The following is a 142,293-nucleotide window of genomic DNA, read 5'->3' as shown; positions in this document are numbered from 1 at the left end:
ACAAAATTTGAATTAATTTTTACAATTTTTGTAATTTTTAAATATGACTTAAATGGATTAAAATTATAACCTTTAATGTTTTATTAGTAATAACAATTAATAATTATGCTACTTAACTAAGTTAGGATTGCTTAATCACATATATAAGTTACCTAATTAAATAGGTAACTTAAAGCACAAGCTTGTTAAAACATTTACACTTGCAATTGTTGTATAACATATGGAATAATTGGCATGAAACTAATGGACTCATATATGAGTACGGGTCTAAACTCAAAAAGGACCAATATCTCGGGGTGCAACTTGAGTGAGCCCAGCCCGAATCCGAACTGACCCAGACCACAAATTTATATGGGTTGGGCTTGGACTTTCGATCCTCGTGTTAGTTGTGGGATTAAATGTTTGAGAAATCTTAATTTTTGGGGTTGGGCCTAGGCCTAACCCTTGGGCAACATGAGGCCAACCCAACTTTATCCTAACTCGAGGCTAGGAGAACTGTATACAGACGTACATGCACATATTGACACATTATTTGACAGATCTGACTTGACCTCAACCTCGGGCCTTAAGTCCAATTCTAAGGGTTGGGCCTTGGTTGAGCTTAATTATTGCTATTTTAATTACTGTGAAATTATTTTACCTAATTAAGTAAATAAATGTGAAAATTATTTTAATTACTTTGATATTTTACATAAATAATTCAGTAATTTACTTAATGAATTTATGGTAAATTCACTAATTTAATAGTAATTTACTATTAAATCATTGTTACTTTAATTACTAATGTTTTACTTAAATAATTCATTAAATATGGTAGTTTACAATTAAGTTACATTTTTTCAAATAGTTTGGGAAGTAATTAAGTAACATAAATTTTCATAAATTATGATAATTTTTAATAATAATTACTATAATTATTAATTATATTTATACTTAACAATTTAAGTAATTCTCAATAATAATTAAGTTATAATTACTGTTATTTTAATTACTATAAAACAATTTTATAGTAATTAAAAATAACAACTATTATAATTTCAATAATTCATTAAATATGGTAATTTGCTGATAATATTGTGGACGGGCTACCTAATTATTGTGAAACAATTTTATGCACTTAGGTTGGTTTTGGGCTAGTGGCCAGGCTTGTGTTGCTAAATCAACCCATACTATAATTTGGAATAAATGCATGTATTTATGTGTGCATATACATTTGTATATATGCAAATATGTTTATAATTATATTTGTGTAATTGGCTTGGGTTCAAGCTACCTATAAGGTCTAGCTTCAAGTTCAACCCAAAAAATAGAAAAGGCCAAACGTTTAGGTCCGCCCAATCCAAGGACCGAAAATCCAAGCCTAACTTGTCTTAAATCACAATCTAAATCAATATAGGCTCGAGTTGGGTTTGCCTAAGTAGATCCCTATGGATCATTGACCACTACTTAGGTGGAAAATAGTTTTCTTTATGAGTTAGTTTAACTTTCTATTCTATTTACATAACTGAAAATATAATTTTATTATTACACTTTTTTTTGACATGATAAATACTTATTTTTTATTCAAACATTTCTTTAGGAGTTAGTTTAACTTTCTTTTTTATGCTTTCATCTTTTTTTTTTATTTTTATTTTATCCATTTGACCTCAAAGATTGAACCATTAATTCACCACTTGATTTGGAGTGTGGTTTTGTTTTTGGGTGTTTTTAATTTTTGTATTTCATTTTGATCATTAATAGATAATTATTCTTATTTTTTGTACTTATTTTTTAATATGATAAATATGTAATATTAGAAATGTGCTAAAAATTTTTACTTTTTTTATTTTTTTTTGTAATTATATATTTTTCAATTGTTTCTTAATTTTTTATTATTTAACTATGACACCATGGGTTGACTTGTTTAATCTGATGATTTAACTACTTGCCATCCGAATTAAATGATGGTTTCATTTTCATGTAAATTTTAAATACATAGGTTTTGTATTGCTAAAGTTTTTGGATGTTAATTTGTTTAGTATAATTTATTAGTGAGAAATCAAAATACCTCAAATAAAGATTATGATCATAGAGAACGGGAATTAACACCTTAAATATAGGACTTGGAAAAATCCTATATGAAGTCCAATTGCATTGGATTGGAACTGCTTTTTAATAGCCATTTTATTTCAATTAAAAGAGGGAATTTAAAAAGGGATGCCATGTTTTAGTGAAAATTCTCAAAAAAAATGATATAATGATACATAACTTATTGAATTTAGATTTGGTTCCTTTAATTATTATTTCCTATCATATAGTTATAATTAACTTTTTTGTTTGTAAATTTTGTTCCCTTTGAATGGAAGGAAAATTTACATTTACAATGGTGTGTGTAAAGGTGAGAATACGTTTCTTTTTGATTGGGTGAATTTTAATAGGAGGATGAGGTGACATCTATATACATAAAAGATTTCTATGGTTCAACAATGACTGTTACAATGTTAAGTTTCTTAATTATTGTGTTTTGTCAAAATACACATTTGTCCCCAAGAAATTTATTAGGCCCTGTTTGGTTTATGGGAATAGGGGTTTAGAATCGGAATCGGAATGGGTTATTCCAATTCCAACTGTTTGGTTGTGTGGAATCGGAATTCTATTCCCATTCTTGCTGGAATGGCATTTCCCCATTTGAAAGAATGGCCATTCCTTGCCCCTCCCTTGGGAATGAAATCTCATTCCAGCTGATTCCAATTTTCATTCCCATTCTTGTCCAAACCAAACCGACTATGGGAATAGACCATTCTGATTCTGATTATGAAGAATTTCAATTCTGATTCCAGCTGCAAACCAAATGGACCCTTAGTGGTTAAGGGATAATTTATGTCCGATGAAAATTCCCGAAAATTACAATATTAAATGCCTTAATTATGGTGTTTTTGTCAAAGTATACATTTGTCCCAAAGAAATTCAGTGATTAAGGGGTAATTTATGTTTAGTGAAAATTCCAAAAACCCAAACCCCATTCATACTTTTACAAATAACTAGTAAGTATGCATGTGCTTTACACGTGACAATTGTAGATGATTATGATGATAGTAATAATGTATTCATTTTTTTTATAAAAATCATGCATTTTTTTGTTTTTTATTATTAATTGAATGCAAATTGCAAAATCCAAATCCGATTATGTAAACACCTCATATTGGGCTACAAAGTTTTATGTATCATTGGCAGGCCTAGCTGTTTGGTTGGACTCTTCTTTTTGTAATGTTTTATCTTCGTAGTGTATCGTTTTTGCTCATTTATCAAAAAAAAAAAATGTAAGACTTAAAGAGAGGAAATTGAATGATGCGAAAAGTAATAATTGAAGTTACATTTTAAACCTCACAATTAAATAGCGATTAAATTAAAAAAATGGTGTAATTTTAGTTAAAAGAAAGTTCTACAATCTTATTCATGTTTTTAGTAGTAGTAAAAATATAAAACTATAGATGTGTTTAATTTTTTTGTAACTTTTTTTATTTCTGTGTGTACACAAACTTTGTTTAATATGATAGATATGTGATATTGTACATATGTTTAAATATTCTTTTTTTGTAAAACATATATTTTTTTTCATTTTTGTGTTTTTATATTTCATTATTTATTATTATTTAATTATGATATTAAATGTTAACACATTTGACCCAAAAGTTGAACTATTGATCTCCGTCCAATAGGAAAATAATTTCATTTTGGTCTAGTTTTAGATTATGCATTTCATTTTCATCATCAATAAAAATAATTCTTGTTTATTACTCTAATTTTTTATTTGATTAATAAAAATATCATAAATGTGTCTATTTTTTTCTAAATTTTTGTAATTTTCTATATTTATTTCTATTTAAATATTTTATTATCCAATTATGACTTCATGGGTTGACCAATTTGATTCGGATGGTTGAATTGCTTAGTAATCACTTGGATTATGGTTTTATATTCTTAAAACTATTGGACATATATCTAATTAGTAGCATTTATTAGTGAAAAAATAACTTGAATATAGGACTTAATAAGAGAGAATAAACGTTAGTACCTCAAATATATGACTTAATGTGAGGGATTTGAATGAGGTGAAAAATAATAGTTCAAATTGCATTTTTGACAATTTTTGTATTTCCATATGTACAAAAACCATTCTTATTTATCACACTTATTTTTGTTTAATATGATGAATATACAAAATTAGAGATACACCCAAATGTTTTTATTGCAAAATTTATGTATTTTTTCATTTTATCTTTTTTTTAATTTTTATTATTTAATTATGACATCAAATATTGGTACATTTGACCTAAAAGTTGAACTGTTGACTCCGACAAAATAGGAAATCAATTTCATTTTTTTGGTTGGTTTTAAAATTTGTATTTCATTTCCATTATCAATAAAAATAATTATTCTTTGCGACTATTTAATATGATTAATATAAAATATTAAAGAAATTGCCCATTTTTCTACATTTTTTATTTTGTGAATTTATTTCTATTTTAAAATTTTTAGTATTTAACTATGACGTCATGGATTTACCCAATTGACCCCTCACAATTAAAGAGGGACTAAATTCAAATATAGGGGTAGTTTAGTAAAAAAGAATGTTCCACACCCTTATTATTATTTAATATGTCAAATATATGATGCTAAAAATGTTTCCTAATTTTTCTTTAATTTCTATATTTCTTTTTGCATTTTATCTATTTTTCAATTTTTATTGTAATTGTGGCAACATGAATTAGTCCATTTGACCCAAAATGGTTTAATTTCTTACCACCACCTGGATGAAAATACTATTTTTCCTTGTAGATTTTAAAAGTGTAAGTTTTTATGTTATTAGAATTATTAATTTATTATGTATGAATTTAATTAGTAGAATTTAGTGATGAAAATAAATTAATTTTTTAAATATATGATTTAATGAGGGTGAATAGGAGTTAATACCTTAAAATGTGAGATTTAACAAGAAGGAATTGAATACATTGAATAATAGTATTCAAATTACATTTTCTACCCTCGCAACAAAGGGACCATATTTCAGAAAGGGGGTATTTTAGTCAATAAAAATTCTAGAAATTTTAGAAGTTAGTTGTACGTTTTATAATAGTATAAATATAGATAGATAGATATAAATTAATGGCAGAAATAGACAATGTAGACTGAAGCTTGAGTAATTCTGTTATCTTAACATTTAGTGCAAAATAAAGTGTATACAATGTTGCTCATCGATGCTAAGAAATGGTCTGTTAGGAATTAGGATTCAGCAGAGCTCTTATGTTAACATATTGACCACCGAGCTTTCCATTGCGCCAGTTTGGTTGTACATGAGAACATTCTTGTAAAGCTTTGAGGAAGTGTTGACAAATGATTCAAAATCAGTCTTACCGATATTTTGAACCTTATTTATCATCAAAATCAGTTAAAATAAATTATTTTTATAATTTTAATTTTCTCAATTTTGTGAGGAATATCCAAAGGTAGGGGTGCAACTTGGGCGGGCCCAACCTGAGCCCGAACCGGCCCAGTCCAAAATTTTACATGGGTTGGGCTTGGATTTTCAGTCCTCAGACTGGGTTCAGGCCCAAGAAATCGGGCTGGCCCCAGGCTTAACCCTTAGGTAGCCTGAACCTGGCCCAACTATACACATGTATATATTTGTTAATTTTGCATATATATATTTACATATATATATATATTAGTATATAAATACATTTATATTTACCTATTTACATATATATTTTGCATACATATGTACATAAATATATGTATAATATTTGCATAAATACATATATGTATAATTTTAGAGTGGGTTCATTGACCAGCCTGAGCCTGGCCTGGGCCCGAGACCAACCCGAGTGTATCAAATTACAGTGCGGACTGGGCTCGGATTGAGAAAATCGGGCTTGACCTTGAGCTCGGGCCTTAAGTCCAAATTTTAGGATCTCTTGGGTTGACCATAAACCTAGCCCAACCCGCCCGATTTGCACCCCTATATCAAAATCTACTAATACAAGCAAAAACATCAACAAATCAATATATATCCCTGCATTTCAAACATTGGAAATACGTAGATCTACTGAACATAGAAGGATTAAATGAAAAAAACCTGTTCTTCTTCCAATGGGTTTTCTTCCTTGATTTAAGATCTCAAGTGTTTTGCAAATGGGTTCAACTATGATATGAGAAAGATATAATATCTGAAAAAACTTCTGATCAATCAACTGGAGTCATAAATGTGGTAGCCAATCAGGTATTATTTATCAAAATTCATGGGTGGGTTTTGATTGGTCAGAACTCTTTCCATACCATGTTTTTTCCACATCATAGATTTTTCCTTTGCAGATAGAGACATGTCTAAAGGCGTATGGGATGGAGATGAAAATCATGGAACTGACCAAATGTGCTTAAAATCTTAAACCATAAACATGGACAATTCTGCCAGAATGTGGTTCATATGGACTGAGACAAGTTGGAAATGCAACATAGGGATGATATTGACTGACAGGTGTGGTATGAATAAAAACAAAATTGTGCTATCTTGCCATGTGCTGGTTGATACCATATGGCTTGTGTTGTGCATATCATAATATCGTTTCTGCGAAATTCGATACCATATGATTCATGTTCATATCAATCACATTATCGTATCGATATTTTAAACCTTGAATAAATAGTTTGTGGTTAAAAGTGTGGAAACGGCTTTATAGGGCCAAATGATAGTTTTTTATATATGCAAATTGTTCATCTGCTAGGTAGAAGCACTTACTAGGGTGTTTTATGTTGTGTTTGGATAAGCATCAAGATATATGCTTTTAAACCACACAAACACAACCCCAATTTTAGGCTTTGTGCTTTAGGTCTTAATTGTGTTTTGATTCATATTACAATGCCTTTTAAAAGCAATTTTTACCAAATGCCCAAAACACTTGGCTGATTTTTATTTTTTACAGCACAACCCAAAGCTTGAAAGCAATTTTTTTTGTCTTTCACTAAAGAAACGATTCAATTTTTGCATTTAATAGCTTGGATTGCAAATAGGAGAGCGGAGTGACCATAGATGACTTAACCACGGCCGAAGAGGAAACTTGGAGTCATCATTCCCGTTGCCTTTGAAGATTTTAGGGTAGGGGTGAGTGTTAACTGAATCAGGATTTTAAAAACCGGACCGGGCATGGAACCATTTTGGGGACCGGTTCTTGGGTTGAATGATCTGATTGTCCAGTTTGAATGGATGCTTCGTTCTGATTTAAAATAAAAGGTCAAAAAAATGTTATCCGGGTTGATGGTTCGACTATTTGGGTCAGCAGGTCACTGACCAAATCAATGATTTTTGGTCCAAGAGCAGTTTTAGGGTGAAATGAAACTGGTTGCCTGACCGGTTCCTGGGTCAACCAGTCCAACCGTCCAGTCTAGTTCGATTTTCAAAACCAAGAATTGAATAAATCAAAATTTTAAGAGGGAGAACCAAACCAGAACTGAAATTTTGGGTTTTCTTTTTTGGTTAAAACTGAATTTCATTACATTATATTATATATAAATCCTTTTTTTTCGGTTAACTGAACTTTCAAATTTAAAAACCGCAAAATACCCTGAAATTATATTAACTGTACCCAAATCCTCTAAAACTGAAATTTTTGGTTTTAACCGAATAATGTTACCCCTATTTTAGGGGTCCAACTATGCTATCCCCCCGTTGTCTTATTCTTTCTCCCTCTAACTAATAATCAATACAATTGCTTATGCCCGATCCATGGCTTGACTTGGGCGAAGGTTTGGCCCATGGGCCAGCCTGGCCCATGGCATGGCACGGACTTGGGCCGTAAGCCATGTTAGGGCCGACCCCCAAATTTTTCACCGGAGAGGGCTTTATGACTTGTGGCAACCCATAGGCCATGCCGTGCTGAATCGGCACGGCCCACTTTACATCTCTAGCTCGAACTTTATATAAGGGCTGAATTTGAATTCAAGATCTAGGCCCAATGATCGAATCAGTCTCGAATTCAGGCCTGCATATTTTCTATTGGTAAAAAGGCAAAGCCGAGCCCAACTCGGCTATGAACAGGTCTAATGATAAGCCAGAATTTTTCCTCTCTCTATATATTTTTTGTGCTACTTCCTCTATATATATTGATGCAAGCAAAATAGCACATGCCATGAATCTTGGCTACGTTTTCAAGCTACCTAAGGCCATGAATCTTTACTTCTTTAGCCTAATTGATTTGTTACTTTTCAGCCTTAAAATAGAATCAACCAATCAGTTGCTTTTTGGGAAATTAGCAAAACCGTGTGGGATTGGCGGTAGGTAAACTTTCTTAGTCACTTTAGGTGGATAAGTTTTCAACGAAGGCTAAAATTTATTAGACTAAAAATAAATTTTATGAAAAATTAAAAAACACTGATAATTACATTTACCCGAATAAACAAGGGTCATTTACATAAATACCACCTATTGTTTCACCTAATTACCAAGACATCCCCTCTAATTTGCGTTTAGTAAGACTCCCCCTGTAGTTTGCAATCATATTACTTATTGCTAGTTTTCCTAAACATGATCACAAAAATGACATTTTTGACCTTGATGATCGCTATACTAAATCAAAAGCTGATCAACGGCTATGAAGAGAGTACTGTACTTGGATAAAAGGACTCAGGATCTGTTACCCACAAGTTGTACCCACATCTATACCCATAGGGCACTACTGCCATGTGTTGGAAACATCTCCCCATGAATGACAAGGGAGATATTCTCAATGCACAATTGTCATATCTCATGAGTAAAAATGTGAGAACATTTCGTGAATAGCAGATCCGAGCTCAGACAAAAGAGGCTTGAAGATTCAGCATAGAGTCATCCATAGACCAAGTAATAGAGCTTGAGATTACTTTTCCTGACTCTTGGGGGGCATTCTTTTTCTGGATTTTGAGAGGGGGGAAAGTTGGTCAATGGGATTTGGATTCCCATTGACCAAAGATTCCATGTTCTTTTTTCAGATTTATGTGTATCATCCTAGGTGGGTAAATAACTTTTCCAAATTGGGGGAAAGTTGCCAACACTTCAACGGGACAAAAATGTCCCTTGTAATAATGAATTTTTTCTGGGTAAAATGGTCATTGTCTTGTTTGCATGAGAAATAAAAGAACATGGGTAAATGCACTTACCTGGGTGCATTCTTGGGAGACAACTCACCACCCATGATATTGGTACTGAAGCTTACCAACACCTTTCCTAGTTTCCTCCCCCCCTATAATTAGAGCTCAGAGTCTCAAAGCATCTCACAAACTGAGATATACTCGTTAAACTTGCCTCCTTACTATACACAGAATTGAAAGCTAAACATAGGTTGTGTTTGGTATCAATGATGTTTCCTCATGAAATATTTGGGGTTGAATAATAGAAATTGGTGTTACAATGAGTTGTCATGTCACATAATCAGAAATTTTTTAGGTTGATTAATACAAATTGATGTTGTTACTTGGAACATATCAAGTTTGGTGTTTCAACTCTAATGGCAACAACCTGTTCTCACATGCATTTTTTCAGTTGAAGTGACTCCCTTGTGTGATGTGACAATTCGTCTTTCTCATAAGGCTGCGTTTGGAAACGATGTAAATAAGTGTGAATTCAAATATGCAGAGTGTAAAAGGATTCATATAAATTGCAAAATTGGGTTAGTTTTGCACCGACAAATTTATTTTTTTATCAAATAAACTTTCAGATGTAATGAATGCAAACACGAATTCCAATAAAGTATATGACTTTTTTTTATCAAAAGTCCAATTGAATGCAAATTTACTTTTTTTTATTGATGTACTTTTACATCTCATTATGGATATAAATATGCATTGAAAAATATGTTTTCTATCATTTATCAATGCATAAATACAATGTTGTCAAACACATGCCAAAGTGAACTAGAGTGCAAATTTACCCTGAACCGAGATTTACACTCTATCGTTTCCAAATGCAGCCTAAATATCTATTGATAAAGCCCAAAATGTTTCATGAAGAAACTGCAATGTTACCAAACACAGCCATAGTCTTTGAGATGCCCATACTTCCTCCAAAGAACCAAGTATTGGGTCTGAGCTGGTTTTCATTCATCATGTGGGGCTATAGATGCAAGCTAATTAAATGAGATGACCCCATTTTGTCGTCGAAATGCTCATAATCTATATATCTATACCATCAAGCAGGAATTTTTGCAACCTTCAAGAAGTTGCATCAAAAGGTATGAATTCAGTTTGAGTTCATATTTCTTTGGTTAGAATGCTTGCAAACACCTCTGCTCCATCTTTCTGCTTCCCTTTCTCTACCTGGCCTTCATTATTTCTCTGCATCATGACCTGTGCTTACGTCATGAGTGGCCTACAGTGGTGCGAAGAGGATTGGTTTGGATACTGAGTTGTGGGTTGAGAAGGAGAGGGAGGTGGGAAGAGGATTAGCTGATTGAATTGGGAATTGGGATCTGCTCCTCACACAGGGTGGTTCACAATGACCTAACAGGCACATTCCACCATGCATTGAGAATATTTCCCATAAATAATAACACATAAGTATGGGAGATGTTTCCAATGCATGGTGGGATGTACCTGTGAGATTAGTGTGAGGTGCCATGAGTGAGGAGCAGATCTGTTCTCTTGAATTGGTCCATGCTTGTGGTGATAATGGCTTTGGAAATGTTTCTGTTGATCATCCCAAAAGAGTGGCTATGCATTTGAGAATTTCGTCATCATCAACGAGAGATCAATTGAGGGCTTCAATTTTTTTGATTCTTTTTTAATCTGAATTTATTCACGATCGGATGTTTCTTTTGAATGTTCTTCACGCATTGAATTGTGATATAAATTTTGATTTTTGGTTATAAATTCCATCACGGTTTGTTACAATGTTTTCAAAACCAGACTAGACCAGACGGTCGGACCAAAAAAATCAGAAACTGGTTGTTTTACCCTAGAATCGATTTTTGGCCAAAAACCATTGATTTGGTCAGCGAACCACTGACTCGGGTGGTTGAACCATTTGAACCATTCAAACCATCCAATGATTTTTGGCCATTTTTATTTATTTTTTGTCAGAACAGGCCATTCTTTCGGTTTGAATGGTTGGACCGTTCGACCTAGGAACCGAACCCTTGAATGGTTTGGTTTTAAAAACCTTGGTTTGTTGTAAAAATTGAAAGACAAGTGGAGATAAAAAACCATTATATCATTATTGTAAGCGTGAATCAACACTTGATAAGGATATTTTTGAAATAAAAAAAAACATTTTAAAAGGTTCCCCTACCTTTGCCTTCTTTTTCCTACTTTTTCCTTCAAACATAGCCTTAAGGTTTTTATTCAAACCTGTACAGGTTTTCCTACCTTTTCTTTTGAACCAAACACAGTCTAAATGCATGTTTAAACATATTTGCAATTTATAATGTTTATTTTATGCTTACTTTAATAATGATATAGAACAATTCAGATCTCCTACCAACACCTATGCATATGATACTTCAACCAAGGTTTTAAAAGGTTAAGGGCGTAGTTGAGGCCAAATGTCCCAAAAAGTTGAGGCACAAGCTTCAAATATTAAGAATAAAATTAATTAAAGTTTATAAATTGATAAAAGTAACATATAATATACCAAGTAAGAATGATGTACGGTATAAATATGCATAAAATAAAAGTTTATAAGCAATAAGTTTTAGCATTTAAGCATTAAATAAAATAATAACAAATCAACTAACAATTATAAACATTTTACATTTCATGTGTCAAAATGCAAAGTTCTTAAATAATTCAAACGACCAATTTAGAAGAAAGGGAACATATGAAAAATCATCCATATACATGGATATTAAATTTATAGTCATTCAATACTTTAGAAAAAAGAAAATAACTTGGCTAATTTGATCTATGCAAAAAAAAATATCAATAAAAGGTAAATCTATTAGGAAAAGAAATGAGAAAAATAACAAACTTAGGATGTTAGATTTAGAAATTAAGAACTTGATTGGCCCTTTTTGCCCTATTGGTTTAGAAATTAATAGAACTTGATTTCCCTTATTGCTATTTCATTTTTACTCTTTTTATTTATTTAGTTCATAATTATTGAAATGTTTCTATCATATATTTTGAATATAAAAATGTATGAAATAATTTCTTTTTTTTTGGCATTAAACCGCTAAACAATCCTTGATACTTGTGGCTTATGCCTTTTTACGCTTCAGGTTATACCTCATACCTTGAGGCTTGAGGTTTCACTCTTACAAAGGCTTAAGCCTATTAAAACAATGACTTCAGCTGTACATGAGAAACATCTCCCCGTGTATGGTAAGGTAACATCCAAATACGAGAGATGCTCTTAATGTGTGTAATGATGTTTGGTAGGTGTGGGTGGGATTTGGTAGGAGACCCAAATACGATATAAGAATCTCTAAAATAATCAGGAATCATTTGCTATTATTTATTTAAATAATATTTTAATGAAGGGAAAATTCCCGTTTAGTATACTGTACTTTGGGCCTAGTGCTACTTTGGTCCCCATACTTTAAAATGCAACAATTTAGTACCCAAAATTTTAAAGACAATCTAGTATCTACCGTTAAATAGCTGTTAATCAGTCGTTACGTGGCATTTGAAGAAGACACAAATGCCCTTAAGTGTTATTTAATTTTCTTTATCAACCATCTAAAAGTAGACAAAAAATTAACAGTCCTAAATCCTTGCCTTTTCCATTCAAGAAAGTTGGGGTCATGTTTGAGTGGGCATTATGGTGACTCCAACTTTCTTGAATAGAAGAGGCAAGGGTTTGAGACTGTTAATTTTTTGTCAATATTTGGATGGTTGATAAAGAAAATTAGATGACATTTGAAGGGTATTTTTATCTTTTTCAAATGCCACTTAACGGCTGGTTAACAACTAATTAATAGCAGGTATTGGATTGTCTTGTTTTGAAAATTCTAGTACTGAATTGTTGCATTTTAAAGTTCGAGGGACCAAAGTGGCACTAGGCCCAACCGTGCTCGCACGGTTGGAATCGAACCAAACTGAACCGAACCATGCTCACCCCTAGCTGGCACGACATGACACAACGGTGCTCGCACGGGCCCGTGGCCCAACACGACTCGGCATGCAACCTGGCCCATGGGCCCGTAGTGGTCCAAACACAACCTACCCGTGGAATATAGCCATTGGGGACCCCCCTACCAATGGCTACTCTTTTACTTTTTGGGGGGTTTTTTACATAAATACCTCCTAACAACTATAAACAACTAGTTGGTAGAAAAAATGACAACAATACCCCCAATAGCTATATAACAACTAGTTTGGAGGCATTTGGGAAAAGTGATAATTAGCTTTATAATGACCAAAATAACCTTCCAACAACTAAAAAACAACTAGTTTTGTAGGGTATTTTGAGCAACTAAATTAATTCTAACTCCTATAAATATCCTTTTTCTACACCATTCTTATCACACCAATTCTCGTATTCTCTCATACTCTCTTTACTCTCTCTCTCTAATTCTCAACTATATTCAAGTTTCAACAAGAAGAAGGCTTGCTCAAGTATCACAAGTTAGCAATTTGGGAGGCTTAAAGGATTCAATAGTTGAAATGAATTTGAGATTCCAAACCGGAAGATCAGGTAAGTTGCAATTAAATTAATTTTTAATTTTTAAAATTTTAGTACTATAATTTTTAAATGCCTGGCTCCTTTAAAAATCAATTTCCCAATACAACTTCAATGATGTTAATCGCAACATGATAGTGTCAACACCAGTATGGATGCTACTAATGTTGTCGGAGTTCCCTTCCCTAATACTATTACTAGGGGAAAGAAAAAAAGAAGGGCAATAAGTTGACTAGCCCTATCTAAAAATTATTTAGCACAAAAAAAGGTTGAGGGGAAAGGAAAAAGAACCATTTTCTATAAATGTAGGTGTTACTTCAGTTATAGTAACAAGGGCTGTAATGGCCATTTGGGCAAACATATGGCCGCTCATGACAAAAATGAAGAAGAAGGTAAACAATCATAACAAATAGAAATTGGGTGTGGGTTTGTTTTCAGTAATTTTAGATATTCTCAAGAAAGATGAGACAAGAATTAACAAAATATATTGCACATGCTGAACAATCATTTTTATTAGTTGAAAACACTAAGCTTGAAAGATTTTTATAACATTCTGTAAGTGAAACCCTGATGGTATAATTTTTTGTCTGATTTTTTCTTTGTGATTTAATTGATTTTTTGAATTTTTTTGGTTCATTTGATTCATCATCTTGCTTTGTACCAGCTAGGCAGAGGCTTTTCCATGACCTTGGATTCCATTTGGCCACAAAACAACCAATATGTACCCACCTAATTAAGCTCACTTGACCATCAATGACTTTTTTGACTTCTAATTAAGCTTTTGATTTTGACAAAATTCAAGTTTAATTATATTCTCTACATCGATCTAGGGTTTGCACTTAGCTTAATTAATTCCTTTTGCATTAGTTAGTTAGAAATAAGCTACTCATCAAGGAAGTTGTTGTCATTAACCCTATATATATATATATATATATGCTTGTTTAGTAAGCATGGATTAATTTTTCTAGAGATTTTTTTCTTTGGTAGGATTTCTAGAGACAACTTGAGATTGAAAGAAAATGACTCTAAAGGGATCACTTAACTCCATATTTTTATTTTTTACTGATTGATGAGGGAGCTCTTGATTCAACTGAATCAATCAATTAAGAGCTGCCCCTTCACTATGCCTTGATAAATCAAGAGGTGGACTCAACTTAACTTTTTTTTTTCTTTATTGCTCTCCTTTCATTGTGCCTTGATTAGGGTTTATATCTTCATAATTAAATGGACATTTGTCACTTCTTTGATAAGCCATTAAGGTTATCTTTAACTATACAAATTTTAATAAAGACAATAAGGTTATCTTTAACTCCTTAGTTTTGTATTGGTTTCATGTTGATTATATGACTTGCTGAACCCTCAAATTGCATATGATGATCATATGCTTAATTCTTTGTTTAATTAATCTTGCTTAATTTGTTTTGAAATTTCGTATGCATATTTTGTTTAATTTTCATATGATGATCAGATGCTGAAACTTTTGCTTAAATTTTTGCAAGCAATTTACTCACATTTCTAATGGAGTGATTTTACATTTTGGTTAATTATTTGCTTAATTATTTTTTGCTTATATGGAGTGATTTTACATTTTGGTTGGTTCTTTTAGTCAATGCAAGGTTTTAAATTTTATATTTTGTGTTTGTATGAAGCGATTTATTTTTGAGTTGAGTTTCTTTGATTGAACTAAGATGATGGAATCCTAAAGTGCAAATGCTAATACATCTGATCTAGCTCCATCACAAGAGTCCATTTCATCAAAGGTTAGGGCAAAAACTGATTCTGCTTGGGAGCATTTTTCCCTTAAAATTGACCATCTTAATGGATCAAAGTCAATGACATACCTTTATTATCAAAAGACTTTTAAAGGGTGAGGGGTTAATAAGATGAAACAACATCTTGCTTAAAGGAAAGGTGAAATTGCAATTTGTCGTAAAGTACCCCATGATGTAAGGTTCAAAATAGAGCAATCGTTGAATGAAATCAATGACAAAAAAAGAAATGAAAAGTAACCAATGAATTTTGTTGACACTAGAGCACAATGTGGAAGGAGTGATAATGATGATGGTATTGAGATTAGAGAAATAGATACACCTCGTACACATGATACTTATCAAGGGAAAAAACTAACTACATCATCAGGAAAGGGGAAAGCATCTTCAGGGCTAATAACTAGCCATTTTGCTCCATGGACCACTTCAGGTGCACAACCTGGAATTAAGAGTGTATTGGCATATAAGGGAGCAATTAATCATGAGGAATATGTTGTTATGAAGTGGTTGTGTGAAGCTTGTATTCCCTGGAATGCTTTGCGTTTAGGATATTTTCAGCCTATGTTGAATACCCTTGCTAGTATTGATCTAGGGTACAAAGCTCATTCATATTATAATTATATGACCAATTTGTTGAAGGATTTAGTTCAGGAGATGCAAATGTCAGTTGATAAACTCTATAAGGATTGGGCTACATATGGTTGCACTATAATGGCTGATGGTTGGACAGATACACATAGCTAAACATTGATTAATGTTTTAGTGTATTGTTCTACAGGAATTGCATTTGTGAAGTCTGTAGATGCTTATGAAATAGTCAAGAGTGCAAAGAATTTATTTCTTTTGGTTAAGGAAGTTATTAATTGGGTAAAATCAAAAAATGTTGTTCAGGTAGTCACTGACAATGTGGCGAATTATGTAGCTGCAGGAAGATTGTTAGAAGCAGAATTTCTATGAATATATTGGTCACCTTGTGCAGCACATTGTCTAAACTTGATGTTATAGGAAATTGGGGAAATGGATTATGTTGCAAATGTGGTTCAACGTGCATCTAGAATTACTAAGTTTGTTTACAAATATATTTCTATACTCTTAATGCTAAGGAAGAGACCCGGTTGGACTGAGATAGTACGTTTTGGAGCCACTCATTTTGCAACTAATTTTATTGCATTTAATAGCATTTTGAAACACATGCATGATTTACAAAATTTGGTGACAGACCGGAGTTTTATTGATTCCAGGTATGCAAAAGATGCAAAGGGGAAGGAAGTAATACAAATAGTTTTGGATTTTGAATTTTGGGCACAATGCAAAATGATTGTGGGTTTCACATCACCTCTTGTTAGTGCATTGAGATTTGCAGATTCTGAGTTTAGGTCTGCAATAAGGTATATGTATCATGCAATGTTGAAGGCAAAAGAATCACTGAAAAAACTTTTTAATTATAAGAAAGTTGAATATGGCCCAATCATGGACATTATTGATAGAAGATGGAGTAGACAAATGGGTCAGAGGCTTCATCTTGTAGGGTATTATTTTAACCCGACCTTTCAATATGATCCAAAATCAAAAGTTAAATCCCTGGCCGTTATGCCTGCAGTTTTTGATGTCATTGAAAAGCTTGCAATCAAATCGGATGATGTGGAGATAAAGCTGAACAAAGAGCTTATTCTTTTTGAAAATTGTCGTGGTAATATTGGAAGACCTTTCTTAGTGAAGACATTTATGTCAATGCCTCCAGGTAATAAATATTTTTTTCTTATAACATGTTTATTATTTCAATTTTCAATTTTATTTTATAAATTAAATCAACTTTATTTCATTGTATACAGGTGAATGGTGGTCAATATTTGGTTGTGACACTCCAAAATTGAAAATGATTGTTGTACGGATCCTTAGCTAGACATGTAGTTCATCTGGATGTAAACGCAATTGGAGTGTTTTTGAATGTATACACATGAAGAGAATGAATAGGTTAGAGAAACAGAGGCTCAATGACCTAGTATATGTTCATTGCAACCTGCATGTGATGGATGGGTAAGTGTTTAAACTTTTATGTTTCTTGATTGCTTTTTTTTAATGCTTTTATTGCATCCAATGTATCATTTATTGATTGTAGGAGAAAAACTGAAAGTCTTGACCCAATTAGGCATGAACATGTTGATGTTGTGGAAGATTGGATAATGCACAATGATGAAGATCCTTCATTACTTGATGTTAATGAGAAAGATGATATGTTTAAAGCCGATGAGACAACATTTCCAATAATGGAATCACCATCAAGAAAAAGAGCTAGGACTGAAGGTAACTATCATTGATATTATCTTAAATGACATTTCCATACTTGATTATTTTGGCTATTTTTTTAGTTCAAATTTTCTGTTTTTTGTTCTTTAGATGGTGATGATGAATTTTTCATTGAGCAATGGGGAATCATAGAGGAAAATGCAACCAAATACCCAAGTTGGTGATGTAGATGAAACACAACCTTCCGAAGATGAAGATGAAGATGATGGTGAAATACCACTTGGCTTTGGTTGGTAGTTGGTACCATTGAGAAGTGGGGCCAACATATCTTGAGAATTTGGATGATTAGATTAGTGAGCTGAACTCTATGTTGAAGTTTAAGTTTTGATTTATGTTTAATACTTGGTGAACTTGGTTTTCGATCCTTTTTATTACTTGTGATTGTGATCATTTTATTTTTGAGTATCTAAGTATTATGTTTGATGAATTGAGAATGCACGATATTATAGAAATATGTATGGAATCTTTTGCAAATTTTTTTTTTATTGTCTTCTTAGTGTTTTTGATTAGGAACTCCAGAGGAAACTCTGAAAGACTTGACCATCTAAAGGGGTCCCTCTCCATAAGGTGAAAGAAAGTACTCCTTTTATAGTTTACATTGCTTATGGCCTGGTAGAAGTTTTTCTTACATTTTTCTTTGTATAATTGGATTACAGGTTAAGAGTGCTTGTCAGAAACTCAAAGAAAGTAGAAGCTGAAAGCCTGAAATAGCTGCTCTGAAGATTTCATACCTCAAGAGAATTAACAAAGGTTCCAACATCATTATCCTTAACTCGTAAGTTCATTTCTTACCCTTTTAAGTTTTAACAACTCATATGTTAAAGATATCTAATTAATTGAAGTTTTGATTAAATTCAAAATTTAAATTAATTTTTTCTTTGCCAATTTCTGTTAATAATCATATTTGTCATCAGTTTGGTTGGATACTTGAGAGTTTGATCTATGGTATTTTATTATTAGAACAATAGATTTTTGTGGAAATCCTCATATTGAAGATTGGTTGAAATTATTCTGTAGATTTTCATGGAAACCCTTTTAAGTTTTAACTACAATTTCTTGAATTATAAGGCATGATGAGTTTGGGTTGCATAACTTGCATTTGCTTCGGTTGGCATTTAGCAAATCCTTTTTATTTCAAGATTAGATGTTGCTTTAATATGCGAAATTGATAAATTTAGTGTTTTCATTTTGAAACTGAACTAGATGTTTGATGAATCAAGTAAAATTGCACAACCAACAAAAAAGACTAGAAGTCAATTGTCAGTATCTCAAGGAATGATTTTGTTTCTCAATTATAAGTTATAAATTGTTTTTTCTGTTAATTAAAAATTTTATTTATCTAACTAATGGTAAGGTGCATTGAATTGTTATAATGGGTATTTTCTAATTAGTAGGGAGCAAGGGGACTAGATGGAAGAAGAAGAAGAAGAAGAAGAAGAAGAAGAAGAAGAAGAAGAAGAACCTGTGTTTGCAATGACTGATGAATGGATGAAATTCTTTGCAAAATCTGAAGCAAAAAGGAGACAATGTGCTTGTTCAACCCTTTTCTTAAACATACAAAATCTATTGGATGAGTTCTTGACAATTATATGTGATTCTAATGCACATAGAAGAAGCAAGCAAAGAACAAAGGCAAAAAGTGACAGACATTTTGAAGCGAACAAGGGCTAAAGGTGACCATGGGAGATAGGTAAAATCCATTTCTGTATTCTAGAGTTATGATCAAGGATTCCATCTTTTACTCATCCTTATGATGTAAATTTTCTTTCTTTAGTTCTAGTTGTTAAGCTTGTTAACAGGGCTATCACAACCAAGAGTTCCTTGTTTCTCAAAAGCTTTCAATGCCTTCACCCTAGTTTTTTGAACAAATATTATTTTTTAAGTAGCTCAATCATGTAAAGGAAATTTACAATAAATCCATTACAATCAAATGTTTATGCTATGAATCCATTTTCATTTGTATTCATCATTTTGATTTCATTATGATTAAAGGAAATTTACCATTTTCAATTGGTTAATTGAAGGTAATGTATTAGGACCTTAAATTCTTGTTTATTGAAAATGCTGCATTACATGAAACATATGGGTGATTATGACTGTAGTTTGATATATGATGAAAAAGAAACTGACTGTAATTACATGATTCTTGATTTGAAAAGATCTTGCTTATTAAAGGTGCTAAACCAATTTGAATATAATATGCTGTGATTGTCACACATGCTTTATTGATCTACTTCATTTCCACTTGTCAGAAGGACATTGCCATTTCTTTCCATTACACAAGTGAGCTATTTTGACTGGGATGTTTCATTAGTCAGTAGCAATTCTGTCCTTAAAGACCTTCGTATATATGTAGGTTGTAGTGTTTGGTTGCAACTATAAGTATATTACTAATATTTATTAGACTATCCCTTTATTGAAGAATGTAAAGAACTACAGATTTATTAGACTACCTCAAGGCAAGATGGAGTTAATCTGCCTTGCGTTGGGGCCTTGGGTTTTTGGTTTGAAAGAATGGAACAACTGAACCGTTTGACCTATGACAAATCACCCAAACCCTTCCATGTCTCATCCCAGCCTAACAAGTGATAAATCACCCAAACCCTTCCATGTCTCATCCCAGCCTGACAAGTGACAACATTTTTGGGTGAAAAACAGATAGAAAGCTCTCTCTCTCTCTATCTATCTATCAATCTATCTATCTACCTATCTACCTATCTATCTATATGTATATAGAAGCACTATATTTGTATATTCTTCTCACCAAAATCCAAAATATGAAGAAGTCAAGTAGCAGCGAAGAGCTGCTACATAGCTCCTTTTTGTATAGCTATCCATGCCCTGTTATGTTGGCATGGATGCTTTAGGTAGGCCAAAGGGTCTAAGTACTACAATTGGAATTTTTTCTATATTTTTTGGAAAAATTTCTGTATTTTTTTGTATTTTATTATTTTATTATTTTTATATTTTTCATATGTTGTTCCTTTTCCTATATTTTTATGTGTATTTCTTTTGTATTTTATTTAAAGTTTTATGGTATTTTTTATTATATATAAGTATTTTTTGTTTTTTTTTATGTATTTATGATGTCATAGGTCAAACCGTTCGACCCAGACAATTAAACCACTGAACCAAAAAATGGTGCCCTGGCCGGTTCAGTTTTAAAAACCACACACACACACACACAGATATATATTTTAGAAGTTCTATAACAAGAAAATAAGAATTTAAATGCTAGATCCTATGATTAGGAAAGCTGATTTTATAATTGAAGATGACTGGAAATGAAAATTTGTATAAAAGATTTTTTACAAAATTTTTATGATACATCTAATGAATTTTCCGGTGTTTATTACCCAACTAGTTGTATTTTAGTTAATCAATTATTTATGATTAGTGAATGTTTTGCAAAATATAAAAATAATTCAAAATTTAAAGTTCTTAATGAAATAATGGAACTTAAATTTAAAAAATATTGGGGAAAAAATTCTTCTCTTTATAGTTTAGCTAAAATGCTAGATCCTATGATTAGGAAAGCTAATTTATATGTTTTACTTGAATCATATTGTGAAAATATGAATGGTGAAATTGAAAATAAAAAAGAAGAAATCAATAATTTATTGTTTGAAATGTATAGTTTATATGAATCTTAAATATTAGGGCATAGGAAAATTTGTATAGACGCAACTTCCACTTCTAAAACACCTAGTTCTAGTAGTGGAAGGGAAAAATTTTGGCCTTTAATAAATATAAGGCAAATATCTATTGCCACTTCATTTACTGAACTTATTTTTTATTTACAAGCTAATTTTTTCTAATGTAAATGAATGCTTCAGAGGAAATAAATAATTTTGATATTTTAGCCTGATGGAGTGAAAATGGAAAAAATTATTCAGTTCTTGTCACCATGACACGTGATCTACTAACCCTTTCGATGTCTGCAATTCCACCAGAGTCTTGTTTTAGTACAAGTACTAGGGTGTTAGATGACAAAAGAAACTGTATGAATGATGAAAGCCCAGAAATGTGCATATGCTTAAAAGATTGGTTGGATGATGATTGACACAAGATAAAGGAGGGCATGACACTTCACCTAGTGTTTCACGAGATGCAAATGATGTAGATTAGGGTCAAGAAGATGAAGATGGAGATGGAACTTGAAGAAAGTAAAGATAATAACTTTTTTTTTGTATACTCAATAATTGTATATCATTTTGATTTTTTGAAGTTATTGTAAATTTTGTTTTTCAGTATTATTTAAATTATTTGTTATTTTTTCAATAATACCTTTGTAATTTTTTATTTCCAATATATAATTTTATTATATTGTATTTTATATTTTATTCCGTTTCCAATATTTCATTCATCCATTTTATTATTCAAATTCAAATGAAATAAAATTTCTATTTTTTTCAATTTGTTGTTTATTTTGTATTTTGTTAATTTTTTTATTTTTCCAAAGTTTGTATCACTTTACTTGGCAAAAAATGAAAAAAAAAGTGTAAAAGAAAGGACTAGCCCAGTTTGGCCCAGGCCCTACGCTCGTGTTGACCTTTAAAGCATCCCAAAGGGGCCAAGCATGGCCCGACAAAGCATGGGCCACTCGTGGGCAGTGCCCAATTTACACATTTAATTAAGAGGATAATTAAAATTAATAATAAAAAGCAAGAAAATATTAAAAGTAATAAAATAAACCATTTTTATTCCATATAAAAATTATAAAAAAATAATTAAAATAAGGGCAAAAGACTTAAACCTCCCCTCAAATTTCTAATAAATACTATAAACTCCCCTCTAGTTTTTAAAAGAACTTAAACCTCCTTTATTAGAATAAACTATTGTTATAACGGGTGGAGTCAATAAATTAAAAGATTCCTTTGCCCTTAAATATCCTTCAAAATTTCAATCATTTGTTAATCATTTTGATATGTTATCTGAATTCAATTGGGACCCACATCTCCTTTATCTCATGATCAGAGGAAGTAAAAGGCTAAATTTCCATACAAACTCATTCCTAGCCGCATCTTTAATTATTCAAAACCGTTTATAAATTGTTAACAGTAGCATTTATGAAGTAATTTTATACGATTTTTCTTTATTTATATATTTTCAGCGGGTATTGTATTTAATTACCTGAAAAGCGTGACTAGGTTGTTCCAAGTGTCTTCCTCTGCAAACATTGTATTTGAACCGTCGTTGAAATACCGAATAATTAAACCGGTCTTTGGTAAAAAATTGTTGAATCAGTTAACGATTCATTAATCTGGACAGTTAAATTGTCAATTTATTGATCTGTTCAATGGATTTTAGCTATTTTTTATTTTTAATTTTAAAAATTTTTTAAAATAGACCATTCTTTCAAATCGAATAATCAAACCGTTGACCCAAAAATTAGTGGTTAAAATGATTCCGCTTTCGGGTCATTTTTTAAAACCATGATTACAAGTGAAGGCCTGAAACCTCCACTATGGACAAAACAAACTTGAAAACCTTGAATTAACACCGTCCATGCAATTTTGCCATTCTGAGTTCAAACCATGAAACCACCCCAAAATCTGTCGCTGAAACGTCAACTCGCTAGAAACCCATTAAAGATCATGCCATTAGAGCAATAGCGGTGTTGCTTCATAGATAAGCACCACTAAGGGCACTATTGGGTTTTCCAAAAAAATTAACATGTGAGGTTACATGAAATCGGATCTAACAGATTCCAAACAGAGGGGATGATATCACCAAACAAGGGAGGTAGTAATCCATTTGAAAAAGCGAGAGATGTATTAAGCATAAAAATTTCCTTAAAATAATAAAATTAATAATGGTCAGATTAGAAATGTCATAAGACTTCTTTTACTTAGCAATGGTCGTTTATAATTTAGCCAATCTAACTACATCTATAAATTTCAGGTTAAGTAATTATTTTCTGATCTAGGTCTAACTTGGATCTGTATCAAGTCCACATTTGGTTATTATGTAGGATTTCAGATTTAATATACAATCATCTTATTGTGTTTAAAATGACAAAAAAAAATAAAAGTTAAAAAAACTAATTATTTTTAAAGTATATATGTATAACAAATATATATAAATATAAAATTTTAAATTTATCAATTATAAACTTTGTATAATTATGCATAATACTATATATATATATATATATAACTATACTACATATATACATAAAATAATAGTTTTTTATTAGACTCAAATTTTAATAAGATTGGATGGGGTTAAATCTACATCCAGCCTGATTACTAATCAGATGCAAGTTTTAACATCCAAATATGAGATAAATGGATTCAAAGACTAATTGGTATTAGACTTTTGGAGTCTAATGACAGCCCTAGCGGACATGGTCCAACCTAAGTAACCCCTAAGCTTGACCTGGAAGTCATATACATATATGGTAAACATTATTATATAATATTTAGATAACAAATTTTATATTAATATATATATATATATATATATATATATAAATTTTTATATATTTTTATAATAGACTAAAATTAAATAAAAATTTTAATTTGAAAAATATCATAGTTTTATAATTAACACAAGCAAACCTGTTGCTATTTTAGGCCCAAACAAATATTATTACACTTGAGGTGTGGGCCATGTTGAGCCAGCCCCCCCCCCCCCCCCCCCCCCCCCCCCCCGCTCCTTCGACTTCATTGTTATCTAAAAACAATTAAAAACCCAAAAATAATGCATGTATAGGTTGTGCTTGGTTTGACTTGGTCCAACTATGAATGCCTTATTGTTCTTAGGAGTGCAACTTGGGTGGGTTGAGTTAGGTTGAGGATCAACACAAGCCCAACCCGAAGTTTCAAACCTCAAGCTTTGGCTTAGATTAATTTACTAAAGACTAAAAAAAGTTAATCTATATAGATGAACTTAATTATGACTGCAACTCAATTTTATATATTTACTAATCTTTAAATATTTTTAAATATTTAAGCAATATTTATAAAAAAATGTAACATTTAATTACTAATAAAATAAAATAGAATACTAATAGATAATATGGAAAATAATTATTCTATTAAGTAATTTGTTATTTTTGTTAAAAATTATTATTATAATTAGGCCAAATTATTAAATTATTAAGTTATTTTTGTAACAAATTACTAAAATAAAGATTAATTATTTTAAGCAACATTAAATTCCTTCCTTATAATAGTTAATGGTTTCTATTGTTTTACTTTCTCTTGAAAATTCATGTGCACCAAACGGGTCCCCAATAGTTTTCAATTAAAAGTTAGGGTTTTAGGTTAAATTTTAGTTTTTGGCAGTGTTTAAAATTAGGGTCTTTATAAAAATCAAAAGATGGTAGGAACAAATATGTGCTTATCAAAATCGAATATCTGCTCCATTTCACCTTTTAAAAGGGCAAATTTCTTAAACCCCTAAAGTTTTTGACTGTTGCTTAAACCTCCCCTAAAGTTTGGTAATTGCAATCACCTCTCTTAAACTTACTAACATAGTTGCAAGTAGACCTCCTTTTAGCATCTTCTAATAAGAGACACAAAAATGTCTAAAATACCCATGCAGTTAACACTAAATCTGGTTTCTACAGAGAAAACAATACAAACTTTATGAACGAAGGAAAAAGAGTTTAAAGATGTAGCTTTACCTTTGCACGATTGATATGAAGGATACATTTAGAAAATAAATAAACTTTGTAAAAGAAATTGGAAGGGTTTGGGGTAATAAATTAGTAATTGGTATGAAGAGAGATTTGGAAAATAAACATTTTGGTTGAAAGGAAACTATATGAAGTATTTTGCACATTTTCATGCATTTTATTAGAGGATTCTTTTCAAGGGAGGTGATTACAATTACCAAAATTCAGGATATGTTTTAGCAATGGTAAAAATATTTTATGGGAACAGACTCCAAATAAGATCCATAAACGCTAGGGGTGTTCATATTAAATGTCAAACCGACCAAATCGGCCCAACCCAACCCGAGTTGGTCGGTTTTTCAAAGTCACTGATCCATTTCCGTTTGTATGAAAGAATAAATCGACAATTGGGTTCGGTTTCGGTTTTCATGTAATTATTCAAAACCAAAGCCAAATTTAACCGAACCAATCCTTTATTTTTAAGTAATTATTAATTAGTCCCTACCCTATATGTTAAATGTTGATATATTTTATTTGAACTTTGAAAAAAATTGGTTATTTATGATAAAAACTAAAAACGTAAAATCAATACAAATGTAATACAATTGTACAATATTTAATTCAATTTTGTATAAATTTAAATATATATTGACAAAAAAATCAATTTTGCATAAAAAATTAATCGATTTAAATATATAATTTGGTTTTACATAAAAATTAAAAAAAAATAAACTTAAATATAAATAGATATTTACATATAAATGTTTTAATTTAAAATATATATAAAAACCCGCTAAACTGATAAATCGACCCTTCATATTTATGTCAATTTTGCTTCACAGTCAATCGATATTGATTTAGTGAAAATACTCAAACCGATTCAACCCCACCCGTAAACACCCCTGATAAATGCAATAGTTGAACCAGTCAAGCTAATTATTTTAGTGGTGTAGGCGATCTTTGTGGCGGGAAAATTCAATAATGACTAATGAGTCCAGTCCTGACTCCTGAGGTAAATGTGCCTGAGCGGTAAAAGGTTCAACCGTTCAAGACAAACCTTAAACCTCATACGGTGAGCACACCGACTTCACTGCAACACTTCACTCAATTCCAATTTCTCAGTCGATCGATCCCCATTTTGCCACGTGGGCTCTGGATTCCAATCTTGGAAACATCACACGCAACATGGACATGCCACCAGAATGCACGTGTGCCATTTACCCGTCGGCCGTAACCGCGTCCTTGTCCTGGTCCATTTGTATTAAATAATTCTTCTCAGCTTCTGGCCTTGGATTGAATCCACCGATGCGATAGCCTCTGGGTAGTTGCATTACTATTAACAGTCTTTCACAATCCACAACCACGAACAACCAGAGGACTCCAGATGAAAATTTTCTCATACAACGCATCGAAAGGTTAGTTTTCTTCAAAACCCTTTTGTATATTTTTCCAAGCTTCTGCAAATATTTAGCCGAGATGGCCTGTCAAGATGGGAGTTTGTTTATAACCAGATGAGATTATCAATTCCCATTTCTTTGGGTCATTTTGTGTTCTGAGATTTCTGGTTTAGCTGGGTTGCTTTTATTTCTTCAATGGCTACAGTTGTTTCCAAGTCCCAGTCTAGAGCATACCTTGTATTCCTCAATATCTCCTTTCTGTTGTTATTGTGTTTCTTAATCAGGGCTCAATTTAATTCCTCAGAGTCCCTGGTCCTAAGTGGTTTAAGTAATTATCAGAATGGCAGCGGTGTGCATAGTTGTGAACAGTTTCAGAAGCTTGAAAGTTACAAAGAAAAGTGCCTCTACCTTAAAGCCAATAGCCCATGTGTGTCTCAAGGTTTTCTTGACAATCTTTATCTCTTCTATTGCGTATATGGGAGATGGCCTGTTCTGGGCTATTGCCTTCTTTCAGTTTGGCTTCTTGTGCTGTTTTATCTATTGGGAAACACAGCTTCTGAGTATTTCTGTCCTTCACTTGAAAACTTATCCGGTGCCTTGAAGCTCTCCCCCCCTATGGCCGGAGTAACCCTCCTTTCTATTGGCAATGGCGCGGCTGATCTTTTTTCCAGCCTGGTGTCCTTCACAGAGATTGGGACAAGTGGTATTGGCCTTAACAGTGTGGTAGGTGGGGCTTTCTTTGTCTCCTGTATTGTGGTTGGAGTCATAAGCATTTCCATGGGAAAACGAAGGATTTCAGTTAACAAATCTGACTTTCTAAGAGATGCTTCCTTTCTCCTTCTAGGAGTTATATTAGTTCTTGTAATTGTGATAATTGGAGAGATCAATTTGTGGGGTGCAATGGCTTTTACTTCTCTCTACTTCTTGTATGTCTTTGTGGTCTACATCATGCACTCACGTAGAAGGAAAAACAGAGAAGGCTCTGTAGTGGTTTTGCCTATGAAGCATGATGATGAATTGGGTGTGCCCATTCTAGGTTGTAGTGGGGACAGAGAAGATCTTCAAGATATCCATTGTATAGAGGCTGATGGAAGCTTTTTTAGTTGGAATTCATCAATTTGTTTTGGTAGATTTCTGTTCATTCTGCTATTGCCCCTGTACTTACCAAGGAGAATGACTATTCCTGTTGTTTGTGAAGAGAGGTGGTCTAAGCCATTTGCAGTTATTTCACTTACATTAGCACCAGTTCTCTTGGTAGCCGTTTGGAGTTCAGGGAACATGGGCTCCAAAGGCAGCCTGGTGTCCTATATAATTGCTGGAGTAGTAGGGATTAGTTTTGGTGTAATTGCATTTGTGAAAACAGGCAATTACAGTCCACCCAAGAAATGCTTACTCCCTTGGTTTGCAGTTGAGTTTCTGATGAGTGTTACTTGGAGTTATATTATAGCAGAGGAATTGATTGGCCTGCTAGTTTCATTTGGGAAGATATTTGGGATAAGCCTTTCTATTCTAGGACTCACTGTGCTTGCTTGGGGCAACTCATTAGGGGATTTAGTAACCAACTTTACACTTGCAGTAAAAGGTGGACCAGATGGTGCTCAGATTGCAATGTCAGGGTGTTATGCAGGGCCAACCTTCAACACATTTATTGGATTGGGCTTATCTCTTGTGATTTCTTCTTGGAATGCTTATCCAGCGTCTATTATGATTGCTCAAGACAAATTTTTCATGGAGACTATCGCCTTCTTAGTAGGTGGGTTGCTTTGGGCTCTTGTGGTTTTGCCTAGTCGAAACATGAAGGTTGATGGGGTTCTGGGAGCAGGACTTTTAACCATATACTTGACTTCCATTTCTTTGAGGATTGCTCAAACACTAGGGTTTATCAAAACTTCACCAACCAGACAGTTATTTACTTTGTTTGATTAAAAAGATCACTTCTGACTAGTACATATTTTTTTTTTAACTTATCTCTTCTCGTCAGTCGAACTATGATGTGTGAAGGATAATCTCATGAATAATATTCATGAGAAGTGATGATGATGAAAGAATTGCCTCCAACTCAAGCGAGGTTTATTGTACATATATAACTGTAAGCATCAATGCTTTTGTTTAATAACAGCATGAAATATCTTTAATCAATCAGCAATTCTCTCTCCTCTCTCTCTCTCTCTCTCGGTACAAGAATATGCAATACTCTGTTATCTTAATAATTGATTTCCATATAACCAGTATGCAATGTTGGAGAATTCTGATAATTTTTGTCAGAAACTTGATAAGATGTCTGAAAAAAGCAATACCCATCTGATTAATTAATAAATTAGGAAAAAAAAAACTAAACTCGGATGAACTGAATGATCTTTGTTTGAATTATCTTTTACAAATTGTCCTACCCTAGTTCACATCCATATCAATGTGGGCAAGAAAGTTCCTAAAAGGGTTGATGCTTCTAAATTCCTACTGTTTCATTGTAAAATTATTACATTACAATCTTCTCTAAATTTATGTATTTCACCCTTTCAAATATGGTTCTTACTGCTATTTACTGTTATTCATTGTTTCAACAAATGCATGATCAGTTTTATCATGAATTAATTAAATTTTATTGAATTCAAAAATTTAATAAAATTTTTTTATTGTTATTCTTATCTCTCTTTTAATCAAGTTTCACTTTTACCTCTACAAAACTCGACTGTTTTGGCAATTTTTTTTCCGTTTCAAGTGTCATCACCTTTTGATGGTAGCAAACTAGATGAGTTGTACAGTCTTTTGGTTGGTTGGTTGTAGTTGGGAGTTTGGGGTCTTGGGATTGAATCCCGCCTCGCCAGGATTAGGAGTGGCAACTGGGCGGGGCACCCCTCCCTGTCCCCACCCCGTAGTCAAGATACTTTGCTCCGTCCCTGCCCTGTCCCTAGTGTCACCGTAGTCAAGATACTTTGCTCTATCTCCGCCCTGTCCTTAGTGGCAGGGCATGTTCGGAGCGGGGCATCCATTCCCTGTTGGGGATGGGGAATTCTCGAATTTTCTTCGCTCCAAAGCAATTACTTAAAGGGTATTTTAGGAATTGAATTATAATACTTTAGCGGTAATTCAAAAATAGAGTTATGGGACCTTAGGATTTTAAGAATTTAGAAAAAACTTAGATATTTTAAATATCAATATTAAACTTAGAGATATTTTACTAATTTACCTTTGAGTTTGGAGAATTATATACAAAACCTGTTCCTGCTCCGTCCCCGGTTCGGGGAAAAATATTTTCCCTGTCACTGCCCCATCCCTGTTTAGGGTTGGAAAAAACCCACCTCATTTGGGGTGGGGTGGGGTGGGGTGGGGCCCCAGTTTTATGGGGGAAATTGTCATTCTTAAACAGGGTTATTTCTGCCTAGGAAATTAGGGGCTGTTTGGCAAGTCTTTGTAGGTAGATCTTTCAACAGCCCTGTAGACAAGAAGACGCACTGAGCTTTTGGTTTGCGTCATAAGACCAAAAGCTTCATTTGAAGCTTTCCAATTTTTGGCTTTTTCGGCATTTCTATGCATTCATCTTCAGGTCTTTCGGTCTATATGATACCAAACGGAAAAGACCATTTCTTGGTCTTTTGAACTTTCCACAGACCAAAATGTGTATTGAAAAGACGCATCAAACACCATCTAAGGCCCTGTTTGGTTCGTGGGAATAGGGGTCTGGAATAGGAATTGGAATGGGTTATTTTGATTCCAACTGTTTGGTTGGATGGAATCGGAACCTCATTCTTATTCCTGCTGGAATGGCATTCCCCTATTTGAGGGAATGACCATTCCCTGCCCCTCCCTTGAGAATGAAATCCTATGCTTGCTGATTATTCCTATTTCCATTTCTATCTGAACCAAACAGACTATAGGAATGAGCCATTCCAATTCCAATTTTGGAGGATTTTGATTCTGATTCCGACTGTAAACCAAATGGACCCTAAGTTTCAATAAGCTAACAAGTTAGTGTGTGGGATATGGCTTGTCTTACAACTGTGGTCCTACACTAGTTATCATATATCTCTTATCAAGTAAGCGCATACAACACATGGCATTAAATAGAAATATTGTTAGATTTGTGTTTGACATCAGGTTGGGTTTAGACCAGGGTTCATATTCAGGGTTGGTCTTGAATTGGCCCTTTAACTTGATCCATTCCATCTAATTATACCTAGTTTATCATAAAGAGGCAAGAGGTTGAGAGATTTAAAGAGGCAATGAGAAATTTAATGGGGAGGGGAGATGTCACAAACATTGAATATTGGAAAGAGAGTTTTAACAATGAACTTATTGCAAAGAGCAATGATGAATTTTATTAGAGATAGTTAACACCTAAGAGTGTTTTTATTTTAACTTCTTACTTTTTTAATAAAAATAAATAACTACATATGAGAAATGTAGGGTAAGGAGGTTTTGTGAGCATTGAGGTGAGAGAACTTTATGGGCTGGACTGGGCTAGGCTTAACATGCTTGTCTGCTCCTCACAGAGCGTTCCTTACAACAACCTCACATCACATTCTGACCATACATCGGAACATTTTGCATACAAGGTTCCAAGTATTGATACAGGGTGATACGTCGGTAGGGTGTATCCTATCGGTACACTTTTTTTTTTTTTTTTTTTTTTTAATTTTTTTTGAATCTGGTTCAGAGGGGTTGGTTTAAGGTTAGTCTACTCCCTGAACCACTTGCCGATCCAAAACACCTTTTGTAGGGGCGTATTGGGAGACTCCGATACGATATGTATCGGCCGATTTTGAACCTTGCTCCCATACTTATATGTTGTTATTGATGGACAGATGTTGCCAGTACATGGTGGGATGTGCTGTGAGGAGCAAATCCAAATTCAACTTAGGCCTAGTCCAATAATTGATGTGCTAGCTTTTTTTGGTATTGATTGAACCAACAGTATGTGCTTCGGTGGTCATCTGCATATTGGGTTTTCTTGTCTCTATATATCTAAATTGGGTAGCGGTACAGACACTGAAGGGACAAAGGAAAGCACCATTCTCCGACTGTCTAAAGACTTCTTTCTCATTTGGCTGCTTCTCCCAGAATTTAAATGTTCAACTCAGCATACATGGAGGTGTAACCACTTAAGCGCAAGGTCGTATCCATTGAGGAAATCATGCAAGAAGAGGGTGAAATCCACATTTAAGGACATCATCACCATGTGTCTAGATCTTCCGGTAAAAATAAGTTCACTCTACTTTTTATTGCAGATTTTTTTAGCTATGTATTGTTGTTAGATTGTTACTACTACTACTACCTTGGTTTTAGTTTGATTTGATAAATGATAATGTTTGCATTTTAAGCTAGTTTTGATTGCTTAACTTCTTTCTCAATGTTTCCAGCCGGCCAATGACCTGGGCGGTCGGACCAGTGACCTGGTCACAATATCGTTTGGATCAATCTCTAACCCGCTATCTTGCAGAAAAGCCGTTGACTCGGTTTATGAGGTGGGCCTCACAGAAACAGCTTTTGAGCTAAGCTATGTTTTGGGGAAAAATCCACAGAGTGCAAATCATCTGTGAATCATTTTTTGGGCTGCCACTTCAGCCTCCTTGGATAGCTTATCCAAATACCTCAAAGCTGCTGAACCAGCTTTGCTGAATGTTCAGCTCAGCCCATCCAAATGGGCCTTATATTATTTTACTCTAAAAAATTGTTTTACGCAATTGACATCATTGGTATGGCCCTTATATTTTATTTTATTTTTAGAAATTGTTTTAATCTATTGACATCGTAGGTTGACTCCTTAGTCTCGTGGTTGAATTATTGACCAATTATCCGAAGAAAAAACGGACAAGTACGGATACACACGATGCAGAATTCTGAATTCCAGCCCCCCTACTACTAGTCCTCTCTCCCCTATAAACCACATCCTGCCCGTGAATTTGGCATCAATTCACGGTTAGGATGCATTCCCCCTGTACTTTGGGGCTATAAAATTCTGATTTGGGCTGATTGGTCATTCTCCCAAGAAAAAATGATTCAACCTCTAAGCTAGGTTTTAAAACATTATTTCAGTTAAGTAATGGTGAGGGATGATTTGGCTCAGTGACATCATGACATGTGGTGCCTTGAACTGTCTCAAGACATTTCAACGTCATATAGGCGACGGCTTCAGAAACACTTCTATCATACCTTGTCTACTTTAACTGTCCCGACACCACCTTGATAGGGCCGACCTACAAACACCTTGATAGGGTCAAAACGGCGGAGGTAGGTTGGTGACTTGCATGATGTGGTGAACGATCTCCATTATGTGTGGGTTATCGCCTCTGAATCCTTTGGGATCACGTCGCTTCATCGACAGAGTTGACTCTTGCTCCACATGCTTTGGAGGCAAATGAATAAGCTCTATCTCTTTACACGGAAACCACCTCTGAGCATAGCGGGCTAGTAAGCTGCGTATTCCTAGAGATCTCGGAGGCACTATATGAAACTCTATGGCAATTTGTGCCTATATAAAGGCATCCCATTGATCAGAGAAGGTGCACATGATTTAGCTTTCAAACTCTCTTGCACTCTCGCTTTCTAAGCATCTAAATACTCTTTACTAACTTAAGCATCATAGTGCCCACCCCAGGTAAAGCACCTTGAGTACTCTGACTTCTATCTTCTTGCAGCTTGGTTAGCAGACCTCATCAACCCAACGTCTAAGTTGTCCTCCAGTAGGGAGCACCAAATCATGCACCATCAATTGACACTGTTTGTGGGAACCACTACACAAAAGCTGAGTTTTCACCAACCCTATGACTAAGCGAGCAATGGCATCAACCAACGACAACAACAACAACAACGACAACTCCTGGATTGAGGGAACCCCCGCAGGGGGTAGAATTAGGGTGACCATCCTGGACAAGTTCTAGCAATATGGCCCGGACAGAATCTCCTAGCCCTAACTATGGAGCTGCCCCCGCAGGTCGAGCCCTCCATGATTTCCGTGAGAGTCGATTGCCAGTGGTTCCTAGAGCTGGCGCAATACATCCGTGGCATCAACTTGTGTGAGCAAAGCTAGGAGGATCACCTCACCGCGGTGGCGTGGACGCAACCCCCACAACAACACAATGATCCATTGATTCGTGGAGTGATCAACGTAAGCACCGACGAGTCCATAGTAGCAGGATGCAGTACTTCAACTGGTCGAACCCCAACTCGTGAGCTGGACCATGAGGAGAACTTGCCAAAGCGACCAAGATTGGAAGAGGTGATCTACTTCATCGAAGATGACACACGCGGGGTCTGCTACCCCCACGATGACACCCTTGTAGTTAAGCCCCTTATCCATGACTACGAGTTTAGTAGCTCAGTAGATATCATGTTCCTCTGAGCCTTTGAGCAAATGGGACTACAGAAGAAGGACCTAGTCCAACCCGACGTGCCTTTGGTTAGTTTCAACAGAAAGGTGGTCTCTTGGGCATATAAACTTGTCTGTAACTATAGGGACTGCACTGAACTGGACGAGGTTTCAACATGACTTCCTAGTGGTGGCAACAACTCTTTCCTATAATGCAATCTTGGGTGCTCAATTCTAAATGCCCTCAGAGCGGTGGTCTCCACATCCCACCTCGCAATGAAGTTCCTCATTGACCACAGAGTAGGAGTAGTGCATGGTGATCGACTCGAGTCATGAAAATGCTACGTGGTAGAATTCAAAAGCAAAGTGAAGATGTTGGAGATAGACCTAGAGCCACCCATAGAAAGCAACAACGGGAGAGCTCATCCAAAAGAGGACACAATCCTAGTGCCAGTCTCTGATACCAACCCTGGCAAGATGGTCCAGATTGGCTCACAACTCAAAGAACCCTTGTGCTCCGAATTGGTGATTTTTTTTTTTAAATTGAATATTGATGTTTTTGCCTAGTCAGTTGCCAACATGCCCAACATAGACTCTGATGAGGGGTAATCTGGTCCTCCCAATCGTACAGTGACACATGGCTTCCGGATGACATCTCGGCACCAAGTCAATGAGCTAGCTCAGTAAAATTAGGTCAGAGCATCTCACCCAAGCCGACCTCTACCTCGGCGAGATCGAACTAGCTAACACCATAGGATTACGACGAGCTGTCCTAGGAGTTGGTCGAGCTATAGGGACTTAAGGTGACCTGCTAAGGAGAGCTCGCTAACCACCCCCTACAGTTCCACCTCGGGAAGGCCGAGTTGGCAGCGACCTATTTTAGGAGCTAGCCGAGCTGAGAGGACCTAAGGCGACATGTGAGGAAGAGCTCACTAATCATCCCCAAAGCTCGCTACCAAAGACGCCGATAGCACGACCGTTATAACAACTCACTGTGTCACGCGCCTCGACTTCACTTGGACGAATCGTAACTCCCGCGAAGATCTCTCAACTGACACCTTAATGCGCCTGAAAATAAGGAAACAACTCCACAAAGAGCTCAAGACTGTTACCCTGAACCCCCAGAGCCCAGGAGCCTATGTAAGATGTCCAGATCCACCTAGAAAGGTATGCACACTGAAACACTTAAGCTCTCTCATACATTCCTACGAAATTCCCATATTGACTTAAGCATTGGAGTGTTCTCCTGGGTAAAACCTACCCGGACACTCTCACCCTTCTCTCTTTACAGCTCTTTCCATCTTGAACACACAGATACTAGTTCGGCCGTGCAGCTCGACACTGCTAGATCAGAACCTTGTTCGAGCTCAGTCACAGGATACGAGGGAGCGAGCAGACCGTGCATCATAAATTGGCGCTGTCTATGGGAAAACGTTACAAAAAGCTAAGTTCTCTATTACTGTTTTGAAAGATAAGAAATGGCCTACTTAAGCAACCAGCTTACCAATAACAACAACAACAACAGTGATAATGGCTGAATCCCCACTTTCACTATTGGACAGATCAACGTTCCTCTGCACCTTGTTACCGTACCAGAGAATATGAGCGCGCCTTCTCCTGCAGTTGAGTCTGCAGTGGCTCTTGTAGCAGTAGACGCGCGACACTTCTATGATCTGGTATGTTGTGCACGTGGAATGAGAGAGTAACTCAAATCCTAGGAAAACAAATTCATCTTTGTAGTAGGATAGCAGCAACCATAGCAACAACAGCTGCAACAACACCAACGCCAGCAAGTGCCTTTTGAGTAGGTACCTCATCACAGCTTGCAGGTGCCTCAAAATAATCAATAGGTACCTCTCCAGCAGAATGCCGACCTAAATCTGGTCGGCCACATCAACCTGGCCCCAGTCCGTAGCCAAATTCAAGGATCTAGCGGTGTACCATGGAACACCAACAACCAGCCCCCCATTGACAACACGACCCTCAATAACAACCAGCTACCGATGGATAGCCGAGTTGTGGCTCCAGTTGGGATTGAGGCCACAAGCTTGTTCACAGGGACCAAGAAAAAGCGTGGAAGGTGCGTGCACCGCGCTAGGAAGAAAAGCCACCTTGCTCCAACCAGGGAGGCATCGGGAAGCAAAGTGAACAACGAGGAAGAGACAACCAACAACAAGAGAAAGAAGAGAAGTAAATCTCCTAGAAGAAGCAGGTCACCTTGGAGCAGGCGTAGTAGCTCACCACGATGAAAAAGCAGGTTGCCACCTCAGAGCTCGACTCAACGACAAGCCACTCCACCTCTGTATAACAGCTCGCCTTTGACGAGCTGAAAAGATACCTTAGTTTGCTCCCTGTTGACCAAACCCGAGAACAGGGTCGAGCTCAAACTTTACCTCTCTGTAAGTGACGAAATGGTTAGCTCGGTCATAGTAAGAGAAGTCGACAAGGTACAACAACCAGTATACTACGTGAGCAAGGTCCTGCATGTTGCTAAGACAAAGTATCCTGATATAGAAAAGCTCGCCTTTGCATTAGTGCTAGTAGTTCGGAAGCTAAAGCCCTACTTTCAGGCCCACACCATCATCGTCCTGACCAGTCGACCTCTGAGGCAAATTCTTCAGAAGCCCGAGGTCTCCGGGAGACTGACGAGGTGGGCAATAAAGCTCAATGAATACGACATCCGTTATGAGTTGCGACCAACAATAAAAGCATAGGGTCTAGAAGATTTTATTGCCGAGTGCACTTTTAGCTCGCCAACCCCTAACGCGGCTGAGCTCGCAACAACATTGGAGGCTTCAACCAGTGCAACACTACCCCCAGCTCACGAGATAGCGAGCTAGGACAAGGAACCCTGGATACTCCATGTTGATGGCTCGTCTAATCAGGGTGGGAGCGGAGCTGGGTTAATACTCTACGGACCTAGTGAAGTAAAGTTGGAGTACGCGCTTCGGTTTTGATTCTAACAATGAGGCCGAATATGAGGCATTGCTAGCTGGCTTGGCACTAACAAAGGAAGTAGGAGCCAGACACCTTGTAGTGTGTGTTGACTCACAACTCGTCGTAAACCAAGTGAATGGGGAATATGAAGCACGAGAACCCTCCATGGCATCCTACTTGGCCAAGGTAAGAGAACTCCTCCCCAATTTTGACTATTGGTATCTCCAACAAATTCTGAGATCGGAAAATACAGAGGCTGATGCCCTTTCCAGACTTGCGAGCATGATTGACTCGACAAAATGAATGGTCTACATAGAAGAGCTACCTCGCCCCTCGATAGCAAATGGGGGGAGAAGAGGTCACCCATATAACTGATGCAGAAAAGAGCTGGATAGACACGATCTACAACTACCTAAAGCACGACACAGTGCCAAAAGAATAAATGCAGTCTGACGGATAGAACGATAGTCAGCTCACTATGTGATAGTAGGCGAGCTGCTCTACAGAAGGTCCTTTATGCTGCCCTATCTATGATGCCTATGGCAAGCAAAAGCAGACCAAGTCCTACATGAGATTTACGAAGGCCTCTGTGAAGGACACTTGGGGGGCCCTAGCTCAGAAAGCCTTACAACAAAGGTAATACTGGCCCACCATGAAAGTAGATGCGGTCAAGCTGGTCCTGAGATGTGATGAATGCCAGCGATACGCCAACATCCTACACCAACTAGCGCGTCCTCCATTTTTTCCCCATATTTGATGTTTAAAGAAGAAACCGTGGCCCACTTAGCCTCAGACCGAGCTAATAAAGCAAATGACCTATGAACCAATTGAACCAATTACCCTTACTGAGAGTTACTCTCTTCGTCGAGCTAACGTTGGCTCGAGAGTGGGGGACAATTGATGATGGGTAATTTGGTCATCCTAATTGTACAATGACATGTGGCTTCCAGATGACATCTCTATGCCAAGTCAGTGAGCTAGCTCAATAAAATCATCTCGGAGCATCTCACCCAGGCCGACCTCTACCTTGGCGAGACCGAACTAGCTGACCCTGTAGGATTACGACAAGTTGTCCTAGGAGTCGGTCGAGCTATAAGGACTTAAGGTGACCTGCTATGGAGAGCTCGCTAACCACCCCCTATAGTTCCACCTCGGCAAGGCCAAGCTAGCAGTGACCTGTTCTAGGAGCCAGTCGAGCTGATAGGACCTAAGGCGACCTGCGAGGAGGAGCTCACTAACCGTCCCCAGCAGCTCGCTACCAAAGGCGTTGATAGTGTGACCATTAGAACGACTCACTGTGTCACGCGCCTCAACTTCACTTAGACGAATTGTAACTCCCGCAAAGATCTCTCAACTGACACCTTAATGCGCCTTAAAATAAGGAAATTGCTCCACAAAGAGCTCATGACTGTTACTCTGAACCCCCAGAGCCTAGGAGCCTATATAAGATGTCCAGATCCACCCAGAAAGGTATGCACACTGAAACACTTAAGCTCTCTCATACATTGCTACAAAATTCCCATACTGACTTAAGCATCAGAGTGTTCTCCTAGGTAAAACCTACCCGGGCACTCTTACCCTTCTCTCTTTACATCTTTTTACAACTCTTACCAGCTCGGTACTGCCAGATCAGAACCTTGTTAGGGTCCAATCACAGGACACGAGGGAGCAAGCGATCATGCATCATCAGACTCCTCTATAATAACCCATAGATTGAATGTAAACCCTCTAGCTAGACCAGCCAGATAGAGGAAAAGGAACTTTGCCTAGGAGAGGTGGAGAATAATTAATGAGGTCGGGAAGCTCCTCTCAACAGGCTTAAGGAGGTTGAATAGTCGGGCTTGCTTGGGAACACAATGCTTGTAAAGAAGGCTAAGGTGAAATGGTGCATGTGTGTCGACTATACTGACCTGAATAGAGCTTATCCAAAAGATAGCTTCCCATTCCCTAGGATAGATCGACTGGTAGATGCGACCTCGGGGTTCGAGTTATTGAGATTTATGGGTGCCTACTCCAGGTACAACCAAATCCAATGGATCCTATCGACCAAGAAAAAACAACTTTAGTAACCAAAATAGGTCTTATTGTTATAAGGTCATGCCCTTCGGCTTAAAGAACGCTAGGGCGACCTATCAGCAATTTGTAAATAAAATTTGTTCTAAGCTTATTGGAAATAAAAAGTTGAAGTTTACGTAGATGATATGATTGCAAAGAGTAAATCTTCTAAAACTCTAACTACTGACCTAACTGACATTTTCATTGCACTAAGAAAATTTAACATGAAGCTCAACTTGAACAAGTGTGTTTTCGATGTCACGTTGGGCAAGTTCTTTGGCTATAAAGTGAACCAACATGGCATCGAAGCCAACCCCGATAAAATCTAGGCTGTCTTAAATATGTGACCTCCTAGGTTCGTTAAAGAGGTCCAAAGACTAATAGGTTGGATAGCCGCCCTAAACCGGTTCATGTTTAAGTCGGCTATGCGATGCCTTCTATTCTTCAAGGTCATCAAAAAGGTCCAAGACTTCGAATGGAATGAAGAATGTCATCGCACGTTCGACGAGCTCAAAATATACCTTAGTTCCCAACCTTTGTTAACTAGGCCAGAACTTGGAGACGAGCTGAAGCTCTACCTCTCTACGAGTGATAAGGTGGTCACTTCAAAAGATACCTTAGTTCCCCACCTTTATTAATTAGCTCAAAACTCGGAGACGAGCTGAAGCTCTTCTTTTCTGCGAGTGATAAGGTGGTCACCTTAGTATTAATCTTAGAGGTGGATAGAGTGCAACGACTTGTCTATTATGCAAGTAAAGTCCTACATGTTGTCGAGACCAGATACCTTGACATCAAAAAGCTAGCCTTCTCCTTGGTTTTAATAGATCGCAAGTTGTGCCCCTATTTCTAGGCCCATATGATCGTCATCCTCATCGATAAGCCTTTGAGGCAAGTACTATAGAAGCCCGAGGTGTCTAAGGAGACTAACGAAGTGGGCGGTCGAGCTTAAGGAATACGATATTTGGTTTAAGCCTCACCTATCAATAAAGGCACATGTCCTGGTTGCCTTTGTTCGCCGAATGGACGTTCAGCTCGCCGACCCCTAAAATTGGAGAACCTATAATTAGCTTGGAGGTTTTGACTAGTGCGACACCTATCCCGACTTAGGATGAAGAGCCTTGGATCCTCTATGTGGACAATTCGTCCAATCAAAGAGGAAGCGGAGACAAACTGATCCTCCTCGGACTAAGTGAGGTCAAGTTAGAGTATGCTCTCCGATTCACATTTTGAGCATTGAACTATGAGATAGTGTATGAAGCGCTGCTAGCGGGCTTATCTTTAGCCAAGGAGGTCGGTGAAAAGCACCTCGTCATCTGCATCAATTCCTAGCTAGTGGTCAATCAAGTAAATGGGCAATGTGAAGGTTGGGAGCCCACTTATTGATTTATCTATACCACGGGACCCTACCAAAAGGTCGCAACAAAGCATGAAGGGTAGAGTGGTAGTCAACTTGCTATGTACTCATAGGCGAGCAAATGTATCACAAGTTGTTCATGCTCCCCTACTTGCGTTGTTTACGACCTACTGAGGTGAACCAAATGCTACGAGAGATCCATGAGGGTCTCTGTAGTGGACACTTGGGGGGTAGGGTGTTGGCCCATAAGGTGCTACGACAAGGTACTACTGGTTGACAATGAAGGTGGACGTCATATAGCTCATACATAGGTGTGATAGGTGTTAGCGATACGCTAACATACCCCAACAACCTGCAACTGACCTAAAGTATCTAACTAGTCCGTGGTTGTTCGCATAGTAGGGGATTGATATACTTGGCCCCTTCTTGTTGGCAACCGAGCAGAGGAGATTCCTAGTCGTCATGGTGGATTATTTTACTAAGTGAGTTAAGGCTGAGCCGCTGGTATCCTTTATAGCTTGGAATGTATAAGGCTTTCTTAGGAGAAATATAGTTTTCCATTTTAGCCTTCCTCGTGTGTTGATCTTTGATAACAAGAAGTAGTTCGAAGATGTCAAGTTTCAGAATTGGTGGGTCAAGATGAGGATCCAGTAGAATTTCACCGCGGTGACTCATCCACAAGTAAATAGGCAGGTCGTGGTGACCAACAGAGCAATCTTGTGAGGTCTCCCAAGCTAAGGGTTTAGGACGAACTACCCAGTGTCTTATAGGCATACAACATGACTATCAAGATGGTGATTGGTGAAACATCATTCAACCTGGCATATGGTATAGAAGCTGTCATTCTTACCGAGATCAAGGTACCAACCCTGCGATCTGAAGCATAACGAGGAAACTAATGATGATGAGCTACGGATGAACCTTGGCTTGGTGGAAGAGGTCTGAGACTTAGTACACATTTGGAATACTACATACCAATAGAGGGTAGCTCGGTACTATAATGCCCGAGTTAAGAGACACCTGTCCTGAGTTGGTGATATAGTTCTCAAGAAGGTTATGATACTTGAGTCGGGCTCAGGGAAACTGGGACCTAATTGGGAAGGCCCCTATAGGGTCACCAAAGTGATAGGATCTGTAACCTACAAGCTTGCAACCCTCAAGGGGAGGCAGGTCCCCCGTGCATGGAACATCAACAACTTGCACAAATAATACGTCTAAGGCTCATTGCAGCTTTAACCGAAGTGTGACAAGACCTCGGCCATCCGAGCACCCACCTAACAATCACCTGCTTCGGTGTCCTAGTCAAGTCAATCTACGCTATTAGCACCTCGACAAGGTTTTGACTTAGCCAAGTTTGTAGTAGGACAATTCACTCTTAGCACCCTGGCTTACATATTCCCTTGCACCTCTGCTAGTGTTTTTTGATAGCCAATTTTCCTAAGATGGAAAATGAAAAATCACAAGGGAGGATAATAGTCGGTAAACACTACTTCCCACCCTCATCCTCATCGTCAATACCTTTGTTGGCATCATTCTCGTCACCTCCTCCACTATCCTTCACCTTGTTTTTGGGGGGCAAATGATGAGGGGTAATTTGGCCTTCTAGTGACATCGTGACATGTGGCACCCCAGAACCATCTCATGACACCTCAATGCCATGTAGGTGACGACTCTAGAAACACTTTAGGCACACCTTGCTTGCCTTAACTGCCCCAACACCACCTCAGTAGGGCTGACTTGCAAACACCTCAATAGGGTCAATCTCCATTACATGTGGCCCGGTTGATGACCTATATGACGTGGTGGCCAATCTCCATTACGTGTGGGCTATTGCCTTTGAATCATCCATGATCACGTCACCTCATCGACGAAGCTGATTCCCGCCTAGCTCACTTTGGAGAAAAACGAATAAGCTCTATCGCTTTAAGCGGAAACCACCTTCGAGCAAAGTGGGTTGGTAAGCCACGTCCTCTCAGAGATCTTAGACACACTACTTGAATTCTACGTTAATATGCGCCTATATAAAGGCATCTCATTGATCATTGAAGGTACGCTCGATTTAGCACTTAAGCTCCCTTGTACTCTCACTTTCTAAGAATCAAGATACTCTTCGCTAGCTTAAGCATTGGAGTGCTCACCCTAGGTACTCTGACTTATGTCTTCTTGCAGCTCGGCCAACCAACCTTGTCAGCCCAACGTCTGAGCTGTCCTCTAGTAGGGAGCACTAAATATTGAACCATCAAGTAACAAATGATTTATGTCGAAAGAATTAAAGTAAAGTGTGTATTGCATCTGAATTGGTGTATCTAGATATGGTTAGATACATTGATACCAATGTTATTAAATAGTCTAATCAACCGGCTCTATTTCACCCTTAACCCGTTCTCGAGTTAAAAACTGGTGACTTGGTTAGAGAACCACTAACCCGAGCAGTTGAACCGTGTAAAACACGAACTTAGATGATCAGATCTTAGATCCGACAGAGAGAGTGAGGGAGAGAGAGAGAGAGAGAAATTGATCTCAGATCTGAAATCTGTGTTTGTTGTCGCTGCCTCGTCGTCACCGTCACCATTGTTGCCGCCAGTGAGCATCAAATCCTCCTCCTCCTCTTCCTTCTTCTTCCTTCCCTCTTCCTCCTTCCTTCCTTTCCTTTCCTTTTCTTTTTCATTTTCCTTTCTTTCCTTCTTTCTGGTTGTAGGAGGTTTCCTCCAATCCTTCTAGAGTAGCTCTTCGATATCATCATCACTCGGTACCATCTCCATTGGTGTTTTCCGCCAACAATGTCGAAGATACCTCCCCTGCAGCACTTGCAATTGCAGACGAAGATGGAGACAGAGGTAGAGATGGAGATGGAGTGGACTTAGAAGTGGGTTTTCCTTGTCGTTTATAGTTTGACACTACAACCATAAAAAGGGTTTTTTAGGAATTTTTAAAAATATATCATTCACGTGATGTCACATGTGAACAGAGTGTGACGAAAAGTTAAGGGCAAGGGAGGTTTTAGACATTTGTCAAAAAAACTTAAGGGACTTCAAAACAATATGTAAACAGTAAAGGGGTAAAGTTAGTCAATTTCCTAAACCATAGGGGTATTTTAAGAAATTTCCCCTTTTTCATTTATTGGGACTTCGGAGTAGACCTTTGGATGAGAAATTCATTCGAAAAAGAATGGATTTTGAGTTGAGGAATAGGTAAGCCTAAACGAAATTCTATTCTAGAGAATTACAAGAATCGCTTGAAATGATTCTCTAGAACTCATGGGTTTGTAGGATAAAATATGAATTTCTCTCTAATAATAAAATACATAGAACCCCCAATAATTTCTTATTATGAGTTGGGTCCATGTATTTTATCACTTACATAGTACATTACTATTGATCACTAAGGTGGTTGGATAATCCCCACTAGGGTTGTAGTCAGATCAGATTCAACAAAATCTGGTTCCGATTAGATTATGAAAAACTTGCATCTGAAATCCGATCGGGTTTAAAGACCATGGATTCGAATTCGAATCCTAACGGATTCGGATAGGATTCAGTAAATAAAATAAAAAAATTATTTACTTTTCAACTTTTATATATAATAAATCAATGTAAACATACATATTGAATTTATTATATAATTTATATATTAAAAATAATAAATATTATAATATAATGAGATTCGGATTTTAGTTGAACCGGATGGAGTCAAATCTGAATTCAATCCAATTATTGAATCGGATCTAGATTACAATCCAAATACGATTTAATTACATAAATACATCACCCAAATCTGAGATAATTGGGTCAAATGTCAGGCTTTGATTTTTGAGTATCATTTACAAGCCTAATCCCAATGTTGCTTGAAGTTCTTTTTTGCATTTAGATTTAATGCAAGTTTATCTTCTACTTAAAATAATAATAATAATAATAATTAATAATAATAATAATAATAATAATAATAATAATAATAATAATAATAATAATAATAATAATAATAATAATAATAATAATAATAATAATAATAATAATAATAATAATAATAATAATAATAATAATAATAATAATAAATAATAATAATAAATAAGTAAATAAGTAAATGTAGCATTTCCCAAAATAGTATAGCAATGTGACTTTAGTCTTAAGGACATGGCCCCAATAGCATAGCAATGTGACTTTTGTCCGAAAAGACCACATCACACCAAACCTTCTTCTATAGGATCCAGCAAGCGATAGCAAAGTGGGATGCACCAAAGAGGTTCCCAGAAGAGATGAAGTCTTTCAATCTAGGAATAAATATAATATCCAACACCTATTAGTTCTAATGGCATCAAGGCAGAAGTTTAGCCCAAACCAAACTGTTCGTGGCAAATTGGGAGTGCTTAAGGCTGCGTTTGGAATCAGTGCAAAACGTCATCAGTGTACTTTTTGACCATTGCTTTTTGAACCGTGATCGGTGCTTTCTGAAAAGCGTCATCGGTGAACCGTGAAAGCGACCATTGCTTTTTGAAAAACGTCATCGGTGTACTTTCACTTTCACCGTGAAAGTGACCGTTGATTTTACGTCGGTAAAATCAATGTAGTATTTACATCGATAATCGATATAAAACTTCACATTTGATCAGTTTTACATCGATTATCGAAGTAAAACTCTACTCCATCCAAACGTATGCAAAACTGAACTAGAGCGAAGTTTTATGTCGATCATGATTACACTCTCTTTTCAAACACGAACAAAATCAAACTGGTATAAGCTTTTACACCATTCTTGATTTACACCAATTCTATATGCAGCCTAAAGGATTTTGCCACAAGTTGGGATTGTTTATGATTTAAACCTTCTAGTGATATGCATCTTTGGGATTAGGTCCCATGACAATAATGGATGGATCGAAATAAAGAGAAAGAAAGGAGAATTGAGAGTGAAGACTCCTAATGTAGAGCTTTCTCAATTAATCTTATATCAAAATTATCACAAGTACATTCGTATTAACTCAAGATTCAAATAATAAGTGGGAAGACTTAGCTGATGGATAAACTCCTTAACCTATACATGGCCCACTCCTTAGCTTATGGATAGACTCCTTAAATAATAAGTGGCCCAACATGGTCCACTCCTATTTGATGGACCCTAATCTATACATAACTGATTAATACTAACATGCCACATTCCCACATAACACTAAGACTTTGTGACTCCTAACTTTAACCTCCCCTTACTATGCTTGCAAATGGTCCCATGTTGTAACAACTCGTAACAATGCCTCCCTCAAAAGGTGGTTCTTGTCCTCAAGGGATAAGACTTGGAAATGAGAAAACATAGCTTCATCATACATCATTAATGACCACATCCATAACTATTAGTTGTATAAGCTCTAAAACCAATCATTTGACACAGAGACTCTAAGCACTTTGTACTGTTCACACTTTATTATAATAAAGTGCAAGTTTTCATTCATATTTCTTTTAATTTACATTCACATGAATAGTCTATAAAATCTATGTTAATAAGACATATTCTTAAGTATGTTAACAATTTGGGGCATATCATTCTTTATGCAAGCATGATCCTTAAGTTGTTCCTAGCTAGTTAGAGGATTATTAAGAGGGCTTTGATAATCTAGTTAGATTAGCACATATTGTGCAAGCCTTAAGGCATTATGAATTTCAAATTACTTGTGTAGAGACACTAGCAAATATGTGGGTGCTTGTTAGAGAACAAGTTCGTTGAACATGATCCATTAAATAGAATAATCAAATGGTGTTTTACAAGTTTGTTAGAGATTGCTTCTACGATTTTTTGTTATATAAGTGTTCCTTAGACTTGAGACATCATGGTTGCCTTGTATATGAGTTCCAAGTATCACTATAAGAATCATCATCAACTTGGATGGACATATGACTGGGTTAGTAGGGTTTGACAAAGTCTCCATGACCCTTCACTCTTTTGGGATTGTAAGCACCATGGATTCCAATCGGTTGGTCACGTCTTTGAAGGTTTGGAAAGAACAGTGGGCCAGAGAGGAGAAAAGGGAGAGAGAGGGATCATAGCAAGGAAACCCTAGGGTTAGGCCGGGCTGCCAAGAGGGATCTTTCATGTGGGAGAAGAGTTATTTCCTATCTAAGAGGGTCATCCCCCTTTTATAGTTGCATGACTAGGGTTAAAAGGAGATGTCGAGGAAGTGTTCTCCCTTTTTCAAGAAGGTGTTCATGATTTGTTGAAGGGTCTATTGAAGTTTTTTCACATGTTCGATGAGGATCTTTTGGGATTGGGGTTTCCATATCCTTTAAAATACTCACGTGGGTATGTTTCTAAATTCAGCATTTTTTATGCTTGTCCAAGATCCTATATTGGGAATGATCACAAAGCCCTGCGATCATGCATTCGGCGGTTTTAACATCAAATGTAATGTTCATTGCAGCTCGTATCATGATTACCTCTGTGCTATCAATATTCTCATTGTAATCAGTGTGATGGTAAACTACATTTACTTACATTGGCCCCCTGCTTATTGATAGAAGTATTCTATCAAAAGCATTAGTGATCTTTCTTTTAAGTGTGCTTTGAGCTACGAAGAATGGATCTGGTGATTCTACGATTTTCTACTTTTAGTGCTTAATGATTTTCTGTGACTTCTTTCTCTTGGTGCTTAATGAATGTGTCTAGTGATCTTGCAATTTTTGCTCTTAGTGGTTAGCCCCCTTGTTTATTGATAGAAGTGTTCTGTCAATAAGCATATGTTGCAAGGTTAATGTGATTGATGTGCTGTTGGTAGAGTTGTTGTTGGGTTTCCAAAATTAGAAAAGGTTCGAAAATAGTTTTAAAATATTAAGACTCTGCATTTTGGTGAGTGATGTATTCAGTAGGGGGAAAATATGGTATAAAAGTGGTGTAATAAGAAGCCCCCCATTTAGTGTGCAGAACTTTGGAAGGAACATAATATCATTTATGTGTTGTGATTTGAGCATTTGTTGCAATTGCTTTGTTATAGCATATTGATATCTCATAATGATAATATTGTGAATCATGATGCATATATATAGTTTCATTTGAATAGTGTGCAGGATATGTAGTCACATAGTTTGGTCAAGATTAACAATCATTTGAAAGTGTTTTCTCCACTAGACTTGTCGTGAGATGGACGGTGTCGGAGCTCACTAGTATCGAGTTCTTTTGCAACTGTTTGATTATAGTAAACTTTGTGATATGTTTTATTTGTATCTATTTGTGATATAGACAAAGATAAAGTGAATTACCGGTGCTTGGGACTAGTTATTCAGGGCTTCATAAGTAATGCGCAATGTCTGGGTTGATTACCTAGGGCTTCATAAGTAATGTGCAATGCTTGGGGCTGGATACCCAGGGCTTAATAAGTAATGCTTTGGGGTTGCCAGGGCTTTTGTAAGATAGTTACCTAGAGTTGCTAGCGCTTTGTAAGGTATCCACTTGGGGTTACCAAGGTTTTGTAAGATAGTTACTTAGGGCTGCTAGCGCTTTGTAAGCTATATTGGCAATTAGGGTTTGTTGCTCAAGACTTCTGTGTAATACTGCAAAAAAACATGTTAGCAAGCTGCAATATATGCAATTAATGGGTAGACATTTGCTTAAAACTCATTTTAAAATCTTTGAATGATTTTGGAGTCATATGTTCATTGTGATGTTAAAGAATACCTGTATTTGAAAACATGTTTTGAGAAACAATAGTGAAATGTAATTTTGCAACTAGGTGGCGATATATTTTGGGAGGTGGTGCTGAAAACAAGTTATGAAAGTAGTCGTTTGACTAGAAAGACCATGCTAAAGTAGTGTGTTTTGAAAAACAAATTTTCATTAAAGTACTAAAATCATGTGTTGGTCAGTTGAAAAAGAATTATAATGAAATGTTGGGACCATGTTTGCTTCCACTTTCGGAGAGAACTAACCATCAAAGCTTAACTTGGTACAACTGCTTCCTTTAAGCTTCAACTAGATGCCTTCTACTTCAATTCAACTTTATAAGTTTGTAACCTACAATAAACCTGAACCACTACAACAAATGTGGGTTTGATTAGCTCATTAATCAAACAAAGTAATTATAGCTAAATTTATTGGCAAAGGCATGTCCAAATAGCAAACTAGTTAACATACTTCATTAACATCAACAAAATTGAAATTAAGATTCTTGAATTTTTTATTGGAAACATGAAAACTTTATTAATAAAGAAAATTTTAAAATACTACAATATTCTAAGCATCCCTTACTTTAGTCTGGCAAGATCTGTCAAGTATTTAGAGTTGATAGAAGAGAAAATAAAAAATAAATCATCCGAAGGAGAAAAGTCATACAAGATTTCCTTGATATTAAGTTCCAAAATAAGAAATAGAGGTAGAGAACAAAAACAATCATTTGATACTGGTTAAATTCTAAACACAAAATGATGGTGATGAGGGGTAATTTGGCACAACCTAGTGAGTAAAGGTCATGTGGATGCGATTTGCCCGTAGGATGACAACTCAGGAAGAGGAACCTAGTTAGCAGTTTTCAGAGCTCGGGTGTTTGGCCACCTCGGCATAGAGTCACCTTGGTGTGGAGGTATCTCGGCACCTAAGCCAGTTTGGGGCCTAGGAACCAAAGTGACACGTAATCGACTCTAGAAGCTTCTCAATGGACTCTGAACTTCCTAGCACGCCGCATAATGGCAGGCCTTATCCTCTCCCCGCCCGGATCGGGCGGTAATGATAGACTTCATTGACTGATACGTTACTCCCTGACTAAAATGGAAACGGATCTCATCTACTCAGGTCGAAGATCCCAGAACCGTTTCGTGAGACCCACGACAACTCAGCTATATAAGGGCATCAACCCCTCCAGGGCCCTGGTACGCGCGATTACTTACATTCAAGATCTCTAGCATTCAAACTTTAACTCACAACCACAACAAGATTACTGACTTAAGCATCGGAGCGACCTCATCGGGTCATCCACCCCAGTCACTCTGATCCTTGTTTTGCAGTTTAATATGGTGCTTTTGGTTTGATATGGGTGCACTTAAGCATATCATTAGGGCACTTAAAACCCCCTAGTTCATTCACAAAATTCACGAATCATTTTATTTATTTATCTTTCAGAAAATCATTTATGACGTAGTTCTCATTATAACATTTAGTTATTTACTTTGCTGCATAAGGATTAACTTACCCTTAGCACAAGAAGAAAGAACTCAAATGAGTTCCATTAACTCATATCGCTTTTGCTCTTAAAACACACACATAAAGAAACTATGGGAGTGGCTAGTCCTATTAGAACTAAAATATTACAAAACTACCACTATCATAGGAAACCTCAACAACTCCTAAACTACTAAACCAATGATTCAGAAACTTTGAGTGAAATAGAACTATGATTAATCAAATGAAAACCTAAGGTCAAATCCCACAAACATGTAAACTTTACCTAAATACTCCTATTGCCAAAGAATACAAAACTACATGAAAAATCTAGGCTAGTTATGGTCTTCGTTATCTTACGTTAGCTGATTCCTACTTATCTTGTTACTCATTAGAACCACTCCCAAGTTCTTTATAGTTTACCCATTTCTAATTATATAATTTTTAGTCCAGGTATTCATCTATCACAACATCCTATGCAACTGTTGCATAAAACTATCGATGGGAACAACTCTCAAGTTCTTTATAGTGTATCCATTTCTAATTCGATCTACTCCTATGCAATAGTTGGCTTAACCAAAGTTCAGATAGATGGGAGCAAAACAAAATATCATGGTGCAGTTTATAAGCAACGAAACAGAGCACCATAATTCTGTAATAAGGCATACAATGAATATTGAAAAGCTTTATATAGACGATCAATAACCTTAGTAAGTCAATCATGAAAAAAGGCAACATCACACTTGTCGAATATTTGCAAATTCTTTTTCTAAAGCAACTAGAAGGGCATGTGAGTCTGGAGGAATTTGACAACATCTTCTTTATTTACTTCTCAAAGAGGAACTACTTTTGCCCATCTGGAAAAGTAATTTGTTACTACTATGATGAAGAGGTATTGGTGAAAAGACTTAGGTAAAGGACCAACCACATCAAGTCCCCATGTTGGCATAAAATCCCCATGAAATTGACATGCTTGACATCTTTTGGCATATTCCATTGAGTCCTGCACCATTATTGGCCAATAGAAGCACATTCACTTAAGACAATTGTGGAGCTTATGTCTTGACTACTGGACACCACAAACTCTAGAGTGTGCTTGGTTGAGCATGCCTTGGATTTCATCTCCGTGGGTACACCTCTTATAGACATCATTGAAGGAGTACATGTATAGGTTGTCATTATAGTACAGTAAACGGGGCACTTGGGATCTTCAAGCAACTTCTTATGCTGTAAGTAGTCAATGAAAGATTGTCTCCAGTCCTTAACTTCAACGGAAAATATAGAAACAAGGTTACTTTCCTGTTCTATCTCTTCTTGAGGCAACTTAGGGAGTAGAACCCATTTTGCACAAACGAGTATTATTATTGCTTCATCACACGTGAATGTTAAGATTATTGATAAGCTGGCAAAGGCTTCCGTTTTCTTGTTTTCACTTCTGGGTACATGCTCAATGGTAGCATGCTCGAACTCCTTCAGTAATTTGATTGCATAATGGTAGTGAGGAGGAACCAGGTCGTCTTTGTGCATTTCATACTTTGTATTTAGCTAGTTGATTACCAATTTTGAATCCCTATAAACTGTGATGTGGTGAATTTCTAGGTTAAGAGCCATTTCTAAGATGATGATTAGATATTGATACTCTTCCATATTATTAGATTAAGGCTCAGTTAACACAAATGAGTAGGGGAGGACTTCTCTTTGTGGCGAGATAAATACAATGCCAACACCTGCACTATTTTTGCATGTTGCTCCATTGAAGAACATTATCCATGTTGGTAGTCTCTCTGATAGTACAGGTCAAATTCTACTAGTGCTTGTCCTTTCATGTGCCAACATGTAATATTGTAGCTTCTTAGTAGAAAAGATGAGAGGAAGATAAGTCTTCTCTATGGGTGAATAGTTCAACTTAGCTTCTGTTAGTGTTCGATTAAGGTAGTAAAGTGCATTCTCTTTCCCTTCTTCATTGACTTGTGTCAACAAAGCTCCCAATGACTGATCTTGTGTTGTGATGTACAGGATGCGTGGCTTCCTGGGAATTGGTGCGACAAATACTAGGGGTTTGAGGAGGTATTACTTTATGATCTCTAAGGCATTTTTGTAGGCTTCATCCCACTCAAATGGGATATCCTTCTTCATCAACTTATTTAATGGTTGACAACATTCTGCAAGGTTGGAGATGAACAACCAAATGTAAGCTAGTCGTCCTTGAAGACTCTTCAACTCTTGTAGGTTTCGTGGTTCTGGAATGTTTTGAATAGTGTCAATCTTTGACTGATCAGTTTCAATCCCTCGATGGTGAACAAGGAACCTAAGGAACTTTCCCGAGGTGACTCCAAATGCACACTTGAGAGGGTTCATCTTTAGTTGATATCTTCTTAGCCTATTGAAGATGCTATGCAAGTCATCGAGGTGATCTTCACTTTTCTTAGACTTGACAACCAAATCATTGACGTAGCACTCGACTTTCTTTTGTAGCATGTCATCGAAGATCCGTTTCATTGCGCGTTGGTATGTTGTGCCAACATTCTTGTGTAGCATGTCATTAAGATCCATTTCATCTGGATTTGATTGTATCCAGATGAACTGTCTATTAAGGATAATGCCTCATGTCTTGTAGTCGCAACCGCATTGAGCTCAGTAATAGGCAAGGGAAAGTCGTCCTTTGGGAATGTTTGATTTAGTTCTTGGAGGTCAATACAGACCTGATTGTCTATTTTTCTTCCTTATAGGGACAATGTTTGCAATCCAAGTTGGGTACTTTATCTCTCGGATGAAATTAGCTTAAATGAACATGTTGACTTCTACTTCAATTTGCAGAATCAACTCGGGCCTGAATAGATGTTGTGTTTGCTTGACTGATCGTACCCCATGCCTAATAGAGGGGTGGTGGACAACAACCTTTGGGTCTAACCTAGGAATTTCCTTGTATGTCCAAGCAAAGATGTCTTTGTGATCTTGAAGTAGTTTGAAATATTTGGCATCCTCTTCTAGACTTAGGTGTGCACTGACGTGGACTGGTCTAGGTTCTTCATTAGTGCTAAGGTTCAGCTCCTTCAAATCATCAACTGTTGCTTAGCCTCCCTCTTCAAAGGTAGGTAAAGTAGGCTCAAGTTCTTCATTTGAAGAAGAATTTGACAGATCCTCAGCCTTGTCCTTAATGGTGATGTGATTAATCGAGACAATGCCATCATCCTCAGTTATCCCTTCACTTTTCTTTTTCATGCCTTGTTCTGGTAAATAGTTGAACTTTGATTGGGAAGATGATGGAGACATGATGACAATAGTCTATTATCTAACTATCAAGGCCTCATTAGAGGAAACTTCCAAGTTTTCCACCTTTTTCATCCAAGAAGGAATAACACTCTGAGGTTCTACCTTTTCCTTTGTAGCAAGGTGCATTGTAGGCTTTGGCTTTGTTACTGGCCATTTCTATTCATATTGGCACCCTTAGGCCCAATGTGGGAGAGTACTGAAGTCCTTTGTTTTTGAGCAGATGTTGTTGGAGTAGCATCTTATCCTCTGAGCCTGTCAAACACTGACTGCCTTTCTCTCGGTTCTCCTAGTCAGTTGAAGACTAAACTTCATTTTCTATGCTTATTTTTCTTCTTGTCAATCACCTCTATGGTGATGTGGCTAGATGACGCCTTCCTCTGTGAAATTCGAGTTGGTGGATTTTGATAGTATCTTAAGCTAACATTTTACTGAGGGATGTGGGAGCCTCAACTTTGTAAAGTTATTTGGGTCTTTGTTAGGCTGTAGCCTTGTATACTAGCAAGGACTAGCTCAATGTCCCCTAACTGACGATTTTCACCTTCTCCATACCCTACCTTCTTGAGGAGTTGTTCAGTGTTGGGGTCAAACCACCCTTCTTCTTGTTGCCTACTTTATTGGTTGATGAAGCCCTGACAAATACCATTGGTGGTGGTTTAGAGACCCACGATTTAGATGCCGTAGAGATTGGAAGGACAAGATCCTTCTCGAGGACATGAATGTCATTCATTGATATTGGTGCAGTGCTTGATGTATATATTATCTCAAAAGGCAGTTGCCCTTCCCGTCTCCTTGACTTTGGTGTGTAACGAAGCACAAGGACTGACTGACTATTAGGAGAGGATGCAAGAGGTGGAGTTGTTGGCAAAGTAGCAGATGCGTGCTGGTTTTGTTAGGACCTCTTGTCACCTCTTGAAAATGAATTTTCTTCTTTGTGCATTGTTTCCTCTTTTCCCTGTTAGACCTTCATTATGGAAGACTTTAGTACAAAGAGCAGAAGAGCTTTTGATATGACCTTGTTAGTGTAGAACTTGGAATCGACAAAATGTTCTTCGGCTTTGTTAAAAGGTTCTAGCTTGATGACCACTTTCCTCTATATTCCGTTATGATAGTATTTTAAGCATTGACACCATGTTGAAGGAACCACCCTTGTCTCATGCAACCAAGAACATCCCAAAAGTAGTTGGTAGGATGTCTTGGTATCGCTGACATGCAAAAGGGATGAAGATGTCAAGTCCCCTATTCGTATCTTGAGGCGCACCATGCCCACAACACACTGTCCCTTTTGATTAAAGACTTGGATTGTCAACATGCTCTTTAACAACTCATCATTCATTATCAATCCCAAGCTGTTTCATTATAAAGATTGGCATGATGTTGATGGTAGATCTGCAATTAATGAGGATGCATGACATCTTCTATTCATGAACATATATAGAAATATACAAGGATCTGTTATGTGGACGTGGCCCAAGTTGTAGATCCTCATCTATGGAGGTAATTGTTGCCATACAATCCTCGTAGTTGTCCTTTTTTGGTACTTTGCTTTAGTACTTGTTGGAGAGAATCAGGGTCCTCGCCATTGCAACATGAACCTTCTGTGGTAGTTGAAGTGCTTGAATGTGACTTAAGTGGGATGACACTTCCTTCATCTGCTCTGTTACTTCTTCATCACACATGGGGTGCTCTTGAAAAAGCCTTGTCATGTCTTCGTTCTCATCCGATGAAGATTCTTCAATTGATGGTGATGTCTCATCTTCGTTAACCGTTACTATGTACTTGATGTACTTTCTTCTTTGGCATATTCTTCTTCTTGGAGGCATTGTATACTCGCTACCTATTAGTTCACTTTGATCTGGTTGATGCTGGGACCATGGGATGAAGAGTCTTGTTCTTACATCGGAAGATGACAATCCATCCAACCTCGTCTTAAGGAGATGTTTCAAAGTCATTAAAGTACATGGAGATAGTCTTGCCCCCATTCAAAATGATTTCTTTCAAGTTGGTGTTGTACCTTCTCCTTGGGTTTCTTGCTAGTGAAGGTGGACCACCCATATTCTATCTCATCTTCTAAAATGGACAACTCTTCCTAATAGTCATCTCATTAGTCATCAGCTCATAGAGAGTTGGGATATTGGGATTCCCGAACCTTGGTATGTCAAGATAGGCATAGACCGTGGTCACCTCTTGATCAACAATAAATTGGACAGGAATTGCCCCCTGTGGGAGGGACGATATAGGAAAAGACATCGTTGGGGGTCCAACTACCTTGCCCTCAGTCTCCATAATTTGAGGAAAATCCACTAGGTTGGTGTTGTGGTGTTAACTTCCCTTTTATAGGTGTAGAGTTCCTTGAAGTCGGGATGCTCACTGTAGCTTGAGCAGAGGAAGAACCCGTGGAGGGTTACAATAGCATTGGGTTAGGAGACCCAAAAGTCACCATGGTGACGTTAGTTGCAGCAAAATTGTCACCAAGGTCTTACTCAATCTATCATTGTTCTACAAGACGAAGTATTTTGTCCTTAAGGACAAAACACTTTTCATTTGGATGACTTATCATCCAATGGTACTGGAAATACTTGAAGTCACTCACATGTCCTTGCTCTTCAGGTTGTTTGGACGGTGGAAGCTTAATCAACTTGATACTCTTTCTCTTCTTGTTCCTTTAGAGTAGGCCTAAACTTCTCTCGGTCTTGGTTTGCAAAAGATTTCACTTTAATCTCTATCTTCTTCTTGTCGGAGATCTTAACTGGTGTAGTGGTAATATTCATGATTTCCTTTCCTTTGGAAGAGGATGAGGTCTTAGTGTCATTGACTTCCTTCTTACCTTCCTTCTTTTTACAAGAATCATTTAGTTAGGGATTCCCATGTTTGGTTATGTGGAGCTCAAAGTCATGAGCTCAAGTAGCTAATTCTTCGAAATTGATAGGCATGTTCCCTTTGAGGCTATAGAGTAGCCCCTAGTGCATCACTTTGGACGCATATGTCTATGGTAGAGGATTGACTGATTTGTTCCTTGCACTAAAGGGCGAGGTTTCTCCACCGCTCGATGTAGTCGGTGACGGACTCGTCATTTCTTTGCCTTGTAGTAGAAAGTTCTGGAAGTCCAACCATTCGATTTGTATAGTAGAAGCAAGTGAGTAATTCTCTCTCAACCTGGTCCCAACTATCAATAGAATGCTGGAAATTTGGGCTTCAAAAATAAGTGCTTATTTTTAAAATAAACACTTATTTCTGGTTTATTTCCCAAACACCAATAATTTCTTAATGGTGTGGTTCCAATCCAAATAAGCAATTATTTCAAATAAACACTTATTTTAAGCACTCCCAAACATAGCCTTAAGCTATTGCATAATTAGCATACCATTAGTACTCTCAATGTGTTTGTTATTATCAAAACACATAGATTCAACAATCTATTAGTGTGGGTGCAAGTCTTCCAAGGCATGGTCATCAAGCTTTGGTGTTTAATTCCCATAAATGGTGCCAATTTTTTACAGTATGGACTAAGCTACTTTTGAAGACACTGGCAAGAAAGGTGGAGATTCCCGATGTATACCCAAGGGAAAACTCAAATTGAAACAATTTCTAGGAGATGCATGAAGGGTTAGCTCCTGAAGGTAGTGAATGTAAAATGACATGGAAATAAATGGGGATCAGCATATTAGTGTGCTTCCTACGCTATTAATACACATTATGGTACAAGTCTTTCAAAAATACACACCTATGATTACGTGACTTAGGTGGTGTTTGGAAAGTTAATATATGAACTCACACTTAAGGATTAAAATTTTGTTTCATATTGGCCCGTATTGGTCAATACGTATTATATTGGAGTCTTCCCGGTATGCCCTTACAGGGGTGCAGAGGGCAGATCGGCCTTAAACCGTCACCTCTGAACCAGTTTTATAAAAAATAAAAAAAAAAACATAAAAATAATACCGATATAGTCTTACAGACATATCAGTATGGCCATGTGCAGAATTACAATTGATTTTGGCCATGTGCAGAATTACAATTGAAAAGTTATAAGGGTGGTAAGATGTGGCCATGTGCAGAATTACAATTGATTTTGACCAATATTTGAGTTTTATATCATTCTAGAAAATCTTACAAGTGCAAATTATACACTATTTAATCATTTATTACTAAGGGATTAAATCGTGGCAAAAGTACAAATTATAGCCTTTGATTGTAATTTCCAAATTTATGATTGTTAGCTTAGATATCAAGGACAATCAGACGAAAATTACTCTTTTACCACTCTTAGAAGAGGAAGTCTAATTGGATAAAGAAACCTGATTTAGGCTTTTTAAAGTCTTCAAATGGAAATGAAAGTTTCACCCTCCAGCCTGGAGTTTTGGCAATTGTGAAGACTAGGAGTAAACAGAAAAAGAGTGAATGTTTGTATAGCACTAATAATGTTTTAATTTCTTTTTTTTTTTTATTTTTTAACGTTGATATTAAAACTTTTGAGAAAGATATTTAACCTATAAGCTTTCAATTTCTTTTTGAGGGGAATATTTCCTCAATATTTCTTTTTTCATTTTAGGGTTTTGAGTTGCTTAGAAGTTATCATTCTCCAAACTAAGGGCCATTTTATATGATTTAGGGAAATTGTCTAAAACTCACTATGAGTTTTCAGCATTTCTCTTAAACTCACCACAACTTTTCAAAATGTCTAAAACTCACTGAGTTTTCAGCATTCATCTTAAACTCACCACAACTTTTCAAAATGTCTAAAACTCATCATGTCACTAACTTGACATTAAACAGACTAAGGGGGTGTAAATATATTACCATTTTAACCTTCATAGAAAAATATAAAATATATACATAAATAATTAATGGGTGTTAATATATTACCATTTTATTCTTTAGACATGAAAAAAGGAAAAAGCTCAAAAATATTTTCAAATATAAAATACACAAAAACATATAAATTACAAAAAAAAATAAAAATTATAAAAATTGAAAATAAAATAAAAAAATATTTTCAAATTATAGAAACTATAGAAATTGAATAACAAAATCAGAAAATAAGAATTGTAGAAATAACACCAAAAATTATAGATAAAAACATAAATTGCAAATAAACAACAAAAAATACAGGAAAACTTATAGATTGTATAAAATAGAAAATTATAAAAAAATAGAAATTATAAAAAATATTGGAAATTATAACAAAGCACTAAAATGCAAAAAAAAAAAAACATGAAAATTGAAAACTGAAAAAGACCAATTTTCCTCTAACTCACCATTCAAGGGTAATTTGGTCATAAAAATTATTACTTTTGCTGACATGGACACCTCTGTTAAGAAGCATTAATGGTGCACTAATGGAAGGTGAGTTTTGGAAAATAAAAACTTACTGACATGGTGAGTTTTAAACATTTTGAAAAGTCGTGGTAAGTTTAAGAGAAATGTTGAAAACTCATGGTGAGTTTTAGACAATTTCCCTATGATTTATTCATTATTTCTTCATGACTCCTGAGTAGAGTCAACTCACAGGTTATAACTTGGCTTGTATATATCCAATTTATTTTCTTAATTTTTAGGGTAAATTGCTGAAACCTTTTCTCCAGTTTGGTAATTGCAATCACCGCCCCTGAACTTTCTGACATATCTATAAGTAAACCCCCTTTAATTTGTTAGAATATCCTAAAAAGAGGCATGAAAATGTTCAAAATACCCATGCAATTACTTTTGATCAAAATGATTATTTTCCAAATTTTCTTTTCATATGAATCCTATATCAAATCCTTTCAACCTCTTTTCTGAAATTGTTTATTTTTCAAAATTTTCCATCATATCAATCACTCAAAGGCAAAGCTGCAACTTTAAACTTTCTCCTTTCTATTGTTGTTCATAAAATTTGTATTGGTTTTTTCTGTAGAAACCAGTCTCAATTACCCAATATTAACTGTATGAGTATTTTGGACATTTTTATGCCTCTTTTTAAAGAATTCTACGAGAGGGGATTTACTTGCAGCTCTGTCAGAAAGTTCAAGGGAGGTGATTGCAATTACCAAACTTCAGCAGAGGTTTCAACAATTTACCCCTGTGCAAAATCAGGAATGAATTAAAGGTCTAACCCAGTAATGTCCAAATTCAATCTCAAGAGTGGTAAAAAGAACAAAAACAGAACCACTTTAACCATCGGTTTTTAGGTCAAACAGTCCAACCATCTGTTTCAAAGTCTGATTGGATGGTTTTGGGGTCCAAAAATCGGACCCAAACTCATGACCAGTTCCTGAGTTAACCGGGCTGACTGTCCGGTCCGGTCCGGTTTTCAAAAGCATATTGCTAAATTGGACTGCCAAATCCTATATATCCCAGTTCCAATTCTGTTATGATACAAGCAGTGCCATTGAGATCAATTCCTTTTATTTTCATGCATGTACTTTGATGGGCCATGTTTTTGAACGTGACTCTCTGCAAAAATCCAATTCCATCGTCCCTTCCAAGGTAGCTGAGGTCGCTACGGTTCTAAGGAGAGGCGACAACCCTCTTTAGTCATTATATGTTATAGGCTGGTTTGTCTTTGTCCAGAGTCCAGTGTATAGCTTACGTTCACAAGCTAAAGCTAACCGTGTGGGACCGCATTTCCTAAGTGTAAAGCCCAAGATGATTCATTCATGCCTATGCACACTTCAATGAGAAGCTTCATTTGGATGTTTGTATTAAATTAGTCCTGATTCCTTAGAAAAGGGCAATTTTATGTTATTTTATTTAGGAAGGCTGTGATTGGTTTGATAAAAACCAAAATAGAGAAATAGAGAACTTTCAGTAGTACAACTTTATGTTTATCTCTTATTGTTCTAACAAATGAAACATAGCCCAACTGAGAAGATTGTTTTTTTCTTTTCTTAATTATCTTAAGAAACTGAATTTGATTAAGACCTGACCTGGTGTCTAATCTGGTTTAGTTTTTTTAGGGTCCTTTACTAAAACATCCCCTATAGTTTCACATATTTACTAAAACCTACCTTTTAATTTACGTTTTACTAAAACTCTCCTTATAGTTTGCGATCAATTTACTATCCATATTTTTTTATATTATTGTCTGAAAACGGTAACTTGACCATCTATACTGAGTGAAAAATGTTCAAGGGCATGGGCTTATGTTATTTTATTCTGAAATTACCTCTAGTACATCATATTGAGCTTTTAAAATGAACCATTAATTGTTTGATTTTCAGATATAACACACAATGTTTGATTTCTGTAGACTGAAGAAGAGAGAAGAGTGCATATCAAGCTATTAGTTAATTTGCAACGTCATGTCTTCTTCAAATAGCCAGAGAATAAAATTGATCGAAAAGAATTGTTGCCCATGTTTTACTAGGGGCAAGAGTGACATTTCCAGCATTTATATTTTCTGTAGATTATATTGTTGTTCCAAACAGATCCTAAGGTCAAATATATCATTTTCCACTCCAACCTAATGGAAGGTCAATTAAGTAAATCAATTGTAAACTATAGGGAGTATTTTAGTAAAACACAAGGTATAGGTAGGTTCTGTAAATCTATAAAATTATAGGGGGTGTGTTAGTAAATGGCCTTTTTTATTTGACTTAAATTATATTGGATTTGTGATTAAATTTGAATTACGATAAATTTCTATTTTCCTCCACATTATTTTTGTTATAGCCAATGCTAGCTGTAAAACTCGGAGTGAACATAAATGCGCTCATTGAGTCATGGTTGTATATCGATACGCCTGATACACCGGTAGGGGCGTATCAGGTGAATCGATACCCTTTTTTATTTTATTCTATTTTTTTTTCGAAACCGATTCAGGGGGCCGGTTTAGGGCTTCTGCATCCCCTGAACCAATCAGACCCTCGATACATCCACTGTAGGGGTGTATCAGAGAGGTCCCGGAATGATATGTATTAATCGATATGGCCCGATACGTATCGATACTTTAAACCTTCCTGAAGACAACTCGAAGCTAGCTAGAAGGCTGGATTGTGGTGTTTCTTATTCTCATTCATTCAAGGAAACAAATCAAGCTATGAATTGGATGACACATCAATCTTTCTTTTCCCTTTAGTGCTCTTCCTCTTAGTATTCTTACTCTTCCTAGTGCTCTATTATATATATGTTTGAATGATATTTGAGGCCAAGCTACCCAGCCCCCTCTTGTTTGGCTGCTCCTAGTTTTACCAAAAAAAAAAAACAAGAAAACCATTATTTGACCGGGACCCAAAAAGGTCACTGGTCACTGATTAAAATCTTACAGCAGTAGTTATAAATACAAGAAAACCATTATTTACCAAAAAAAAAAAGTCATGATAAGTAAAAAATGAAATATATTGGCAATGTAATTCTCTTGATTCACCCAATAAAATGCTTTGGTATATGGAGTTATAAGATAATGTTCTATAACTGGTGGAAGCAAAAACTAGTTATAAATAGCTATCAAATAGTAGTTTTGTTAGTTAAATTGTCTATCAAAAGAAGAGACAAGCTTAAACAGCAAAATCAACTCTCTAATTAGCATGAAACCATGTATAATCAACATTCTTTGGCCATAGGTTTACACTGGGCATCTCTTACCTTGAAATTGAACCATAGTGAAAATAAATGTCCAATAGTAACAACAAAAGATTAAAAAAAAAACTGAATCGATATAATATGAAAACCACATTAGGGTTTGAAGGAGAAAGATGAACCACTAAGTTGGAGTAGCCCAAGAGCCTTGGCCAGCCTGAGAGTTAGGAAGCACAAGTATATAGCCAAGAGCCCAACACCCAAAACTTTATCAAGCCTCATTTCTTTCCTGGGAAGAATCACAAGCGCCCAAACCAAGCCAGCCATTAAAAACCCAAGGGTCTCGTAGAGAAAGGAGTCCTTGGGGATGACAATAGAAGATGGATAGACAGACCATGAAGAAAAAGCAAGTGACAGGCCCAAGCCCATTAATGTATTGAAGATGGGCCCCGCATAACAGCCCGAGATGGCGACCTGGGTCCCATCTGGCACACTATTCACTGCCATTGCAACATTGGAGATCAAGTCCCCAAGTGAGTTACCCCAAGCAAGCACAGTCAGTGCTAGAACAGATGGGCTTATTCCAAATACAAGACCAAGTGAGAGCAGCAATGAAACCAATTCCTGAGCTGTGATATAAGTCCAGGTGATGCTCATCATAAACCCTCCTGTAAGCCAAGGGAGTAAGCATTTCTTTGGTGGGTTGGAGCTCTCAGTAGTCAAAAATGCAATAATCCCCAAGATAATCCCTGCCAAACAACCAATTATATAGATCACTACTCCTGTTCTGGTACCTATATTTCCCCCTTGAGAGTTCCAAAGGGAAGCAAAGAGAACTGGCGCCAATGTAACTGAAATAACTGCAAAGGGCTTAGACCAATTCTCCTCACTAACAACAGGGATGGTCAACCTCCTTGGTAAGTAAAGTGGAAGCTCTAGAATGAACAGAAGCCTACTAATGAAGTACCTTGTTGATGAATCAAGGACAGAACACCTCCAGCCTATTGGATAATTCTGATGATTATTACTTTCTTCATCAAGACCTCTCTCAATAGGAACAGACTTGTCATCATCAATGTAACTCAGTAGAGGTGCGTCCAAGCTGCTGGAGGCTGGTAATGAAGGAGATTTTGTAAAGAAGTTCACCTCTCTGTCTTTCTTTCTGCAGAAATGTGCTGTGCAGACGATCAACACATACACAAAGTAGAGAGAAACAAAAGCCATTGCACCCAGAAAACCGATCCTTCCAATGCTCACAATCACAAGTAGAGAAGAAAGAGATACAAGGTAGAAGACAACATCTCTTATGAAGCTAGACCTATCAATGGCTACCTGATATGGGCTGACCAATATGCTTATGATTCCGACCACTGTGCTAGATATGAAGAAGGCTCCACCCAAAACACTGTTGAGCCCAACCTGACCAGACCCAGCTCCCATGAAAGAGACGATGCTGGCGAAGACATCTGGTGCACCATTTCCTAATGAAAGCAGAGTTACACCAGCTATAGTAGGGGAAAGCTCCAAGGTTTTTGATAGTCTCTCCAGGGAATAACAGAAGTAATTGGCAGCTGTGTTGCCCAGTAAATAGAACAGAACTACGAGCCAGAGGATGAGAATGGTGCAACCCAGAAGAGGGTATCGGCCACAGATGCAATAGAAGATCTGGAGATAGTTTATGTAGCCTTTGGGCTGGCATCCCTTCTCTGATCTCAAGTATTCGCACTTTTCTTTGTAAGTGTGGTACTGATGAAGGCGATTGCAGCCATTGCCGTTGGGTTCATCTAGGATTTCTGGACAGGTGGAGATGAGGCTGGGTCTTTTTAAATTCCTCAGTAAGTGATCAGAACTGGAGAGAGAGAAACGGGTTGAGATTGAGATGTAGAAAGTGATGAGAAAGAGAAAAGATATGTTGAGGAGAAGAGGCAATTTCTTGCCATGGGATGAAGATACCAACTTTTCCATTCACCTTAGGGAGGTTCTCAGAGGTTGAACTTGAAGATCTGCAATGGATGACTGTTGAATTCTTGGGTGATGAATAAAATTAAGAATGTTTTCCTCTCATTGTACCAAGAACAATGAGCGAGAGAGAGAGATGTTAAGGAGCCATAGAAACTCCAATGTCCCATGGTTTATAAAGAAATAATATAACGTATATAGGTGATGTGCATTATATTAGCCATGTGGCATCAGCCTCACCCCACCCCTTTGTTGCATGTTTTTTTAAGCTTAGTTGCATCATAGAGATTATTTTCATCTATACCCTTGGAATAGATAGATGTAAGGGAGAGGCGGTTTCCTCTCTTTGAAAGATTTCAAGCCATCCCAGTCCTGATGAAGACGTCAGTAGTACTGTGTGGCCTTGGTGAATACTGCCATTGTTTTGAAAACCGGATCAGACCGGACGGTCGGACCGCTTGACCTGGGAACCGGACGGTCTGAGTCTGGTTTCTGTCTGATGATTTAGGTTTGGATCAGACGGTCGGACAGTTTGACTCAAGAACTGGTGGTCAAAATGGTTTCATTTCCTGTCCCGTTTCGTTTTCAAAACCATGATTCCTGTAGGCTTTTTCTTGAGAAACTAGGTATCCATTATTTTCATCTAATGGATATCTGAATTCAATCATCATTTTCATCTAATAAATAGAAAAAGGAAAAATAAATTCAACATGGACATGTGTTTATGCCTACAAAATGTTGTAAGTTTAAAAATATTCATCAAATTATTTTCAAGTCATTTTTCATATATAGTATACAATATCAAAGTCATTTATTTATATTCAAGTTAAATTTAATATTCTTCTTTTCAGTTTAAATTATTAATGATATTCAATATCCAAATGATCCGAGTAGAAATCTGAATGTGCTATGGATCCAATCCCATTTGTGGCCCTACCCCATTTGGCTTCAATTTCCTTGGCGTATTCCAATTTATGAAAAAGGTACCTTATTGTTTGTAGTGCAATTTCAGTTGCACTAGTACAAATGCAGCGGGAGTAGTAGGACCTCCGGATCATTTTTTTTTTCTTGGAGTTTTTCCTTTGCTATGGATTTTATTTTACTTCACATGTCCTTCTCCAAACCCTGATCACTAGGGATAAAACAACTGAATTGAAGCATATGATTTGTTTCCATGGCTCCATCTTGAATTAGATGTTCTTGGTGGAAGCCGAATTTCCAAATTTTTTAATTAAAAGTTTTTCAGATAATAGATCTACATAAAATAGAGGAAAATTTTAGAATATAAATAAATAGTTTAAATATATTTTGATATAATATATAATATTTAATGTAAATAATATTCAATATCGGGGCCACGGTGATGAGGGAACTTCACTCCCCGCCCCCACCAAGGCAATCTCCACCCCTGATCCCATTGGAGACAGGGAAGATTGTCATCCCTAAAACCAAAGCAAAGGTAAAACCCAATTTGCATCTCATACTTTCTCTACAAACAAAAAGGAGCATATAAAGGACTAAAATGAAAATAACTTTCCTTTGGGTTCCATGGGAATATACAACAGGGATAGCCCATCCCAAACCCATAACCTCCATAGCTGCAATTTAGGTTGGGTTGGATTGGAAATTTGTTAAAATTTTAAATGGGCCACCTGAACCCTAACCCGAGCTTGACGTAGTTGAAATTACTAATCAAATTGGGCAACCCACCTTGCGCAGCCCTAATAACCCCCCAACCCTGGTGAAGGGTATGATTTAAGATTTCATCACAAGTCTCTGCTACGACCAGCCAAAGACCTTACCAATTGACCCAGTTGGTTGGGACCTTATTCCTCTTGATTTGGCTTGCATCAAAACTCTTCCATATCATGCTATGTTTGGTTCCATTGAAATATGAGAAACGAAATGTCAAGTGAAACCAATACAACGTCAAAGATAATCATGCATGTAGGACATCACCAAGTTGGATGATCCTCACCAACTAATGTGGGTATGCTTATTTCCTTTTTCTCTTTATTTATTCTTTTGAGAATTGCTAGTATATGCAAATAAATAAATAAAAGGTTTTTTATATAATATAAAAATAACTGAGTTACACACCCACCGTCGTAAAATGGCAATTTGGCATGCTTCCCACTTTATTATCTTAGCTCCGAGAGGCTGAGGTTTTCCTTTTTCATTATATTTTCACATCAAGAATCTTTTAGTTTTTTTCTTAGGCTCCGTTTGGTTTGTGGGATGGGAACGAAATATTCCCCTTTTCTCTCATTTGTTTTGAGGGAAATAGAAGAATGGGATGAGAAAAATATGGGATGTCAGATCCCAAAATCTTAGATTTGTGATCGCACCAAAACCGTGCGACCCTGGGGGAAAAATTTGAAAAACCACTGTTAGAGAACCAGCGACGACAAACATGACACCCAATTTGATTCATTTCAAATTAAAATGGTTTCACACTTCAGCTAAATTATCACAATATCCATCTCAAGGTTGAACACGCTTAATCTTCCAAGGTTCTCACATGCTCATGAGGAATACTAATCAATTTCTTTCACTTTAATGAGCAATGTTATTTCTTACACACTTCAAAGCTATTTTCTTTAAGATTGAATCCGTTTTCCTAAAACTCTACTTAGGTTTTCTGACCTATGATGTTACCTATTCTAGCCCACAATCCTAAGACATGTTAGGGATTCAATCTTTATAGCAAACTAAGTCAAGCAAGAATTTAATCATACTTCTAAACCTAGGGTAAAAGTTCTCTAGGATTTGAGGTATTAAAATCCCTACTTGCAACCAATTTAAGTAGGATTAATTCCTATAAGGAATTTGAAATTTCAAACTTGCATGTAGTACAAACTAGCCTTTTGCCTAAGCTAGGCTTTTGAAATTTTAAACTTTCTAGGAACCATGATTAAAGATTCACATTTCATCAAAGGGGATTGATCTTATTACTCAAAGAAGGAGCTCAACATTCTCATTTTCAATTCACTTATCCAAAACATGAAACAAATGATCAATTTACATAAAATTTACTAGCCATATGCTCATAAATAATTTAGTTCAATGTTCGTGTAAATATCAATATCAATAGAGTTCATGTGAAGCATCCAACACTTGGGCTCCATTTGGTTTGTGGGATGGGGATGAGAAAAAGAGAATATTCCAAAAATATTCCTTTTCCTCTCATTTGTTTTGAGGGAAATAGAGGGATGGGATGAGAAAAAAATGGGATGTGGAATCTTAAAATCGTGGATTCGGGGATCACACCAAAATAGTGCAACATCCCGGTGGAAAAACTCGAGAGCAGCAATGAACCACCAATGGTCCCTTCCCCTTGTCTCTCCACTCTCTCTCTCTCTCTCTCTCTCTCTCTCTCTTCCTCTCTTTCTCTCTTCTTCTCCTTCGTTTTTCGTTTTTGCTCCCCTGTTACCATCGAACCAAACATTGTTCATTGCCTTCCCCATTCGAACAAAGGAGGCAGCGGTGGCAAGAGAACCAATGCGAGGGGCAGAGGAACGACAAAAATCAGTAAAACAAATCTCCTCTCTTCGAATAGGGGTGGTAGAGGAACGACGATCTCCTCTCCCAATCTATTCTCTGTCTCTCTATCTTTCCCTCCATCTTCCTCTTCTCTCATCTCCCTCACCTTCTTCTTCTTCTTATTCTTCCTGTCTTCCTCACCGTTTCATTTCTTTCTTTCTCTAGTCGCCTTTGCAATTCTCGGCAGCGGCGATCTACTTTCTCAGCACTCCTATCTTGATCTACTCTCCCGATCTGCTTTCTCCTCTCCCAATTTCCTCGCCTTATTTTCTTTCTCAGCAGCGGCGATCCGACGAAGAACTAGATTGTGGCGGTAGTTTTCCTACTATTTTCCCATATGTAAAACCAAACAATGTAAAGTTAAATTTTTACACCTTCCCATCCCATCCCATCCCATCTTTTCCCATCCAACCCAAATCTTCCCACAAATCAAACAGAGCCTTATAGATTCATGGTCCTAGGCAAGATGTGACTTAAAATAGATTCTCATGTTTGAAAGGGAAGCTCTTAGATTTCCTAATTATATAACTTTTGCCAAAATTTCACATTCCTAAGACCAAGAAGAAGTCGAGCTCTCAAGAAAACTTTGCTTTTGCTTTATCCAAAACATTTCAAAGAATACAACTATTTTCTATGATCCACATTTGAGTCTAGCACAATTTGAATTTGGTGTCAGAACTCAAATAAAGCATGATAAATGCATCTAGAATTAAGGTAGTGTTTGGAAATGATGCAAATAACTGTGAATGCAAATATGTAGAGTGTAAAACGGTCCATATAAATTGCAAAGTTGGGTTAGTTTTGCACTAACAAATTCACCTTCTTACCAAACAGACTTTTAGCTGTAATGGATGCAAACACAAATTCCAATAAAACACATGCCTTCTTTTATCAAAAGCCCACTCAAATGCAAATTTACTTCTTTCTTATTGATGTACTTTTACATCTTATTATCAATGTAAATATCCATTGGAAAATGTATTTTCTGTCATTTGTCACAATACATAAATATAATGTTGCCAAACACAGACAAAAGTGAACCAGAGTACAAATTTACCCTGAACCAGGATTTACACTTCATTTGCATTGTTTCCAAACGCAGCCTAAATGTTAACAATACATCATATCATTACTAGAGATGGTAATTGCTATCTAACCATTTAAAGCATAACTAGCAAGCAAATAAAGAAAAGATTTAACCAATCTCATTGTAGCTAACTAATCTTCCTTTCTATGTACACATCTTGACTTTTATTTTCTTTAATTGACGAAGACCTTGCACTATCAATGCAAGATTCTCTGAGTTCTTTTCCCCCCTTGTTTCCTTGTTGCCACTTGCTTGAATGATTCACCCTCCATGTAAATCTCCCTTCTAGATTAAGGGTTGAAACTTGGGCTGATATTGTACTTTGTCTCCTAGATATTAAGCTAATCACTGGAGAACTTGCTCTAATACCATTTATTTCCTAATTAGCTTAACCCAAGAGGGGGTTGAATTGGGCTTTTTTCTTTTTCTATGTTGATTGAACTCCTTTTATAACTTTTGAATTTGAATATAATGTTGTGGAGAGGTAGTGTTGCTTAGAACTGAGTAACCAAATCATAAGTTTGTGAAATAGAAACAAAGAACATGAAGAATATAACGCACACAAAATTTTTGTAGAGGTTTGGATAAACAAAACCCTCTAATTCTTACATGTTTGCCCTCTCTTTCTTTCTCTTTCTCTTTCTCATAGATTTTTATACCCAAAACAATACAGCTAATATTTGACCATCGGAGGTTGTTCAGTCCTTTGTTAGAAAGTTGTAAAGATGATTTCTAACATGTTTTAAACATTTCCCAATTAGGAAAGAGATGTTAAAGCTAAAACAGTCAAAACAAAATCATGTGAAAACTTTTCTTCATGTGCTAGTCGACTACTAGGCTTTAGTAGTTGACTACTGAGCCTACCTAGACACTGCTATCATATGTAGTCGACTACTAGATGGTTCCAATAGTAGTCTAATAAGGGTAGTCAACTATTGAAAGAATGGTAGGATCCATCCAATGGACGCCATAAAGGTTGCGGAATGGGTGGGCGAATTTCAAAAAAAAAATTTCCTACCTTCTCCCAACTGGGAATCATATTCCCTAAATTTAGAATACAATATTCAAGGATCCTACTTGAACCATAATCAAACCAGATTTGTACCAAAAAGTAAATGGGAGGAATATACCTGATCCGGAGAAGCAGTATCTCCCAAAGTTGGTGTTCACACCCAAAGAATGCTCCAAGATCTGTTCCTACTGAAGATGACACAGCTGTGGATGGAACAGAACCAGTAGGGTGCGTCCTACACACTGGATCCTTCACAAGAATCCTCTGGAAGAACTAAACACTGTAACCTTTTCAGTCTTTCTTGCAAGACTGATGTCAAGAACAGATTTCTTGACTTTCTTTTCTACAAAGATCCAATCTTGCAATGACAGATGGCGGCGGCAGGAGGAGAGAACCAAAACCGAAAAAGCTGAACTGCTTTTTCTCCTTTTCTGGAGAGTATGAGATCTGATCTCAAAATTCGCAGAAGGTATCCCTTGTGTATCCAAAAAGGTGGTTCGAAATCTGATGTATTTTCTTAGGGTTTCTCCTCTTTTCTTCTTGATTAAGAAACCTCCTAATCAGGAGTTATCCCAATCCAAATCAGTATTTGGATAGAGGATCATCTTAATCCTATTTGCAGATAAAGTTAGTTTACTCCTGATCTTATCAGGAGGTTACCAGATTCAAATCTGATTTGAATTTGGTCTCCCAGAGTGGATAAGGTTAAAAGCCCCATCCTTTTCACTAACATTAATCTCAGATTCGCCCCATCTTTGGGTGATCATATTTGCCCAGTTCGAAATGGGCTTTTGGCCCATTAAGTATTCAGTGTTTAATTAGTTTCCAATCTGCTGCCCAGTTGGGCTTCTTTGTATGGCGTGGGACCCAAGCATTGATCTACACACCAGCCACATGGGTTTGGCCCAGCCTTTAATACAAGGCCCAGCCGAATTCACTGAAAAACTCAATGAACCCCTTGAGTCCATCATATGGACCCTATGGGCCCAACACTTACATTAAGTGGTCCCTGGGCCAAGCCATCTTATAAAAACCCAGGGACTGTGGGCAGGTGCAAGATTAGCCCATCAGGTATTATCCTAAATGGTCTTACACTTAACCTCTCAGCCCTTAATGATCAAGCACTGCCCGACAAGAGAGGACCTCTCCCTCAGCTGCAAGGAACAGTGCCGCACTCCCTTCTCACATGGATCCCGGGAATTAAAACCATTTGCAAACATTTTGAAACCGTACATATATATAAATATATTAATTTTGCAAAACAAAATTCCAACGATTGAAATCAACTGCCGGCAGTTTGGTTTCCATCAGAGAGAGTGCATTCCCGATCATTACCCTTTGTCCGACAAAGTGGCTGATTCTGTCACTATGACCACCCACTCAGATGAATTCTCAAACTGCCCCAACATACCCAGGTTTTGATCCCCGCTAAGGATCTCACTGATTGGCATATCAAAGGCGGCCTGATCCAGCACCTAGTGAAGTGCCATAATCGAGTCTAGGGGTCAGGTGTAACTTTCCAGTTTTGCCCATTTATCTCCAAGGTCTAGGGCAAGACTGGAAATCTGGTCCGGTTCAAGGATTCAAGTAATCCCATACTGCATGTGCTTCGGGTCTTACCCTGATGGCTGAGACAGGCCATCCCAACACTTGGTGGCACACCAGCATTAGTCTTGGCAGGATAAATATCCCCAGACTTATCCAACGGCTGTGAACATTTAAAACTAACATGAATCTCTATAAATGTCCAGTTTTAGGGTTTTACACAGAATTAAACCAAACAACATGAATCAAACATGCACTTTATTTATTTCCACTAAATAACAAGTACATCAAATCAGATTGAAGCTAAGGGCATACATAAACTGTCTAACAATTATAACTTCTTGGTAGTAAACTACTACCAGCAACCAACCTTAAAAAAACTTCACCGGTCATCTCATAGAACTATTGACTCCTTACGCTCTCAAATGCAGAATTTTCACAATTTAGCCCAACTTTGAATGTGGGAAAGAGCCTAAGAACCTTTTCCATGTTTAACCATTGGTCTCATAGGATTGGTAACTGGGATAGGTCTAAGTAAAGCCCATATAGTGTATTCTTATAATTGGTTACACCAATTCCTAGAAGGGTAAAAATAAATTAAGAGCTTGGAGCTTGATGTCTTCTTTCTCTTCTCTGTTGGAGGGTTATCAATTCATTATATGAATCAGCTGCACTTTCTTGCCTTAGATTAATGGCTACTTGTTCAACTATTTTGAGCTCAATTGAAAATTGTTTTTCTACAATTGTACACCTACTTTTCAAACCGTCAGTACTTTCACGAGTGTTATCGTCAAAACACATAAGGCCAACATGCTTGATATTCCTCAGGTCCACTATCAACATATGCCTTTCCATGATGAACCATTTGGTGAGGAACTTCTCCATCAACTCTTCCTAGCATTAGATGTTGTTTAGTACTAGGTTGGCAAACCAGGTGTAGACTAGGCCAATTAAGGTCTTGTAGAACTACCTTACTTTTAGATCTCCATCCATAGTGAATGAACCAAATGCATCTTCAAACATAACTCATTTTCCCACAAGGATTTCCATTCAAGATGTCATACTACTACAAGTGGGATAGGGATTCTACGCGAATGGTCGAATGATTGGTTGATAATCTTTCTTGATAGATCCTCAGGATCATTGATTTCTTCAGGAGGAGCAGGGGTTTTTCCTTCCACTATACCCATGAGTTTGTGAGTATGGAGAATGGGAAGAAGTTGCGCACGCCATAGGAGGTAGTTGTCGCAGTTCAACTTGATGGGGAGATAGTGAGACATTTTGAATTGATCCTGGCGTACTAGTTGTAGATGTTGGTGTCAATGACCCTAGGTTGTTGATCTCTCCTCCTGTCGAACTATTGAATGAAGCTATGAGAAGATGGATCTGATACCAAATTAAAGAATAAATAAAGGATAGAAAACTAAATAGATTGAGAATGGTTCGATGGATGCAGAACCATTTGAACCCTGTGTATTTATAGATGAAGAAGTTCAATTTGAGTGCAACACTTAGTTAGAGAGAATCAGATAACATTGAACTTTATTAGATAGAGTTTATCTTAGGTTTGAACTCTATCTGATAGGATCTATCTAGTTAGTTGAGTTCTATCTTAATCTAAATAGAATTACATTTGTAGATGGAGATCTATCTGATGACATGACAGCATCTGATGATGTGGCAGTAGGGTTATCCTCAATAAGAAGGATTCCACCAAGGAGATCTGCAGTTCGAGAAGAACCACCACCTCCACTACAAGAGAAGTTGCTAGAGAGTCGCATGCTCATTCACCTGACAAGTAGTGTAATATAGAGGAAACTTTCAATGATCACCTGACCAACTTAGATGATAAGGTTTATGGAATGGAGGAGCACATCAACAAGTTGAGGAGGCGTAGAACTTGAAGTTTGAAAAGCTACATCTAGGAGAAGCAAGACCAGATTTTCAGTTGGTCAAAAGAAAAGTTTTGGTCGCCATAGTTGAATGCCATAGTGCCATCGTCTACAACAAGAGCATCAATACACTAACAGCCTGATCTAGAGCTCACTGCTACACTACACTCTCACTACACAGTATTTAGCTATTTATACTTAATAGAACATAATTTATGTGCATTCAACATGCTCAAAATCTATAAAGGTGAAGTAGAAAAAAGTAATTGGGGAAGCAAATTAAATCATGGCAATAGATCTAATAGGGGAGGGGAGTAACATAGTTTTCTAAAGCAAAGCATTGTTCATCATACGCCATAGTGAGATGGAATTGCGGAGAAGAGAAATTGGACAATGATGGACATGGTGCAAAGTATTGTGGGTTGATCAAGGTAGTGTTAAAGATTCCTTCTAAACATTGGATAGAAGAAATTCTAGCTTGAATCATCTTCATATTTGGGGCTGTGAAGATGTAGCTAAAATCAATAAACCAAGTTTGCCCAAAACTACTAGCAATAATAGGGATGTCAATCAACTGGTTTTGGTTTGGATCCAATCTGATCCAAACCTTATCAAATTGGATTTGGGCGGTCCACTATAATTATTGGATTGGGCCAATCCAAAATAAATTGGTCTGTATCTTTATTGGTTTGAATTAGACCTATACCAAATTTCTAATATTCTGATCATGAGGCCAAACCCTTGTCCAATTTGAAATCAATCAAAACTAAAAACATCATAAAATCACTTTTGTGAAAGTACTTTTATGAAAGCACTTTTATGAAAACATTTTATAAAAGCACTTTTATAAAAGTAATTTTATGAAAAGTATTTTTACAAAATCACTTTTATAAAAATACTTTTACAAAAGCATTTTTACAAAAGTACTTTTATTAAAGCACTTTTATAAAAGTACTTTTACACAAACACTTATGAAATCACTTACAAAAATTTTACGTAAGTACTTTTATGAAAGCACTTTTATAGAAGTACTTTTATAAAAGCACTTTTAGAAAATCACTTTTGTGAAAGAACTTTTACGAAAGCACTTTTACAAAAGTACTTTTATGAAAGCACTTTTATAAAAACACTTCTACGAAAGTACTTTTATGAAAGAACTTTTGCGAAAGTACTTTTACAAAAGAACTACAAAAGCACTTCTACAAAAGTACTTTTATAAAAGTCTATGAAAGTACTTTTCAAAAAGTGCTTTTGTAAAAGCACTTTCCAAAGTACTTTCAAAAAAGTGCTTTTTATCAAAATACTTTTACACAAGTCTTTTTCAATGCTAAAAGTGCTTTTATATAATTTTTAATATTTCATTTGGTTTAGATTGGATCCAATCCAATCCATTTACATTTTAATGGATTTGATTGGATTTGGTTTGTATTGGATTTGGACTGAATTGGGTCCAATCCATTTATAAGTGGACTCACATTGGACTGGATCAGGTTGGACCAAATCCGTCCAATTGACACCTCTGTAGCAAAGTAGTTAAGTGTATATTTGATGGATACTTTGAGATCTTAGGGTCGATTTTTCAACTGTTTGACCCATCTAAGTCGACCTCTACAATCTTTGAGTGTAGAGATGTGGAATTTCTAAAAGATACTTCTAGAGCTCAAGAAGGAAGATAAATAGAATTTGAAGAATTTCTAAAATTCAAATTTGCTCCCACACTTGAACCTAACTACACTTTAAAAAGCTTTTTAATATCCAATCACACATTCTATTGATTATTATTATTGTGTAGGAGAACATGACCATAAGAAGTTTTTTTCTTTGCTTTCCTATTTTTTTGTAAAAATATAATTTCTTTTTATTTTATTATTTCCACTTATATATCTAACTAATCATCTATCTAAAACATAAACATTCACTTTTTATCTAATTGTATTTTGAAGAACATATAGATTCTATAAGACCAAGGTTCATTCATAATAACAGGGAGATATAATATAAATGAGCATATTTTTGTTTCTTTTCATAACTAATAAAATAGTGAACACAAAATTGGGATTTAATTTTTACCATATTTAGCACTTAGTGTGGGAATAACTTTAGGAATAAGAAAAATTAATACAAAGAGGCACTATTCTTTTTTGTCATAGAAAATTTGAATCATGTACCTTTTTGGTAATTTTCTTGAAATTTTTATCAAATAATTTTAAAACATTAAGTAGGGCTACAAATGGTATCCGATTGCTCAACCCGTTATTAGCAAACTTGATTTGAGTATTGTGTTTTGACTACATTTTCATAGGTTAAAGTTTGTAATTTTCCCAAACTGAGCCTAAAATATAATATCACAACCATTTTTAGTTCCTTATATTAATGTTATATAATATTTTGATCATTTTGAGTTTAAATTTATTTATACTATTTGATTGCAATCTGATTTCGATTTGAATCAGACATAAATTTGATGGATAAAATCTTATTCAAATTCAAATACATTAAGCTCTACTATTTCTACCATTTTCCTTCATTAATTATTTCATTTGATTCACCTTTTATTAGTGATGATTTGAATTAAATACGTATGAGTGCTGAGTGGAGGGCTTGACTATATATAAATACATCCAAACAATTAAGGGCCCGTTTGGCGTGTCTTTTTGGAAAGATCTTGTAGTAGCTCTGACATGTAAAAGACGTATTGAACTTTTATATGAAGATCTGAGCAGCCCAAAGCACGTCTTTCCGTGCATTTTTCCATGCGAGATTAAAACGCAAAAGACACGAGAAACTTCATTTGGAGCTTCCCAAAATGGGGTTCTCACGTCTTTTCAGCATTCCGTCTTTTGGCAATTAGATCTTCCGCGTCCCAAACAGAAATAGACCGATACAGAACGACACTTAATTAGCCCTTCAGCAAGGTAATTAGATACTCCATTGGAGACCAAGTCCATTAAAAACCTTACACCAAAGCTATGTTTGGTTTGAAGGAAAAGGTAGGGAAACCTATACAAGGTTTGTAAAGGTTTCCCTGCCTTTCCCTTCCTTTCCCTACTTTTCAAACCTAATATCAACAAAATAAAAAGAGTGACTCCACCCTAATTCTGAGTAAGGCTCAAATAAGGCTATGTTTGATTTGAAGTAAAAGGTAGGGAACCCTATACAAGGTTTGTAAAGGTTTCCATACCTTTCCCTTCCTTTCCCTACTTTTTCCTTCAAACCAAACACAGCCTAAGAGAAAGAAACAAGAAAGTACAATCTAAGTAGCTTTGAGCCTTTGAAGTTGCCCGGAAAGCTCTTCCTCCTGAAGTCATCTGCGGGATCCGCCTTTGCTCACATGCTTATGAGTGTTATATTCAGGAGTTTGTCTCCTTTATTATGAGACCACATCCGTGCCCTACATGCACATCCCAGCATGCATTAGGAATATCTCTATCTCCCGTATTTGTCATTTGAAGATGGGAGCCTATGTGTACTTCTTTATTATAGTTTATATTCAGATGTTATATTTGTTTGTGCTACAGAAATTATGACTTTCAAGACCGGAGTACTGGAACAGACGATTGGAAATTAATCACCCATTTCACCACAAAACCTCTTTTTTGCCAAAAACCATTGATTTGGTCAATGAATCGCTGATTCAGACGGTCAAATCGTTGAATCATCGATCCAGACAACGGTTTTTGATTATTTTTTATTTTTGATCAGAACGAGCCATCCATTCAAACCGGACAGCTGGACCATTCGATCAGTCCCAAAATGATTCCTTGTCCAATCTGGTTATAAAAACCTTGACAGAAATTAAACGTTGAAAATTAATTTGAACATGGAAACTTATTTTATACTTAGCTTGTTTTTCTTGATTCAGACGGTCAAATCGTTGAATCATCGATCCAGACAACGGTTTTTGATTATTTTTTATTTTTGATCAGAACGAGCCATCCATTCAAACCGGACAGTTGGACCATTCGATCAGTCCCAAAACGATTCCTTGTCCAATCTGGTTATAAAAACCTTGACAGAAATTAAACGTTGAAAATTAATTTGAACATGGAAACTTATTTTATACTTCGCTTGTTTTTCATATTCTTTAATTAGTCATTTTTCCTTTTCTTCGAAAAACTGCCACAAAACATGTGCTCACGCCTAGTCTTTTTAGTGTTCTAAGGAACAGTGTTGTCAGGCACGGGCTAGGCCAGATGGTTGAACCAATAATCCGATGACCCTGTGGCTTTTCTGGGTCCTAATTAATTGACGATTCTCAACTTTTCATGATTATCGGAACAAGCGAATCTGGCCAATTAACCGGTTAAACCATGACCCGGTGAGCAATATTTTGTGCCTTAAATTTTTTGTTGCAACCCCCACTCCAAGTTAAGTTGAGAAAAAACTTGATCGAGGGTGGGGGGTGGGGGTATGAATAGATCATGGTTTTCAAAATCGGATCGGACAGAATGGTCAGACCAGAAAAACTGGGAATCGGTCAGGTGACTGGTTTCGTTTTTCATCAAAACCGGATTTTGGCCAAAAATATTGGTTTGGTCAGCAAATTGCTGACCTGGGCGGTTGAATCGTTCGAACCGTTTAATGGTTTTGATCGTTTTTATTTTTTTTATTTTTTTATTTTTTTTGTTAGAATGGGCCGATCGTTCGGCTCGGACTGGACCCCTGACCGGTTCGTTCTCCAGATCAGTTTTAAAAACTTTGGAATAGATGCAATCCATATTCAATTTATGGGTACGATCTGAATATGAAGAGTTATGTATATTTGGTTTTTTTTCTGTATACTAGTCTTTGACTTGTAAGAGAAATTGAATGATTTTGGATGTATTTAGGATTTAAGGTTTTGTGTGAGTGAAGTTGTGTGCACAAATTTCTATACTCTTCAACATTCTTTGATTTTATATTGTATTTCTGCTCCCTCTTTGCCCGTAGAGATAAGCTATAAGCCGAACCACATAAATCTATGTGTTTTCTTTGTTTACTTCTCTTTATTTCTATTTTTCTTTTTCTTTTTGGCTTCTCTTTATCTTTATTTTTCTTTCTGTTTTTGGGTGCCATTCTAAATTTTGCGCAACACATTCATTACTAAAAAACTTGTACCTAGTTGTGTTGTAAGTTATTGCTGTGGAAAATATCACTGTTCGAAGTTACTTCTACATACTAATGAGAAAAGTAGGTACTTGGATAAGTTTGAACAATCTTATTATCATAATAACAACAACAACAACAAACGACTTGAACAATCTTTGATCAAAATATGGCTGAAGTGGTTGAACCGATAATTCAGATATCTGTCTTTTATCGGATAAGTTAAGTAGTTTTTAAGTTCGTTAATAATGGCATGTTGAGTTGAATACCATACTCTTGTATAAAGGTGTTAATGGACCGATTTTGGATCGGACCCCTTCAGTCCAAAATCAATTTGGATGGATTGGACGGACCAATAAGACATTGGATTGGAGTCCAAAATATTTATTAGATTGGATTGAACCTGGTCCGTCCATAATAAATTTATATTGGATTGAGTTGGACTAAGCCAATATCTGGTCCATTGATATAAGATAAGAATATATGTGTCAATAGACCAGGTTTGAGTTGAAACCAATCTAAATCAAAACAAATTTGAACAGATTAGATGGTCCAGACATTGAATTGAACCGGTCCAGAATGATCCAAAATATTTATTGGACTAAACCCATATTGAACGGGATCGGATTGGACCAAATCCAGTCAAATTGACACCCCTACTTGTATATTGCATAAAAGGATAAAATTGAAAGCTATTCATTCAGTTAAGAAGCTTCAGCTGTTATGGAACGGTCCCTAAGTTGTCTTGATATTAGAAAGAAGAAGGAAAATCAGTTTGTCAAATCAATTAGAGATTGTAGTGCCCACCCATCACTCAAAAGAATAGGGAAAGAAATAAAACTATTCAAATTTCCAAAGCCAAATAATACGGTACTCGTTCCACCAACATTGGAAACGTTTGTGTTAATATCCCCCTTCAACGGCAGACAAGAAAGCAAATAGCAGTGCAAACGATGTAAATACAACGCAAAAGTCGAAACAATCATTACAGCTTTTGTAGCTCTCTTGTATCAGCCATCTACTCAGCCCATGACAAATGACTGACCACGGAATCAACCACCATGTTTGCAAAATCGTTTAAGGAAAGGACGGGGAAATTCAGTTTGTTGATTCTAGAAGAGATCAACGAAGTTTCTATTATAAATGAGTACATCGAAAGTGTTGAGAATTAATGATAAGAACATGAAAGGAAATGAAATTAAGCATCTGGAAGTAAGTTTAAAGTATCGATACGTATCAGTCAATATATATTGTATTGGAGCTTTCTTGATACGGTTCCTACGGAAGGTGTTTCGGATTGGCAAGTAGTTCAGGGGGTAGATCGGCCTCAAACCAACCCCTCTGAAATAGATTGGCAAGTGGTTCTCGATACGTCCCTAGAAGGTTTTGTTGCCTGATCCGGACTCATTATTTGATCATTGTGTAGTTATCACACAACAAAAACACCTTCCAACCCTCTACCAACATGATCTTATACACTGCACATCTCATACATGGCATCTTAGATCAAGTTGGTAGAAGGTTGGAACGGGTTTGTTGGTAGAGGATTGGAACGGGTTTGTTGGGGGAAGATGTTAACTCCCAAATAATAGCCCAATAATGAGGAGAATAATGGTAGCCGATTCAGAAGATCTCATGCCAACCAAAGTGGTGATTACTTCCACGACTGAGATGCCTCCTCTATAAATAGTGCACTCTTCCTAAGGCACAGGGGCTCCTTTCCTTTCATTATGAACTCTCACTACGCTCCACCCACCTTGACACACCTCTTTTATTCACTAAGCTATGAATGATTGCAAATGTAGCACATGTGAATTCAAATTCACCACATGCAATTGAAGATTACCCACTTTTGTCCGAAGTTGTTGATTTTCTTACTCCAAATGTGTCGTGTATGTGGTGGCAATTGTACTTTGAGAGGTGTTTTGGACCTTGTAGTGCCAAAAGCACACTTTGGGGTCAGCCCAAAGCCCAAACAGCACACCCATGATAGATGCTCATCTCCAAAAACTGTTGACACTGCATCACGGGGACCAATGGCCTTAACTTGTGTGCCACTTTCTACTTGCTCCGCCACATATGTTGTCATTTTGGCCTAGAACAATTAAAAAAAAAATATTTACTTAAAATGGTTCAAAATAAAGCCATACTAAAATTATTGAATGACTAAATATAAAATAAATACTTACAGCAAGTTCCCTCACTTCGGGATCATAGAACTTCCCCTAGGAGTTTGTGTTGACCCTCTTGAATAGGTCTTTTCACCTAGGGGACATTGTTTTGTTTGCTCCATCTCCTCCTCCTAAAACAAAGTGATTTGAGTCATTATACAAATTAACAAAGAAATAAAAAATATATATAAATTATGTTAGTCATCCCACCATTTGATGGAGAATAGTTGCATAAGAAGTTCGGCCTAGGTGGTGATTGAACTCTTTACGAGCCCTCATCCTATCCATTGTCTGACACTTTTGCTACAACAATGACAATTTAGTGATATTATGAATTTACCATGTTTAAAAAAAATTATTGAGTTACTTTTAACTTTACCATGTCTTTGGTGATCTCCTTAGGCGTGAACACCTTCAATAGGAGTTACTACAACTCTGTATCAGGTATATCCCTCTCCTACCTTTTGGTTTCAGATCTGGTCTGGTTTAGGGTTCAAGATTGATCATTGAAAATGCAGTTTTCTAAAATAGGGAATGTGATTCCCACATGCGAGAGAGAGAAACTTTTGAAATTTCGCCCAACCTACCTGTAGGATTCAGCTATCCATATAATGGATATCTCATCCCTTCAGTGGTATCAGAGCCAGGTTCAAATCTTGAACCAAAATTGATCGGATCTAAAACTGCGCAAATGGGCAGAAGGTGTTCTACTCGATTTGCGCAAATAAGAGATTTTCTAGGAAATCGGTTATCAGATTAAGGGTTATTGATCTGAAATTAAATCTTTATAAATATGAATTATATTTAGAATGGTTCTTTATATTTTTCTTAATTTATGGGTTATTCGTACGATGGAGATCGTATTCTTTAATGGCGCAAGAAATATGCGCTTTGTAGTTCTTTTACATTACGGTCTATAATTAATTTTTTTTATTTATTTTCTAGACTGAATGTATAGGAATTCGATTTGATGTAATATTAATAGAAAATTATTGTTTTTCTATTTTATTTCAATCAAGATCTAAGTTGATTGCGTAGAAGGAAGGATTTTCATAGATTAGGGTTCGCCCATCTGTGATTTGCAGTTTGAGAAACTGCAAGCTGCGAACTAACCTCTGTTTTGCAGGGTAGTAGATCGAACTAACCTCTGTTTTGTAGGGTAGTAGATCTGCGAACAGCCCTAGTACTGAATCTTGAATGTCTTTTATCAGTAATTTAATTTCAAATCAATTCTTGAATTAAAATCTTGAATTAAAAACCAAACCCTAGACCCATTCGAACCAAATTGGACCAAACTGGTTGAACCGAATCTGTGGTTCGATGGGGGCTGTTCTCAGCCCTAATTTTTCACTCTTGGGTCAAGAGATTGATAGTTAATTGCAAGATCTAATTCGGCCCATTAACAGCATAAAAGCTATATGGGTTGGACTGTTCATTGCTATTCAGCCCATATACCTAGATAATATTATGAATTATTATGGGCTTTAATAATGGGTTTTACAAATATTAATTGATTGGATCAATTTTATCCCTGCATGTGATGTATGAATGTGTGATGAGCAACGTTCATGGGCCATAAGCACTTGGCTCATGTTGATACGATAGTGGCTCTTGCGCACTCCATGGCAGAATGCACACCGTTGTCATGGTGTCCCTAAAGATCATTGGATGATCTCCCTTCGTGGTGGGCCCCACACCTCCCCAAGAGGAATCGTGTGGAACCCTAGACGTTTAGGGCCCATCGAAATCTGGCTTTATGAAAGTTAGTGGGAGCCACTTTGGTTTGACCTAAATTAAACTAGGGTGTAACTTTTTTTCCCTCCTGAATATGAGTGCATGTGAGAGGGAGATTCATGTGAGGAACTCCCTAAAGGCCTTCCATCATTAGTGATGTAGCGCGATCCGGTCACTCCTAGCTGGCGCTCACGTGGCTCCTGGAAGGTACCTGAGATGAGAAAGAAGAAGAATCCCCGGGGAGTTTACCCGGTGGGGATACTCCAATGCTTAAGTTAGTACTCTGTAGGAGAAGCAAGAAGGAGACGAATGCTAAGAGTGCAGATAGCGCGTTCTCACTATACTTTAGAGATTAGAGGTCTCTAGAAGAAGTTTCTCTTCTGTCCTGAGGGCTTTTATAGGGACATTTACGTCAGGTCGGGCATAACCGCCACTGGGCTCCTTTCACAGCCGTTACCTGCCAGGGCTGCGCAGGTGGCCGTTGTGGCGTACGTCTCACCCGGGTGAATGACACGTCTCCGGAGTGACAGGCACGCCCTTGCCTGCTGTGAGACGTGGATGCAGACTGTCGAAAGGACTGACTGCGCCGTCAGTAAGGGATATGGCGGAGTCTGACCGGTACGGTCTGTCAACCGGAAGCTTCTTGGGGAGTGCTCGTGCGGTTCATTCGCGAGCTATTCTGTAGCGAACTTGGAACACTCTAGGGTTACCCTTAGTAGAATTGGCCCTGGGGATGGCTTGTCTGTTTGGGAGCTCGGACGAGCTAATGACCTTAGCTTGCGAGCAAAAATTGCCTCGAAGTATCTCTTCAAAGGTAGCTCGAGGAGCCCGAGGTTCGTACTGCGGTGAACTCCTTTCGCGAGCTACAATGTAGCGAGCTGCTTTGTAGACTCGTCACTTGGTCATACCAGGCTACAATGCTGAGCTATCGCTCATGCTGAGTCAGTGTCCATGTGCCACCGTTTCATAGGTTGGGTCAAATCATCCCCCATCAATTGCCCCCCACTCCTCGGGCTAAGAGCACTACCTTAGCGCGGGGAGTTTATGAAGCGCGATGGATTGATTTAACCGAAATTCAAACTTGATTAACTGCCCACATTAAATGCATTTGCGGGAATCAAGAGATTTTCTGACTTCCCTGACTTTTCGGATTTCGAAAACGTGTTGAGGTGGCTTTTAACTCCGAACGTCATGCGGCCACGATTACCTTAATTACGGAAGACATGCCGCCAATCACCTTCGGTTTTCAGAAGGCGTGCGGTTAGGGCGCCCACAGGCCGTTGGATTTGCCTTGATCCGGACCGTCAACTTGGAAGGGTTGAGACTATAAATAGGGGGGCCCCTTGGGCCTCGCTTTCTCCCACACCATCTTGCTGTCTACGGATTCTGAGGTCGCGCACTTCATCTAGTCTACCCGAATTCCTTAGTTTGCTTCGCTCCGTCTCTTCTGGTGAGTCTCAATCGCTGTTAGCCATGTCTGGGTACCCATACCACACCTACCACAGGGGCGATAGCCAGGGCGACGATGTTCCCTTGAGCTCGGGGGGAGCCTGGGAGCAGATCCCGGAGGCTCGGGAGGCTTCCGGCGATGTAGCATCTACTTCTAGGGGGAGGGAGCCTGACACCATTGGCCCTTCCTCGATGACAATGGAGAGACTCAGGTCTCTAATCCGCTACTTTCGTCTCTCTAGGGACCTGGTTTACAACCTCCCTACTGGCAACTTCCCTTGGGAGCATGGTCCCAATGACATAGTAATCTTCCAGGAGCAACTTGAGGCTGGTTTGCGTCTCCCCCTACACCCCTTGATAGTGGAGGTGTTAAATCACTTTAACGTCACCATTGACCAGCTTCATCCAAACGTCATTCGAAACATGGTTGGGACTATATCTTTGTGTTATGAGTACTGTCTTCCTCTGGACCTTGATATTTTTGTCTCTATCCTCTGTATAAAAAATGCTGCTCCTGGGGTTCCTCCAAAGAGGCGCTTTTACTACCTCTCTCCCCGTCGCGGCTATAAGTTCCTGTACGAGCTGCCGAACAAGATTCCCGCCTGGAAGCGGGATTACTTTGTGGTCCGTAACCTTGAGGGGTGACCTTTCCCAACTGCTTGGAGGGGCGCCATCCAGGACCCCGGGGCCGAGCTAGACCCCGAAGTTTGGAAAACGATGCTGTCCTGGGCATCGGTAGGCTTCCTTCGCTCGGACTACTTGGCCGAGGAGAAGCTCGTGCAGGCTGGCCTGAGCCCGGGTAGGTTGTCTTTTTAGGTCTCGTAGTCTATGTAACGATGTGGTACTCACATTCGCATGCATATATTTCATTCTTGTTGGACTAACACTGATGCTCTTCTTGGCAGCCATCATGTCCAGTGCCGATTCGTGCCGCCTTCTCTCAAGCAGCCAGAGGCTCCATGCGAAGAGGACGTGCCCCGACCGGACTTCCCCCTCAGGAGGTACTGAGTTTGGGTCTGCCGAGCCAGTTTTATCGTCCCCTCCGCTCGAGATTCCGGCACCCCCATCCGAGGGAACTAGTAGGGTTAACTTTGGAGGGGACGAGCTCCCTCAGCAGGGGGAGGCTCCCTGCAACCCCCTCCAGCCATGCCCTCACCCCCGGTTCCCAGTGGGGAAATGAGAAGGGGTGAACAACTACCTCGAGGCTCGCCGGAGGAGCCGGAAGGCAATGACTAACGATGAGGTCGCTCAGTGGGGGAATATGGAGACCGGGGACCTCGCCGCGTTCGCCTCTGCCCACTGCATGGTGGTAAGTGACCCCTTTTCCTTTTTCTTCTCTCGTTTTGCTCCTCTCCGCTGTCCTTTGATCTTCTCTTCTATCGGCAAGTGAATTCCGCCATCCATGCCATGGCTCTCCAGACGCGCGTCCATCGTGTCGAAGCCCTCGACCAGCGGGCTGCTAACAAGAAGCTCTAGGGTGAGCTCGACCGGATCCGGGGCGAGCTCCATCACACTCGCAAGGGGAGCGAGTCTCAAGAGTTGCTCGTCCATGACCAGGAGGCTCAAATTGTCCGGCTTTCTGAGGAGAGCGCGCGTTACAGGGAGGAATCATCGAGGATGGCGTCGGAGAGGGAGCTCCTCAGGCAACAAGTGTGGGACTTGAAGTCCACTCTTCTAAATCAGACTCGAAACTTTGATCAGATGGTGGAGGCTGAACGAGAGAAAGTGGTCTGGGATTTAAAAGACTCCTAGGAATACCACGACCTCCAGGCGGAAAATGGTTCGAGTTCGTACCACTCTGGGTTTAAGCTTTGCCAATGGCTGGTTCGGAAGAAGTTCTCTGGACTCAATCTCAACGGCATCACTATGAAGGGTCTGTCTCCTGAGATGGCGGACCAAGCGGAGGAAAAGAGCCTGACACCCCAGAGGATGAGGAGGCGGATCCTTGAGGCGGTGTTTCTCTGGACTTCTGGTGGCTTCCGGGTGCCATAAACCCGGTCTTTCAAAGGTCTTTGGTTGGGCGGTTGTGCCCTGTGATAGTTTGACTTTCTCGAGCTGTTTAGCTCGGTTATCGCATTGTTATTTTTTATTTTTAGTTTTTGAAGTGACAATGAAAGTTCTCCCTTTTTTCTTCCAAGTATGATGTGCTCTCTTTATCTTTTTCTCGAACTGTTCCTTAAACCATTTAAGGCATCTTTATGGTGCACGACAAAGTGATTACCACGTGTGCCTGAACTATATGCTCGTCGGTTATTCTTTAGTTCGATCATCGTACTGGAACAAGCTATGCTTGGTGGGGTTTAAGCCTGAGCTGTTTACACTCTTCACTTGAAGTTCGCCCATGTCATGAAGACAACTGGGTCTGATTGCGCCGAGATCGTGTTAGCTCGGCATTTTGGCCCTTAGGCTCTGGAAGTGATTTATAGTTCACTTTTGAAGTTCGTCCATGCCTCAAAGGCGACCGGGTCTTATTGCGTCGAGATCATGTTAGCTCGGCATTTTGGCCCTTAGGCTTTGGGAGCGGCTCGTGGCCTACCCAGTTGTTATAGATAGTATTATCTTAAGTTGACAATATTCCATGCCCGAGGTACTTGCTTTCCTTCAAGGGTCTCGAGCTCATACGTTCCTTCCCCAAGTACTCGTTTCACTCAGTAAGGTCCTTCCCAGTTAGACCCAAGCTTGCCAGCACCGGGCTCAGGTACCATAACCTTTCGAAGAACCAGGTCGCCGACGCGGAGGTTTCGCTTCTTGACCCTGGCGTTATAGTATCGAGCTACTCACTACTGGTAGGCTATAGTCCTGATATACGCGAGGTCCCTTCGTCGAGTAGGTCGAGGTTGGTATGGAGTTCGTCTTCATTCGTCTGATCACTGTATGCTTCTAGTCGTAGCGTAGGTACCTCGATCTCCGTGGGGATCACTGCTTCGGTGTCGTAGGTGAGATTGAAGGGTGTTTCTCCCGTGGCGGTTTTCTCCGTGGTTCGGCAAGCCCATAGAACGCTAGGTAACTCATCTGCCCACAACCCTTTAGCCCGGTTCAGTCGTGCTTTTAGTCCACGGAGGATGGCTCTATTCGTGACTTCTGCCTGACCGTTTGCTTGAGGGTGCGCAACTGAAGTAAAATTTTGTGGGATTCCCATATCTCGGCACCAGTCTTGGAATTTGATGTCCTCAAACTGCTTGTCGTTGTCAGAAATCAATACCCGAGGTAACCCAAAGCGGCACACGATGTTCTTCCAAAAGAAGTTTTGGACGTTCCGGGTTGTGATCGTTACAAGGGGTTCAACTTCTACCCACTAGGTGAAGTAATCCACTGCTACTACTAAGAACTTCCTCCCACCTATTTCCGGACTGGTGAGATACTTGAAATCGGCGGCAGGTTGGTGGTGAATATTGGCGTGCTTCTAGCATTTGTCGCATTTTTTATCATGGTCAATGGCATCTGCCTTCATTGTTAGCCAATAGTACCCTTGTCGAAGTGCCTTCTGGGCGAGGGCCCTGCTCCCCAAGTGTCTGCCGCACAATCCCTCATGAGTGTCGCGGAGTACGAGTTCGGTTTCGGTAGGCCGCAAGCAACGCAGATAGGGGAGCGTGTAAGATCTTTGGTATAGCTGTTTGTCTATCATGACATATTTGGCTACCTGGCACTGCACCCTTCTGGCTTCATTGCGATCTGTAGGGAGGGTCCCGTGTAGAAAGAAGCTCGCGAGCGGGTCAATCCAGCTCGGCTCTGCTTGAACGACGGGAGCGACCTCCTCTGCCCCCCCCCGAGAATACTAGGCCGAGGCAAGTCCTCTATGTACACGGTTCCCATGGTGATGTCGTTGGCGCTGGCTAATCTGGACAAGGCATTGGCTTCAGTGTTCTCCGACCTTGGGATTTTCCTGACAAAGTGTGACTGGAAGTTGAGCAGGGCCTCTCTGACTTTGGCTAAGTAAGCTATCATGGTTGGCTCGCGAGCTTCGTACTCGCCAGTGACCTGGTTGACCACGAGCTGGGAGTCGCTGCAGATAACGATGTGCTTTGCTTTTACTTCTCTAGCTAGGGCTAGTCCAGCTATCAACGCCTTGTACTCCGCTTCATTGTTAGACGCAGCGAACTCGAAGCGTAGCGCGTACTCCAGTTTCGTGCCACTTGGGCCGTGCAGAACTATTCCGGCTCCGCTGCCCTGTTGGTTCGAGGAGCCATCTATGTGAAGGATCCAAGATTCCTCATCCCAGCTCGCGGTTGGCCGAACTAGGAGAGATGCCACACTGGCTGCTACCTCACGGGGTTCGGACTCGACCGGCCTGGGAGCTTCGGGCTCACCTGAGCTGGGAGCCTTGTGCTCAACCGGCCTGGGGACTTCGCATTCGGCTATGAAATCTGCTAAGGCTTGGGCCTTGATGGCAGTTCGCAGCTTGTACTGGAGGTCGTACTCACTGAGCTCAACGGCCCACTTCGTCAACCGACCAGAGGCCTCGGGCTTAAGTAAGACTTGCCTCAGAGGCTTGTCGGTGAGAACGATAACAGTGTGAGCCTGGAAGTATGGATGGAGCTTCCGGGCTGCAATTACCAGTGCATAAGCCAGCTTTTCTGTCTCTGGGTATCTCGTCTCTGCTCCCTGCAATACTTTACTAACATAATAGATGGGTCGTTGAACCCGATCTATTTCTTTTATTAGTACTGAGCTGACCACTTCGTCGCTTGCCGAGAGGTACAGTTCTAAAATATCACCCTCCTCGGGCCGGGTTAAGATCAGCATACTAGCGAGGTATTTCTTGAGCTCGTCAAACGCGAGCTAACAGTCTTGGGTCCATTCGAACCCTTTGCTTTTGATTGCCTTAAAGAACGGCAGACAACGGTCTGCTGATTTGAACATGAAGCGGCTCAGGGCGGCTATGCGGCCATTCAACCTCTGAACCTCCTTCAACTTCCGGGGTGGTCTCATATCTAAGATGGCCTTAATCTTATCCGGGTTGGCTTCGATGCCACGCCGGTTAACGATGTATCCTAAGAACTTGCCCGAGGTCACACCGAATACACACTTATTTGGGTTCAATCTCATATTAAACTTACGCAGAATTTCAAAAACAGAATGTAAGTCTTGTACTAATTCATGTGAGAATTGAGTTTTGACGACCATGTCATCCACATAGCATTCTACTTTTCTGCCAATTAGTGGTGCAAACAACTTATTTACAAGCCTTTGAAAGGTCATCCCTGCATTTTTCAACCCGAAGGGCATAACCTTGTAACAGTACAGACCAAACTCCGTGATGAAGGCAGTCTTTTCTTCGTCCGCCGGATCCATCCTGAATTGGTTATAGCCCGAATAGGCGTCCAAGAAACTTAGTAACTCATGCCCTAAGGTGGCGTCCACTAAGCGGTCAATTCTGGGGAGCGAGAAGCAGTCTTTTGGGCAGACCCAGTTTAGGTCAGTGTAGTCGATGCACATGTGCCACTTGCCATTGGCCTTCTTCACTAGGACGGGGTTGGCTACCTAGCTAGGGTAGTGGACTTCTCTTATGAAGTTAGCAGCGAGGAGCTTCTCGACCTCCTCGTCGACCGCTTTCCACCGCTCCGGGGCTAGGTTGCGTTTCTTCTATCTAACGGGCCTAACTACAGGATCAGTATTTAGCTTGTGAGTTATGAGTTCGGGGTCTATACCGGGCATCTCTGCCACGGACCATGCAAAAATATCTAAATTTTGAAGTAAGAAGCTTACCAGTTCAGATCGTAGAGGTTTCTGGGTGGAAGCACCGGTCTGAAGCGTCCGAGCTGGGTCGGCTGCTGAGGTCGGGACTGCGATTGTTTCTTCCATGGGCGCGGCTCGTTCCTCGCTTTGCTCCGTAGGCCGCTCCAGTTCGAGGTCGTTAGCCACCTTGGTCTTTCCCTTCAGGGCGGCGACGTAGCACTTGCGGGACTCGAGCTGGTCGCCCCGTGCCACCCCCACACCGAAGTCTGTTGGGAACTTCATAGCCAAATGGTAGATGGAGACCACCACATGGGTGATCGGTCGACCGATTATGGCATTGTAGGGGGAGGGGGTCACGACCCCCTGAGTTGACAAGTACGCGTCTGACCTCGAAATCATTGATCTTCAGCTTTATCACAAGTGCGTCATCGTGGGGGTAGTGGACCCCTCGCACGTCATCTTCTATGAAGAAAATTGGCTCTTCTGTCCTCGGTCGCTTTGGAGGGTTCTGCTCTTCTTGGGCGGCCTCATGAACTGAAGTCCAAGCTGCTGCTAAAGTACAACCCGCGACGATCGAACCTCCCACTATCATGTAGATGGTCCCCCGAACCGGCCTCTCTTCGGAGGCTGCCTCTGTGGCTGTTCGGCTGGCCTGTTGCTGGGCTCGGGAGCATCCTTACCATGCTCCCCTTGCCGACCTACTTTATTATTACTATTACTATTATGTACAAAATTTCTTAAATACCCGCGACAGATGAGCTCTTCAATCTCATCGCAGAGGTTTTTACAATTTTCAGTACTATGCCCGTGATCTCTATGAAAACTACAGTACAGATTCTTATTTCTTTCATTGGGATTTCCCCTCAAACGAGGTGGCCATTTCACATATGGGGACGTCCTTGATTGCCATCAGGATTTCGGCCCACTTCGCGTTCAACGGAGTGTAATCAGTTCGGTCCGCTACAGGAGCTCGGAATGACTAACCCAACTTGCCCCCCCGAGCTGCATCCTTTTTCTTTCGGCTGTCCTTTTGACTGGAAGGCTCTCCTTCCCTCTTCCTCTTTTCGGGCGTGCCCTCGCCCTTCTGGTTGATCTCTTCCTCGGTGGCTATAAACCTGTCCGCGAGCTTAAGGAATTCAGTTATGGTCGTTGGTTGGTTGACGACCATGTGTCACTTGAACTCCTTATGCGTCACGCCTTTCTTGCCTGCTGCAAGGCGCACGACGGGGTCCAGGCGCGGTATCTTTATACAAGCGTCATTAAACCGCTTGATGTAGCCCCGAATGGACTCTCCCTCTCTTTGCACTATACTGAGGAGACTCTCTTCAGTTCGCGGACACCGCTTGCTGGTGACGAAGTGGGACGTGAAGGCCTGGCTCCTTGGAGGGTTCCGGGGGGCCTTTCCTTGGCGGGAAAGGTGTTCCTCTTGACGATGGGGCCTAGCCCACTGTGAGGCTAGGTGCCGAGGAGGGAGTTGTGATAGCTGAAGCTGAGGTTGCAGTAGCTGGGGAAATTGCTGCTGATACTGGTACTGAGAGACCTAGTGCAATACGTGCTGTTGATAGATCTGAAACTGCTGAAACTGTTGCATTTGAGCCTGCATGGCTTGCATGCACTGCACCAAATCTTCCAGCTGGTTCGGATGGCTGCTGGGAGTACAACCAAGGGTTTAGTGAAGGTTGTTCTGACTATGGTAGGGAGTGGAGCAATGGCGGGTGCCCCTGCAAGAGGCACGTTCAAACTAGGGATCCCGTCCACTGAGAGGGGGATGGTGAACTGTCTGATACAGACAGTAGAGAGTTAGGGTTGTTCCATGGAGTTATTCATCTCCGTGCTTCGTTCGACGTTGCTAGAGGAAGCCATGAGCATTGAGTTTTTGGAGAGTAAAAAGATGTGAAAGTTTAGAGAAAGGATTTTCGAAGCGTTCCCATAGACGGCGCCAAATGATGTAGCGCGATCCGATCACTCCTAGCTGGCGCTCACGTGGCTCCTGGAAGATACTTGAGATGAGGAAGAAGAAGAATTCCCGAGGAGTTTACCCGGTGGGGATACTCCGATGCTTAAGTTAGTACTCTGTAGGAGAAGCAAGAAGGAGACGAATGCTAAGAGTGCAGATAGCGCGTTCTCACTATACTTTAGAGATTAGAGGTCTCTAGAAGAAGTTTCTCTTCTGCCCTGAGGGCTTTTATAGGGACATTTACGTCAGGTCGGGCATAACCGCCACCGGGCTCCTGTCACTACCGTTACATGCCAGGGCTACGCAGGTGGCCGTTGTGGCGTACGTCTCACCTGGGTGAATGACACGTCTCCAAAGTGACAAGCACGCCCTTGCCAGTTGTGAGATGTGGACGCAGACTGTCGAAAGGACTGACAGCGTCATCAGTAAGGGATATGACGTAGTCTGACCGGTACGGTCTGTCAGCCGAAAGCTTCCTGGGGAGTGCTCGTGCGGTTCATTCGCGAGCTATTCTGTAGCAGACTTGGAACACTCCAGGGTTACCCTTAGTAGAATTGGCCCTGGGGATGGCTTGTCTGCTTGGGTGCTTAGACGAGCTAATGACCTTAGCTCGCGAGCTAAAATTTCCTCGGAGTATCTCTTCAAAGGTAGCTCGGGGAGCTCAAGGTTCGCATCGTGGCGAACTCCTTTCGCGAGCTACAATGTAGCAAGCTGCTTTGTAGACACGTCACTTGGTCATACCAGGCTACAACGCTGAGCTGTCGCTCGTGCTGAGTCAGTGTCCATGTGCCACTGTTTCATAGGTTGGGTCAAATCATCCCCCATCAATTTGCATGAAGATGGGTCCTTCAATAATGAGGAAACACACCATAAAATTGGGTTATCCATTTGTTGTTGAATCTGTTGGAATGTTTCATAAGATGATAGGGGCGTCATAGACTGATGTGGGAGGGCCCTATCCTAAAATGGAAGACTCTCTCATGGTACCTTGGCGTTCACGAATATGATGGGTGAGCACTCACTGGACAGAAAGGTTTAACCTAAAATGGCAATGAACCTTGTCTGACAGAAGCCAAAGGGAAAGCCCATAGGATGAGTGGATATGATCCTTCACAGAAAGGTGGTGGGGTTATGCAGCTAAAACAGTTGGCTCCATGCACCCTATGTGATTTCCCACATTTTTAGAGACATAACTTGTACTCTCCGTCACTGAGATAGGAGGGAAGTATCAGAGATGAACAAATGGGAATGGAACATAGATTAAAAGCCATATCTATGTGGATAACATGAATCAAATTAGGTTGTGGACTAATGTTTGCTTTTTATCAGAAATGGCAAATGAACAATTCGCTAAACTGTTGGAAGACAACAAACTTAAGGGCCCAAACTATGTTGACTGGTATCGTAACCTTATGATGGTCCTCACTTCAGAAAAATTGGACAAAGTAGCTAAGAATCCTGCCCCGGAACGTCCGGGTGATAGGGCTTCTGAGGCCCGTAGGAGGGACTACCAGGAATGGGAAGAGAAAAATTCCCTAGCCCGCTGCTACATCATTGCCTCCTTAGATAATCCGATACAGTGATAGTTCGATCAGATCGAATTGTCTAAGGATATCTTGGATAGTCTGAGGATGATGTACGAAGAGTAGAATCGTTCTACTCAGCAAAAGGTCTTGAAGCAATTCATGACCGCGCAGATGTCCAAGAACCAACAGGTTCATGACCATTGTCTTCGAATGATGGGTTATATTAATGAACTTGAGGCTCTTGGATCTGGGCTTGACCATGTCATGAAGGTGGATGCCATCCTAAATTCTTTTCCTCCTTCCTTCAATCAGTTCATCATGAACTATAACATGAATAAGCTAAATGTTAGCATCCAAGAACTCAACAATATGTTATAGAGGGTCGAGGAACTGATTAAGAAGGATGATCCCATTGCCATGCTTATTGAAGCTGGCAAATCAAGCAAGAAGAGAGGAAGGCAAAGAGAAAGCCTCAGAAGAAAGCTACTGAGTCTAAGAAGTAGAAGAAAGACAAAGCATCAGGTGCTTGTCACTTCTGCAAGCAGGCCGACCACTGGAAGAGGAACTATCCTCAGTACTTGGAATCCAAGAAACAAGGTAATTTTGAATCCTGTGTCATAGAATCCAATTTGTTGGTACTTCCTGGTGTATTGACTCTAGGGCTTCGACGCATGCATGTAACTCACTGCAGGGGTTCAGGATAAGAAAAAGACCGAGTAACGGAGAAGTAACTCTTTACTTGGGGACTTCTGCAAGTGTTGCAGCTACAGCTATAGGAACTGTAGAGTTAATTTTCAGAGAATGAACTATTGTACTGAAAGATTGTCTTTATGTACAGAATTTGAGAAGAAATTTGATTTTTGTTTCAAAACTGTGCACGGATGGATATTTTGTTTTCTTTAGTAATACGATTACTATTAAAAGAAATAACAAATTCCTTGCATACGGGGAACTTGAGAAATTGTCTCTATGTTCTCCATCCTTCTCTGGAAACTAACATAACCGAAACTACGTCAGGTAACATCCCCAAGAAAAGAACCCGTGATACAATTAATCACATGCTTGTGGCATTACCAACTTGGCCATATTAACATAGATCGTATCGCAAGGTTGGTAAAGGATGGTCCTTTGAATTTTCTAACTGTAGAAGATCTTCTAACCTGTGAACCTTGCCTTCAGGGTAAGATGACGAAACGGCCATTTAACGGTAAGCCTGAAAGATGTATAGGCACGCTTGACCTTATACATACTAATGTATGTGGTTCCATGATTATTAAGGCACGTAACCAGCACGTTTATTTTATAACATTCACCGATGATTACTCTCGATATGGTTACGTGTACCTAATGAGACACAAGTCTGAATCATTTGAAAAGTTCAAAGAGTTCAGTCAAGAGGTCGAGAAATAGTTAGGGAGAGAAATTAAGACCCTTCGATCGAATCGAGGTGGCGAGTATCTCTCTAACGAATTCAGGGACTACTTGAAGGGCAATGGGATAGTATCACAGCTAGCTCCTCCTGCTACACCACAACTAAACGGTGTGTCAAAGAGGAGGAACCAGAATTTATTGGATATGGTCTGATCACTTCTCGTACACTTAGAGTTGTCCACATCCTTTTGGGGTTACGCATTGGAGACTGTGATATACATGTTGAACTGGGTTCCAACTAAATCAGTTCCGAAGAGTCCCTATGAGCTTTGGACCGGTAAGAAACCAAGTGTAAGACACTTGAAGATTTGGGGTTGTCCGACACATGTTAAAAGAACGAGTGCGGACAAATTGGAATCCAATATCAGTCATTGCCTATTCGTAGGCTACACCAAAGGCTCTTTGGGTTACCTATTCTATGACCCAGGAGAACAGAAGGTGTTCTGTAGTCGAAATGCCCATTTCTTGGAGGATGATTACATCCTAAACAATCATTGTCAGGAAATTGTTCTTGATGAAGAGAGCTCAGGGGTAGTGGGAGAGTCAAAATCCAAATCAACTCCTAATGGGATTAGGAGAAGCTCTCTTTAAGGCTGTAAATAGAGGAGGCGGGCGGACCTCAATTTACCCCAATCAGATTACAGATTCAAGAGAGAAGACAGCTCCAGTCGGACTGATGCCATCTTCTGCTCTTGCCTTCTCCTACTGTTGCCGCCATAGCCAGTTCGATCTCCACCTGTAGGAGCGATCAAAGAAAGGCTCTTGATATCGGATTTTGGAGAAAAAATGATCTAAAGTCGTGCTCACTCGCCCTCTATCAGATTCTTGGTAAAGAATCAGTTCTTGCTGAAGAACCACCCTGCTAATTCTGCTCCACCCTACATTGTGTCATCTTCATTGGGAGCAGTCTTTGGTGATCTCCTTGGGCGTGAACACCTTCATTGGGAGTTACTACTACTCTGTATTAGGTATATCCCTCTCCTACCTTTTGGTTTCAGATCTGGTCTGGTTTAGGGTTCAAGATTGATACTTGAAAATGCAATTTTCTAAAATAGGGAATGTGATTCTCACATGGAAGAGAGATAAATTTTTGAAATTTCGCCCAACTTACCTGTAGGGTTCGGCTATCCATATGATGGATCTCTCATCCCTTCAGGCACTAGATTGTAAGTGGATATTTAAGAAGAAATTAAAGTTAAATTGTACAATAGATAAATTTAAAACCAGATTAGTTGCTAAAGGCTTTAAACAAAAAAAAAATGTAGATTTCTTTGACACATATTCCCCGATTACAAGGTTATCTACAATTAGAGTTGTTTGTTATAGCATTCATTTATAAGTAGGTATTTCATCAAATGGATGTAAAACAACTTTCTTAAATGGGGAATTAGTGGAAGAAATATATATTAAGCAACCTGAAGGCTTAGTATCAAGAGAAGAAAACAAAGTTTGTAAACTAATTAAGTGTTTGTATGGCTTAAAACAAGCTTCCAAACATCGGCATGAAAAATTCGATAGTGTGTTAATCACAAATGAATATAGTAGAAATGATTCTGATAGGTGTGTCTACAGCAAGTTTGTAAATGATAAAGGAGTCATAATCTACCTATATGTTGATGATATACTAATAATGGATACAAATCTAAATGTAGTAAAAGAAACAAAACAGTTCTTATAAAGTCCAAATTTGAAACTAAAGATATGGGTGAAGTTGATGTAATCCTGGGGATTAAAATCCATAAACAACAAGGAAACTATGTCCTCTCTCAATCACACTATGTGGAAAATATACTTAAGAAATTTGGACACTATGATTGTAACCCTATTAAGATACCTCTTGATTATAACATCCGCTTAAGAAAACATGTAGGAGAACCTATTTCACAAAAAGAGTATGCAAGTATAATTGGATTTGTGCCATACTTATTGAACTATACAAGACCAGATATAGCAATAGAGGTTGAAAAACTAAGTAAACATACTCATAATCCCGGAAATGAACACTAGAAAGCTCTAGTAAGATTATTAAAATATTTAAAGAGTGTAAACTTTGGTTTGCATTATTCAGATTTTCCTCTTCTTTTAGAAGGCTTTATTACTGCAAATTGGATTTCTGATTCAACGGATAGTACTTCCACTAGTGGGTATGTCTTTACCCTAGGAGGTGGAGTAATTTCTTGGAAATCAATAAAGTAGTCTTATAATACAAGTTCGATAATGGAGCCCGAATTCATTGCATTAGAATTAGTAGGGTCTGAGGCAAAGTGGCTACGGAACTTACTGGCAGTATACCACTTTGGCCTCGGCCGGTACCATCTATATCTCTCCATTGTGATAGTCAAGTAGCAAAAGCCAAAGCCAATAATAAAATGTATAAGGCACATCCGCCTAAGGCACATGACTTAGTAAAACAATACCTCAGTGAATGTACAATTGCGTTAGATTTTGTAAGGTTTGAAAAGAATCTTACATATTCGTTAGCCAAACCACAAACTTCTAAAGTGGTTTATGAGGCATCGATAGGAATGGGGTTAAAACCCATTACATAAGTCATTGGTGATGGACACCTAACCTATGTGAAAGGAAATCCCTGGAATTAAGTTGAATGGGTAAAAACAAGTCGCTAGATGACTTAGGAAAGCACTATCAATTTATGCCCCATTACAGATGCCGAAGTAAGATAGTGTTCACTGTAGAATGAGGAGGGAAAGTGTAAGACTCTTAATCGGATAAGAACAGTGTGTGCAGTTCACACTAAATAACCGAGTTAAGTGAGTGTGAAGTGTGGTTGCTTCTATGAGAGCTCTAAGGGATGACTTTCTAAAACACTCATGGTTCCAATAGGGGAACAAGGCTAAAATGTTCCAAAACAAAGGAAACACTAAGGAATTGATGAGTTGAGTTGGTTGGTAGATTATCTAGTTGTGACAAAGAGGAAAGGTTGAAAGAATCTGACTCTACTCATACTCTGTAACATAGTCTATCATATCTAAGTGTTGATTGAAGTCCAAAAGACATCATCACCACAAATAGTTTTCTCACTATGATTCTCAGGTATTTGATCTTCTTGTAATTTTGAATCTTGTGGGGGATTGTTGGAGGGAGATTCAAAATTTCAAAAATCTCCTCTCTCCCTCTTTTTTGTTTTAGTTTTGTCTTTTCTCTCTTTCCCTCCTCTTGCATGTAGGTAGAAGACTCTTGTCCCACATTGCTTGGGAAAAGAGTTGACTTTGAGTTTATTACTAAGATTGCTCTCCCTATGAGTAGGGACCTATATGAGGAGAGCAATATATGTCTCTACATGCATGTAAGGGGGTTGGGCGTGCTTTTCACACACGCACGTGCCGAGCCGAGTCAAGGCACAGGTGGTGGTGTGGGTGTATGCATACGCCACACCCTATCGTTTTCCTCCCTAGATGTTTGTTGTTTTAACCGCCATTTGGTTTGAATGGTTAAACTTAAATTAAATTTTATTTTGTTAATCATTTCTACATCTTTTGTTTGTGTCTCTTTGAACCGGTGCTTGTTCTAGAGAAACACATCTCTCTGTCTACAAACAAATATAGAGGTGTCTGTTCGGGTGACTGAAAGCACTCTATAAATAGAGTATTAGTCAACCCTATGATATATACCAATGAACACAACACAGTCTTCCTTCTCTGTCAATCATCCAAATCTGAGCATTATCTTTTAATGGTTTGCAAAGGTCTACTAAGCAAGTGAGCGCCTACTAATGATTTAGGGGCAAATGCAGTTTTAAGGAGTGTGACAAAGTGGCACGACACAGCCCTCCTTTTCTATACAATTCTCAATATGCAACAACCTTTCTACAACACTGCTATGAATTGGTTTTGGAAAGTGCTCACCAATAAATTCCATTCTGCCTTTTTGTTCTTATTTTTACAATAATATTGCATTATTGCTTGACCATGTACCTTTGAAGATGTGAGTTTTACAACGTCACCTTCTTGTTGGAAGAAAAAGAGGGCATGCCCGAATCAATCTTGTAGGGCATCCATGCCCGTATGAAATGAAGAAGAATCATTTCTTTCAGTTGTGGATGTAAGGATCTCCAAAAACGACCTTTCTATGAAGTCGAGTAGAGAAGTGCCACCAACCATGCTACGTTTAGTGGACATCCAAGGCCAAAATGATTTAAAACAATGTCAAAGTAAAAGGGGGATGTTATTGTATTTGTGGTAAGCCACAAAGATCAAGTCGATCATAAATCTATAGGAGTTTTGACAAGCTACGTAGGTCATGGCCAAGTCTGTTCTGTAGTAAGAATGAATCTCACTGGTTACAACAAGGGGACTATCCTCATACACCCAAAGTCCCCACCCCTAGCCCTAGCCCTAGGGGAACAAGTTCTCTCATCAGACTTCGGAACCCTAAGCCTAAACTATCAGAAATATGATGTTAGCTTTGTAATTTGGGGTGGTCATTAAAAGACAAGGAAGACCTAACATCACTAGAACCGACCAGAATAGGCTCTCCATTAGGAAGGATTTACCAAACCGAAAGGGGAACTATAGATCTTGAGAAGAACAAGGAGCCGACCAGAGGTTAGGTCTTCTACTCCTCCCCTTCATAGCATCAATTATGGCTTGCACTGCCACACATCCCACACCAAGGAGGCTCCTTTGGCAATGCCTTGGAAGATTAAACGACATGACCTTTCTTGCTCAAAGGCCTTTTAGAAGATTCCAGATCACTAATATTTTTTAATTATTATATTATACGAAATATTTTATTAATGATGAAAATAAAGTACAAAATTTAAAATTGACCCAAAAATAAAATCATTTTCCACTTTAAGTGGTGGGTCAATGATTCAACCTTTTAGTCAAATGGATCAATACATGATGTCATAAATAAAAATAAAATTTAAAAAAAGATAAAGACAAAAAATATTAGAAAATACAGAATTGTTTTGGATACATGTGATAAATAAGAATTGTTTTTATTAATAATGGAAATATAATAAATTTAAACTACTTGAAAAGAAAAACTCTTTTTCCATATTAATGGTGGTAAATGGTCCATAGGAGTGCAAATTAGGCAGGCCCAGCCAGAGTTCGAACTGACCTAACCCGCAATTTTACAATGTGGGCTTAGATTTTCAGCCCTCTACCTAGGCCTAAGCCCCTAAGTAGCCTGAGTCGTACCCAACTATATACATATATAATTATACACATACATACATCTATAAACACATTTTTGCATACATACATATATGCATGCATATACATATACATTAATGTCAAATTCTAGTGTGGTCTAATTGACTAACCGAAGCCTGGTCCATGCCCAAGCCAACCTAAATACATCAAATTCTAGTGTGGGGTAAGCCCAAATTGGGAAAATCTAGCTTGACCTTTGTTTCAAGCCTTAGGCCCAATTCAATAGGGTTGTGCTTGGGTTGAGTATAAACTTAGCCTAGGTTGCTTGACTTGCACACTAACAGTGCAACTGTTTGGATAAAATGGGTCAACCAATGATGTCATAATTAAATAATGAAAAGTAAAAATAAAAAATTTTGACACATCTCAAATATTGGAAATTTATCATATTAAACAAAGATAAGGGTAATAAATAAGAGTTATTTTAATAAATTAATTATAGAAATGGAATAGAAAATTTGAAGCTTCCTAAAAATGAAATCATTTTTTTGTTTCAAGTCAAATGGGTCAATACATTATGTCATAATTATATAATAAAAGCTTCAAAATTAATAGAAATAAAATTATAGAAAATACAAAAAATTATCAAAAATATGTGCACAAATCTCTAATATATTATATATTTATCATATTAAACAAAAATAAATATGATAAATAAGAAATATTTTTATTGACAATTAAAATGAAATACAAAATCTGAGTCCATTAGCATATCATGCTTTTTTTTGAAGGTCCATATCATGCTTTAATTACTTATATTTTTAACATGTTCTAATAAGGATACCCCAATTGTTTACATCTCATGTAAATTTACATCTTCAACACCCCAATCTTTTCTCTTAACCAACCATTATTCTCCACTATAGCTTTTCTATATGGTCTATAGAAAAGGGTTCATCAATTGAATTGAATCGGCTCTCTCTAGAAACCACGAATAACCAAAACAAGAATATCATCCCTAGATGCCCTAATCAGGTTGCAACAGTTCGAAATCTTCAAAGTAAAACCCTCAAATTGGCTCAACAAATACCCATGCCCCTCCTCTGGTTCAAATTCAAAGATGGATGATGATGAACAGTTATCTGAAACTTCATGTGGCTACACAATGGGGGTAGCCCATCCCCTCCCATAGGCCATAACCTCTCCCCCAAACCCTGGTGGTAGCACAATTTGATCCCAAGTCTCTAATCCGGATGAGTCAGAGATCCTACCAACTAACCATCAGTTCGTTCACAGCCAAAATGTAGAAAGTTAAAAGTAAATCCATTTTGCATTCGACTGAACAGCTTCATTTACATTTTTAAGTACATTAATATATTCATGTCTTGCCAAACAGAGCCTTAAGATTTAGGATATGCTTTATCATAATCCAGCCTTGGACCTTGTTACACGTATAATGAGCAAAACCTGTTGTGATATGGTTCGGGATCACCCTTGTGGTTGTTAATTTGTTGCCCCTAGGGTGTCAATTGGACTGGATTTGGTCCAATCCAATCCAGTCCAATGTGAGTCCATTAGAAGTGGACCTGGTCCAATCCAGTCCGATGAATATTTTGGACCGGTTCAGATACTGTCCAATCTGTTCAAATTCCTGTTTATTTAGATTGGTTTCAACTCAAACCTTGGTCCATTGACACCTATGTTCTTATCTTTCTATCGATGGACCAGATATTGGCTCAATCCAATATAAATTTATTATGGATGGACCAGGTCCAATCCATTATGTCATATTGATCCATCCAGTCTGTCCAAATTCAATGTCTTATTGGTCTGTCCAATCCAAAACCGGTCCATTGACACCCCTAGTTGCCCTTGTTACATTCGTATCGAGCAAAACCACCACGCTTCCAAGTTTGGGAAGAGTACAAATATAAATATATACAATATAAATACATATAAATAATACAAAATGCAAGGTTTTGCACTCCACAAATTTGTATTTGTACTCCTTCCAAACTGAGCATGAAGTAAAGAAAGCCAGGGAATAGATACATGACTTTTAATCATTGGTAAAAATCAATCTTGGTGGTTTGGTTTGGTTTTTTTTTTTTTTTTTTTGAAGCCATGAAATTGATACATGACTTTTGATCTTTGGTCAAAATCAATTACCAAAATATAAAATCAAAGAACAAAAGAAAAAAATCAAATGCATATTTTTTGGTCTCATCATATTCTATATTAACATAACATGTCACAAATAAGAATCAAAGTATCAGTATCATGTATTGTATAAATAGCTCAGATATGGATATGGATAAACAGGTTAGCTTTGGAAACACATGGATACAAATGAAAGATATAGAAACTCTTGGATACACAAAGGAAATGGCAAAATGCATACAAATCGCATAAATCATTAATACCACTAAACCTAAAACTGAATTATCTATGGATAAAGTACAAATATATGATAAATACACACTTTAATAGATTATATAAAGAGAAACATTACAATCAATAATATTGGAACTCTAAAACATGTACATATCATACAATAATTATCACTCTATTTCAAGTTTTATAATTATAATTTTTAATTTTTATTAAATTTTAAAACTTTTATATATTTAGTAATTTTATATAAATTAACTCTATTTTTTCAAATAATAAATATGTTTTCATTTTTAACGTATAATTTATATGTAAAATAAATCATATAAATCATTTAAGTAGATAAAATAAATTATTTTTTATAATTTCCATTTTTTATAAAATTTTAGGAAAAAATATATCTTAAATTATGCATTTCAATTTTATAATTATAATTCTATTTCAGTTTTATAATTATAATCTTCAATTTTTACTAAAATTCAAAAACAATCCAAAACTAGTCAATATACCATTTCGTCAAACTAAGCACCAATATACTTCTGTATTAGTAGTGCATATCAAGGTTCAAAGTATCGACACGTATCGATTCGTATCGGCCAATACATATCATGCTGGTGGCTTCCCGATAGCTCCTTACAGGGGTTGTATTGGATCAACCACTGATTCAGAGGATAATCAGACCTTAAACTGGCCCCTCTGAACCGATTTTAAAAAAATAAGTAAAACATAAAAAAATAAATAAAAAAATAACACCAACACAGGCCGATACACCGGCCCGTGTCGATATTAGAACCTGCGCATATCGAATTGCATCTACCGATATGGCATAATATGGCCCAATACAAAAGCGCATCGTACTGATGCACAAATCGTGGGATACATACTAATCTTGACATATCCCGTATCCGTGACCAATTTAAACCTTCGTCACAAGTTATGACTTGTGAGATGATAGTGGCAAAGAGATCTCTAGATGCCGATTCTGCCAATTCAATCAAGATGTTCAGAAATATCCAATTTATAGTTTGGGTAAATATAATACAGTTGTCATAGTTCACTGAAATGAAACATCTCCTGAATGGAAACCCGGAACCCTCTGGGATGAGGCTACACCAAAAAACTTTGAGATCTTTGAGAGTATATGCATTCCAAGTCTTTATTAACCAGCAAAAAACAATCAAAACATGTATCTCAAGAGTAAACCCAACTCCACCACCCCCAACAATCCATGAGGGACAAACCCCGTAGGCAGTCAAATTGACAGCTCATCCAATAGGCATTTCCAGTGCTTGCAATACATCGTTGAACTCAAATTCATGGGTCGCTTTGTTGAACCGCTCAACCAATTTGTATCTGACATCATTCTGATAGAAGGATTGGGTGGTCTCCAAAAGCCACTGAGCTTCTGCATCAGTAAGCTTGCTAGTGAATACTACATCCCCACGAATAAGTACCACATCCTTACTCTCTGCAAATTCAGTGTAATAGGTTACAGTAAAGTATGGAGCAGCTTGAGTTCCTCTTGCTTTGTAATCCTCAAGTCCAGTGAAAAGCATGTGAGGCATCTGCACTGCAAGAAAGCTAGAATTCTGTAAAACTGTAAAGACCTGACAAAATAATATTCATCAAATAACTATTTTACCATTGTTAAAAATCATGACTTCAATAATTTCCTGTGCTACAAGATATTAGTGCTAAGGGAGAATCACAGATGCAGATCTTTAAGAGGTTGAGGGTATTGTAGTTTCTTAACATTTGGGAATATTAGACTAGAAACTGGCTGTTGTAGCATTAAGCATAAAGGTCAAGTGTAGCTTGATGCCTTCTTAATTTAACAAATTAGTGCTACTCATCATCATTGAACAAAACCTGAAACTAGAACCCAAATGGTTAGATAGGAAATAAGATTTCCCAATGCCTCCCTTCAAGAGGAAAATAATAGTGGCAAAGGAGAGCCATGTCCCTCTACCCATTACTCCTAGAGTTTCTACCAATGATTCCATTCCTGTTGTTGATATTGATCCTTCTATACGTGCTACAGGAATTACAACTGCTGGAAATTTTTGTTACCTCTAAAGAACATATATAATTAAACCAGAAAAGATTGAACCACCTGGAAAATTTTGGTATATCTAAAGAACATATATAATTAAACCAGAAAAGACTGAACCACCTGGAAAATTTTGGTATATCTAAAGAACATATATAATTTTGCACTATCTTTGAAGGATCAATTTCAACCGCTGGAAAGTCTGTTGCATAAACGGTGCCTTCATAGAAAATGCATTAAGTGCATTTCATTCAACTTATGTATCAGAGAATCAAAATATATTATACATTGTTTCAGTTATGATATACAGGTAGACTTGTCAACAAGAAATGGATGATTTACAGAGAAGTATTGAAGAAAAAAAACTTGTAAAAATTGAACAGATTCTTTTTTTTTTATGGGGACAACAGATTCTTCATTTGGGTAACTCTCTGATTTATACTCGGTAGAATATGTATATCTACATGATAGAAATAAAAGTTAGGGATCAAACCTTGAATAAACATTGTTGTATAACCGCTTCCTTTCCACAAAGGAATGACAAAATGTCGGCTACAACAATAAAACAGAAATAACAAGTAATGAGATATGAAGAGACTGAATAGAAAAGCACCAAGGAGAATAAAATTTACCAAGTACTTGATCTTTGCTCCAACAAATGGTACAATTTCGCCTTAATGGATGACCCAATGTGACCCCTTCCCAAATGATACTGAAACATGAAGGGGAGAAAGAAAAACAGACAGCAACCCTTCCATCAGTTCTGATTTTACAGATGAATACAATTTAACATGGGTTCAGATGGTATGTGCTTAGCACTTGGATCCATTTGCCCACCCAAATCTAAAAGTTTGGAGCCAACTCGGACAGCTGGGACACCCAAATGAGACAACTTGGACCAGCATTGGGTAATGACCATCTTTATAATTCATGCATGGCTGATAGAAAAATAAATAAACAATTGAACTATCAAAACTGGCACTTGGATGCATGTCCGAAACAATGCATATGCACCAGACAATCAAACAGTTTCTAATTCAATATGTAAGCATAACGGTTGGATTAAAAATCAACAAGAGAAAAATTACATGATGCATTTAGCAGGTATACTCTGGATTAACACCCTTTCCAATTACCTAAAAGCACTAGCACCCTTCCCCTTCTTGTATCCCTAAGGTTGTGTTTAGTTTGAAAGAAAAGGTAGGGAATGGTAGGGAAATCTGTACAAGGTTTGTATAGGTTTCCTACCTTGGGCTTCCTTTCCCTACCTTTTCTTTCAAACCAAACATGGCCTAAGGGAAATTGAAGAATAAAAGAAATATCTTGAGTTCTGCAACAAGATAAACAAGAAGACTTCCTCTTAGCATGGATAACTAGAAATAGCATCCAAGTAAAGAAGTCAGTTGTATGAAATTTCAAAAAATTATAAAATAGGACTTACAAGCATATTTCAAAGTAGAGATTGGCACAACCAAAGAAGCTAAAGAAATTGGCAACAGTAATACTTTCAAAACAGTATTTAGAATGAAATATTTAGGAAGTTGAGTCACTTCATCCATTGTCTGAGCTGGTTAAAATTCCATAAAAACAACATTGTGTAAATTATCTTCCATGAAGTATTTACTTTCATAAACTCCGTGTTTGTGTTGCCAATTCATTCAAATTCTTTTTCTGCACAAGCTTTTCATTTTCAGAAAAAGCACAATGACTTCATTCATTCAACAACAATCTCAATTTGCACCTCTCGAGTGACAGATTCACAATTGAAGTCTAGTAAACAGGACCAAGTCATGGCCCAAGAACAAGACTCTGCAAATGTGGCTAGCTTATGAGCAATAACATTTGTATTTCTATGGATTGTAAAACCAAGACAGACAGAAGGCTTTGATAATGAGTTACTGCAGTCAGCAATGTTCATGCTAATTCACCATGGTGGAGACAATTTTCCCACCAACAGAAGCTTTGCAATGATCGCCAAATCACCTTCCACAATGCAGTTTGATAAACCTAGCACATGAATAAATCACAATGTTTCAAGGAATAACAAAGCCTCACACCAGATTTGGTATGCTCCACTGCACCATAATTTACCATTACAAACTCAATTGGTGATTTTGCCATGCAGAAGAGGATTGTCCCACACGATTAGTTTGAAGGGTCAAAACAGATATCAGTTCAACATCATTTAGAACCAAATCTAAATAGGTATGGGCACATATCACCACCATTTCAGGTCTTTACTAAAAAAATGACCATTTCTTGATCTCCATATAACCAAAGGATAAACGCACCATGAAGGAGTATCAAGTCCGTCACATTTGACATATGTTCATCAATCTCTAGCCAGCAATCAATCCAATCTTCTACCTTCCTATGAAAATGGACTTTCATTGTGAGACTTAGGCAACATCCAAACCGAACAGCCATGGTAGGCTAGCAGGACAATAAAACAAGAAATGCTTTAGAATCTCCTCCTCCTCACAAAGCAAGCATCCATGGTCCATATAACAGTGGTGATTTGAAAGGTCATACCTGGTCAACACTATTCTCTGAGAACACTTTCATGAGAACAACATAACTCGTGGAGGTATATTACTTGCATTCCCAGAGATATTTCCAGGAATGACCATTCACAATAGTCACACGTCAAGAGCTGCATTGGGCATCCTTAAAATTTAATTTCAGACCCAAAGCAGTATACTTACCACGAAAAGTAAGGGTCCATACCAATCTCTCATAAACACCTGTATCAGAGGTGATATCATTTCTAAGATAGAATTTGCAGTATCACCAACAAATATCTCTCAAATACAGGTCTCTTTACATTTCATATTGGCATGGTCAATGGGCTACCACTTTCCACTCATAATGAAACTCAGCAGCAATAGAAGGATCTTGTACATTTGATGGTAACCAAGGGCTGTGGTTTTCTGTCACATTCCATCCCTTTCCATTTAACAGCATGCATCCCTTCCAAAGGACCTCCACTCCTCTGTTTGATGTACCAAAAAATTTAATCAATTGAGATATTTGGCCTTGATGACTTCGGACCAAAGGACCCCCAGTTGCATTAGAAATCTCCAGCATGACTTAAGAATTAATGCCACATTCATCTCCTCTACTCCAACCAAGCCTAATCCACACACCCCCCTGGGGTTTAAGAAAATGATGCCTCTCCCTTAAATGAATCATTCTTTTGCCCTCCAAGTCATGCCAACAGAAGTCCTGGCATATGCGATTAAGTCTTACAAGTTGGTACGAGGAGAAGATAAGATTGCATGTGGTAGATGGGAGAGATTCAAGTGTAGATTTGATTGGACTATTCTACCCACTACCCACTTGAGACAATAAACTCAACTTCCACCCATTTAGGCTGCATTTGGCATTCCGTATTTTAAGGACTTATTTCCTTTTTGCTGCTAAAAACTCAGTGTTCATTGGGGCGTTTTTAACTACAAAAAGGAGAAAAGTCCTTAAAATAAGGAATACCAAATGCAGCCTTAATTTTCTGCATACCCTCTCCACCAACATAGCCAATCTTTTATTTGGACCAGCCCAAGAGGGGTCCACCAAGGTATTTCTCCTTCTCACTCACATTTAAATCCCATTAAAGATGCCATCTCAGCCACACTTTCGTACGAGTACTTTTGCTGAAGATGTGATGCTGGATTTGATGGGATGAAAGTAGCCACAAGAAGAAAAGAAACTCAAAAACATACTAAAACACACCTTTACCCATATCCAAACCTATGTCTATTACCCATACACATTACCTATATCCAAACCCATACCTCTAGCTTATATCCATACCCAAAATCCAGATCCATGGCCAGCCAACACATTAAATTGAAACATGAATTGGGAATTAATATAAATTCAATGAACCTTGGTATTGTCATGTTGAAGTTTCTTGGAATTAATGAAAGCAAGGAGAATGTCAACACTCATCTTGAGAAGTCTTGATTACTAAGAAATGAGTTAAAGCTGCTAAGTTGCTAACTTTCTTCACTAGCAAGAAAGATTGGCTATATAAAGGGATGTACTAATCTATTTTCAGCAGTAAATGAATTGAGCATTTTCTTTGAGCACTTTGTGCCTTAGTGGTATGACTCCATTTTCTTAGGGGTGTGACTCCTCTAACTAAGTGGTATGACTCCAATCTGGAATTAGAGTTTTAAGGTGAGACTTCAAAGGCTCTAATTCAAGGCTGTGACTTAACCCTCTACTCTCTTTCCCAAAATCCTATTTTCATACCATTCTCAAGCTGCATACTTAGGTTTTAACCAATATTTTAAAAACTGACCTGGAGACTGAACCATTTTTGCTTCCGGGTCACAGGTCACTGGTTCAACCGTCCAGGGTGAACGGGTAAAACTGTGCCACACACACACATATTTTAGGCATAAACACATATTTTATCAGTATATAATGTATAATTATATTCTACATGTAATATATGCACTATTTTATATTCAATTTATATTTTTAATTCATTATTCTTTTATTTGTAAAAATGCTAAAAATTGTGATTTGAGGCCAAAAAAGGGTTTTTTGGCAAAAATAGCAGGGCAAGGCACCTACAACCCTTCAGACACATAGATCTTGAAAAGTTGCCCAAAATAAAAATAAATAAATAAAGATCACCCCAATTGGATATCAAAGCGCAAAGTTATGGCCTTCAGAAGTTTGCATACACTTTAGTGTCATGACCTGGTCATTTGGTTGAATGGGCCAACGGTCCAACCACTCAGGTCAGACAGTTTTTGACTAATTCCTAGGTTTTAGTAGAACCGGACCTGGAATCATGGCCAGGTGACAGTGCAAATGGTTCAACCGGTTGAGTCAACAGCAGGTTGAAAAAAACTGGTTTTAGCTATGCTGTGTCAAGATGGCAGATTTATTGATATTAATTTCTTAACCAGCCCACCTACAAAAAAAGTTGGGCTGCACCTTGGTGCAAGATAGTTTAGATACAAAGCATTTACCAAAAACCAATAAATCATCTACAAAAAGTAAGTAATTCAACCATATACCTGATCTTCCAAATTTAATTCCATGAAGTTCCCACGATTACAACTTCAATAACAAAAGAGTAGAAAGAACTTTCAGTGCACAAAATAAACAAATATGGTGATAAGGGAGCTAGGGGCACCATTGTTGCAAAGCCTCTCTGCATGGTGAAATGTATTGATTTTCCATTCAACAATATGACCACTTAAGTGGAAATGAAGCCATTAACCAAATCACATAAATTACTAGAGAACCCCATGGTTTCCAGTGTTTTAAGGAGAACCCCATTCAATGCTATCATAGGGTTTTGATAGGCCCAGTTTGGGCAAGAAACAAGCCAATTTACCTTTATAATGCTTCATATTATGAAAAGCTTCTTAAGCAATAAATATCATTTATAAGTCAACCTGGCATAAAAGCATTTTGCAAAGGAAAAATAAGCTTATAAATCAGTGGTTTGAATCCAGAAGTGATGGTTTTATAACAGTTTTATGAAGGACATCTGCTCAAACCTTCTTCCACATGGTCATGCTTAAGAATTAATAAGGGTAAGATTCACCTCTTTAATTTTTTTCAGGGTGCTGAAACATTTCTTGTACAATAGATACCAGCTCTTCACTAAAGTGGGACCAACAATTCTGATACACTAAGGCCTGAATACCATCTAGGGCAGGGGCTTAAGAACTAAATTATGAGTAAGGCTTACCTCTTTAATTTTTTTCAGGGTGTCAAAACATTTCTTGTACAATTGAATAGATACCAGATCTTCACTAAAGTGAGACCAACGATTCTAATACACTAAGACCTGAATACCATCTAGGGCAGGGGCTTTCAATGCTCCAATACTGAACACTACCTCTTTGATTTCAGTTTCATCCAAGAATCAACATAAATTATCAATTTCCTACAGCATGAGAACATGGGTTCTATCCATAAGATGAAAATCATTAAAATCTGGGCTCGTGCAGTAAATAACTCTTTAAAGAAGGATGTAATAGTAGGCTCGATCTCAGAGGGGGATGATGTCCATCTACCATCATTTATTTTTAACCAATGAATACTGTTGCATCTCCTCTGATTAGAGGCTGTAATATGAAAAAACCACATATTAAGATCTCCATCCAAGAGACAATAGACTATGGATCATTGTTTCCAGTAGACCCCTTAACATTGTAACCACCTCTCCAACTCTATTGCTCTCTTTCAGCACATTCAGTTCATTGCTGGGCATCAATTGAACCTTAAGAAGAGCATGCTCCAAACACTTGATATTTCCTGTGATGTCACCATATTGCAATTGGCCTAGTGGTATGTAGACACCTTAACTTTCATACACTTCAAATGGAAAGGACCCAAGGCTTGTGACCATGCATTACTGAAGTCATCATAAAAAATATCTTCCTTAAACCAATTCTCTTCAAATCTCATGATCAGCCTCCAACTGGTCTTTCATAAAATTTAGGAACAATGGGCTGTGGCCACTAGTTAGTAGTTACAGCAAGTAGGTATTTTACGCTTGTAAAAGGAAATAGTGAGAGTCACTTCATTGAAATAAGTGCCAATTCTCTTCATAACCAACTTGTTTTCTGCCCTCAAATTTGGCCATGTGAAAGCAGGACCACAAAAGCCAATGTGAATTAAACCACATTCTTCTATAAGTCTTAAACCAATGTCAATTAGACCACATTCTTTTGTAATTTTTTAGTTGGGACTTGGGATTATACTGCCATTCAACCTCCACACTTTTCTTCGATCAGAGAAATGGAATTCAAGTCCAAAAATGAGTGTGTTGGGCAGAGTATTAGGTATGGAGCAGAGTGTTGGGTAGTTAATAAACAGCATCCCCAAAAAAAAGTGTGTGACAGAAATGCAAGTTCTTAGATGGATGAGTGGTAAAACCAGGAAGGATAAGGTTAAAAATGAAATCATGCAAAGGAACCTAGGAGTAGCTCCAATGGTTGATAAAATGAGATAAAGCAGATTGAGATGGCTTGGTCACATGCATAGAAGACCATCTACAACACTTGTTAGAAAAAGTGATTGTAGAAGAGCTAGAGGCAGACCAAAAAGGACTTAGCTGGAAGTAAAAAGAAAAGATTGCATTGAACAGAACCAGCGTAGGACTAGTTCAAATCCAATCCTTGGAGAATGTTGAACGGTTGTCCTTTGATTAGAAATTTATGGCTGTTGATGACTGTATGGCTTCTTTAAGGAATAAGAAAGAAAATAGGGGGAGAAAGAAAGAGAGAAAACTTAGAATCACTCATGGGGTACCTAGAATCATACTATGGCATAGGAATCACTCAGCAAAAATAGCATAAGCTCTAAAAACTCGGATAAACTTGATCAATCCTTGTTTAAACGCCCATACATATTTATAGACTGCAGACTCATAAGAATCCTAGTAGAACTCAAAAAAAAAAAAATACTGAAATGTCATTATCCTATTCTAATTCCAAGAAGACTCAATAACCCTTAAACTAGGTATCCAACGGCCCTAAAACTTAAAAAAAAATAAACTATAAATAGACAAATCAGACCCTATCATCATCATCATTTAGAAGCACTCAAGCAATAGCTACAAATATCAACCCAAACTCCTATGTACCAGCAATACTTGGGTGATCATAGTGACAAAGAAGATCTCAATGAGCATAAGCGGGCCAATTCTTCACCCTACACACAATAAGATTTAAATAAAGTTATGTAATTTCAATATCTAACCACTTCTCCAATCCCACCCAAATGCCACTAGTCAGCCCAAAAAGAAGGAAAATTGTGCAAATAGTATTGATGACAAAAACAAAGCTGTGTTTTAGATTTGTCTGACACTCTTGGTTTCTGAAACAAATATATATTTGGTTTGAGATTTCTCAGGAGACATTTCAAACACAAAATTGTCAAGGGTTCCCTCCCCCTTGACAGTTCCAAGCCAAACAACTCATTCAGCTGAGTGGAGCAGTACTGGACCTGCCTACTTAGTCCATGAAACAACAGCATTTGCTTCAGACTTTTTCCCGTCTTACTTGTCTTTTCAGCTTTGTTGCCTTATTGGTCTCTCCCAATCAAAGCCCATCAACCATTCGGACCTCTTCAAGGTAAGTCTATATTCAGCCACAGACTGCCCAGCTTCCATGCATAGTACCTTACTTGGTGAAACATATTTCTCCATCCTACTACCTTCATAATCATATAAAGTAGGTAGCTCCATTTCTCCCTGATTGTCGCCATACTTTTCTTTTGAAGCTATATGATTTCCTATCTATCCTCCCCATCCTTTTCAGCTTCAGTTACATGGTTTGAAATATTATGTAAAAGAAAAATATGTCCATCTTCCTTGCCAACACTACTCTCTTGAACTAGCATCAAGAAGTGGCAACCAGCAATGGCAGTCATAAATTCCCTCATCCAGAACGTCTCTTGATGCAGTGGACTTTGACTCCAACAGTACAAATGGACTTCTGAAAATATCTTGATATTCTACCACTTTTCTTCTCCTGATTTGTAGAATATTTGCTATGCCCATTGATACTACATAACTCAAAAGAGAATCTTTCAACCAGCAAACTCCATAGAGCCTCTTCCATATCATCAGATTTGACTTCCTCAATGGATTCAAAAATATCTAACTTTATTGAATACCCCTCTACTTCATATCCAATCCTCCTGCATAAACAACAAAACCTGGGTAACCTTTCACACTTGGATTGTACCAGACTTTTATCTCCATTAAAGAGTGTATATTGGATCTCCCTGATGAGAAGGTGGAAATATTCATTCTCACTATGATTCTGGTGAATATATACACCATCCTTTCACATCTTAAGTTCCAGGATCAGTAGGACTCCATAAGGGTTTTTGCAACATCTACCATTAGATATTCAAGGGGGAGATTATAATTGCACCCATACATCTAAAGTATCCAGGGTGTAGGATGATTGAACCAACACTTGGCATTTTTCACCAAGATGGCATCACCATTGAAATTCCAAGGACCCCCTTTATAGATTTTATTTCAGGCATACTTGCTATGAAATCAAACAAGGAACAAGTTTGTGGTCCAAAACCTTCAAAGCATCCTCCAGCAATGCTTTGTACAGGTATTCCTTCAATCCTATCACCCCTCCTAGCTTATCACTCTAGATCTTAAAAATCATACAGTTCCCCCAGTGTTCAGGGTCTCTAATCTCCTCTTTCTCGGCAACTATCCTCATCAGAGCAAGGGGATGGAGATGCCTTTCAAATCAACAAACAACTTCTTAATTCATTCCCTCCAGCCCATTTGTAGCATTGCCCATCCACACAGATTCACACCCAACTGACTCAAAATTACCACTAGACATGGACTGCTATGGCACTCTCAGAAACAAGAGGAGTCATTGCCAATAAACGAGAGGAAATTCTAACTGCAATCTCTGTACAAACTTGTTCAGCATCCTTTACAATTTAATTAACTAATGAAATCCTTATTGAACTAAGAAACAAAATGGAATGCACAACGACCCATATTTGGAAAGTTAAATATTGGACTACATTTTCAGAAGCATATGAGCAACACCATAAATAGAATAAGGTAATAAGACTTACATCATCCCAGATGGAAACCAGATCCTCAGGCGAGCGGTTTTTTGCCCTCTCAAGGTCCATGATTGAATCCAATGGTTTTCGCTGTAGAGGTATGAACCCAGTAGCAAATCTCGAGTTTCTGCAGAAACCAAGAGAACCCCACCTCAGGAAATCACCTGGAATCACTAATTCCTGAAGTCGGAGATTTGTTCTATGAGGCACGCTACTGAAACAGTGGTTTTGTGTTGAAGAAACGGGATGGTTGAGGAGATTGGCCATTGAAAAGGTCAAAGGCCTTGAGATTCTCCTTGATATGTGTTGCATCATCATCGCCATTTGAATGTAAAAAGTCAGCACCTGAAAGAAACAAGGGGAAAGAAAAGAAAATTCAGACCCTTACTGAAGAAACATTTTGTCTTGTATTCTATTGTTTTTGAAATATGGAGCTGCATTAATCCGATAGATTCGAATTCGGTATGACTCCGATGGATTCATGACATATAAATTCGAATTCAATCCAGTTATTTTATGTGATATCCGATTCATATTGGATTAAAGTAGAACAATCTGAATAAAGGGTTCAATGAGAAAAGCTGTTGGCAGAGCAATTAATACTAAAAATATAATACAATAATTTGATTCATAAAAAAGTAATAGTAGAACAATGTGAGAATTGAAACAAATCAAATGCTTCTACAAATGTGATTCAATAAGAATCAGATTGTTCTATTAATCTCTATCTATTAAAAAAGAGAACTGAAACAGAGTTCACATACCACACTTTACATTGATATATTTGTTGGATTGGGCCGTTGGTGATCTAGCATTTGGAGTCCGATGTTCAGACTGAAAAAAGAGGAGAAAGAGTTAACAAAATGAGTGAGCGAGTGAGTGAGGAGAGAGAGAGAGAGAGAGAGAGAAAGAGAGAGGAACTAACCTGGTGGCTTCTAGTCTTCTACCACCACCCGCCAATACAACAGGGCGTCCGACCTAAGTGTTCAGCGCCTGAGATCTGTAACAGAAAAGAAGAAAAGAAGATAAGTCCTGCCAGCGTGAAAAGGAGAGGAGAGAGGAACTTGGCTACCTACGGTCTATGCTGCGTCCGGCGGCTCTGCGCCTCTGTCGTCTCTCTTACCAGCCCTTCAAGACCCTTTACAGTATACAGGTGAGTAGGGGTGCAACTTGGGCGGGCACAACCCGGGTCTGACCGACCCATACCAAAATTTTACACGTGTCGGATTTTGATTTTCAGTCATCGGGCTGTAATCGAGTAAAGACTTCGGTTTTTTTATTTTATGCATATGAGACAAATATCTATATCTTTGGGGCCGTTTGGTAAGTATATTTTGAAATATCTTCTCGTAGTTCTAATAGCTAAAAGTCGTATTGAGCTTTTTCATTAAGATTATAGCAGCCCGAAACTGGTTTGGCTATAGCATGTCTTTGCGTAAGACAATAAACTGAGAAAGACACGAAAAGCTCCATTTTAAGTTTCTCAAAATTTGCCCATTTTAGGTTTCTCGTGTCTTTTCGACACATTAGCTTTTGGCGGCTAGATCTGATATGAACCAAATGGAAAAAGACTGCGACACAATCTACCCAACTTCTATACAGCCAAAAGACCACGCGAAAAGATGTGTCAAATGGGGCCTTATCTATATTATAAAAAGCATGAATACCCTCAAGAATATTTTTTGGAATTCCTTATAACAAAATATACCCCTCCATATTTAAATTTATTGATAAAAAGTGAGGGAAAATAGGGTAATTTGTTATTGATATTAAATGAGTTGAAAACATGAAATTTTAAAAAATTCAATGCATTCAATCCCCTTTCATTAAATCCAACATTTAAGGTATCTTGTATTCACCTTCATTTAATCATATATTTAAAGCATTTTTTTTCTTCTCATAATCTACCTAGGAAAAAATAATATTTCCAATGAGGTGGTGGTAAGAAATTAAATCATTTTGGGTCAAATGGGCCAATCCATATTGTCACAATTAAATAATAAAATTAATTAATAGATAAAGTGCAAGAAATATTGAAATTAAAAAAAATTGGAAACATTTTTAACATCATATATTCGATATATTAAACAATAATAAGTATAAAAAATAATAAATGTTTTTATTAATGATGGAAATGGAATGTAAAATTTAAAACCAAATGGAAATATAATTATTTTCCTATTCTCTTTAATTAAATCTCCTATTTAAGGTATATTCTCTCATTAAATTCTATATTTAAGATACATTTTTCTTATCAATAAATTCTATTAATTAAATCTACAATATTAATTTTAATACTATAAAAATAAATATTTTCTTCCCTCCCATGGTGGGTAAGCAATTCAAGTATTCAATCATTTAGGATCAAATGGGTTAATAAATAATGTCATAATTAAATAATAAAAAATATAATACTTACTACGAAAAAAAAAGAATTGGGCATCCCTTATATTGAATATTCATTATACTAAACAAAAATAAGTATGAAATGTAAGAAGTATTTTTATTAATGACAAAAATGGAGTGTCAAATTTAAAATCAACCTAAAAATAAAATGATGTCATAGTCAAGTAATCAAATTTTTAAAAATAAAAAAAATACAAAGAATCACTAAAATAAAAAAAAATAGAGAGAAAATTTTGGCCACATATCTAATGTTATATATTTATGAAAAAATAAAATATTGGATGCATCTCTAATATTATGCATTCATTATATTGAACAAAAATAAATATTATACATAAGAAATAATTTTATCAATGATGGAGATGTAATACAAAATTTAATGCAAAATATAAATCTTTAAAAAATAAAAAGTACAAGTAATCAAAAGAATATATAAAAAATTATATATTAATTATGTCAAACAAAAATTAAGTGTGATAAGTAATTATTTATATAATATAGAGGAAATATATAATTTACAATTGATCAGAAAGAAAAGCTATTTTATTATTTAGATGTTGGGTCAATGGTCCAACTTTTCAAAGAAACTCATGATGTTATAATTGAATAATAAATATTAAAAAATATAACATAAAACTGAAAAAGTACAGAATTTTGTCAAAAACATTTGGGAACATTTCTAATGTTGTATATTCATCATAGTAAATAAAATATTTGTTAAAATAAAAATTATTTTTATTTATGTCAGAAATCGAATATAAAATTTGATAATAATAATAATAATTGTTTTTGTAATTTAAAATTTCCATGTGATTAATTACTAGTGTATAAATGCATACAAACATGTAATTTTAGAGCGGAATCAACCGAAGAGCGAGCTTGACCTCAAACTTAGTTCAGGCTCAAGCCTTAAGCCCAAATCTTAGGGTTGGGCCTAAGTTGACCTTAAACCCAGCTTATCCCTCCCAACTTGCACCCTTAAGGACAAGAGAACATTAAAGAACCAGTTGTAGAAACTAGGGTTTCAAGTGAGAGGAAGAAGAGAAGGAAAGAGAAGAAGAAGATGAGGAAGAAGAAAGAAGTGTCGAGAGGTATGTGTTATTCATTATTCACACCCTCAAAAGATTACTTTATAATTTGAAAAAATAATAATTACAAGAAGGCCCCTATATGAGTGCCCAAATACTGAGAGAGTATAAGAAAGGAGAAAAAAACCAAAAACACCTATGTCTAGCCATTCTCAACACTCCCACTCAAACTGAGCATATATGTCAATCATGCCTAGCTTAGCAAGGTTCCTAACAAACTTTGGACGGTGAACACCTTTAGTGAGGCAATCAGCTAATTGGTCTTCTAACCTCACAAAAGGAAGGCAAATCTCTCCGCTAGCAACTCTTTCTCTAATAAAGTGTATATCCACCTCAATATGCTTTATACAATCATGTTGGACAGGATTGTAAGCATTATTTATGGTTGCTTGATTGTCACAATACAATCTCATTGGAACATCTGCTCGGATGCCCATCTCAGTCAATAACGTCATCAACCAAAGTAGTTCAGACACTTTAAGAGCCATTGCCCTATACTCTGCCTCAGCATTAGAATGAGCAACCATAGGTTGTTTCTTACTTCTCAAGGAAACCACATTGCTTCGAACAAAGGCACAATAATCGGATGTAGAACTTCTATCATTGATGGACCCTGCCCAATCAGCATCTGTGTAAGCCCTCAATCTTTAGATGGTCGTAATTGGAATACAACATCCCTTTGCTAGGGCATCCTTTCAAGTAGGAAAAAATTCTATTAACTACTTGCATATGAGATGTCCTAGGTTCATGCATATATTGGCTAACTACTCCAACATCATAGGAAATGTCAGGCATCCCACCAATCTCTAATATACCCCCTATCTGGAAGAACTTCTCCTTCAGTAGAGTTCAACTTGTGGTTGGGATCAATTAAAGTTTCTCAGGCTTACACCCTAATTTCCCAATCTCATGAAATAAATCAAGTACATATTTCCTTTGTGACAAAAAAATCCCCTTCTTTGATCTTGCAACTTCAATGCCAAGAAAGTATCGGAGATCACAAAGGTCCTAAATTTCAAATTCAAAAGCAAGGAATGACTTTAACTTAGAGATACCTATGATGTCATCACCTATCATAACAATGTCATCAACATATACTATCAACACTGTTACTCAACAATCAACTCTTCTAATAAATAAGGTGTGGTCAGCCTGAGATTGAGAAAAACCAATCTTTAAGATGACATTCTTGAACTTGTCAAACCATGCTCTTAAAAATTGTTTTAGCCCATACAAAGACTTCTTCAAGTGGCACACTTTTCCATTACTGTTAGGAAAACTTACCCTAAGTGGTAATTCCATATACACTTCCTCTTGTAAGTCCCCATTAAGGAAGACATTCTTTACATCCATTTGATATAAAGGCCACAAGTTATGGGTGACAAGAGACATAATCACACGAATAGATTTCATTTTAGCAACTAGAGCAAAGGTTTCTAGATAATCAATGCCATAAGTCTAAATGTATCTTTTAGATACAAGCAGAGCTTTGTATCTTTCAATTGAGTCATATGCCTTGTGCTTAACAGTATAAACCCACTTATACTCAACAGGAATCTTATCTTTGGGGCAAGGAACAACCTCCCAAGTCTAGTTCTTCATTAGGGCCTCCATTTCTTGGTTCATAGTTTCCTTTCAATGGGGGCATTGCATTGCCTCTGTAACACTGCAAGGGATGGAAACAGAAGAGATAGCAAAAATATAGGCACAATAGGAACGTGAAAGAGCATCATTAGACACATAGTTTGTGATAAGATACTTCCTACATGTCCTCTTCCATTTTCAAATGACAATAGGAAGATCAAGGTTAAAATCAATAATAAGATTGTCAGGAGGTTCAAGATTACCTGAGTCCAACGAATCAGATATGGATGGGCATTCTGCTTTAGGAGCCACCCTTTTACTGCGCCTAATGAAAACTGTTGCCAGGACCGAGGTCGATACACATGAGGAGGATGAGGAAAAGGAATAGAGGAAGGAAGAGAGGTAGGAACACAGGCAAAAAGGAGTCTAATCCTCATTTGCATTCTCCCCCTGAAGAGAATGACAGGGTGACTGGAAAAAGGAAGAGGATTCCAAAAAGGTAACATCCTTAGAAATATATCTCTTGCCAGAGAGAGCATCAAAGAATCTATAGCCTTTCTGGACTAGAGAGTAACCAAGTAATACACACTTAACTGATTTATGATCAAATTTGTACCGAGAAGGACTCATATCATGAACAAAACAAATACAACCAGACCCTTAAGGGGTAAATTAAAAGGAGGTTCATCAAGGAAGAGTAGTTGATGAGGAAAATGAAGGTTAAGGACCCTTAATGGGAGTTTGTTAATGAGATATACAATTGTCTCAACAGCATCACCCTAGAAAACGAGTTGAAACATGAGTTTGGAACAATAAGCCTCGAGCGACTTCAACCACATGCCTATTTTTTCTTTCAACTACCCCATTTTTTGTGGAGTATGACTACATGAACTTTGGTGAAGTGATGTTCAAAGTACTCCATGGCATTGTCAGATCTTATTATCTTAACTCTTTTCTCAAATTGTGTCTCGACCATATTCATGAAGTTTTGAACAATCATAGGAACTTCATCTTTACTTTTCATCAAATAAAGCCATGTATACTGACTATAGTCATCAATGAAGAGAATGAAATATCTGTACCCCCCCCCCCCCATACAGGGGACAAAATATGGTCCCCAAACATCAGTGTGGATCAAGTGGAAAGATGCATTACTTCTTTTACTACTTGCAAAATATGTGTCTCTACATTGTTTAGATAACTGACAAACTTCACATTCAAAATTCAATTTAGACATAGAATCAAACAAGTTTGGAAACAAAAACTTGATAGAATTGACAAACATATGACAAAGGCGACAATGCCAAAATTTCAAAGACTCATTTTCTCATTGGAACAAAACCAAGTCTGGCTTGACAATCCATGGCCTGAAGGTCCATCCAGGAGGTAGACTCCATTCACTTCTTGCGCACTTCCAATCGTCTTCCCTATGCTTAGGTCCTGAAAAACATAATGGTTGGAAAAAAAAAGGTCACTAAGCAATTGTGGGATTTTGTTAAAGAACTAACAAACAATAATTTTTTTTTAGTTGGGGAACATGTAGAACTGAGTCAAGAGAAAGGTGATTAGTGATTTTGACTTCACCCTGACCCAAGATTGGGGTTTGAGATCCATCAACAACAGTAATCTTACCATTCCCTAGGATTAACTTATACGAGGTAAAATGTGAAGGCATACCAATCATATGGACACTCTCCCCTTGGCGCATACTGTAAGCTTCCCTTTGAAGTTTATACACTAATAGTATTGTTAACTTGGGAATAAGTAGCAACCACCCTATCCCAAATATCCTTGGCAGATGGAAGAAACATCTAATTTCGGGAAATATGAGGTTGCATTGAGCAAATCATCCATGACATAATAAGGGAGTTGTCCTATTCCCACCTTGCAAATTTTGGGTCTTCAAGACTCGGCTTCACTTCCCTTCCTGTGATGAATCCCAATTTACCCCTTCCACTAATGGTAATTTTAGTAGATTAAGATCATTCTAAAAATTTAGTTCCATCAAGTTTAACAGTAGTTATCATATCACTAGAAATATCTACAGTTTTCGAGAACACACTGGGAACCATCTGAAAATCCTTAGATGATTCCATATACTAACAAGACACCTTTTCACTAACCAAAAAGGACTCCCAATACTTTAACCAAGGTTCCCGACCCAAAAACTAGGTTACCACACGGTTAAGAACCAAAGGAAGCCCGAAAAAACTAGGTTGGCGGCAAAATAGAAGGAGAAAAAACTCCAAAAATCACACAGTGCTCAGAAAATTATGAAACCATTTCCCGTCAATCCCAAATTGAAAAATGACCTGAATGATCTAAGTTTTATAGCAAAAAATATCATTAAACCTGCTGTACATGGCTCGACATCAGATCTAGAATTTCAGCAATTTTTTCCTTAAAAAATCCACCAAAAATCATAAGAGCTTCATATGATGACAAGAGTCATACCAAAATTTTTCTAAAATCAAAGCGAATCAAACTATGTTGGCTTCATAGACTACCGCCGACACCTGTACGGACTGCTAATGTCATCCGACGGTGATCTGACATCAACAGTTCACCTCTAGGTAGGAGATCAATAGAGAACAACTCCCAAATGCTTCTACCCGCTCTGATACCAAATTGTAGAAACTAGGGTTTCAAGGGAGAAAAGGAAGAAGAAGAGAGAAAAGTGTCGAGAGTATTTGTTATTCACTATTTACACCCTCAAAAGATTACTTTATAATTTGATAAAATAATAATTACAAGAAAGCCCCTATATGAGTGCCAAAATACTGAGACAGTATAAGAAAAGGAGAAAAAACCAAAAACAACCCTATATAGCCATTCTCAACAAAACCAGAGTAGGGCAGCAAACAAATCAAATTGAATCAAATATAGGAATATCCAAAATTCCATATTTGATTCATTAATAGAATTTGGGTTAGAACAACATATAAGTGGAAATCATGAAAAATTACAAGAAACCGAACCTGAGCTTTTCACTTGCAACAATGAATATAAATGGCAAGAGGGCATACCACCCCCTCCTGTCCACGCCCCATAGTCAATCCCATACCCCACCCTTGTATATCACAAATATTAATAAACTCAACGTGATAGTTGTTTAGCAGACTATGGAACCTATATTAATGTCCAACACTAATGACAAAATACATAAGGCCGCCCACAGTAAGAAATTAAATGGTTGTAAGTCTCATGTATGCTATTACTAGCATGGAGAGTTATCATTGGTTCCAAAGCCAAACTATTTAACAACTATTGTGTTTAATTAATCATTGCTCATATATTACCAACAGCAAGATAGGTTTGGTAGGGGTGCAAGTTCGGAGGGTTATGCTAAGTTTTAGCTTAACCCAAGCCCAACCTAATGAATTGAGCTGAAACCAACAATGCACACATCCCGTACACAATTAAACCCTCCCAACAACCTCGTAATTCAAATCCATGCCACTTCACTAAATTCCAATTAGAAACTCCTTCATTTATCAATACATTAAACCAAGATTCCATTTTGAGCCCCTCATTGGTCAAAACACCTGCAACTCAGATTCCCTTGATTTCAACACCACTAAAGTCGTCAAACACTCCCATTAGACTCAAATATCTTAAGACACCCACCCATCCAATATTAGACCCAAAACTCCCATTCTACCCATCATTTAAAATGATTCCAAATCGATAAATTTCGTCACCTACTACTCTCAAAATCATAGATCTTTGTCACAACACTTCTCCCAAGACATCCAAACCTTACCAAAACCTTCATCAACCTCCTGATGAACCACTCATCCAATTTCAGGCCCAAAAGTGCTTGTTTTACTCATCGCATAAAAAGATTCCAAATCAACCACTCTCATCGCAACGCTACTCTCCAAACCATAGATCTCAACCATGACACTTCTCTCAAGACATTCGAACCTTACCAAATTTTCCATTAAATTCTTGATTGACTACCCACCAAATTTTAGACCCAAAAATACCCATTCCCCCCATCTAGAAAAATTCTAAATCGACTACTCCCATTACCCGCTACTCTCAAAATCTTAAATCCATATTACGACACCTCTAACAAGACATCCAAACCTTGCAAAAAATTCCATGAACCTCTAGATTGACTACCCATCGAATTCCAAACCCAAAATTTCACATTCTTCCCCTTATTTTAAAAGATTCTGAACAGACCACTCACATTGCTTGCTACACTCAAAATCAAATATCTCTATCACGACGCTTCTTCCAAGGCCATCAAATCTTATCAAATCTTTCATCAATGTCCTAATTGACTATACACCGAATTTCAGACCCAAAAATACATATTTTGCTCTTCATACAAAAACAATCTGAATTGACCACTCTCATCGCTCGTTACTCTCAAAATCTTAGATCTTCATCATAACACTTTTACCAAGACACACAAACCTTACAAAAACATTCATCAACCACACATCAAATTCATACCTAAAAATACCAATTTACCCTTCATTTAAAATGATTTTGAACTGACCACTCTTGTCACTCGCAACTCTTAAAATCATAGATCTATATTGCATTACCACTCCCAAGACACCTAAACCTCACCAAAACTTTCACAAACAACCTGATTGACAATCAATCAAATTTTAGACCTAAAAATATCCATTTTACCCCTTGAATGAAAAGAATCCAAATTGAACTCTTTTGTTAGCCATAATTATCATATTTCAAAATCTTCATTGTAGTACACTATCCAATACCCACAAGCCTCATCAAAATCTCCATCAACCTTTTGGTTGATAATCCATTAAGACCTTAAAATGTCCCTTTTACCCCACATTTAAAAAGATTCCAAATAGATCATATTCATTGCTCGAGACATTCCAAATTCAAAATATACATCATCTGACACCTCTAAACCCTATCAAAATGTCCCAATTCATTTTTTACCCAAAATGACCATTTTACTCCCTCCATCAAGAAAGATCTAGATTTGATGACCTTCATTGCTTGATACACTCTAAATGTCCCAATTCATTTTTTACCCAAAATAGATCATATTCATTTTATTCCCTCCATCAAAATGTCCCAATTCATTTTATCAAACCCCACCATTACCTTTTTTGAACACCTTAAAACCTCCATGGAAAATTCCATTACCAAATTCCCCATTTTACCTCACCATCTACAAAGATTTCAATTTATATGATCTCATTAGTAAAAATGAACCCTAGTATCTTAACGTTTAATCATAACTATTGAATCGCACACATCATACCCCCTTAAGCCTAAACTTCAATTCTACAAAACTGCCTCCAAATTTTCATTTAGGCCCCCTACACTTTGGGAAATCACCTAGAGCCCCACTAATCCTAGAAGCATTATTATCCCTATATCTAAACCCATACGCATTCTCCACCCAAGGATCATTTTTTTCTTACTACCACACCCCTAAACCCTATACACCCCCTTCATTTCCTCTAAAAATTCAAAATTTAAATTGTAAATTCCCCAATTCTAGGCCATTAATAAGGGGACAAGAAGGAGTGTTTCAAGAAGGCCTTGTCTAGGACATTAATAAGAGAATGGGGAGGAACCTAGACAAGGGGGCATCCAAATTCAACCAAGACAAGATGAAAAGAGAAGAAAAAACAAAAAAAAGAATCTAGAAACATCTCATTCATTAGATTAGGATCAAAACAATCCTAGCCCTTCATTATTTGGGAACAAAAGAACAAAACTCTAACAAACCCAACCCAATTCAGTCCTAATCGAACCAAAACTCCCAATCGAACTAAAACTAATCCAAATCGAACCAGTCCGTCCCCCAATTTGGTTAAAAGAAACAACCCCAACAAAAATCAAAAACAAAAAGGAAGAAGAAAAAACAAAAAACCCTTAGCATACCAAACCAAGAACCAATTTCTCTCCTCTCCCATTCTTTTAACCGAACAAAAAAGTCTCCCTCTCTCAGTATCATCTTCCCAACTCTCATCTAATCCCCCCCTTCTCCCACCCAACCGATCCCTAGCTTCCATCTCCATCTCTCTAAACCTCTACCAACATCACCACCGAACCTTACAGCTCCATCGTCTTCTTCCTCATCTCTTCTCACACAATCCTAAACCAAAAACCAAACATTATCACCTCCTTAAGGACTAAACCGACACTCTCCCCATTCTCATTGATTCACACCTAATCATCCCCAACCTCCATGGTTGGACTAGTTTGCTCTCTCTCCTTCATTGATTCCTCATCTCTTTCCAAAACTTTCCAAGAACTGAAATTCCACCCTCTCTAGATCACCATTCATTCCCTACCAATGCCATTCCCATCCTCCTCCCCTCTCTTGCGCCATTGTTTTAGTCTCACAAAAGGAAAGAAAATGGTAGACTTCTAGGAATGGAAATGGGCGGGGCGGGGACAGGGAGCCTCTCCCCATCCCCATCCTCGCAAAATTCCCCATCCCTGTTAACGGGGACAAGGTTATCCCCATTCTCTGTGATTTTTTATAATGTTAACCATTTTATTTTTGTTTTTTATTTTATTAAAAATAATTAAAATTTACAATCCTATTAGAAAAGATCCAAACATATTCAACCATATTTTTTAAAATATTAATATATAGATGTATGTGTACATATATACATATATATTAGTGGGGATCCCATAGGGCGGGGAGTGCTCTCCCCATCCCCACCTTGTCCCCGTTAACAGGGATAAATTTCCCCCATCCCCGCCCCATTTGGGGCGGATCCCCATAGGGATTGGGTAAATGGGGAAATTTCCATCCCTGTAGACTTCGGGCTAATAGAAGCTTGATAGTGAGAAGAAAAGCAAGGAGAAAACAGATAAAAGGAGGAAGGAGACAACATAACCTGGTTTCAAGCTTGGAGCATCAACTTTCACGTTCTCCAAGCTCCATAATGCCATAAAAGGTTTGAAAGCATCACACAACATCTACTATTAGTCTAGAACATCAACCCCTTTTCCTTTTATCCCTCATGTCTAGAAGAAAAGCCACACATAGAGGTATCCAGTCCTAACCCCTTCAATGTCAGTTACAATAGTATTTTTTTTGGTTGATTATTTTTCAAGCATTTCTCATAGATGAAATGCCTAGATTGAACTTCTATGATTTATGTTGCCTCTATCTTAATGTTTCTTTGTTGTTTATTTTGGTTGATGATGAACGAAGATGACAAGATGAATTTGGTTTTCTTATGATTGCCTAGTTGTTTCGATTTTTTTTTAGATTAATGCATGCGAAGCTCATCCTTACTCTCTCCTATTGTTTTTTGAATTTTTTATGAAATCAATTTTCTCTAGCTTGTGTAAAATAAGATTGTCTTGATAGGTTTCTAATGGATAGTTTTTGTGCTTTGATTCAAGGATTAGAATCACCTTTCTCTTTGCATCATTAGTGTTTTAAATGCTTGAATCTTGCACTCTTTTCTATCATTCTAGACTTGTGAACCTGAGTTGGAAGAGAAGTTCAACTTAATACTTCTCCCCCTCAAGTAGGATTGTAGGAAACCTTGGATAAAGAGGGGATAAGTGTGTAGACACCTGCCTCTTTGCTCCTTTAAGGGCTTCCCACACCCAAAGAGGGATAAGAGATGATTGAGCCATCTGAGAGGACATTCTCTCAATAATAAAATTGTCATCAATTGGGAGAAGTCTTTTAGCCATTAACTTAGTTTCTTCTCATCATTAGAATTTTGAAACACAAGACAAAGGGGGAGAGGGGTGCTTAATGCCTTCCCTCTCCCTCCCTTTGGTGCCTAGAATCATGAATTTGCCTTGGATTGGGATTCCTTTTTTATATTTCTCAAACTAGGGAGACCCATCACCCACTCCTAATAAATATGGGTCATAGAGGATGTGCATCATCAAAATAGAATTCCATGCTTATATGGCATGTTGGATATTACATCCTTCTCCAATATTGATCTTAGAAGTGGGTATCATCAAATTAGTATTCAAACTTGGAAGACTAATTCTAAGAAAAAGGGTGGTCGCTATGAGTGGTTAACTAAGCCTTTTGACTTACAAAGCTCCTACCACTTTCACAAAAGTATGACTTAGGTACGCCATCTTTTTATTGGTCATTTCTTGGCCATTTACTTCAATGACATTCTTATATATAGCCACACTCCCAATGGCCATCATGACCATTTACAGCAAGTAATGAGGATTCTATGGTTGAAAAAGCTCTACATCAACTTAAAGAAGTTCACTTTTATAACACCTAGTGTTGTTTTTTTTAGGATTTATTGTATCCTCTGAAGGTGTCAAAGCTGATCCTAACAAGGCAAACGGTAGACTTGATTGTCCCACCCTTACTAAGATTTAGGAAGTCAAAAGATTTCGTGCATTGAAAACTTTTAAAAGCATTTCATAAGGAACATCATCCTTATAATGGCAACAATTACAGAAGTTATGAAAAAAGAGGAATTCATTTGGTCTAAGGCAACAACTAAAGCCTTTGAAACTATCAAGCGAAGGATAACTAAGACCCTATGAGGAGATGTTTCATTATTTGAGGTATTTTGTAATGCTTCCCAAAAAGATGGAATAGGTGAAGTGCTTATGCAACAAAGGCATCCTATAGCTTTTCACAATGAAAAGCTTAATGAGACTAAACAAAAATACTTTACAAAGGACAAGGAATGCTATATTATTGCACAATATGTTCAACAGTGGCATTATTATTTAATTATTCCCTAAGAGTTCCCCTAACAACTTTATATATAACTCATTGGCTGGCCTTTCACAATTAACTCAATTTCTTTTGAAGAATGTTGGTCCCAATATCCCATTTATGTGTTTTAGTTAGTTACTTTCTTGTTCTATTTAGTGATCGTCTAGATATCTTTGTAATTATGATGACGATCTCTTTGTATATATCTTTTTTCGAGGGGTAAGGCTTTTATATCCCCCCTCCTAGGTTATTATTCTTTTAAAATCATTAATAAAATTTTACAGTGGCCACTCCTCTAGTGGGAGTAAATCTTGGGGTTCAAAAAAATTTAATTCCCTAAAGGTTTTCTTTGTATTATGTTCATTAGGCACTCAAGTATATCAAATATCAGAAGCATCTAAGTAATCAACATAAAGAATCGGCTAATGTTTAGTAGGATACAGCTTTGTGATTAAGCATATAGCATATGCCAAGAGCTGAGTACCTGATGCTTTGAGCCAAGTGGTATATAGACTTCATCCTACACCAGTATAGGTTGTGGAGTTTAATTAGTTTAATCAAGACTATGCTGGTTGCAAGCATGTAATCATTAATTTTGGTTCTCTACAGGCTATAGAGAAATTTGAACATCCTATTAATTCTATCCATAATGGTTATTTGCTCAAGGAAACTTGTTTGTACCTTTCCAATACTTTATTACATATTACGTTATATGGAAATACATGTAGATAGAATTATTGGACACTTAGATCAAAACACGACCATTGCTATAGTTGAAGATTGCCTTTATTGGATTATCCTTAAGGTTGATGTAGATTGTGTGATCAAACAATTCAGAACTTGCCAACTAGCAAAAGGAACAAAAAATGCAAGGTTATACACTCCTTTACCAATTTCACAAGATCTTTGGCAAGATCTCTCTATTGATATCTTAGATCGACCTAAAATAGCAAGGGGTCATGATTCAATTATATTATGGTAGATAAGTTATTAAAATACCCCACTATATTCCTAGTAGTAAGACATCAAATACCTCTCTTGTAGCAAATTTATTCTTTTAGGCTATGTTTGGTTTGAAAGAAAATGTAAGGAAAGGAAGGGAAAGGTAAGAAAACCTTTACAAACCTTGTATAGGTTTTCCTACCTTTCCCTTCCTTTCCCTACCTTTTCCTTCAAACCAAACAAAACCTTAAAGAAGTTGTCCATTTGCACATATTCCTATTATTATTGTTTATGATCATGATGTGAGATTTATAAGTTACTTTCTGGAAAACATTGGAATCTCCTTGGTACAAAGCTAAAGTTCTCATCCTCCTTCCATCCTGAAACTAGGGTGCCAATCGAACCAGACTTGGTTCAATTCGATGTGGTCCAATATGAGTCCATTACAAATGGACCAGGTCCAATCCAATCCAATGAATATTTTGGACCATTTTGGAGCGGGTCCATTTCAATGTCTAGACCACCTAATTTGTTCAAATTGGTTTTAATTTAGATATGTTCCAATCCAGATTTGATCCATCGACACTTGTATTCTTACTTTCTACCAATGGACCAAATATTGGTTCAATTTGAAGCATTCCAAAATAAATCCATTATTGAAGGACCATGTCCAATTCAATCCAATAAATACCTGGACCATCAAGTTTGAACAAGTCCAATTCAATATGTCTTACTGATCTGTTCAATCCACCAAGTTGATTTCGATTTCAATGGGGTCCAACACAAAACTAGTCCATTGACACCCCTACCTCAAACCAATGGCCAAACAAAGGTAATTAATAAAATTCTTAGTGATTTTCTATGTTTCCTAGCTAGTGATCATACTTTTAGGTGGGATCTCATCCTACCTATGGATGAATTTGCTTACAACAATTGATTAGTACATTTGCCAAGACTAGAACGGAAACTAGAGGCTTTTCATTATATGAGTGAAATCCACGATGAAGTTAGTGTAAGCTCGACGGTGAGGACAAGGATGGTCCAACTCTAATGATCTAAAGGAGTAGTGATGGTGAACCAAAGGAGAAATGAGAGAGAGAGAGAGAGAGAGAGAGAGAGAGGGTAAGAGGTGGAGAGAGAAGGAAATGGGTTTCTTCCTCTCTCATAGGCATGAGATGGGTTTAAGATCGAAATGGGTAATGGGTTCCAAAAAGTCCCCCAAATCGATATGAGAACCCCTATTTATATCTTTTTTGGGTTGGTTGGTTTCTAGAATTTTTTGAGTAACCATTAATGCCAAGTTTGCCCTTTTATTCTACAATTTTATCATTTAAAATACATGTACATTTTCTCTTCTAGAATATCCATAGCTTAGCTGGATACATCTTTGCTTCAAGAATATTTGATTAAATCACATGCTAGTTTGTTGTTCCAGAACATTAAAGCTTCTAATTAGTCAATGTTAAAGGGGATTGATCTACTATGGATCGATTTGACCTAGATTTGTCCAAGAACGGTCTCTTTCGGCAACCACTTGTTCGCCGTTTTTTTTTTACCACAACTTCCTTTAATTAGACCCTTAACATGTTTGCTATTTTCATTCAATGGTTTGTAGATGGAAAATAGTGTGACAAGTTTTAGAGTAAGCATGAAGAATAAGCTTTTCTCGTAGCACTCTATGGTCTAGATTCTTTTCATTATCTCTTAGGGATGACAACTGAGGCGGATTTGGAAAGGGTTTTGTAAATTTTAATCCCTTCCTGCCTCTCCAAACCTCCTAATTCATATCCTCCCAAAACTCATAGTGGGATGGATTTTCAAAATCCAAACTTTCTTTGAACATTAAAATGCAAAGCCCTCCCAACCTTATCTTCTTCACATTTAAATGTGAAGTGGGCCAGGTTGGTGGATTGCGAGAATAGGGGTCTAGAATTGGAATCAGAATGGGCTATTCCAATTCCAACTGTTTGGTTGGGTGGAATCAGATTCCCATTTGAGGACATGACCATTACCTGCCCCTCCCTTGGGAATTACATTTCATTCCTACTAATTCCAAATCCCATCCCCACTCTTGTCTAAACCAAACAAACTATGGGAATAGACCATTCCAATTCTGATTCCAACTACAAACCATATAGACTTAATTATGAGCATCAGGGATATTTTAATAAATTCAATAAACCCATTGGGGAGGGTTCCTAATATTTAACTTAATACTGTACCAGAGAGGGTACCTACCATACATGCCAGGTAGGTTGGAAATTGTCATCCCTATCCTATCCACACAGTTTTCTTTTTATGGTGCTAATTCCCACACGCTTGACCTTCACATTCATAGCTGAATTATCTTTATATTTCCTCCTCAAAATGATCAAAACCGTATTCATTTATTTTCTTTAAAAGAGAAAGTATTGAGTTGATGAAATCACTGTTTAATTATTGACATAGGCACATATGGCAGGGTCTCGATTCCCGAATGGCGCCATGTGGCATCGGCCAAATGGGATCCTAGTCATCTACTTCTAACTGCCTCCAACCACTCCATGGAAAGGCCAAGTATAAAAGGGGGTACCCAGCTTCAAGGTAAACCTATCTAGCCCATTCTTGTTCTCTAGCATTCCCTCTCTAGAGTGGCCTCGTATGAGCCCTTGTCTTAAGCCTGATCCGACCCCTTTCAAGCACTTGACTAACTTGACCGTCAAAGTATCTGCCCTTAAGATAACACTCGAGGCCTCTAATGTGTACTCTCTCTCTCTCTCCTTGCTCTTAGATCGGACACATCGGTCTCGACTAGAAGTGAAGTTACCTTGTTGCCCTCGACCCCATCCTAGGCAACAACAATTACCTATGACAATTTGAATGAAGAACTCTGCAAATGCCATGGAAACTCTCCTATTATCTACAAGTATTGGAGAAGCAACAAGGTTAAAAAACAACCGTTTACAAGTACAAATTGTCTTCAATATTTCAAGTGCTATTAACTAACCACTAAAAGATGGCGTTTATTTTGCTACAAATTATTTCAAGTGCTATAAATAATTTAAAAATTGTTCATCAAACTTGTAAAATATATTAATTTTATTTTATTTTTTGTGTTTTTTTTTTAATTTTACCATTTCTTGAAAATAATTCACATGGCTACTTATAAGAGACTAAAAGGGAGAAAACAATCTAATTATCCAACTTCCTAAGATAGAAATCATTTAAAGGAATGAAATTGTTGGTTCTTCTAGTATTAAAATAGTTTTTTGTAATTATTTTTATTTCAATAAATAATAAAAATTTCATAAAAATTAAATTTGTTGTATAAACTTTTAGTGGATTCATAGAAATGATAGATCATCCATAGATCCACTTTATGGTTATTGTCTATCACCACATCATATAAAATATTTATTTACTTTTCAAATTTTCGTAAAAAAAAATCTTATACTTAATTATAACATCTAAATTGTAACGGAGGAGAATCCAATTATCCTATCCAGCCATCAAAGATGCATTGGTACTTCTCTGTGAATATGCAATTAATATTTTTTTTCTTATTAAAATAATTAATTTATATTTTTAAAACAAAAAGTGAAAATATTCAAAAAAAATAACAAAAAGATTAATTGATCTATAAATATGACAAATAATGCATAGATATACAATATAATCATTTTTTATTATTATATCATGCCAAAAACATTAAGGGTATATTTGGTTCGAAGGAATTGAGGTCTGGAATTAGAATCTGAATGGGTTTGAGCGGAACCAGAATCTGATTCCCATTCCAAGCAGAACAATAATCCCCTATTTCAGGAAATGGCCATTCCCGACCCACCCCCCTAGGAATCGGATTCCCATTCCAACAATAAAAAGGAAAATGACGGAACCCCCCCCGCAAACCCCCGATTTAAGTTTCCAACCCTCTTTCTCCTCTCTCTCGTCACTCTCCCTCCTTCAAACCTTCTGCAGTTCGGTGGTTGACCTTGTCACTCCCCCTTATCATAAGCCTTGTCCTCAAGGTGGGCTCTTGGGTACTTTGATTTCAACATCTCCCAGTCTTCCCAGGTGGCATCAGAAGTTGGTGTTCCTTCCCACTGTATTAACATTTCCACTTCGGCACGGTTCCCCTTCTTGACAACCCTTGGGTCCAGGATAGCAGTAGGTTGGGGTAGTAAAGTGGCATTAGAATTGAGAGGTGATAGTGTCTGCAGGGATTGGTAGTGGGCTCTATTTTCTTTTTGAGCTAGGAAACATGGAAGGTGGGGTGGAGCTTGCACCCGGATGGTAATTCTAGCTTGTAAGCCATCGAACCTACTCGCTCAATCACTTTCTAAGGTCCATAAAATTGGGCAGCTAATTTCTGCGACTTCCTCAGAGCTAAGCTACTCTATCAGTAAGGCTGAAACCGTAAATACACATAGTCCCCTACTTTAAATTCTCTCTCACTTATGTCCTTATCTGCCATCACCTTCATTCGGTTTCTTGCCTGATCAAGATTCTCCTTGAGTTTTTTCAACACCTGATCTCTTTCCAAGAGTTCATTTTCAACAGCTTGAGTTTTTGTAGTTCCAGGGACGTATGTTAATGGATTTAGAGGTGGTATACCGTACACAACATGGAACGGGGTGAATTTGGAAGCTAAATGATGAGTGATGTTATACCACCATTTGGCCCAACTATGCGGGTGAGTTCCCACAAAACACCGTAAGTATGTCACCAGAGGGTTCAATTCAACACCTCGGTTTGACCATCAGTCTGAGGATGGTAAGCCGAGCTCATACATAACTTGGTCCCTTGCAGCTTAAATATCTCTTTCCAAAAAAGGCTGGTGAAAGTGGGATCACAATCACTGACTTATAGAGGTGGACATCCCCTTGTCCATGAATATCTAGGCAACATCCGAAGCTGAGAATGGGTGCTTAAGGGCGACAAAATGCCCATATTTTGACAATCTATCAACAACTATTAGTATAGTAGTCCAACCTTGGGATGGTGGAAACCCTTCCACAAAGTCTATGATGATATCGGCCCAAATCCTTTCAGGTATTGGCAGCGGCTGTAATAGTCCAGGAGTCTACACATTCTTAGCCTTATTCCTTTGACATACTTCACATTGTTGAACCCAGTTTTTAACTTCCAAACAGTACCCTTGCCAATAGCAGAATTGTTTGAGGCGGTGAATAGTATTTTGGCACCCAGAGTGGCCACCAAAAGGTGAGTCATGGGCCTCTTCTAAAACTACTCTTCTAAGACTAGAGGTTGGGCTCAGCACTATCTTCCCTTTTCTCAATAGTTGTCCATTCCTGTATTCGAGCTTATTTGGGCCTCTCCGGTCCTGATTTAAGCCTGCTATAATTTGATGCAAGAGTGGGTCTGTGGCAGTTTCCTTCTTCACTAATTCTATCCAACTAGAATGGGGAGTGAAATTGCCAATAGTTCTCCTTTGGATTTTCGAGACAGAGAGCATCGGCTACAACATTGTCTCTCCCTTTTCTAGTAACTATCTCATAGTCATACCCCAATAATTATAATTTGGTGATCAATCTCTGTTGGGTGGATGTGTGAATTCTTTGCTTCAAGATAAACCCCAAACTTCGATGGTCCGTCATTATTTTGAATCTGGACCCAAGTAGATAGATAGTGCCGCCATTTCTAAACTGCAGAAACCATTGCCAACAACTCCTCATATGTTGAAAGGCCCAAATTCTTTCCTTGGAGAGCTTTCCTGAAATAGGCTATGGGCCAACTTTCTTGTGATAAAACAACACCCAAGCCCGTAGCACTTGCATCTATCCACAGTGAATTGTTTGGAGAAATTAGGTACCGCCAGAAACGGAGACGTGACCATGGCTTGTTTCAGATTTTTGAAAGCAAATAATTGTGTCAAGGACTGAGCAATGGTGCCGTACCCTCTCACAAACCTGCGGTAATACCCAGTTAGTCCAAGAAACCCTCTTAATTCTTTAATGGACTTAGGAATGGGTCAGTTGGTGATTCCCTTCACCTTCTCTAGGTCCATCTCAACTCCCTAGGCTGAAATTATGTGGCCCAAGTACTCTATTCTTGCCACCCCAAACTTACACTTGCTAAATTTTGCAAATAGTTGGTGCTGCCGAAGAGTCTCTAATGTAGCCTTTAAGTGCAAAATATGGGTTTCAAGTGAACTGCTATAAATGAGAATATCATTGAAGAAAACAAGGATAAATTTTATCAAATGATCCTTGAAGATATGAAATGTGGACGGGGCGTCGGTTAACCCAAAAGGCATTATTAGGAATTCGTAATGGCCCTCATGAGTTCCAAAAGCCGTTTTCGGCACATCAACTTCATTGATTCTTATTTGGTGAAATCCTGACTGGAGGTCCAGTTTTGAGAACACCTTAGCCCCACATAACTCATCCAACAGTTCATCTATAACGGGCATAGGAAATTTGCTCTTACTAGAAGCACGGGTGTTGAGAAAGAGCTGGTGCTAGTTCTTCCTATACTAGAGTTGATCATTTCCCTTGAGTTTCAAGTTCTTTTTTTCTGTATGTGAGGGTATTTGTAAGGCCTAACTACGATGGGCTTAGTACCTAGGAGGAGGAAGGCCCACTAGTTCAGCAAATATATCTTGATAGGAGTCCAATAGATGTTTGATTTGAGAGTCCACCACAGTTAAAGTCCCTTCAGGCCCAGAATTAATCATCTGCACCCAAAATACTTCATGGGCCTTTTCTAACACCTTTTCGGCCTGGCCCGATTCAACTATCTTAGTTTTGGGTGTTTTAATCTTAATCCCCTTGAGCTCATGAGCTGCTCCTTTATTATTCAAAAATCTGAGCCATAAAGCATTGAAATCCCACACTTCAGCCATTGCATCCCCAAGATAGCATCATATCTGGAGAGGAGCAATAAGTTAAAATCCGCCACAATAATAACTAACCCCTTGGGTTTTGATTGGCGCCTGATTACATTTGCCAAAGCCTTGTAATTTCTGTCCATTAGCAACCATGACCTCAAAGATCTGGTCAGAAATGGGAGAAATCCTAGCCTTCTCGACTATTCTGGGGTCCAAAAAAATTTGGGTTGAACCACTATCTATTAGAATCAACAAGGGTTTGTTGCAGAGTGTACCATGGATTCGCATAGCCTGTGAAGAGTTTGTACCAGAGATGGCGTGCAGAGAAATTTCCAGCGGTGATTCTAACTCAGCTACTGTGTAGGTCAACTCCTCCGATTCATCGAGTAATTCATCTTTATTTTCGTCGGGTTCGACAATCCAGAACAGCTTCTGTGCCTTACACCTATGTTGTGGAGTGTACAACTCGTCACAATTGTAGCAGAGCCCTTTGGCTCTCCTTTCTCGTGCCTCTTCTAGGGTAAGACGCTTGAGTTCGGGGATCCGATTCCCTGATTCGACATTCAGGTTTGTGGGTGTCTTCGGCTTCAGGCTCATCGTAGCTTTTCTCTGTGCACTCCATTCCTCCTCTTCTAGCTATCCTAACCGAATGGCTCTAGTGAGAGTCATCGGTTCGAATTTCTCCACACCTGCACGAATTTTCGGCTTCAAACCCGCTACAAAGCATCCAACTAGATATTTCTCCGGCAGACCTTTCAGCCTTGTCGACAGCCTTCGGAATTCTTTAATATACTGATTTATTGTCAACGTTAGAGTGAGTTTCGCTAGTCTCCCTACTAGGTTGCTGCTCTGAGTCCCATTAAATCGATTGTTCAATGCGGTGACGAATTGTCTCCACGTCGGGTTCGACTGGTAGTCTCTGAACCAGCAATACCATTCAATCGCCCGATCTTCAAACCCCATGCTCACAACTGTAATCCACTGCTCCTCAGGAATTCTATGAAGTTCAAAGTATTGCTGGATCAACATCTGCCACTCGTCCACGTTAGAACCATTGAAATGTGGAATATCCATCCACCTTCAACCTCCGTTGGAATCCCCAATCGGAATTCTGAGACCCACCCTCTGTGTTCAGTCTCTCTTCAGTTGGATCCACAGGTGCTTGTCGGCTGGTGCCTTCTGAAGGAAAAAGGCTGCTCAGCCAAATTAAACATTTCCTCCAGCCACTGATCTATGCGTTCCAGGTGACGCTCCGTTCCGGCTAACCTCTACTCCAGGCCATCCATACTTACACACGGGATCTGGTGCTCTAATACCAGATTGTTACCTTCCTCCCCTCTCTAGAAAAGAACTCACCGCTCTAGAGGATTATGCAAGAAAACAATCAATTATTATCTTCATGCCTTGTATGAAGTTATAACAACTCTGCCACGTGGATCACAGATTCTGTCTCACGCATTTTATAACTGTTTCATACAAAGTAGAACAATATGGAGAAGCTGGTGATCGGCTGACGTGCATGTCTTGCATGTGTCACTCCCTTCGGATGATGGGTTCCTTGTGCATGGGCTGGGCCTATTAAGACCCCCATCTGTCTCTTCTGCATGTTCAACAAAAGTGGGCTGGGTCGTAGGATCAACGGGATCTCTCTCTCTCTATTTGAATATGCCAGCTAGCTAGCAGAGACTGTAAGTCCAGAGTAGGGATACACCACAGACTCAGATCCATTCTTGTTCATACCAACAACCATACCACCTTGCTAATCAGCCTCTAAGTTGAAGAAGTTATTGTCAAGACAAATACAGTTGCCTTGCCATCAAAAATATATTGGTTTTAAAAACCAAACCAATCATGTTGCGGAGCATTCCTTTAGACCGAACCAACCTTGTGCAGTTGTAGATCATGCCATCTTACTCAGCTGGTTCATATGATATTACACACAACACCCAATTCATAAAGCATTTATATAGTTATAAATGCTTGTCTGGTTCCTTGGATAGCAAGTGTGAAGGAAAAGTTGAAAACAAAAAATTCTTAAGAATTCCATGAAATGTCTTATAATTGCCCCTTTCTCACTAGTTTCCTAATAAACCAAATGTAGCCTAAGGAATTCCTTAATTCATTCTTCAGAATGAGTGCAATCGTTGACCTGAATCACCTGATGATCATCTCAGAAGCTCAACCCTCTTGCTCCTTTGTGAATTCAGGTAGGCATGGATCAGCCTACTTGATGGCCAGGTAGGGTTCAGGTTATATATTTGCTAAGTCAAGCACCAGCCCCTAAAACTAGATTGCCTTCTGTTTGCCTTAACTACTCCAGTATTACTAGTATCTAGATGGTCTCTAGCTAGGATTTGTGGTCACACAGTCAGCTCTGTGAAACCATTCAGTCTATAAGTTCTGATGTCGTAAGAATACAAATCCCTTAAGAAAATGATATATAAAAAATAAGAATACAAATCCCATTTGGTTGCCATCTTCTGATCATAGCTGGATGATGAACTCCTTATCAATAGATCTTTTTCCAAGGATCGAATAACTGTTTCTTTTCCAGATTTCATAAGTACAACATTGATTGGTCTTTTTGGCTTGCTTGTAAAACATCTGTTCCAACATTCAACACCCAGAACTTCAAGTCAGCATTGCCGCTTTCTTATACATACTTTGAAATGATCTTTACTCTAAGATGCACAAACACTGGTATGAACTCAATCAAAAGGTTATGTGGTGAAACGAAATCTCGTGATTACATACACAAGTGAAAACAGGGAGCAAGTGGAAAGATGGGGTTTCACGTTAAACGTTTGCAAATGAACAAAAATAACAGCAGAACATTGGTTCGCAGGAATAGGGGTCTGGAACCAGAATTGGAATGGGCTATTCCGCTATTCCGATTCCAGCTGTTTGGTTGGGCAGAATTAGAATCCCATTCCCATTCCTGGAATAGCGTTCCCCCATTTGAGGGAATGGCCATTCCCTGCCCCTCCCTTGGGAAAGAAATCCCATTCCTGCTGACTCTCATTTCCATTCTCATTCCTGTCTGAACCAAACAGACTATAGGAATAGACCATACAGATTCCGATTCCAAAAGATCTTGATTCTGATTCCAATTACGATTTTGACATCAAACCAAACGAACCCTTAAGCATTCAAACCAAAAAACAAAGGTTTAAAATTTCGATACGAAGCGCTCGATACAGGATATGCAAGGAAATCGGACGTCTCGTCTTTTTTCCATGCGTATCGGACCATATCGAACCGTATCAGGGCCTATCAGAGGCATATCGGGGGTGTATCGGGGCCGATAGCGTATCAACGAAAAAGGTACAACGAAAAACTGAAAAAAAAAAATAAAGAGGAAAAGCAAGCTTTTTTTCCATGAAATAAGCCTGCTTTCACCCCCAAATGACTCTAAAACGCCAAACCTCATTCTAAAGTGTTAGATTTGCAAAAAATCGCAAGAAACAAGTGTGAATCATTAGCTTTTTTTTTTTGAAAATTTATCAAAATTTGAAAAAACTATAGAAAAAATAGGTAATTTTTTTTCATTTTTTTATAATATCATATGATTTAATTTTTTCTTGAATGTTTAAATTTATGTTGATCTACATTTTTTACATTCAAAGTCATATTTTTTTTTGTGTTATTAATAAATTTATGGAAATTTCATGAAGATATTTGGGGAAAATATAAATTAATAAAAAAGACTAAATATGTTTTAGATATGTGGATTTATCTATCATATCCATAGAGCAATTGAAATTTCTTCTTTAGTATTTTTTTTTATTTTTTATATTTTTAGAATTAAAAAAAATAAATAGTAATTAATTATGTTTTATCATTTGATCACAAGAATTGAATATATAATAATTCTATGGATGACCTTTCATATCTACAAACCAATTGAAATTTCTTATTTAATAAATATTTTTTTTATTTTTATATTTTTAGAATTAAAAAATAATTAATTAATTAATTATATTTTATCAATTGATCACAATGATTGAATATATTATAATTCTATGGATGATCTATCATATCCACAAAGCAATTTAAATTTCTTCTTTAATAACTATTTTTTGAATATATTATATAATGTTTATTTATTTTTTATAATTTTTGAAAATAAAAAATAAATAATTATTGATTATATTTTCACTTAGAAGTTGTGCCAATGCATTTTTTATGGTTGGATAGGAGAATTGAGTTTTTCTCATCCCATAAAACATTAAAACTTAAGAATTATAATTTATATATTATAGTTAAGCATAGGATTTTTAATGAAATTATAATTACCTACACAATATTTCTTCATAAAACTATTAAAATATATTAATTCAATGTATATACATCTCATTGAGGTCTTATATTTAGAGTAACAGATGTATTGTTATGATTTATTAAAATATTTAAAGTGTTTTCAAGCGTATCTATGCGTATCTTAGATTTTCTCAGATATGCATGCATATCCAAGGCATATCCTGATACGTCTCTTAAAATTGTCTTTCTGACACACATGGCATTTCCGATACTTTGAACCTTGCAAAAGACTATAAAAAAATTATAAGATAATATGGGACAAATTTGAAAAAAAAACATATCTATTTTCACAACTTTTGCCAAAGGATGAAAAATCTTGAGTTTTGGTCGATTTTTTTTCTTTTACAAATCTAATGATCTGGTGGTGTCTAAAACGAGTTCCAAAGAGGACTAAAAGCCATTTTTCAAACTCTTATAAACTCATTTTTGCAACATTTTTTTGTAAAATATCAACCAATACGATTTTGATGGAAACTCACAATACGAACCTGATACAATATCAAAAAAGCACAAAAAAGGTATGAAACATTCATTTTTCGAATCGTTCCACATGTCAAGACTTAGCTGAAATGAAAAAAAAAAAATCGACCAATACAACCTAGTACACTGTTTGTGGGATTTAAATAATAGAAACATATAAGAGTATACAATTGTTTTATATAATAATTAATAATCACTTATATTTTATATACTACTTTTAATATTTTTTTACAACACAAAAATAACAATAATTAATTTTAGATAAGGTTGTTTATCAAACTTATGGATGGCAATTTTTCCCATTTTCCCAATCCCCGTGGGGATCCGCCCCAAATGGAGCGGGGATGGGGTTAGGGGATGATATTCCCCTATGAGGACAAAAATGGAGAAATTCCTGATACAATATCAAAAAAGCACAAAAAAGGTATGAAACATACATTTTTCGAATCGTTCCACATGTCAAGACTTAGCTGAAATGAAAAAAAAAAATCGACCAATACAACCTAGTACATTGTTTGTGGGATTTAAATAATAGAAACCTATAAGAGTATACAATTGTTTTATATAATAATTAATAATCATTTATATTTTATATACTACTTTTAATAGTTTTTTACAATACAAAAATAACAATAATTAATTTTAGATAAGGTTGTTTATCAAACTTATGAATGGCAATTTTTCCCATTTTTCCAATCCCCGTGGGGATCCGCCCCAAATGGAGCGAGGATGGGGTTAGGGGATGATATTCCCCTATGAGGACAAAGATGGAGAAATTTTCATCCCCATTGGCGGGGACAGCATGAGGATAGGGAGAGCACTTCCTACCCCACAGGGAACCCGATCACCATCCCATGGGATTCTTGCTAATATATGTATATACACGCCTACGTTTATATATGTATATATGTATACCTACATCTATATGTTAATATTTTTAAAAATATGGTTGAATATGTTTGAATCTTTTCTAATAGAATTGTATATTTTAGTTATTTTATTTTTATTTTTTAAATAAAATAAAAAAAAATATAACGATTGATATTATAAAGAATCACAGGGAGTGGGGATCCCCGTGGAGAGGAGGATGGAGAGAGACTCCTCGTCCCCACCCACCCCGTTGCAATTCCTAATCAAACTAATGAAATTAGTCAACCCAATTTCAAGTAATTATAGTCAACTTTAGTTCAACAATTTCCTAATCCGAGTGGGTTCGATTAGTTTCGATTTGTCCATTTGTAAACTAACTAAAATCGAATGACCTGACCATAAATATATATATATATATATATTAATCTTTTATATTTTAAATATATTTATTAATACAGGAAAGTGGGAAAATTCTAATATTTCCTACGCTAAAATATTATATATCATAAATTTATTTTTTAATAATGCCAATATATTTTTTTTACAATTTAAATTTAATTTTTTAAGTTTAATTATTTTAAACCGACCGACCAAACCAAAAATTGACCCAAACCGATATAACCTGAGTGGCCAACTCCCAAACCTGACCAGGTCGATTTGGTTAGCCAAACAACTTACAACTAAACCTAACCAACCAGTCAACAATAGTTTAATCTCCGGTAGTTATTAAAATTTTATACCAAAAATACACAATAAATCAAATTTAAAAAGCTAAACAATAGTAGTTTGCACTCCAATAATTATTGAAAATTTTATATTAAATAACAAAACAAAAACAGATTTATACATAATTATTGAAAGTATACTTAACATAGAAAACAATAAATAATTAATAAAATACAATAAATATTAATTTTTGTATATATAAATATATAATAAATATAGATTAAGTTTTAAAATTATTATTAATAAACATTAATTTTTGAAAGTTATTTTCTAGAATTATTAATTGATAAAAATGAAATTAGTTATTTACAATATTTTACTTATTTATTGAAATAATATCATCATTTAAATTTTAAAAAATTCATTACATGTTGAATTTAGTAATCCATAAAATTATAGTACTATTAATACCTAATTTAATTATTTTAACTATTTAAAATCTAGCTATGTTAAATATTCCGTTATTTAAAATACTTAATTATTTAACTAAATTATTTAAAATATTAATCTATGTATTATAATTGAAAGTTATTCAATAACTATTTAAAATATGTTATTAATTGATTTAATAATTATCAAAAATTTTCTATTAAATAACAAAACAAAAATAGATTTGTACATAATTATTGAAAATATATTTATCATAGAAAATAATAAATAATTACCACACTCACAATACAATTTTGATGGAAACTCACAATACGAACCTGATACAATATCAAAAATGCACAAAAAAGGTATGAAACATACACTTTTCGAATCATTCCACATGTCAAGACTTAGCTGAAATGAAAAAAAAAAAAAAAAAAAAACATCGACCAATACAACCTAGTACACTGTTTGTGGGATTTAAATAATATAAACCTATAAGAGTATACAATTATTTTATATTATAATTAATATTCATTTATATTTTATATACTATTTTTAATTTTTTTTTACAATAGAAAAATAACAATAATTAATTTTAGATAAGGTTGTTTATCAAACTTATGAATGGCAATTTTCCCCATTTCCCCAATCCCCGTGGGGATCCGCCCCAAATGGAGCGAGGATGGGGTCAGGGTATGATTTTCCCCTATAGAGTCGAAGATGGAGAAATTTTCATCCCCATTGGCGGAGACAGTACGAGGATGGGAAGAGCATTCCCTACCCCACAGGGAACCCGATCCCCACCCCATGGGATTCCCGCTAATATATGTATATACACGCCTACATTTATATATGTATATATGTATACCTACATCTATATGTTAATATTTTTAAAAATATGGTTGAATATGTTTGAATATTTTCTAATAGAATTGTAAATTTTAGTTATTTTATTTTTATTTCTTAAATAAAATAAAAAAAGCAAAAATATAATGATTGATATTAAAAAGAATCACAGGGAGTGGGGATCCCCATGGAGAGGAGGATGGGGAGAGTTTCCTCATCCCCACCCATCCCGTTGCAATTCCTAATCAAACTAATGAAATTGGCCCACCCAATTTCTAGTATTTACAGCCAACTTTAGTTCAACAATTTCCTAATCCGAATTCGATCAGTTTCGCTTTGTCCATTTGTAAACTAACTAAAATCGAATGACTTGACCATAAATATATATTAATATTTTATATTTTAAATATATTTATTAATACAGGAAAGTGGGAAAATTACAATATTTCCTAGGCTAAAATATTATATATCATAAATTTATTTTTTAATAATGCCAATATAATTTTTCAACAATTTAAATTTAATTTTTTAAGTTTAAATCTTTTAAACCGACCGACCAAACCAAAAATTGACCCAAACCGATATAACCTGAGTGACCAACTCCGAAACCTGACCAGGTCGATTTGGTTAGCCAAACAACTTACAACTAAACTT

The 142,293-nt window shown here is 37.3% G+C and overlaps 2 protein-coding genes and 2 pseudogenes across 10 annotated transcripts; 2 read left to right on the top strand and 2 right to left on the bottom strand.

Moving 5' to 3' along the window:
• Positions 1–15,636: 15,636 nt before the first annotated feature.
• LOC104604203 (uncharacterized) lies at positions 15,637–18,411 on the top strand. The gene is made up of 9 exons (XM_010268465.1): positions 15,637–16,114; positions 16,172–16,284; positions 16,399–17,134; positions 17,226–17,278; positions 17,357–17,430; positions 17,513–17,697; positions 17,791–17,856; positions 18,198–18,267; positions 18,357–18,411. Exons 1-9 carry the CDS (start codon positions 15,637–15,639, stop codon positions 18,409–18,411), a joined length of 1,830 nt encoding a protein of 609 aa, XP_010266767.1.
• An 8,168-nt stretch (positions 18,412–26,579) lies between these two features.
• On the top strand, positions 26,580–63,358 carry LOC104604164 (cation/calcium exchanger 1 pseudogene; annotated as a pseudogene). 6 transcript variants are annotated; one of them, XR_736365.3, is made up of 4 exons: positions 26,580–26,739; positions 31,524–31,913; positions 32,079–33,221; positions 33,357–34,102. The product of XR_736365.3 is annotated as a cation/calcium exchanger 1 pseudogene, transcript variant X6 (transcript). The 6 variants fall into 6 exon arrangements; XR_016082581.1 differs by lacking the exons at positions 32,079–33,221; positions 33,357–34,102 and adding exons at positions 51,519–51,569; positions 60,004–63,358 and having other exon boundaries at positions 26,607–28,810; XR_016082580.1 differs by lacking the exons at positions 32,079–33,221; positions 33,357–34,102 and adding exons at positions 51,519–51,692; positions 60,004–63,358 and having other exon boundaries at positions 26,607–28,810.
• Positions 61,255–63,236, bottom strand: LOC104604163 (cation/calcium exchanger 1 pseudogene; annotated as a pseudogene). The gene has a single exon (XR_016082578.1). The product of XR_016082578.1 is annotated as a cation/calcium exchanger 1 pseudogene (transcript).
• Positions 63,359–101,852: 38,494 nt separating the features above from the next.
• LOC104604162 (ATP synthase F1 complex assembly factor) lies at positions 101,853–114,635 on the bottom strand. 2 transcript variants are annotated; one of them, XM_010268421.3, is made up of 7 exons: positions 113,563–114,635; positions 113,416–113,490; positions 113,255–113,324; positions 112,500–112,835; positions 103,535–103,614; positions 103,396–103,454; positions 101,853–102,422 (listed from the first exon to the last, which is right to left on the bottom strand). In XM_010268421.3, the coding sequence occupies exons 4-7, from the start codon at positions 112,812–112,814 to the stop codon at positions 102,118–102,120; spliced, it is 759 nt and encodes a 252-aa protein (XP_010266723.1). In that variant the 5' UTR covers positions 112,815–112,835; positions 113,255–113,324; positions 113,416–113,490; positions 113,563–114,635; the 3' UTR covers positions 101,853–102,117. The 2 variants fall into 2 exon arrangements, with proteins under 2 accessions (XP_010266723.1, XP_010266722.1); XM_010268420.3 differs by having other exon boundaries at positions 113,567–114,635.
• Positions 114,636–142,293: the final 27,658 nt, after the last annotated feature.

This window comes from Nelumbo nucifera, chromosome 2 (genome assembly GCF_055504915.1).
Source record: "Nelumbo nucifera cultivar China Antique chromosome 2, China Antique-T2T, whole genome shotgun sequence".
Lineage (NCBI taxonomy): Eukaryota > Viridiplantae > Streptophyta > Magnoliopsida > Proteales > Nelumbonaceae > Nelumbo > Nelumbo nucifera.
This window is presented reverse-complemented; position numbering and strand designations above follow the sequence as displayed.

Excerpts from the sequence above, each read along its gene's own strand:
- LOC104604203 (XM_010268465.1), top strand. The coding sequence starts at position 15,637 with ATGAATTTTGTTGACACTAGAGCACAATGTGGAAGGAGTGATAATGAT. Across the intron at positions 17,135-17,225 it reads ATTTATGTCAATGCCTCCAG|GTGAATGGTGGTCAATATTT; the intron begins GTAATAAATATT and ends CATTGTATACAG. Across the intron at positions 17,279-17,356 it reads CAAAATTGAAAATGATTGTT|AGAATGAATAGGTTAGAGAA; the intron begins GTACGGATCCTT and ends ATACACATGAAG.
- LOC104604162 (XM_010268421.3), bottom strand. The coding sequence starts at position 112,814 with ATGGCGATGATGATGCAACACATATCAAGGAGAATCTCAAGGCCTTTG. Across the intron at positions 103,615-112,499 it reads TGGTTTCCATCTGGGATGAT|TATCATTTGGGAAGGGGTCA; the intron begins GTAAGTCTTATT and ends TTCATGTTTCAG. Across the intron at positions 102,423-103,395 it reads TACAACAATGTTTATTCAAG|TGCAGATGCCTCACATGCTT; the intron begins GTTTGATCCCTA and ends GCTTTCTTGCAG.